We start from the raw sequence: 118641 nt of genomic DNA on the forward strand, positions 1-118641 counted from the left end.
ATATGATATTTGTCCCTTTAGGACTGGCTCATTTCACTCAGCATGATGTTTTCCAGGTTCCTCCATTTTGTTGCAAATGGCCGGATTTATTTTTTTTATAGAGTTCTGTTTGGGTAGTAGTTTTACCATTAATTCCATTACCATTACATTACATTACCATTGTACAACACATTAAGGACAGAGGTCCTACGTGGGGAGCAGGTGCACAGTGACTCCTGTTGTTGATTTAACAATTGACACTCCTATTTATGACATCAGTAATCACCCGAGGCTCTTGTCATGAGCTGTCAAGGCTATGGAAGCCTCTTGAGTTCAGAGTTTCCCTAATGCTATCTAATGATTTGATGGTATCGAGTCATTGATTTAGGTCTTTAATTCATTTTGAGTGAATTTTTGTGTAAGGTGTGAGGTAGGGGTCTTTCTTCATACTTCTGCATGTGGAGATCCAGTTTTCCCAGCACCATTTGTTGAAGAGACTGTCCCTGCTCAAGGGATTGATTTTAGCTCCTTTGTCAAAGATAAGTTGGTTGTAGATGTATAGGTTGATTTCTGGTGTATCTATTCTGTTCCATAAGTCTATCCATCTGTTTTTGTACTGGTACCAGGCTGTTTTGATTATAACTGCCCTGCAATATGTCTTGAAATCTGGTATTGTGATGCCTCTTTGTTTTTGTTGTATAATATTTATTTAGCTATTTGGAGTCTCCTGTGTTTCTATATGGATTTCAGCATCATTTTTTCCTATATCTGAGAATGTCCTTGGTATTTTGATTGGTATTACATTGAATCTATAAATTACTTTTGGTAGTATGGACATTTTTTAATATTGATTATTCTATTGCATGACTAAGGGCAGTTTTTCCATATTTTGTGTCTTCTCTTTCTTTCTTTAATGTTTTACAATTCTCATCTTACAGCTCTTTGACATCATTGGTTAAGTTATTCCAAAGTTTTTGACATTTTTGTAGCTATTATGATTGGGATTGATATTTGAAGTCATTCTCGGTAGTGACATTGTCTGTGTATAAAAAGACTACTGATTTTTGTGTGTTGATTTTATATCCTGACACTTTACCTAGCTCTTCAATGATTTCAAAAGTCTCTTAGTAGAGTCATTTGGATCCTCTGTGCATACAATCTTGTCATCTGAAAATGAGAAAGTTTGACTTCCTCCTTCCCAATTTGTATCCCTTTGATTTCTTTTTCTTGTCTAATGGCTCTGGCTAAAACTTCCAGGCCTATATTAAATAGTACTGGGGAGAGTGGGCATCCTGTCTGGTTGCATATCACAGTGGGAATGTTTCCAGCTTTTCCTCATTCAATTGGATGTTGGATACGGTTTCATCAGAAATTGCCTTGATTGTGGGGAATGTTACTTCTATCCCAGTTTGCTTAAAATTTTCGTTATGAAAGGGTATAATGTTCTATCAAATGCTTTCTCTGCATCTATGAGATAATTATATTGTTTTTGTTCTTCAGTTTGTTAATGTGTTGTATCATTTTGGTTGATTTGCAAATGTTAATCCAATCCTGTATATCAGGGATAAATCCCTGTTGGTCCAGGTGAGTGATCTTTCTGATGTGTTGGATTCAATTGGTTACTGTTTTGTTGAGGATTTTTACGTCTATGTTCATCACAGAAATTGGTCTGTAGTTCATTTTCTCTGTTGTATCTTTTTCAGATTTAGGAATTAAGGTGATGCTTACTTCATAGAAGTGGTTTAGGAGGATTCCCTTCCTTACAGTTGTTTTGAATAGCTTGAGAAGAATTGGAATTTATTCTTCTTTAAATGTCTGCTGGAATGCAGCAGTGTAGCCATCCGGTCCTTGGATTTTCTTCACTGGGAGAGTCTTTATTACTGATTCCATTTCCATCTTAGTTATTGGTTTTTTTATGTTTTCTGTATCTTCATGGCTCAATTTAGGTAGGTTATATGTGTCCAGAAATTTATCTATTTCATCTAAATTTCCAGATTTGTTGGATTATGGCTCTTTTAGTAATTTCTAATGATTCTTTTTATTTCTATTGTTTCTTTTAACATTTCCTTTATCATCTCTACTTTTATTGATTTGGGTCCTCTCCCTCTTTGATTTAGTTAGTTGGACCAATGGTGTGTCATTTTTAAAATTTTTTTGAAAAAAACAGGTCTTCATTTTGTTCATCTTTTATTTTTTGTTTTTATTGTTGTTTCAGTTTTGTTTATTCTCTAATTTTAATTATTTCTTTTCTCCTACTAGTTTTGTACTTGGCTTGCTTTTATTTTTCAAGGTCATTGAGATTCATTGATAATTCATTTATTTGGTGCTTTTCCAATATTTTGATGTAGCCTCCAATAACTATAAATTTTCCTCTTAACATAGATTTTACTGTATTCCATAAGTTTTGATACGTTGTGTTGTCATCTTCATTTGTTTCCAGAAATTTTTTGATTCCTCTTTTGATTTTTTGAATAACCTACTGTTCACTCAGGAGCATGTTTCTCAGTTTCCATGTGTTTACATATGTTTTAGAGATTCCTGAATTGCTGATTTCTAGCTTCACTCCATTGTGGTCAAAGATGCATGGTATAATTTTGATTTTTTTGAATTTGCTAAGACCTGCTTTATGGTCTAGCATGTGGTCTATCCTAGAGAAAGTTCCATGCACAGGTGAAAAGAATGTATATTTTGCAAATGTAGAGTGAAAATTCTTTAAGTATTCGTTAGGTTCATTAGGTTTATAGTGTCAAATGACTATGTTTTCTTTGCTGATTTTCTCTCTGTTTTATCTGTCCATTGCTGAAATTGAAGTATTGAAGTCCCCCATTACTATATTATTGGAGTCTATGTGTCCCTTTACATCATCAATATTTCTTTTAAATAGCCAGGTGCCCTTAATTAGGTACAAACACATTTATAATAGTCACATCTTCCTGTGAAATTGATCCATTAATCATTACATAGTTCCCTTCTTTGTCTCTTTTAACTTTTTGTGTTAAAATCTATTTTTTTCTGATATGAGAATTACTACATCAGCTCTTTTTTAGTTTCTGTTAGCATGGAATATATTTTTCCATCCTTTCACTTTCAGTGTGTGTGTATCTTTGTTGGTGAATTGTGTTTCTTGTAGGCAGCAAATAGATGGGTTTTCATTTTTTAATGAATTCTGCCACTCTGTATCTTTTGACTGTAGAATTGAGGCCATTTACATTCAAGGTGACTATTGATAAGTAACGACTTTGCCCTGCCATTTTCCCATAAATATTCCCATTGCTTACTTTGGATTTTCTTTGCAGTTTTACTGGGAGATTTTCTGTGTTCACCTTTTTTAAAAGATTTATTTTTTTTGAATTGCAGAATTACAGAGAGATGGAGATAGGGAGAAAGGGAGAGAGGGAGAGAGGGAGAGAGGGAGAGAGGGAGAGAGGGAGAGAGAGAGAGAGATCTTCTGTCCACTGATTCACTTCCCAAATGGCTGCAATGGCCAGAGCTGAGCTGATCTGAATCCAGAGCCAGGAGCTTCTTCTGGGTCTCCTGCATGAGTGCAGGGGCACAAAGACTTAGGCCATCTTCTACTGCTTTCCCTGGCCATAGCAGAGAGCTGGATGGGAAGTGGGTCAGCTTGGACTGCAACTGGTGCCCATATAGGATACCAGCACTGAAGATGGTGGTTTTATCCACTATACCACAGCGCCAGCCCTGGGCCTTCCCTTTCTTTCATAGTGATGATCATGTATCTGTGTTTCTGTGTGCAGCACACCCCTAAGTATCTTTTTTAAGGAAGGACAGGTGGTGACAAATTTTTTCAATTTCTGTTTGTTATGGAAGCTCTATTTCACCTTCATTCATAAATAAGACCTTTGCACTGTATAGTATTCTGGGTTGACAGTTTTGTTTTTTTTTTTTTTCTTAAGACTTGGTATATATCTCACTATTCTCTCCTAGCCTGTAGGGTTTCTGATAAGAAGACTGCTTTGAGTCTAATTGGAGATCCTCTGAATGTAATCTGGCATTTCTCTTTTGCACATTTTAGAATCTTTACTTTATGTTTTACTGTGGAGAGTTTCACTATAATGTGTCCTGGTGAAGATCTTTTATGGTCATGTTTATGAGGAGTTTTATATGCTTCCTGGACTTTGATGTCCCTTTCTTTTTACAAATTATTGACATTTTCTGTCATTATTTCACTAAATAGCCCTTCTAATCCATTCTCTCTTACTATGCCTTCAGGAACTCCTAAGAACCATATGTTGGGTCATTTGATAAAATTTCTGACACTATTTGTTTGCTTTCTAATTTGTTTGTTTGTTTTTGGTCTGACTACAAAAATTTCAAAGATTTGTCTTCTAACTTGGATGTTCTTTCTTCTGCTGCACCTAGTCTGTTCTTAAGATTTTCCACCAAATTTTTATTTGTTCTGTTGAATCTTCATTTCTAATATTTCATTTTGATTTCTTTTTAAAATCTCAATTTTCTGGGAAAAATTCTCATTTATGTCATGGATGGATTTTTTCATTAATTTGCTTCTGATTACTTCTAAATAACCCTACGATCAATTTTTTAATTTCATTTCTGTCATTTCATCAGTCTCTTCATGTTCACATTCTAGTATTAAAGTGTTTTGTTTTGGGGGGGCATCATGTTGTCTTCCTTACTCTTTTTTCTTGAATCACTGTGTTTATTATTAGGCATTTGTGGTGATACTTGTTGGTTTTGCTTTATTTTTCCCTGTGATGGCTTTTGTCTTTGAACTATCCCTATGTGGCTTAGTGGAGTGTCCACTCTGTCAGTGGATACCCAGAAGCTTGTGGTGGGTGTGGTCATGGAGCTCTATTCATTGCTCCAGGATGAGAGGAGTATCCAAGATGACACCCAAGTTGGGCATGGTAAATCTCCTTTGTTTCTTTTCTATTATTTTGTTTTATCATCAGGGGGTTTTGTTCAGCTCTGTGTAGTCTTACACTCAACTCCTCTCCTTAAAGGAGACCAATGTCTGGGTGCCAGCCCCAGTGGATACAGTTTTCATCTGTGCTGCCGTAAGAACCACAATCCTTGATGTGAACACTGATCCAGTAGCAGTGACCCACAGCAGGCCATCAGAGAGCGCTGAACATGCGGATCTGCCTAAAATGACTGCCCAAATCCCAGCCACACCCTGTACCCTCACACGCAGCCACAGTGTTTTCACAGTCACAGCACACAAGACTCCCACAGTCATAAGCTCCCAGCCCACTGTGAAGTCTCCCAATCATACTCAGGTGTCTCCTCTTGGCTGGTTGCTGGATGCTAATAAGAGCTGGCATGTCTGTTGCATATGTCCCAAATGGCACCCTCCTCTTTCAGCTATTTACAGGGTGTCAGTGCTGGGTGATCAGGGAGTGAGAAATGTGCCCCCTCCCTTTTTTCCTCTATGGTGGCAGGTACACTTTCCCGATAGGGCTCTCTCATACTGCTACACACTTTATATATTCAGCCTGTTTTTTCTTATGTCTTGTGATGTTTTGTATATGATAAACCAAATAATGTGTAAAAGGAACTGAGGTAAATAGTCCTTAATGTGAAGGCACGCATTAATGCAACTGGGAGTTGGGTTATGTTTGTTGTGTGTGTATGTGTAATATTTGATGTAGCTTTATGTTCCAGCGCCTTCAAAAGTCTTCTAGTGTTCTTGTTATATTCTGATGACTTATGTTTCCTCTAAGAACTCCTCCTTAGGTAGAGGCTGTGTGCTGTAGCTCTTTCAGCTATAATCCACTATTACTAAGCTAGATTCCTGTGGTGGATGTTGTAAGCTGTGTGGAAAAGTAAACATCCTGTAAACTGATTACTGTGCCTCCATATTTACGTGGTCTGTGCCTCTTGACTGTGATCTTCAAAATGGTTTCTTATCTTCCTCTGCCTCTGCCCTTTAGATGATACAGGAAGACTGGAGAGTGGTGGAGCCAGAAATCCTCTTATCTCAGGAGGGACAAGGTCTAGTATAGTCCTTATCCCACCCAGGGAGTAGGGTAATGTTATGGAAAAAGTTGAGGGCATATTCCTCAATTGTTACTCTTCTTCTACCCTGCCATAGGCACAAAGGGGGCTTTATCAACTCTTCACTGTAGTGAGACTGGTAGGATTTCCAGAAACAAAAGTAACCAAAGGGTTGCACCACCCTTCATCTCTTCGGTGATGATCCAGGAGTTTCTTGTTCTCATGGTGGTCCATAGCCACTCTCCAACAGTTCCTCAAAATTGCCATTTAAGTATTCTAATGCTTTTACTCTTACAGAGATTTTTTTCTCCATATATACAGAACTCAGCCATGAATATCTGGATTCTCCTGTCTCTTCAGAATTGGCTTAGCTGTATCTCCTATGACCTCAGTTTTATGACAGATCTAAGAAAATATATTGGTTTTTATTTCTGTTTAGTCTTTTATTTATTATAAAGATAGGAGTGATGGCTTCTGAGTTCTTTATTTTTCAGAAAAAAAAAACCTGCTATGATATGATTTGTACAACACTCTGGATGATGGTGACTGCATTATGTTTGTTTCCTGGGAGCTTTTTTTTTTTTTTTTTTTTTTCCTACAGCAGACAGGCAGAGTTAGACAGTGAGAAGGAAAGACAGAGAGAAAGGTCTTCCTTCCATTGTTTCACCCTCCCAAATGGCCACTACGGCCAGCACACTGTGCTGATCTGAAGCCAGGAGCCAGGTGCTTCCTCCTGGTCTCCCATGTGGGTGCAGGGCCCAAGCACTTGGGCCATCCTCCACTGCCTTTCCGGGCCACAGCAGAGAACTGGACTGGAAGAGGAGCAACCAGGACAGAATCTGGTGCCCCGACTGGGACTAGAACCCAGGATGCCGGCGCCACAAGCGGAGGATTAACCTAGTGAGTTTCGGCACCAGCCGAGAGCTTTGTTTTTTAATTGATACGTTTGTTCTATAACTATATAACATCACTATTGTTTCCTAATCAAGCAGTATTTTTCTCTATCCTTAGATATATTGCTTGAGTTAAATCTCATTTGACTTCCTTTCTCTTGATAATTTAAGTTATGGAAAATTTAATATTCATATCTTTAATTTTCCAGAGAGTCATAAACTACTCAAGTTGGTGGTGTTGGGATTACAAAAATAGTAATACATATTTAAGCCCCAGAAATGCATATCCTTGGAGAGAAAAGATGAACCTTCTTGAAACAAATAGAAAAAAAATAAGCTAATGATGCCATTTGGAGTGTGGTGAACAGCTTTTAAAGGGAGTTCTGAGGGCTGGCATTGTGGCACATCAGGCTAATCTGCTTTCTTTGATGACATGAATGGAGGTTCAAGTCCTGGATGCTCCACTAATGCACCTGGGAAAGCAGTGAAAGGTGGTCCAAGGGCTCGGGTCCTGCTACCCACTTGGGAGATCTGGATGTAGTTCCAGGCTCCTTACTACAGCTTGGCCCCTCTTCCATTGTGGCCATTTGGGCAGTGAACCAGCAGATGAGATCAACTCTCTCTCTCTCCTTCTCTACATTACTCTGCATTTCATATTAAAAAGTCATATCATGGAAAGAAATAATATACATTGAATTGTCTTTAAGCATATGGTACATGCAACCAGGATGCAAGTTAAGACATTTTCAGTGTGTTACTTTGCAAAAAAAAAATGCATATCCCAGTAATACTTCACAAATTATTATTGGTGTAACTAAGACTGGCTCTTTAAAAATGATTCATTTTATTTTCTTGTAAGGTAGAGTGGGAGGGAAGAAGGGAGAGAGAAAGGGAGAGATGGAAGGAGGAGGAAAAGGGAAAGGGAAAGAAAGAGAAATATTCCATAGCTGGTTCACTCCCCAAACAGCAATGAGGCTGGTGCTGTGCCAGACCAAAGCCAGAAATTGAAACTCTATGTGAGTCTCCCACATAGATGTTAAGGGGCTCAAGTAGTTTTCTAGGTTCATTAGCAGGAAACTGGATCAGCGTGGAACAGCTGGGACTTACACTGGTGCTTTGATATGGGATGCCAGCATAGAAAGTGGTGACTTAACCCACTGTGCCATAACACTGGCTTTCAAGTTTTCTAATAATTTATTACTATGTCTGATGTTATTTCAGATTTTTAAAATTACAATTAATATAGCCTGTACATGTATGCTACTGTTTCCCAATGGGATATCTCAACTAAAATGAGAAAATTTAGGAGTATCATTCAGTATTGAATCTAGAGAGATGATGTTTGTCGGTATCCCTGATGTTGTGCTATGTTGAGGTTGAGATTTTGGACTCCATTTTCATCAGACTCACAGCATTTGTGTGTGCTGCTGACTTAGGTGATAAATACATTTTCTTGCATATGTAATACTAGATTGCAGTCATCAGCAAATAACAGTTCTTAAGTGATATTTTCAAGAATTTATTTTTTCATCAATAACTCAAACTATTGCTATACTTTTCTGAAAAACTTTCAAATACACTTAAATGAGGATTCTTTTTACATGGAAGATACATTCAAGATACTAACTTATTTTATACTATTGTAATAAAATAAAATAAGTAATACTTAAAATCTTAGCAGTAATTATCTTTGCTTTCTTTTTATATTAGATTTATAGGTTGGAATAAACTACCTCATAATCCCTCAGGCAAGTGTTAATAACAGAGATTTAAATGCAGGAGATTTTATGTTATATCCTCACATGAAAATGTAACTTATCAAACCTTACCTCTTACTACTTCCTAATATGCAACTTCTGCTCATTTATACCTCCGTTAGTTCAATCTCACCCTGGCAAGGCAGTATAAAATGGCCATTAAAAACACAGGCTCTTAGCCGTGTATAAATCTGAATTATAATTCTTATTAGCTATTGATAGTGGGAAAGCTACTTAATATTTCTGCGAGCAATTTCCCTCTAGTACAATGTGGATTACTGCCTGTCTCATTGGGTTTTGAAAGAATTGAAGTAATAAATTCACATATTCACTAAACTGTTATAAATTACCTACTATATGCCAAGGCCTATTTTAGATCCTAGATAGTCAGCAATGAAGAAAATAAATAAAATCTCTGCACTTATAAGGCAGAAATTCTAGTGGGAAGGCATAAATACAAAACATTCAAAACAGTAATAAATGCTGTAAAGCATAATAAAGCAAGGTAAAGGGACTAAAAGTACATAGGGCTATAATTTCAGATGCAGTTTTCCTGGAAGTCCTCTCTCAGGAGGTAGTATTGAAATCCAGATCCAAGTAAAGTGGAATCAGCTAAATTGTTGCCATATGTTAAAGGCTTTTTCTTTTTTATAAAGAGGAACCAGGAATTGAGTGTCTAGGGCCTAAGATAAGAATCCACTTGGGATGTTTAAAGGCTAGCAAGGAAGCAAACGTAGTGGATCAAAAGTGACAAAGAACAGATGGATAATAGACCAGAGAGGCAGCGGGAGAAAGTGGTAGGCCATTCAAAGCTGTAGTATGAATTTTGCATTTTAATCTGAATCTGAAAGGGAAGCCTTTTGGAGTTTAGTGTTGGACAGTAAGACAATTTGCCTTGAGATTTTGAAAAACTGTTCCTCTGGTTGGCGTGGAAAGAAAAAACTATAGGACAGCAAATGTAGGTGCTGCAAGATCAAGCAGGGTGCTACAGAAATCATTCATGAGAGACAGTATATTGGCTTAAACTAGGCTACTGGAAGTAGCTTCCTAACCATTTCCTCAGTAATATTTCCTTTCTATAAAATGCTAAAGCATGTAACTTGCATGCAGTTTCCCACATGTAATTCTATGTTGCTTGATGCTTTCTTTCTCTTTGAAGGGGCTATAACATTGTGAGTACACAGGGGACAGTGTGCATAAGTGAGTGTACAAAGGCAATGTATTTGATACTTCTAAAATCTTCTGATGCTTTGGTGTTAAATGCATCAACAAGCAAGCAGGTATACTCTTTTTTATGAAAATATGTATTTTTGAATGCAAGAGGGAGAGAGAAATTCCCATCTGCTGATGTTGATTCACTTCCCAAATGCCTGGAATGGCCAGGGCTAGGCCAGAATCTAGCAGCCAGGGACACAATCCAGGTTTCCCATGTGGTGAGCAGAAACCCAATTACTTAAACCATCTTCTCTGCCACCTCTTATCTGTATCAGCAGGAAACTGGAATTGGGAGCTGCAACTAAGTATCAATCCCAGGAACTCTAGGGTGGGACATGGACATCTGAACTGGTGTTTTAAATATTAGGCTAAACACTTGCCTCAGACATAATCTTAAAACATGCTTGGCCGGCACCACGGCTCACTAGGCTAATCCTCTGCCTTGTGGCGCCGGCACACCAGGTTCTAGTCCCGGTCGGGGCGCCAGATTCTGTCCCGGTTGCCCCTCTTCCAGGCCAGCTCTCTGCTGTGGCCCAGGAGTGCAGTGGAGCATGGCCCAAGTGCTTGGGCCCTGCACCCCATGGGAGACCAGGAGAAGCACCTGGCTCCTGGCTTCGGATCAGCGCGGTGCGCCAGCCGCAGCGCACCGGCCGTGGCGGCCATTGGAGGGTGAACCAACGGCAAAGGAAGACCTTTCTCTCTGTCTCTTTCACGGTCCACTCTGCCTGTCAAAAAAAAAAAAAAAATGCTTAAAAAGGGACAAGGGCCAGCATTGTAGCAGAGCTGGTAAAACCTCCCGCTGTGAAGCCTACATCCCATATGGGCACCAGTTCCTGTCCCAGCTGCTCTACTTCTGATCCAGCTCCCTGATAGTGTCCTGGGACAAGGAAAAGCAGAAGATAGCCTAAGTGCTTGGACCCCTGCCACACATGTGGGAGACCTGGATGAAGCTGCTGGCTCCTGTCTTTGGCCTGGCCCAGCCCTGGGCTGTTGTGGCTATATGAAGAGTGAACCAGCAGATGGAAGTGCTCGCTCTCTCGCTCTCTCTCTTTCTCTCTCTCTCTCTCCCTCTCCCTATTTCTTTCTCTCTGTGACTCTGACTTTCAAATAAATAAGTAAATATTTTTAAAAATGAAGAAAAATTATGTGTGCCCTACTAAATCTCTGATTGTTAGCTTTCCCTCCAATAAATAAAAATATGCTTAACAAAATATTCTTTGAAAACACTTATAGATATTTAAATGTCATGTGTGCCTACAGCTGTGCACTCAGATGTCTATCAAGTAAAGCTCTAAGGTGTGGTAGAAAATGATGGTTATCTGTAGTATATGTTTGTTAAATATTCCTGAAATGCATGTATCCTTATTCTAAAATGTATTATATTTTGGTCCTTTATTGCCTCTTCTACTGTAAGTATTCTCTGGTTGGAATTCACATGTGATTAAAGATCTTCATATGTTTGTCTATCCTTATACTTCTATCCTACGGTCTCTTTTCCCCAAATACCTGGCCTGTATCTTTTAATCTTCCTTCTGTCAGGCCCCAGGTCCAGCAGCCAATCCCTTTATAACTATTAGAACAACTCCTGCCATCAGAAGTGTAAGAACTTAGACTAGGCATTGCATGGAAGGCCCCTGCCTGAGCAGGAGCAGGAAGAGGAAAACTAGAAAAAATGAAACAGAGATGGAGGGAAAACTAATTCAAGAGTCCAAGAACGTAGTGATGAATCACTTTGAGGTTTTCCTTAGCTTATGAAATTAAATTTGTATTTTTATTATAGATGTTTCAGTGAGGATACTTTCTCCTAAAGCTTATTTCATAATATTTTGCTAATTAATGAGATGGCTGATGAAGAAGTGGATTCAGGTTTTAAAAAAATAATTATCATAGTTGACCTAGTATTCCATGTGTTAGTAAAGCTTCTGTTAACAGGGGGGGCCTATATCTGCACTTTAAAATCCTCAGCACCTCATTTACTTTTAAGGGATATAACTTGTGCTGACTGTTGATTTTAAAGGGAATGGGAAAATGTCTAGGACACTACCATCTGCTTTGCATGCCAGTTCCCAATGAGTTTGCGCCACCTTCCCAAGTCCTAAATTCCATAATTGAGAATTTCTCTGAGGCTAAATTTTTTGATATCTATTAAAACACATATAATGCATTCTTTTTACATTAATACATTGATGATAACGAAAGTCCTTACCTGATATAGGTATTGATGTTATCACATATGGATGAGTGGCAAAAGGAATGACTGGTGGAAAGTGAAGAGGCAACTGACAATGGGAAAAAATATTTGCAAATTATGCAACATATAAAGGTTTAATAACCAGAATCTACAGAAGATCAAGAAACTCAACAATAAAACAAACAACCAACTTAAGAGATGGGCCAAGGAACTATTTAGACATTTTTCAAAAGAGGAAATCCAAACAGCCAACAGACACATGAAAAAATGTTCAGGCTCACTAGCCATTAGGGAAATGCAAATGTAATCCAGTTAGAATGGCTTACATACAGAAATCAACTAACAATAGATGCTGGCGAGGATGTTGGGAGAAAGCTCACTAATCCACTGTTAGTAGGAATGCAAACTGGTAAAGCCACTATGGAAGACAGTTTGGAGATTCCTCAGAAAACTGAATACAGCCCTACCACATGACACAGCCATCTTACTCCTTGGAATTTACCCAAAGGAAATTAAATTGGCAAACATAAAAGCTGTTTGCACCTCAATGTTTATTGCAGCTCAATTCACAATAGCTAAGACCTGGAATCAACCTAAATGCCCATCAACAGTAGACTGGATAAAGAAATTATGGGACATGTACTCTATAGAATACTATACAGCAATCAAAAACAATGAAATCTGGTCATTTGCAACAAAATGGAGGAATCTGGAAAACATCATGCTGAGTGAATTAAGCCAGTCACAAAGGGACAAATATCATATGTTTGTTCTGATTTGTGACAACTGAGCACCTAAAAGGAAACTTGTAGAAGTGAAACTGACACTTAGGCTAATCCTCCGCCTTGCGGCGCCAGCACACCGGGTCTAGTCCCGGTCGGGGCGCCGGATTCTGTCCCGGTTCCCCCTCTTCCAGGCCAGCTCTCTGCTGTGGCCAGGTAGTGCAGTGGAGGGTGGCCCAAGTGCTTGGGCCCTGCACCCCATGGGAGACCAGGATAAGTACCTGGCTCCTGCCATCGGATCAGCATGGTGCGCCGGCCGTGGCGGCCATTGGAGGGTGAACCAACGGCAAAGGAAGACCTTTCTCTCTGTCTCTCTCTCACTGTCCACTCTGCCTGTCAAAAAAAAAAAAAAAAAAAAAAGTGAAACTGAAACTGTGAGAAGCAATGCCTTGATATGCCCTTTTCCTCACTGTCGAGGAACAACTTACTATTTTATTCCTTTAAATATATTTTGTTCTACTTAATACCATTGGTTGAACTCTTTAATTTATACACATTATTTTTAGTATTTTAAATTTAACTGAAAAGTGATCCCTGTTAAGTATAAGAGTGGGAATAAGAGAGGGAGGAGATGTACAATTCAGCACATGCTTACTCGGATTTACCCCTAATGGTAGTGCTAGAAACGTGCCAGGGGATTCCAAATCAACACCATCAAGGTGGCGTGTTTCAATGCCATCTTACCAGGCAAAGTGATTGGTTTCAGTTCATAACTGATCATAATGATAGGATTAAGTGTCAAAGGGATCACATAAATAAGACTAGTGTCTACTAATACTAACTGATAGAATTAAAAAGGAAAGAATGATCTTACATGGGAAGTGGGATACACAGCAGACTCATAGAATGGCAGATGTCATAAAGCACTCTGGCCTCAGAATCAATCCATAAGGCATTCAGATCTGGCTAAAAGGCCCATGGAAGTTTCTCAGACATGGAAAGCCAAGACACTCTAGAAGAAAAAAAAAAAAAAAAAAAAAAAAAAAAAAAAAACCCTAAATGAACTCTGTGAGTGAGATCCCAGTGGAACGAACAAGCCATCAAAGAAGGAGGTACCTTTCTCTGAAGGGAGGAGAGAACTTTTACTTCAACTATGGCCTTGTCTAAATAAGATCAGAGTTTGTGAACTCAAAGGGCTTCCATAGCCTTGGCAGCTCATGACAAGAGCCTTGGGTAATTAGTGACATCATAAATAAGTGTGTCAATTGTTAAATCAACAAAGAGATTCACTGTGCATCTACTCCCCAAGTAGGATCCTTGACCTTAATGTGTTGTACTATTGGAATTAATGGTAAAACTACTACTCAAACAGTACTCTATACTTTGTGTGTCTGTGTTGAAATCTTTGCTTAGTATATACTAAGTTTATCTTCTGTATATAAAGATAATTGAAAACGAATCGTGATGAAGAATGGGGTTGGAGATGGGGTGGTTGCAGGTGGGAAGGAGGTTATGGGGGAAAAGCCACTATAATCCAAAAGTTGTACTTGGAAATTTATATTTATTAAATAAAAGTTGAAAAAAAGGAATTACTGGTATCATAAGAGATCAGTTGGACATTGGTCATGAAAAATGTCAGCTTACTTCTCAGTGTTTCCTAGAACTCTCATTAATGAAGATAGAGTTACCTCAGTTGAACAAAATTTATACACAGATGGCTCTTACCAGGGTAGAAGAAAATAATGCAAATAAAAAGGAATGGAATGAGGAGAAAGCCAGTTCTTTCCTGACGTATCTTACCAAAAGAATTGAGTATTTTATTGAACCCCAGATTTAAAAAAAACATAAATCTGAAGGAAAACAACTCTGTTCTTGTTTATAATTCTTTAAAAGAGGTTCCTGGAAGCCAGTGTTGTGGCTCAGTGAGCTAAGCCATCACTTGCAGCTCTGGCATATTGTATCAGATCCATCTTCCTGATAAAGTGCATGGGAAGGCAAGGGATGATGGACCAAGAACCTGGCCCTTGTCACCCATGTGGAAGACCCAGATGGAGTTCCTGGATCCTAGCTTTAGCCAGGTCAATCCCTTGGTGTGTTGCAGTTATTTGGAGAGTTAATTAGGAGATGGAAGTTCCCTTGTACTCACTTTCTGTCTCTCTCTCTCTGACTGCCTTTCAAGAAATGAATAAATAATTCTTTTAAAAATAGAGCTTAAAGATGATTTCAATAACAGTAGGTCTTGGCTTTGGGAAACTACTAAATTGATACTTTCAATGAAATTTCTAAGCTTTAGAATTAACATTTCCTCAGTGATAATTTTTATATGCCTCTTGGAAGACTGAGCACTGTGTCTTGAAACAGCCCTGTAATTTATTAATTTTGATAATCTACCCAGTTTCTCTGAGCCTCATTTTCTTTATTTGTAAATGGAATAAGAGTTATCCTTTGCTTTAAAGTTAAGTGATTAATTCATCACACATTTTCACAACTTTTATTCTAATTTCATTATTATCAGTTGCATCACAAATTTGGCCATTTTATGAAACATTTTCTTTTTTTTTTGAGATGGAGAATATAAGATTTATACCTCAGTAATAGATTGCTGTATTACACGAGTGTATTCGGTACTGTAGTCCAATTCAATACTAGTATCAGTTAAATTGGATGAATCAAAACACATTTCATTAAGTTGCATTAGCATGCCTATACTCTCAAGACTAAAGTCTTATCTGAAAAGGAAGATAAATATTACAGGTAATTTCATTTTTTTCCTTTGGCACAGTAAAAGATTATATCCTGATTTTATGGAAAAGATAAAAGTGAACAAGAACCCTGACTCTCACATGGTTTTATTTTGTTTTGCATGTTAACTTGTTCACAATCTCACCACAAAACTCGTTCATTTTCTTAGTGTCATATAAAATATGATATTAACCAAGCAAAAAGGAGCAGAATTTTTAAAAATCACCTGCAAATTTTCTCAGGTTGAAAATCTAGGATTCCTTCTTACTCCTTGCTTTATTCAATTTTTGTGTGTGCATCACTAGCAAATCTCATTGCTTCTGCTCCTGCCAAACATACCTTGAGTTCAGAGATGAAAACAGCTACAACTGTTCTTTCACAGCTAAAGGTGACTGTATAATAGGTATTGTTGTTTTGTTTTTATGATTTTATTCATCTGTTTGAAAGGCAAAGCCAGAGAGATAAAGACAGAGATTTTCTATCCACTTGTGCACTCTCCCAAAGCCAATAATGGTGGGGAATTGTGGACCTGTCCAAAGCCAGGAGCCAGGCGCTTCCTCCATGCCTCCAACAGGGGTGCAGCGGTGGAAGCATCTGGACTGTTCTCCACTGCTTTCCCAGGTACACAAGCAAGGAGCTCCATTGGAAATGAAGCAGTCAGAAACAGGAATGGAATGAGAGAGGGAGAGAGGGGTATGGAGAGGGGGAGGGAGAGGGAGAGGGAAGAGAAGGTATAGAGAGAGTCCCATCTGTTGTTCACTCTCCAAATGCCTGCAATGGCTGACAATAGACCGGGCTGAAGCCATGAACTGTGAACTCAGTCTCAGCCTCTCACATAGGTAGTAGGGATCTAGTTACTTGAGCCATCTCCTGCTGCTTCCCTGGGTGCGTATCAGAAGGAAGCTGGACTGGGAAGCAGAAACTGGATTTGGAGCCAAACCATAACACGTTGACATGGGATGTAGGTGTCCCAGATTAGGCCAAACACCTTAAGAAAGTGTGATTTCATTTCTGATTTAAATTAAGAAAATGTAGCATAAATTAATTATCTTTTATACTGGTTGATTTCATCAAATGACAACATTGTATTTTCCTGGTAGCTGTAATATAAAAATAGACAAATCCTAGAAAATTTTATTTAAGAAAGTATGAGGAACTGACCACTCTCTAATTATCTCCTCTTCTGATAGAAGAAACTGCGCAGTAAGTGTAAAGATTAGGTACTGACTTAGAATCATCTAAGAGTTTCTGGGTCACTGATAGCTCATTTCTTGCCTGGCATTCAGGAGTTTCTTTCATTTCTCTCTAGTTCTTTGCCAGCATACATATGCCAGATTTCCTCTTCTTTAATGAATCCCCTATCTGTAAATCCAAAGGGGTTGGAAAGGGCAGCAAAGCTTAGTTCATGTTTTAATACCATCAAGAGGGCTTTCTAAAGAACCAAGTACTTATTTTAATTGACCCAGTAAATTAAGACAATAAAGGAAAAATTTTACTAAGTACTAAATACAATAAGTTTACTTTAGGGACTGAATACCAGCCTGAGAACATTGCACCACACATATTCAGCTCAAGTGCTACTTCCTCTAGGAAGCTTTTCCAGATAAAATACTGGGCCTGGATTAAATGCACATTCCTAATTAAAGCACAGCACATTTCACTATAGTAACACAGACTCTTTCGCATTGTAATTAGGATTTTAAACTGTGTCTTTTTAATTTCACTCAAAGCCCATTCAGACAGGAATTATATATTTTCCAAAACTTAAGAATTAGAACTGAGCTTGGTGTGTATTACATGCTCAATAAATACTGACTGAATGAATGTATAACAGAGAAAGAATGTATAAATTATTGTTTTGTAAGGGCAGACACAATTGCGGAGAATATGAAATATTTAAAGCTGTACAATGATTGCCTACTAGAAAAACAACATGTGGGGTTTTTCAAATGAGGAGACAGGACACAGGAGTGTCCATTCTAAGAGTGTGCCACTGGATAGCCTTACACTCCCACTTTTATTTAGAGGGTACCATCAAGTCTACAAGCCAGCAGGCACTTAGGCAAGGTTATGCATCAACTTAATGACTGGGAAAAGGAATTTGGTCTGGTGGTCCACGATAGAGAATAGAATGTTGGTGTATATTATGACAGACCCATTCAAATACTCCTGCAAGTTTAAAATTCCCAAAAACATCTCAGGTACCAATTAACATCAGTAGTCCCCTGCTGTCTCTTCTGCCACATTCTTCTGGGGGCCTGTGTGACTGTCCCTTGGCATATTTTGGCTGAGATCAGAAACTGTAGCCATGCCTCTAATTTCAGGAGGGTGTGGCCCCTTGAGAGACACTTAGGCAACATCATCTACAACAACATTGATTATTGTATATCAGACAAAAATGCTTATGTAATTAATGAAACTCTGCAACAAGCCTAGAAGTGTAGTCTTTTAACTTTGTCGCAAAATCCTAGTTTTCTGCTCCCTACAATTTTGATTCATTTTACCAAACCAGAGATTGTTCTGAAATAAATAAATTGATAATATTAAAATTCTTTAATTATATATAGTAAATACAGAATAAGCATTTATATGTAAGTAACCTTGCTCACATAACTTAAGGAGTCACTATTTTTATGTTATCTAGAATCAGGTAAACATTGCAGATAAATTTTTCCTTATTCATAGGCTTATAAATTTTATTTTTATTTTTGTTCCTGATTTTGCCAATGGGAGGCAAAAATGTGATGAATGAATTGTACGCAGATTTCTTTTAGGTAGTATATGTTATCTTCCTTTGCAGAAATTATGCCAAAAGTTAAAGGCTATTTAAATCTTCTTTCTATTTTATTTGACTTCTTTCTGTTGAACATTGGTCCAATACATAAAATGTCTGTTGTTCTACCTACTTTTTTAAGGTAAATATAGTTCAAATGTTTGATCCATTCACTGAGATTTATGTTATACAGAGCCCAAGAATTCTGTAGTTAAAGATGTAATCTAACAATGACAATTGTAGGAATAAGAAAGCAAGCTGCCTTTCCAGTTGTATTTTTAGAATTCTTTTAGTAGGCCTACACTCCCAGTGTTCTGTGGACCACAGGTAGTTGTATAAATAAGTGGAAAGAAAACAAAAAAGTAGAAGAAAGCTGAAAGTAGAAATGGAGTTTTATTGATTCCCAGTAGATTTATTTTTATCACAAGCTTTTTGGCTCTTCCTAAAATCTGAACCAATTGAAGTGAATACAGAAATCACATTTCTGATAGGTTTGCTTTATTCACTGAGAATAACAAGTGAAAGTATTTCTCCTAAGCTATAGAAGGACATATTATTTTTTGTTGCTATTGTGTTTTTAGTTAATGTTAGAGATAAGCATTATCTTATACTTGATGGGATATAATAGAAAAGTATATGCTTTTTTGAACAAATAAAATATTGTCATGTTCATTGAACAAAACTTATCAACTATCTATTATGTGTCTCGTTTTATGATTCAGAAGTCTATGGGGATATAAAACTGTGAAATCATAATCCTCAGCTCCGAGAACTTACATTAAATCAGAAGAGACAAGAAACAGTGGAAAGGCAACAAAAAAGGCTCCTGATAAAATGTAGAAAAGGAGCGTGTTTTTTTTAGATCTATCTATTGATTTATAGAAAATATATAGCTATAGATGGATTTAAAATATGAAAATACACATCAGTAAAAAACAATTCTATGTTAATTTAGTTTGCTGCTTTGAAATATCTCTATTATGTTATCATATTTAAGAGCATAACAATGCCTGTCTAATTTACATATATTTTTCTCTTTTACAGATAAAGAAAATGTAGCTCATCACATTAGCAAAGTAAGAAAAAACATCTCTTTTTTGTGAATGCAGTATTATCAAAGTGTTATGTAACTTAAGTTCCAATTCCTTTAAATGACTAAATTTTCTTATCTGCATAATCAGGATGAAGTTGTTGCCTCACAAGGCAAGGTATAATTAGGATACTTTGAATTACTACTACCAGAGTGGTGGTTTCAATAGCACAGGCACTGATTATTTTTCACTCAGATAGTACAAAGGCAAGTGGTTCTAGGTTTGACCCTGTGGCTCAGCATTGTTGCCAAATTGCAAAGGTGGTTTTATCTGTTCACTCTGCCATTACTGCGGCGTTTATAACATCAGTCCTTCCGAACTGCAGGAAGTAACGCATCACACAGCATCAGGCCAATATGTAATCATGCAGAAAAGGGCTGCCCTGTGCATGTTTCACTTGCTCATCTAACTTCCCCTTGATCCTTCTTAGTCCTTTCTGTAGCTTGTGAACCTGATGGGAATAGAGTGTATTAGCTATGACTGTGATGTGTGGTTCATTTGAACTAATGAAACCATGACTGAAAGTAGAAAGAAGAGTGACATTAAGGTATTCACCTTCCATTGCTTCTTCGTTGCCAGGGCATTGTGGTTTGGATGTTTATCTACCACAAAGATATTCCTCTCAACACAACTCTTTACAGAAACTATAACCACACCTTCCTTTACTGTTTCACAGCTCTACTCTTGCTGGACTCTGGTTACTGCGTTATCTCTTAGAATAATAGATTATTTATAAGACAAGTACTGTCTGTGTGAAAGTCTTTAGGTATCTACTTAAACTTAAACTAGGCTGTTAGTGATCTATATGAATACAATCCCAAATGCTGAGAATTTTCTTTTCAAAATGATATACCTTTAAGAAAGCTTCCCTAAATTTCCATAAAACATCCATGAATAGACATAAAAAAAGAGAAAAATCCCCATATCACTGAAAGCAGTATCAGACAGCTAATTATAGAACCTGAAATAACTCACAAGTATGAGATAAATATCTGTATGGTACATACAGATATTAATATTTTATGTCTGTATAATACGTGTGTGTTGAAAGAAGATGGGAAAGAAATCTATTGTGAGTTTGGAACTTGAGCTTTATGAAATAGAAAAAATGCAATATATCCTTTGTACCTCCCCATTATCAGCCCTGTAATTAAAAATTTAGGTTCTAAGTAAACTCAAAACAATTTCTCAGTAGCCCACTAAACAGTAGCTTATAAAGTGGGCCCAGAGCAGTTTCCTCTATCTATTTACTTGAGAACTGACAACACCATGTCTTTTCTGGCCATCTGCAAAAACACTACTGTTAACAGCCAAAAACAAGTTAGCAATTTGCTCTAAAAAATCCTTGTTCTCAGAAGACTAGGAAAAGAACTAAACTTAGTTGTTAAGCCTAATAATTTGCTGATCATCAAGACTTTCTTCAAGACTCTTAGACTAGGATATTTACTAAAATGCTTATGTTTGTAAACTTCCTAATCCCACTCAGTTCCACCTTGTAAATACTTCCTTAAAATCATCTAGCCAGACACAAAGACCATATAAGTGTATTCTTCTGACTTCACTCCTCTCGATCACTACAAAGATTCAGTCAAGAGATTCTCATCTCTTTGCCTTGCTTGATCAACAATTTTTTTTCTACTGGACTTTGGAGGGGGGGAGAGAGGCTGGTGTATTGAGGGGTCAACTTTCACCTACTGTGAGCTGTGCTGGAGTTTTATTCCACTAAGGTGGAGACTGCAAATCCTGGAATAAAACAATGAAAATAGGATGTAGATCAACATATTGTGTGTGTGTAGATTTTGTTAGTAGGGAGTGTTGGTTAGAAAATTCTGAAAATGCTGTTTTTCATGTTTTGGCATTATATCAGAAGAGGTGAGGGATAAGAATAAGAACTCTAATGTATTTTACTAGAAAAATTAGACAAAGATGTGTACTCCAACCTAATTACAGGTCTAAAATGAATATTCTTCACCTCACAAAGTGGAGGGTGAACTGAGCAACCTGCAGAACTCTGACTTTTGTAACACCTGCTAATTAAGCTTAAGTAGATATTAATTGATAGTCAATAGAGAAAAGAGAAAAATAAAATAGTAAATAAAAAAGATTTTACTAGAATACATTATGAATACAACACTGTGATTACCTGAGAGTTTTTTAAAATATGAGCAAGCCCAGGAGATCACATGAAATGAGGCTTATGATTTCATTAATCTGGATTAGGGTCTATGCCAATTGCAGCTAGGATTGAGAATTTCAGAACTAGAACAGAGGTTTACAAACTGTAGTTTGTGGGCCAAAGCTAGCCTATCATCTTTTTTACATAACTCAGAGCTAAGAATAATTTTCATAATTTTAAAGGGTTTAAGAAGAAGATAAGAATATTATCAGGTCACATACAAGTATTTGTAGCTCAACTTTAGATATGCTATTATGAAAAAATATTTTAGTAAATATTTGTGAGTATAAATCTTTTGTATGTGTTGATTGGCCATTAAAATATGACCAGCTAAGGCCGGCGCCGCGGCTCACTAGGCTAATCCTCCGCCTTGCGGCGCCGGCACACCGGGTTCTAGTCCCGGTCGGGGCGCCGGATTCTGTCCCGGTTGCCCCTCTTCCAGGCCAGCTCTCTGCTGTGGCCAGGGAGTGCAGTGGAGGATGGCCCAGGTGCTTGGGCCCTGCACCCCATGGGAGACCAGGAAAAGCACCTGGCTCCTGGCTCCTGCCATCGGATCAGCGCGGTGCGCTGGCCGCGGCGGCCATTGGAGGGTGAACCAACGGCAAAGGAAGACCTTTCTCTCTGTCTCTCTCTCTCACTGTCCACTCTGCCCGTCAAAAAAAAAAAAAAAAAAAAATATGACCAGCTATAATTTAGACATTAAAAGCCACAGATTAAGTAAGGATAAACTACATATTTGTTGTGATTTCATTTCTGATTTAAATTAAGAAAATGTAGCATAAAGTTAATTATCTTTTATACTGGTTGATTTCATCAAATGACAACATTGTATTTTCCTGGTAGCTGTAATATAAAAATAGACAAATCCTAGAAAATTTTATTTATAATTCATAATGAAAGCCTGATTGCAACACCATAACGACTATATTAAAGTATTTAAAAATCAATATTCCAGGTAGACTATTATGGGAAATTAAAGAATGATTTCCAGAGAAATGTTGGTATGAAATTTTTTGTAACTTAAATGTCCTTTCAAGGACATCTTACAAAGATATTTACCCTAAGACTACTTGCTATTCACAAATTTGCAGATTTCTTTCTTTTTAAGAGAGAGGCCTCCCCTCGGCTGGTCCATTCAGCACATACCTCGGGGGAGAGAGGTAGGAAGTCAACCAAGGTCTCACACAAGGTGTCATGACCCAAGTATTTGACCTATCATCTGCTGCCTCTCAGAGTATACATTAGCAGGAAGCTGGAGTGAGAATCAGGACTTGAATGTAGGCACTGTGATATGTGATGCTAATGTTCCAATAGCCACTGCATCAAATACCCACTGCCCTCAGAGGAAATTTGTTTTTATCTAAATGAGGATGCATACTTCTGAGAGGTGGTCAATAGGTAGAAATATAATAAGACAAGTAAGTATGAAAGTGTTCAGCTGAAAGTAGTATTAGGAAAACAACATTAATCCTTAATTCTTCAACTCCTATTAAATTCTTTTTTAAAACAAATATAAATTCATATATCTACATGTTCATGACTTACCTAAAAAAGCTATAAAAGCATACAATATTCCTGGATTCCTTGGAACTTTTTACAATGTATATTGATAAACATGGATGGGACTATTCTGAGCAATACATTTTAACAAAAGAAAAAAATGACAGCTACTGAAATCATCATTACTAGTAGGTAAATAGAGAAATGTGATATTAGTCAGATGATGGAATATTTTAGAATGGTGAGAGAGGATGAACTCCTCTGTTGACCTGAGGGAATGTAATGTCATGAAGATAATAAAGAGTATACATATCCTGTATTTGAAAGTCAAAATAGATAAAATTAAATAATATATTGATATCATAAAAAGAAATACAGGTATTATCAACAAACTCCAGACTATCAACAAACTACCTTTGCCCATAGGGAAAACAATTATTATTAAGTTTAAAGGCACACTCAAGGATTTCACAGTCATATCATTTACTGTTTTTAGTAGATACATGCGCGTTTTGTTATGTTTTTGTCTGTTAACTGTATATACACTTTATGTAAGTATGATTATGAACAATACAATATATAATATATATATCATTCTAAGTGATTGAACTTTGATAATAGTTTTCAGTAAATGCACTAAAATAAACATCATAGACCTTTTACTGTGGACTTATATTTGAACTTTTGTGCCAGTACATATTTAGAAGTATAAATCAAAGGAAATTATAATAGTCAAGAAGAATATTTTGTAACAACTTGAGAACATGATTCAAGTAGTTAGCATGAAAAATAGCTAGGAATAAAAATACCTGGCTCTTATCCATGTATATATAAAGATGAGTGGTTTTAAAACTTATTTTTTATATTATGGTGCATTGGGAAGATGACCCTCTAAATTGAAAACAAAATACATCAGTATTTTGCATATAAGTTTAATATTTGAATATTAAAAGTAAGGGGTGATTTCATGCTTTTCTTTGTTGTCAAATCCTCCCATTTTATTTTCAAAGACAACTTGTAAGTAAGGCATTTGTCTTTCACAGCTTCTGCTGACCTTACTCATGCCATTTGTGGGAGTTTGAGCATAAATATTTCATAATACTGAAGTGTAAAATATTTAAACTGCCTTACTTCACACATATGCGTATGGTGTGAAGTAAGGCAGTTTATATAATAATGCATATATATATATATATATATATATGCACATGTGTGTGTGAGAGATGTTGCAGAAGTGCTCTGGTGCAGATGATTCCCTACAAAAATAGGAGGAGTGCTATAAATGGATTATTGAAAGCTAACTTTGATCATATAAAGTATACACATTTTATTATACAATTTTAAGTGCAATATTTTAGGATTAGATGGAACCTGTATATAACCCATGATATTTTGTAAAAACAGTAACCACTATAAATCCTAAAATAGTTTGAATATTTACCATATTTTATGAAATCTAAGTTTCAGTCTATAAAAAGCAGTCATACTTAAGTACCATTAAGAAAGGAAAATTAAATCTACTATCATGAACCATACATAAAATGGCACCATGTTCTGAGATATTACAATGTTTTTTAATAAAACAAAGGACAAAAAAAAACTAACAAAAAAGTTAGAAATTCAGAAGTCAAAAACCTCACAAAAATATATCTTTCTTTAAATTCTTGATGGTAAAATACTGCATTAATTTTTTACCATGCTATACTTTGCTAAGAAGTTTAAATTTTAACACTTATTTTTGAATTTATTTGTGTTTATTCTGATTAGTATTATATATTAGTTCTTACACTATAAAGTAGAATTCCCATTTTCTCTAAACCAAATAACCCAATCAATTTATTTCAATAAGCCTCAATTAAGACATTGAAGGGTTTATTCTTTAGTTACAATTATTAATTGTAACTAAGTTATTATATTAATATTAATATATTAATATTATAAAATTAATATATATGTTTTAATATATCTGATAAATTGTATTAAGGGTAAAACAAGAGCAATTCTAGAGACTCAAGTTATATAAGTAATTATGAATAGTTTCAGGATAGAGGATATGTTTTCCGTTTTCAAGATTTTTGGTGCTAAAAGATATTCTAAATGGTGGCTCCAAAACCAACTCAAACAGTGAGCCAAAAAATGTAAATTTCTGAAAAATGGACAGAACAGATCACATAGAAAATGTATATATCTATTTATCAGTAGCACACAAATGCAATTTAAGCATTTGTCTCTTAGTGATGTGAATGCCCATTTCTGCATACTAACTAGAAGGATAATTCATAGTTTTAAATCAAATGGAGAAAGATTGAGATATTCTGGGTGATATGAATAGGGAGATCTAACAAATATGGATGTGCATTAGTTACCTATGAAACATTACACTGCTAAAACTACACTCCCCTCCATCAAATAGCTTACAAATTTACAAGAAGGAAACAATTTTGAAGGGACAAGAAATTGAAATTTTCTGGAAAAGAAGATGTGTTTTGGAAAGTTATAGGTTATAATTTTCCAATGGTACATAGAGAGGGAGAGATGCAAACTGGGCTTTATAATAAAATAATGCTTAGACTTTTTTAATTTTTAAGATAACATTTAATTTAAATCATACTGAAAGGCTTGATGCTCCATTAGAACAGGTCATCAAAGAAGGAGGTACCTTTCTCTGAAGGGAGGAGAGAACCTCCACTTTGACTATGACCTTGTCTAAACAAGATAAGAGTCGGAGAACTCAGAGGGCTTCCATAGCCTTGGAAACTCATGACTGGAGCATAGGGAGATTACTGATGCCATAGACAGGAGTGTCAATTGGTAAAGTCAACAACAGGAGTCACTGTGCACTTACTCCTCATGTAGGATCTCTATCCTTAATGTGCTGTACATTGAGATTTAATGCTATAACGAGTACTCAAACAATATATTTCACTTTGTGTTTCTATGGGGGTGCAAACTGTTGAAATCCTTACTTAATGCATACTAAACTGATCCTCTGTAAAAAAAAAAAAAAAGAAAAAAAAAAAAGAAATTATCAATTCCCAACTTGACTCTCACTGGGATTAAACATGACAATAGGTCTGCTCTGATTTCATCATCATTTAAAAAAATCATCTATTATTTTTCACTTTATGTTTCTGTGTGGGAGCAAACTGTTGAAATCCATACTTAATGTATACTAAGCTGATCTTCTGTATATTAAGATAATCGAAAATGAATCATGATGTGAATGGAAGGGGAGAGGGAGTGGGAAAGGGGAGGGTTGTGGGTGGGAGGGACGGTATGGGGGGGAAGCCATTGTAATCCATAAGTCGTACTTTGGAAAATTATATGCATTAAATAAAAGTTAAAAAAAAAAAAAAAAAAAAAAAAGAGTTCAACAAATAAAAAGACCATAATGAAGCAAGAATATAAGCCAGAGCTATAAACAATAATCAAGTAAAATATATTCAACTTATATACTTTTTAATTTACATAACATGAATAAATTTCATATATACAAATATAAGAGTGTAATGATACCCTGACCCTTCCTCCTGTCTCTGCTTCCACCCTCACTCTCTTGGATTAGGCGGAGGATTAGCCTAGTGAGCTGTGGCCCCAGCCCACATTGTCTTTATACATTTATCTTATGATAAACACATTGGTTGATTCCATATGTTGACTATTGTGAAAAATTTTTGAACATGAAGTAGAAACAAAGAGAGAAATTGTTTTGGGAGATAGTAATGTTTAGGTGAGAAGATTAAGGAGAGAGTAGACTTGCTGTAGTCCAGGTCTAAGTAATCAATCTGAAATGAGGAATGAGAAACAAGCAAGGAAGGAAAAAGGTTAGTATAAGAGGTAATTGAAAACACGTTGTGAGATTTTTTTTTTCATTTGACAGGTAGAGGTGTAGGCAGTGTGAGAGAGAGACAGAGAAAGGTCTTCCTTCTGTTGGTTCACTCCCCAAATGGCTGCTACAGCCGACATTGTGCTGATCCGAAGCCAGGAGCCTGGTGCTTCCTCCTGGTCTCCCATGTGGATGCAGGGCCCAAGCACTTGAGCCATCCTCTACTGCCCTCCTGAGCCACAGCAGAGAGCTGGACTGGAAGAGGAGCAACCGGGGCTAGAACCCAGAGTCCATATGGGATGCGGGCACTGCAGGTGGAGGATTAACCAAGTGAGCCACGGTGCTGGCCCCGTGAGATTTTTAAGACCATTAAAATATGCTCTAATGTATTTAACAAGGTAGTTGAAAATTTTTATAGAATCTGTCCTGTTTTGCCATGTTTTTCTCAAATACATAGCAAAATCCTCTTTGAAAAAACAATTAGAAAATATCCATTATACTTGAATTTCAAAAGAGGTCTCAATATACTTTATCATGATTTCACTATAATTTTAAACACATAAGTAATTATCCAGTGATAAATTTATTAGTAGAGCAATTTATAGCTTGTCAAAAAATTTGGATGATGCAAAAGACAAAATTCTGTCTGGTCTGGGAGCTAAAGTTGCCACTTGTTTTACACAAAGTTAAGGATTTGAAGCAAGTCTATGATTCATAGAATATCTTTAAACTGTGAGCAATGGTGATCAGGTTGAGTCAGGAAAAAAAGTCAGGAAAAAAAGACCAACATGTATATACCAATATTAATTCTATCAAATTAGATTCGTATAATTTTTGTTATGAGACATTACTTAGAAATCATATCCTCTTCATAAAAGTTCAATTTAAAATATCATTATCAAATGACTAAATAAGAATTAGTACTAAATTTCACTGCATTGTTGTAGTCACATTGGGCTAACTTATGATACAGCAACAGACAACTTATGAATCTTTGTAGATAAAAAAAATTAGGATATGTTTCTGCCTCACACTGTATATTTATCTTAAGTGTTGGTGTGCCTGAATCCTGCTGTGCTAACTCATGGAAGTAGTCTGACTCTTTTAATAAACACTGACTTTCACATGGAAGTTGAAAAGAGAAAGAATTTTGCACCAGCTCCTAAAATCCTCTATCAGGAAAGACAGTTATTATATATATATATATATACCTCCCAATTCAAGTCATACCAGAGTCCAGAATTTAGTTGTAATTCTCATTCATTCCCCATTAATAGTAAACAACTTTTACTCATACAAGTGCTAGAGAATAGACTTCTCTAGGTTTGTGGGGTAAATAGGATAAAGATGATCCCTTTATATTGGTCCTCATATTGTTGACTTCTTCATAGCAAGCTAGGACTGTGAGCACAAACTTAGACAACGCCAAAATCAAATTTCTACACATCTATTTGCTTTAACTGTTGCTCCACTTTGAATATTTAGACTGATTTTGAGCCTATCTGCTTTTCATACATTGTGAAACCACACTGATCATCTGCTGGCCATAGATTAGACTACATCTATAGCTATAAAAATCTAAAAGTACCGCTACCCTTCAGAGCTCTTTGATTCAGAAACCCCCCCCCCCCCCCATCTTGCTGCATGAAGTGATCTGGCTCCGTTCTCTGAAAATTTCCTTCCTTACTCCACTTTAGGACAATGGCCCCGTGTTGCTAACTCTGAAAACTCTCCTGTTCTAAAGAAATTCATTTCTCATGTAACCCTGTATACATAGAAATATCTAGCGAAATACTGTTGTGTTGTTTTTCTTGATCAGCTCCAAAATATTAAGTGTTCAAATCCCTGCAAATGTCTCACATGCCACCATGAAATTTAGGTATTCCTTGAATGCCTGAGTCACAGTGGTAAGATCCCTCAGGTATCTCAGCATATTTTGAGTCTTTCTTTCAAATAATTTGTGAGACAGTATAAAAGACCTGGTAAGCAGATACAGAGTTAGTTTTTTTCTGGGGTTCTCAAGAATTTTAAGTTTTTCAAATTAGCATCCACTTGACCTTCAATAGTGTGATCAGTATGGACAAGTCAGTTGGATATGAGGAATAAGTTATGGTCTTCTGTTGACTATAGTCAATAATAATATATATTTCAATAATAATGTATTATATAGTTTAAAAATTATTATATAGTTTTGAATATTTACTACTAGGAAATAATTAGTGAGCTGACAGATACCATAATTATTATGATTTGTTTATTACATAATATATACATATATCAAAACTTCATGTTGCACCCCACAAATATGAACAAGTATTTTGTGTCTATTAAAAAAGAAAAAGAAAATGTATTGTTAAAATTTCCAGTATACTTACCTGTCTAGATTGTCTCCCTCTGCCTTTCATATTCTGCAAAGATAAAATAATTCGTATGACCCATCTCTGTGTAGAGGAAGATGTAATTTTTTGACTTTCAGTCCATTAAGTTGCATTGATTTCTTAGGTTTCTGATGGACTAAGTAATCTGATTGTATAGATTATTCAAGTTATTCTTAGATGTATTTATTTAATTGGAAGGCAGAGAGAGAGAGACAGACACAGAGATTTTACATCTGCTGGTTCACTCCCTAAATGTTTGCAATGGACAGAGATGGACCAATCTGAAGCCAGGAGCCAGGAGCCACTTTCTAGTTCTTCCATATGAGTGCAGGGGCCCAAGGACTTGGGCCATCCACGACTATTTTCCCAGCCACATTAACAGGGAGCTGGATTGGAAGCAGAGCATCTGGCATATGAATTGGCGCCCATATGGTATTCCCGTGCTACAGTTAGGGGCTCTCCCCCTATGCCAAGGTTCTGGCTCCTCAAGTTGTTCTTATTGTTGGGGTTTTATTGGCATCAGTAATGTTTTCTTGAAGTATAATACTTCCAAAGCAGAACTAGAAAATTATACTAAATTTGATTTAGTGGTTGAAGTCACTTTGTGTTTCTCTTGACTGCAAGGGGTGTTTTCTGTTGTTTGAGGATTACTGTTTATTTACTAGCTAGTTGGTGACTTGATTCTGAAGTCATTCTACAGTTCCTTAGTATTTACTTTATGTGCAGGAAGAATAATAAAAGAAAATTTACATGGTAGATACAACATTTATGATTTAGGAAACTTGGACTTTGTGATTATATATGACTTTTCCATTATTGTGTTATCATGCATTAATTCATGATAAAATCATAGAGGTTGAAATTATGAATCATAATGTGATCTTATTGTGACCTATATTAACAATGTAATTTCCTTTCAAATGACAGAAACTAGAAAACCAAGTATAAACTTATGATTGATCATTATGTCATTATGCACATTATTCATATTTCATATAGCAATATATTTATGAATATATATTCAAATAATATACATTTAAGTGATTATATTTTAAATTTTATATACTTTTGTTTTAACAAGTATATGACTCCAGATTTAGCACATTTATTTTATTTTTAATGTTTTTATTTGTATGTATCTCATAAATAACAACATTAAGAACATAGTAATTCTTTCCACCATACCAACCCTCCTACCTGCTCTCCACTCCCTTCTCCTCCTTCTCCTGTTTAGTCTGAGAAAGAAAAAGAAACAGAAAGAAAGAAAAAAACAAAGAATGGATTAAAAAAATATAAGATAACTGTTCCTCAACAGTCTAGACAAGGGCTCTTCTTTGTTATTGTTTCTTGAGGGTGCTTTTGCTTTTTTTCCCTTCCTCTTTTCCTTTCTTTACTCTCCCTTCTTTGCTTTTAGAAACTTAATTGTCTTCAAAGAACAACCCAAGAATGATACATCATTTGTGAGCTCTTAGACATAACTATAACTTATGAGACATAATAATATCCTCCATTTAATACACTAAAAGAAAGTGATTCTTGAGAACATGTTTTACTATAAAGTTGCATGATACAATACTTTGGGGACACATATCCTGCATGGGAAGTTAGTGCACAGTGATTCTTGTTTTATTTAACAAATAACACTCTTATGTATGACACCAGTGATCACCCAGGCTCTGACATGAGCTGCCTTGGCTATGGAAGCCTTTTGGATCCACTAGCTCAACAAGGGCATAAACAAAGATGAAGTTCTCTCCTCCCTTCAGAGAAAAGTACATCCTTCTTTGGTGGTCCCTTCTTTCCACTGGGTCCTTTATGTAGTGGCTTTGCCAGTTTACATTCTCACAACAGTGGATTAGTGTACCTTTTCCCCCATATCTTCATCAGCATTTGTTGTTTGTTAATTTCTTTTTTTAACTTTTATTTAATAAATATAAATTACCAAGGTACAGTTTTTGGATTACCGTGGCTTTTCCCACCCACAACCATCCCATATCCCACTTCCTCTCTCATTCCTTTCATGTAAGATTCATTTTCAATTATCTTTATATACAGAAGATCAATTTAGTATATATTAAGTAAAGATTTCAACAGTTTGCACCCACACAGAAACATAAAGTGAAAAATACTGTTTCAGTACTAGTTATAGCATTAATTCACATTGAACAACACATTAAGGACAGAGATCCTACATGAGGAGTAAGTACACAGTGACTCCTGTTGTTGACATAACAAATTGACACTCTTGTTTATGGTGTCAGTAATCTCCCTAGGCTCTAGTCATGAGTTGCCAAGGCTATGGAAGCCTTTTGAGTTCGCCGACTCCAACCTTATTTAGACAAGGTCATAGTCAAAGTGGAAGTTCTCTCCTCCCTTCAGAGAAAGGTACCTCCTTCTTTGATGACCTGTTCTTTCCACTGGGATCTCACTTGCAGAGATCTTTCATTTAGTTTTTGTTTGTTTGTTTGTTTGTTTTTTCTGGAGTGTCTTGGCTTTCCCTGCCTGAAATACTCTCATGGGCTCTTCAGCCAGATCCGAATGCCTTAAGGGCTGATTCTGAGGCCAGAGTGCTGTTTAGGACATCTGCCAATCCATGAGTCTGCTGTGTATCCCACTTCCCATGTTGGATCATTCTCCCCTTCTTATTTCTTTCAGATGGTATTAGCGGACACTAGTCTTGTTTATGTGATCCCTTTGACTCTTAGAGCTATCATTATGGTCAATTGTGAACAGAAATTGATCACTTGGAATAGTGAGATGGCATTGGTACATGCCACCTTGATGGGATTGAATTGGAATCCCCTGGCACGTTTCTAACTCTACCATTTGGGGCAAGTCAGCCTGAGCATGTTCCAAACTGTACATCTCCTCCCTCTCTTACTCCCACTCTTATATTTAACAGGGATCACTTTTCAGTTTAATTTAAACATCTAAGAATAATTGTGTGTTAATTACAGAGTTCAACCAATAGTATTAAGTAGAACAAAAAAATACTAAAAGGGATAAAGTATTAAGCTGTTCTTCGACAGTCAAGACAAGGGCTGATCAAGTCACTATTTCTCATAGTGTCCATTTCACTTAATTTCTGTATGAAAGCCATTCTAATGGGGGTGAGTTGAAATCTCATAGGGTTTTGATCTGCATTTCTCTGATGGCTAACAATTTGACTCCCTAGTAGTGTAACTTTGCTTATCTGTGATCTTCAGTTTCTGATATAGCAGCTTGTCACATGATAGCTTCTAAGTATTTGATAGGTATTAAATATAAGCCTAATTCTACGCGATTAGATCCAACAAGCATGAAACTATTTCTTTTTCCAATCTATTTGAATAATTTTCAAAGTATCTGTTTCACTTTGGATATTTTTTTGAAAAAAAATTACAAGGTGACTCAGACCAATAATATAATTTAATGTATATTTATCTAGATATTCCAACTAACTTTAGAAATATGAATCTACTTACTAAAGAAATCCAACAAATTGGTGTTTTTAGGATATGTATTGAATTCTAAGGGAGAAGTGCTGTCTGAAAATAGAAATAATTATACAGTATCATTATTGCACTGTCATTAGAGATTACTTTAGAATATAATTAACCAAAAAGATGATGCATATAACATATTATCTATTTTTGCATTTGGTGTATATATATTCAAAGAAATGGAAAGTTAATATTTACTTTAAGTAAATGAGAGTTTCCCTGAATTCCAATGCTGCTTCTCTTACTTATTTACAATTTCACTTGAATTAAGCATTATATTTTCATTTTGCAGAAATTCTAAGTTTATGACATTTCTGAATAAAAAATGAAATGGAAATTTAAGCTGAGTATTTAAAGTAACATATATAATCATGCTACATCAGTCTTCAGGTTTAGTTGCTTAAAAGCAAGAAATTGCCAGTTTCTATTGCTTAATATGATGCACATAATTTATGATACGGGCAATGGAAGAGGTAGATGAATATCCAAATATTTTTAAATGTAATACATCACATTTTAATTAAAATTGAAGTGTCAATTTGGTTTGGGAGCAACCAAATAAGTACTAGAATGTAATTTGTAGAGTACAATGGCAAATTCATGAATTATTTGAGTTACACATTACTATATAAAAAGCACATAGAAGACTGATATTATACAGCTATGTGATATGCCAGTTACATAAACCCTTTAGTTTCCTAATTTGTAAGGTAAATAGATTGCAAAGATTACCTTTACGCTACTTTACAGCTTTAAAATTTTATTCAATTTGTGAGAAAATAATAAACTCTTGCAGTGTGTCCAATTATGATGATTAAAAAGAATGAGCATGTAAAAGAACTGAAAAATCCACATTATCTTTTAAGGAAGAAGGACCTCATCTTTATGCTTTGTCTTTTGTAGAGAGTAAAAGACGGCAATTTAGTTAACAAATAGGCAGACATTATATATGTAACATTAATGAGCAATTTAGCAATTAATTTAGAGTAAAAATTCAGTAACTGATTTCAGTAGATTATTTGAAGTTTTCAGAATTTTACGGATGACAAATTCTATTTATAATTCATGTATGAAAGTATAATTTATAATATAAAGTTAGGTCTTTGAACTGTTAACATTATCATGTTCTGTGCCCATAAAGTTCATTTATAAAGAGACTATTAAGAAAATGCCCATAAATTTTTATATTATTAAATCAATGCCATGCTCATTATACCTAGTCAAAATTTGCATACTACATGTATTAGTCACCTTTTAATTGCTATAACAAAATACCTGATTCAGACTACTTATAAAGAGGTGTATCTAGTTCACAGTTTATGTCCTGAGTCCAAACAATGTGATTTTATTTGGTGAAGGCCATATAAAAATTGTAAGAGTTCATGTAGGAGAAGGATAGTGAGGCAGAAAGAAGGAGGAGTCAGACTTGCTCCATTTGTAACCCTTTCAGGAGAACTTAAGAGCAAAGTAGAAATATTTTAACCCCCTTTTGAGGGCAGGGCCTCCTGAGACCCAGGAAGCTCCCAGTAGACCTCACTGGTTACAGGCTCCAGAGTACTTCCTCAGTACTGCCGCCCTAGGTATCAAACCTCAATCACATAGCTTCTTGGGGCACTCACAACAGATTTCCATCCACAGCAATACATGAGAAACAGAATATTACATTTCTTGGTATGGAGAACCTGAAGAAAGTCCAATTATCTTCTTCCATGTGCTTCTCTGAAGCAGTATGTCAGAAATGAAAAAAATTAAGCAACAGGACTGTGATTCATTTCTCTAATTGCCAGTTAAATTGGGGCAGACAAGAGGGGTTGCTGCAGGAAGAAAGAGGACATGTGAGCTGTTCTAATGTCTTTGTAAACAGTCTGATAACTGTTATGCAGGAAACCAGACCAATGGTGTATGGTAGAAGAATCTCATTTATAAAAGCTTTGACAGAGCATCCCCGGTTAGGATTTCATATGGTAAACAAACCCAATATCTATGAGTTAGTGAGATATGGCTCACTAATAAATTTCAAATAGGCTGGGTAAATATATAATTATGGGGGCCAGCTCTGTGGTGTAGTGAGTAAAGCTGCTGTTTGCAGTGTTGGCATCTCATACGGGTGCTGGTTTAAGTGCCAGCTGCTCCACTTTCAATCCAGCTCTCTGCTATGGCCTGTGAAAGCAGTGGAAGATGGCCCAAATCACTGGGCCCCTGCACCCACATAGGAGACCCAAAAGAAGTTTCTGACTCCTGCTTTTGGATTGGCCCAGCTCCAGCAATTGCGGCCATCTGAGGAGTGAACCAGCGGATAGAAGACCTCCCTCTCTCTCTGTGCCTCTGCCTCTTTGTAACACTGCCTTTCAAATAAATCAATCAATCTAAAAAATTTGAATTATGTTACATATCCTAAATGCTCTATATTTTGTGATATAACTTGCAAACCTTGCATGAAATACCATCTACTACCGACAACGTGAGTGTAATGCAGGAAAGATAAATGTGGGAGCCACATGAGAATCTTAGAACTCCATTTACTTCGTTTGTGCCTTTTGACTACTTATAACCTTCAAATTATTACAAGACTGTACACTCTGTAAGTCTGATATGACAATCTGATGCTTGTGTTCACTTATAACTAAAACAAATTGTGAAGAATTAAGGTGTACACTTGATTGTATCAATTCTACCAAGATATCCAGTTTAGAGAGGATAAATAGGACTTCTTTCTCTCTCTGCTTGTTAAATCACAGGAAAAGGAAAGGGTGTTTTATTCTATAAACTGAGATGAAAATACAGAAATTCCTGGGTTTTTTTTTTTTGGAAAAATATGGGCACTTTTCAGAGATGGACTGCTGCTGGTTTTAGTTCTTCTATGGCTTGCATAATCATGTTAATGCTTGTGAAAACTTGCGTAGTGTGGGGTAGATCAGAGTCCTGATATAGGATGTATTACTTTCGGTCTATATTCATCAGAAATAGGACCATTTGAAGGAGCACCTTAGACATGGTATGAATGGTTCTTCAACTAGACTGTGCACCTTAGATGTTCTCACCCTGTCCCTCCTCTGGCTGAAACTCAGAAGGGGTGATTACATAGGCCAAGGTGATCAGCTGACAGAGCTCACAGATCTCTTTTGCAACATACTACAGCAGTCCTACTACAAGTGGTTTTGAGTTCATTTTCAGGAACTATATTGGCCACTTTCTGGGTCTGTCCTCCCAAGAATGGACTACACAGAAAGTATGGAAATCCTAGGCCCAAGCATTCATGTAACCATGAATAAATCATGGCCTTGCAAGATGGGCTGGGTGTTGGCATGTGTAAACCTTCTTAAGACTCAGAATTGAACAGATGCAAAACTGAAAAAAGAAGATGGGACAGGGACCAGGCATTGATCTTAAAACTACGAATAGTCCCCAAACTCTAATATCAATGTGATAACCTCTCTTTTTATCAAAATAAGGAAGATAGAGCATACATTAAAATTTTTAACATTATCAAGACTTTTAAATATTTAAATACTGTGTCTTTATTTGTATTTTTGTGCAGGACATGACAAATATTTAGCAACTCTTCCACATTTTCATCCAAAGATATTTGGGAGAAAATCAGTAAGATTTGAACAGTTTAGGAATTGGCAATTGGCACAGCAGTTAAGTCATCACTTCAATGCCCACATCCCATAGAGTAGTGATTCAGATAAGCCCTGGCTACTGTACTTCCCATCCAGCTTCCCGCTAATGCACACCCTGAGAGGCAATAGGTGATGATTCAAATACTTGGGACCCTGCCACCCATGGGACACTTAGAGATCCTGGCTCCTGACTCTGGCCTAGCCTAGACCTGTAAAATGTGGGCATTTGGAGAGTGAAGAAACAAATCTAAGAACTCTGTCTGTGTTTGTGTGTGTGTGTGTGGTGTGTAGTGTGCTTTTCAAAATGTGAAAAAAAATGACAATTTATTTTGGACCCAAATTAATATATTTTTTTTTCCAAATTTTTTTTTAAATTTATTTGACAGGTAGAGTTAGAGACGCAGAGAGAGAGAGAGAGAGAGAGAGACAGAAAGTTCTTCCTTCCATTGGTTCACTCCCCAAACGGCCGCTATGGCCGGTGCTGCACTGATCTGAAGCCAGAAGCCAGATGCCTCTTACTGGTCTCCCATCTGGGTGCAGGAGCCCAAGCACTTGGGCCATCCTCCACTGCCTTTCTGGGCCACAGCAGAGAGCTGGACTGGAAGAGGAGCAGCCAGTACTAGAACTCGGTACCCATATGGGATGTCGGCGCCACAGGCGGAGGATTAACCAAGTGAGCCATGGCGCCGGCCCCAATATATGTTTTTATATATGTGATTTCTTTGCTGATTTGCAACTGCTCTATAAATCATTTTATGTGAAAAATAGGGTGTTTATATAATATATGATAATTAATAGCCTGATATTTATTAAAGCACACTTTTGGAAATTACAGTGATCTAGTACAGGTAATTAAGGAAATCCAAAAATTCTTTAATTTATTAAATCAAGCAAAAAAATTACCTGTACTTTTTTAACTTTTATTTAATGAATATAAATTTCCAAAATACAGCTTATGGATTACAATGGCTTCCTCCCCCCCATAACTTCCCTCCCACCTGCAACCCTCCCCTCTCACGCTCCCTCTCTCCTTCCATTCACATCAAGATTCATTTTCAATTCTCTTTATATACAGAAGATCAATTTAGTATATGTTAAGGTTCATTCACTGGTTGGATGCAACGGCTGGAGCCATGCCGATCTGAAGCCAGGAGCTAGGAGCTTCTTCCGGGTCTCCCATGTGGATGCAGGGGCCAAAGGACTGCTTTACCAGGCCATAGCAGAGAGCTGGATCAGAAGTGGAGCAGCCGGGTTTTGAACCAGCACCCATATGGGATGCCGGCACTGTAGACGGCAGCTTAACATGCTAAGCCACAGTGCTGGTCCCTAGATTCATCTGTCAATTCTGTTTTTCCACAACTGTTTTGAAGTGACTGCATGTATAGAAATCAAATTATAGATATATTGTTAAAGGGTAATTTAGCAGACTTGTGTTACATAAACCCTGCACAATCATTAAAAAGGACTGCATCTTGATGAATTATTGGGAGGTTACCTCTGAGTCCTTGCAATATTCTGCCCAATGTTTGCATAAGCCTGAGACATTGGGTCTCTGTTCAGCCTGACCTTGGAGACTGGAGACTTAGTAGCAAGTTTGGTCACATGGGACTTTGCATACCTAAATACTGATCCTCAATAGAAACTCTGGACAACCGAGGTTGAATGTGGCTTTCCTGAGTGGCAAAACTTCATACATGTTGTCATATATATTTTAGGGGGAGACTTAAACACTTTGAATATACAAGCTTGATTTTGGTTTCTACTATATTTCACCTGTATACCTTTTCCCTTTCCCGTTTTCAATTTGTATTCATTTGTCTAACAAACCATAACCATGAGTATAATAGCTTTTCTGAGTTCTGTGGGCACTTACAATGAGTCATGAAACTAGAGGCTACCCAAGGAGATCTCAGCCAGGAGAATACATATCTAACTATTCCACTGCTTAATAATCTTTTTTTTTCTATTTCAATAACAGAATAAAAAATAGAATATTTTAAAATATTTAATTTAATATACATAAATAGTTACATAAAATTTTGGTGTGCCTTTAAAAAATATTTATTTAAAAACCTCAGTGAGAGAGATGGGGGTTTGGAGAGAGAGAGAGACACACACACACACACAGAGAGGGAGGGAATTTTCTACCCACTGATCAACTCCCCAAATGGCCACAAAAGCCAGGACTGGGCCAAACCAAAACAATGAACTCCATTCGGGTCTCCCAAGTGAATAGAGGGACTTATGTTCTGGAGCCACCATCTGATGCTTCCCAAGCACAGAAGTAGAGAGCTGGATTACAAACTGAGTAGCTAGAACTCAAACTGCCACTATGATGTGGGATATGGGTGTTCCTAGCTACAGCTAAACCCACTGCAACACAATTTCCAATTCTGGTGGCTTAATTGATGGTAAAAATTATACGGTATGCTACTACTAAGTAGATAAATATATTCTTTGGATTTGTTTTGCAAATATTTTGAGACTATATTACTTAATAGCCATTTATAAATTAATTAAAACTAAGGAGGAGCTGCTTTCATAGTTATTGCTCTGATATCTGGAGTGTCACTATATTAACTACTTAATACTTTCGTGTTATTGTCGTAGCAGTGTCAGAGAACTTGTAGAGGTCTGGAAAGCAGATTTGGAAAAGCCATCATTGGTGTTAAAGTATAAGAAAACACCATCAAATCAGTACTTTGGTTTTCAAGTGCTGCACGAAAGTACAGGAGGAACCCAATATGAGGATAATGCTGTCTAGTCAGATTCCAAATTTTGAGAAATTATGTAGTGCTCAATAGTTGCTTGCACATATACAGTAATAGATCAACAGTTAAATGAAAATATTATTTAATTTTGTTTAATTACTCTTCTCAAATGGCTAAACATTTTTTGACACAAAAATACTTAATAAGTTGTTCAAACTAATCACTTAACAACTAATAAACTATGAGTTACTTATTTGTTCTAGCAAAACTTGAAGGGTTCTAAGAAAGAAGGAAGTTGGAAACATCTTATCTATGGTGTTTTGATAATATAGAATCTCAGGCTTCATTACCTTAAACTCATCAAACCAGAATCTGTGTTTCATGGGAACAACTAGAAATTTAGCAAACATTCAACTAACTCCTGCTGATATCTAAATTCCTGGAATATACTTTGTTACTGACTATGAATGTTCTTTGATTTATGATTACAGTAGATTTCACAAAGGTCAGTTTAATGATATTGTTCATGTTCATTACGGTCAATTGAAAAGGCTTTTATGTTACTACTGTCTTAATAATTATATATCCATATATATCATTTATTTATATATATATCAGTGTTTTTGTAGCAGCCCAAAATTTCAAAGAACCAACCAACCCCCCCACTAGAACCAATTAGTGCATAAACTATTTATCATGAAAACAATAATGTTCTTTAATTCATGAACTCTAAGTTAAACTTTAATGAGGTTATTTATTTAGTTCTTTTGACAATAGGCCTTTATATTCTACATGCTCCTTTGATGGTGAGTATTAATGAGCTAATGTTAAATAGTTTTGCAAAAAGAGTTTCCATGTGATTCTTTGATCTATGGAAGTGTTGCAGTTTTGTCACTCATTAGCTTACAAATGTTGAGAATAAAGGGCACCATTAACACTTGCAGAGTGAATTATTTTTGGCCTAACTATGGAGAAGGGAAAAGATTATAGAAGAGTATTGATTAAAAGTCAGCTATGCAGATTAATCATTCTGAGAGATGCTGTGAAAAAAAAAGTTAAGCAATAAAATCATTTGGTAAAAGCAGAATACAGAGTGTATTGAAGAAACATAACCCACATTTTCATATTAAGTGCTATGAGTACTTGTAGAGTAAACAAACAAATTGAGCATTCTAAAATTCATACTTTTATTTGGACTATAAGACTTCTACTTTTCTGTTCCAAAATAACATTCATTATTAGTCTAAAAATTAGAGTTCCAACAAGATTTTCAGATATGCTGTACAAAGAATGTGGCCTAAGATTCACCAATACTCAGTAAGTGTTTATAGTGTCTACTATATATCAATCACTGCTAGAAAATTGGACATGTAATTATAAGAAGATGAAGACATCATCTTCATCCTCCTGAAAATAGTCCATTCAATAAGCTGTGGGATGTACAGTGTAGAATTCATTTTATTGCTGCAGTGTGAATGACAGCATGGGCCAGGTGCAATCTGATTCTGTCTACAGGGATGAAAAAAAGGATTTTTGAAAAATAAGAGTTAAATTAACTCTGAAGTATGAATAGTTTTATGAACTTTGATCGTGCGCACATGTACATTTACATGAGCATGAGAGACAGCAAAAGAGAGAGAGAGAGATCGAGTATACAGCTGAGGGACATAAATAGGAAAGGTGCAAAGGTAGATAATAGTTCAGCTTTGGAAATATCTCTTTAGGATTATTGCATTTAATTATTTTTGTCTCTTCCCACTAAAGTGAAGGCTGTATGAAAGCAGAAGGAGTGTTGAGTTTCCTTTCCAGTGTTGCCGTAGGTATAACAGCATTGCTTAGAAGACTGCAGGTTCTTGAAAAATGCTTGTTGAGTGAAAGGAACTTGAGGATATTCAGTCAAGTTGAGCCTACATTAAAGAATGACTGATAAGAAAAAAGAGCAGGTAATACGAAATGGTTCTTGATATTACTCTATGTACTGAATATTTGTGTCACATTCAAATTCATATGTAGAAGCCCTAGTAACCAGTGCAGCTATATTTGGAGATATGGCCCCTACAGAGTGAATGAAGGTTATAGGATAGAGGCCACAATCCAGCAGGATTAGTATCCTTGTGAAAAAGAGATGTTAGGCAGGCTGCTCTCTGTTATCATGTACACACACTTAAAATGGGCTAGATGAGGACATGGCATGAAATTGGCAAAATTCAAAGCACTCCCTATTTCTCATGAGAGCACTCATGAGAAACTGAAATTTCTGACCCCTTCATTAGAGACTTTTAGCCTTTAGAACGGTGAGACAATGCATTGTGTTGTTTAAGTCACCTTGTCTGTGGTATTTTGTTATAGCAGCTGAGATGACTAAAACATGGTATTTTGTATTGACAACTGGAGAATCATTTAAAGTTTGTAAACAAGGATGTATTAGAAAATTACTCTTGATGCAGTGTGGAAGATGATTATAAACTAATGTGGAGAAGTGGTGGGGGGAATTTTAGATTTATGGAAGAAGTGGATTGATAGTATTTGTACCCAATTTCAAACAGAATGATTCATATGTTTTACATTTGTAGGTTAAATGTTTGACAGTAACACTCAAATACGGAGACTGGGGGAAGCTGAAGAGCTTAGTGTTGGAAATAAATACTTGGATTTTGTGAGATAGTCAATTAAAGACACTGAAAGCAGCTGGCTTGATACACCTGGAACTTACAAGGAGGGGATACTGGAGAAACAGAATTGCTATTCATTGTGATTATATGTGAATTCAAGAAATGGAGGTTCTTTTTTTAAAATTTTTATTTATTCATTTATTATTTGAGGGGCAGAGGTGGGGGAAGAGGGAGGGGTGACACAGAGCTTCCATCCACTGACTCAGTTCCCAAATGTGTGCAATGGCTAGAAATAGGCAAGGCCTGAGTCAGGAACTCAATCCAGGCCTCCCAAATACCCACATGGGTCACAGGGACTCAATTTCTCCAGCTATCTCCTGCTGCCCTGCGGGGTGTGCATGAGCAGGAATAGGGAGCAAATCCAGGACTAGACACATGCACTTAAATTTGAAATTTGAATATCTGAGAGTCTTAACTGCTAGGCCAAATTCCTACCTCCCCATGGGGATATTTTTTTGAAAAGAATAAGGAAGAGGACTTGGAAGATATCTCTACGAAAAAAAAAATAAAGCTTTAAAAGAGGGCAAGGAACTTACAATGAAATTTGTCTATTTATGGAGTAGAAAAATAAAATTAGATTTTTGAGTAATAATTAGTGGAGGGTACTTTTTTAATTTGAGAATATGAGAGTTAGGTTTTAGGATTTTGGGGTTCAAAGAAGGAGAGGAGGTGATAGAGTGGAGGAGACTTTATTTTAGGGAGAAAGAAGAGGGGGTTGGAGAGAGAGTGAGGGCTGAGCCTGCCCAGAGGGCAGGGTGTTTGAAACCAGACTTCATTCCATTTGAGCAGCAGGCAGAGTCCTTTGTTTTCTTTTCTTTTTTTTAAGATTTATTTATTTATTTGAAAGAGTTACACAGAGGAAGGAGGAGAGGCAGATGGAGAAAGAGACAGAGAGAGGGAAGGAGGGAGGGAGGGAGGGAGAGAGAGAGAGAGAGAGAGGTCTTCCATCTGATGGTTACTCCCAAATTGGCCACAATGGCCAGCACTGCGCAGATCCAAAGCCAGGGTCTCCCATGGGAGTGCAGGGGCCCCAGCACTTGGGCCGTCTTCTGCTGCTTTCCCAGGCCATAGCAGAGAGCCGGATAGGAAACAGAGCAGCTGGAACTCAAACCAGCGCCCATATGGGATGCTGGCACTGCAGAAAGCCGCTATGCCGCTGCGCCTGCTGCTTGTTGGGAGAGGTGCAGAGCACAACAGGGACCTGGATTAGGTGGGTGGGGGCATGCATTGTTTTAGCAGTGTAGAGTGTCTCCACATGAGGTGCTTTCCTGAGCAATAAGCATTCAATAGCCTTTAGATTAACTATCTGTGCCTAGTATTATCAGGCCTGGGGATTCAGGCTCAGTATTCTCACAATAATCAGTATTTTCAGATTGGATATCATAGATTTCTTTAAATTATGAATGCTGTTATTTCTTCAGAACCTGTAACAAAAGCTGAGAATGATCATCTATATTCAAACATTCATTCCACTTTTAAAATGCAATTTTAATGACATAGAAAACTACCTTAATATGAATAGCCACCTTAGCTCCCCCCTACAAACACACATAGAAATCATGCTAAGATGGGATATTTTTTTTCTTTTCAGTGGTCTTGTTGTCAAAATCATGTTAGCTCACAACACTGACTCCCTTATTAATTGTTATTATATGGTCCCTATACATATATAACCATCAATCATTTGGGAAAAATAGATAATGTGGATTACATAAAACATTGTCAATTATTTGACAACCCAATGTTTTCCAGTTGCAAAAATTAAATATATAAAATGGTTATCTTTATAGATTTATAGTGAGAAACAAAAGAACGTTAAGTTAAAATCAATGGTGAATAAAACAAGTTTACAGGGGGCAAGCATTGTGACACAGTGTGTCAAGCTGCCACTTGGAATGTCCTCATCCCATATCAGTGTGTCATATCAAATCCTGACTACTATGCTTCTGATGCAGCTTCTAGCTAATGCATCTGGAATGGCAGCAGATGTTGTCCAAGTATTTGACACCCACATGGAAAACCTGCATAGAGTTTTGAGTTCCTGGCTTTGGCCTGGCTAGGCTATCTAGCTGTTGTGGGTATTTGGGACGTGAATCAGAAGAAGAAAGTTATCTGTGTGTGCATGTGTGTGTGCGTATGTCTCCCTCTACCTTTATCACCATGCCTTTCAAATTAAAAAAAATTAGGTTAGAGAGAAAAATGACAGTAACTGCAGTAACAGTCAGATGATTTAAGCATTGAGTTTTAAATTTCTGATGATTTCAGTACATTTGATTCTATCTTATACCTACATAACTTATGTATAGGGAGATTCTACTCTGAAAGTTATCCTATGGAATTCGGATGTAACTTGAGTAACTGAGATGATGACAGAAAAATATACAAAAAGATTGCTTTCTTCCTATTTCAGTTTCCACACGAGATTCCCTATTGTCACATGTCCCTGCAGATGAAATGCAAACCATTTGTCCAGGCAATGAATAGCGTTTCCATTTAGGAACTGTACAGTAAACACAAGAAAATGAGTTTCGGTGGAACAAAGGAATGTTGATTAAAGGGAAAAAAATACCTTCTAGAATGGTAATGTTTATAGTACAGCAATCATTTAACTAGAGTCAACCATTTTAGGGACATTTAAAAATAGATAATCAGCTTTGTATAATGATACAGATTGATTTAGAGAGTCTTCTGTCTAAACTACATAAGATTACATTTTTTTTGTATAATGGAGTTTTTATGCATTATGCTACACCCAAAATAATAGAGAAATATTTTATATGAAGATATCTTTAAATTCATTAAAAATTGCCATTGGTAGTCTTCCAAACATGTTTTTGCTGTTGTTACAATTTCATAGTAATTTAGAAACCAATGTGTCCTCTAACTCAGCCAGGATTATGGGAATCTCTGCTTGTTCTGAGAAATATGTGAATTTTTTACGTGCTATATTTTCTTTGACAAAAATAAAATTTACCATACAATTTCTCAGAGTTTTGGATTTAGAAGAATAGCAGTAGATGTGTGTTGGAATAATTCACAATTTGTAAAAAATATTTATCTAATTGTTCAAAAGTGATAATTGCCTAATAAGGACAGAACAAGATGTTTATTGAACTGAAATCTTTATAACTTTGATAACCTCTTTAAAAAAATGAGAATATAGTAATGGGCATTTAGAAAAATGTGTGAGTTTCCCCTTGGGACTCACATCCCACATCAGAGTACCTGAGTTCGAGTCTCTGCTCTACTTCTGATCTAGCTTCCTTTTAATGCACAATCTGGGTGGCAGAAGGTGTGGTCTCTGCTACCATGTGGGAGACCTGGCTTACATTATGGGCTCCTGGCTTTAGTGTGCTTCCATGGTTGTTGTTGGGATTTGGGACATGAATTAGCAGATGGAAGAAAGCTTAGTGTCAGTCTCTCTGTGTGTTTCTGATTATCAGATAAATAAATATTTATTTTAAAAGAGGTAATAAAACTATGAGGACTAAATTAGGTAATTTGTGTCTACTATGTATACTAATAAATGGCAATGATTTAGAATTTACAAATATTTATTAATACCATAAAACATCATAAAATTTAGAAACATTATTAAATGAATCTTTAAACACATTTCCACATTTCTGTTTTTTTAATATTTTTGACTTGCATCCTTAAATTTTCTGTTCACCTGGCAAAAGCTTTTAAGAATTTTTTAAGGGTAGTTTTGTACTTATAGCTGAACTGAGCAATAGGTACAAAAATTTTTCCAAATATCTCCAACCCCAGCACATACAGAGCCTTCCCTACTGCAAACATTCCTTACTAAAGTGATGCAGTTATTACAATTGATGGACTTAAATTGGCATCCTAGTCACCCAAAGTCAACACTTAACATAAGGGTTCACCCTGGGTATTATATATTCTGTGAATTTGGACAAATGTACAATGATACGTACCCATCATTATAGGGTTATAGAGGGCGTTTTAACTACCCCAAAAATCTTCTTTGGTCCACCTCTTTTACTGAGATTCACATAAGGGCATTCCTTAACATTGCTTTTATTCATATAAAGACATATTCCTTGATTAAATAGCACAAATTCAACTGTCTCATTCTTGAATCTCACAATTCTCACAAACACTTCAGCAATATGTAATAGTTTATATTCTATTAGATTTTACTTGGTTACAATAGAAAACACTACTGCTTTAAAACATTTTTTTTCAATATTGGCACACCTGGATATATTGCTAGGATTTTTCCCAGGGTCCAGAAATTGATCCATGAAAGTGAGTATCCCTGAAAGTTAGGTTTTATCAGCTTCATATTAATCTACTTCTGGACTTTTATTTTTAATCATACTTTTTCTGATTACTAAAAGCAGTTTTTCAGTAATAAAAAATAATACATGCTATATTTCAGTGGCTGCCAAGGTGATTAATTATAGGCTGGGATCCAGGTTATTTTTCATGAGAAAATAATTGCTGCAATTATCCTTAGTCCTGATATGCATTTAAATGAAGTATTTTAAAAGAAACGTTCTAATAGTCTTGATTTTGTAAAATTTCCAAATTTAATTCTTATGGAAATCACAATTTTTGTAATATATGATCTTGTAAGAGAAAGTTTTGTGGTAACTGATTGTCAAAGATAGTGTGTATACTTTATAGTTTCCATTTATAAATAATACTTCATTTTCCTTCAGAAACATTGTGAAATATGAAAGCCATTATAAAATTTAATTTAAATTAACTATGAAATTTTATTAAAGTTGGAATACAATTTAGTTTTTATAAAAATAGTTTTATATAGATTGATTGAGTCTCAACTGGTTATAATAGGCAGATTATGCTTAAAGAGAAGTTATTTAGCTTGAGTTGTCTCTGACAATTTCTATATATAATGAACCCTACTTAGCTATTATTACTTTTTTATTTTTATAAATAATAGGAAATGAATCCACACATGTTATCAAAGAACATTTGATAGTACGAACTTGTTTTGTTTTGTTTTGTTTTCTTAGAATTAGCACATTTTGGCTGTGGTAATCTGAAATATATCCTTAATGACTTGGAAAATATTTTACTACAGCACTGAATTCAGTGAAGTTTCCATTTCTGTTAAGTTTTAAGGATGACCATAGGTTCCTTTATTTCTATTCCATAGTGAACATTGACAGCTATTTTCTTTCTTTCTTTCTTTCTTTCTTTCTTTCTTTCTTTCTTTCTTTCTTTCTTTCTTTCTTTCTTTTTCTTTCTTTCTTTCTTTCTTTCTTTCTTTTTCAAAAATTAATTTATTTACTTGAAAGAGTTACACAGAGAGAGAAGAGGCAGAGAGACAGAGAGAGGTCTTCCATTCAATAGTTCACTCCTCAGTTGGCTACAACAGCTGGACTGAGCCGATCCAAAGCCAGGAGCCAGGAGCTTCTTCCAGGTCTCCCACGCAGCGCAGTGGCCCAAGGACTTGGGCCATCCTCTACTGCTTTCCCAGGCCATAGCAGAGAGCTGGATCAGAAGCGGAGCAGTCGGGTCTCAAATGGTCGCCCATATGAGATGCCGGCATTGCAGGCAGTGGCTTCACACGCTGCACCATAACGCTGGCCCCAACAGCTATTTTCAACTAGATGTGCATTTCCCAAGAAAAAACATTCTAAACAAGCACAAAATGTCTTCCAAGCAAATTTTGGGGCCCTTAATAACTAGTCCTGAACAATACAAAAATAATAACATATACATTAGAAACTCACTATTATTGAAGGCATTGCTTTAAATATCTAATAACTTCCTCATTGTGCTTTACAGTTTTAAAATATGCCTGTAAAAGGAACAAAATATTTTATAGGATAAATATTTTTGAAATCTGATTACAGTTTCCAGAACTTCTCCTTAGTGAATGATGTGAGAATAAATTCTTAATATGGTTAAAAATATGTATTTTCATCTGAACAATGTATGAACCTCACATATTCCACATTCTTGGAAACACACCATGGGCATTAAAATTGGTGCCTTGCACAATAGCTTAAAAATATAGAATATCTGCTAATAAGAAATGTCTACCCTCCAAAAGTCATCCTTAATAATTTATATTATTTGGAAAATTAAAAGAGTTTATGTTAGGAAAATCTCCAATGAATTTGTTTCCAGGTGTGTATTTTGTAAAATACTTATGCTTTTATCAACTGAGAAAATTTTGTGTGTCTAAAAAGCAGTATGAACAATAGTCAAATAGGTAAGGTTTCATCATCAAAACAATTTATTTGATTTAAAACAAAAAGGTATATAGAGTGACATGAAAAAATAAATTCCAGAATTAAACTATAATATCATATAGATGCTATATACTAAGTAACTTTTAGATCTTCAAAGTATCATTAAGTAAATATACATTAAAATATTATTTATTAGGTGAAAAATGGAAGCCTTTACATCAGTGAGTCAATAACTTATGAGCATTTCTTAGAAATTGTGAAACCTATTACCCAGGGATTTAGTTTCATGACAGTGAATATATAGAAAAATCAAATGCTCAGTGATAATTTGAAGGAGGAGCAACACTACAAAAATGGGTTATTTAGGCTTTTAAATGAATCTTAGATGAAGGCAATGAGAGCAATCTGGAAATAGTCTAACAAAATATAGAGGCTACAAGTTCCCCAGTGTTCAATGGGCACAATAGTGCAATAGTGACTTCACTGAGTTATATCAGTGGTTTTTGTTTTCTTTTCCCATCCCTTACCTCCCTTCCTCTCCCCTCCCTTACCCTTAGCTCTCCTCCTCTTCCCTTCCTTCTTTTTCAATTGGAGAATTGCAGGCAGCACGGTAAAGTGGAGAGACTTTACTCCAACTAATCATACTTAAACATATTACTTTAATTATTGTACTGCTGAAGGCTAGAGGTGAACTACTGTCTTTGAGATGATTTTTCCTGGCATGATGGCTTAATTAATCATGGAGAACAAAAGTTTGTTTATTTCCCTTTGTCTTACCTCCTGCAAATAGTGCCTATATCATATCCATACTTAAAGAGATTCTGAAATTAATTTTTGAGGTACAACTCAGATAATGCTAAAATGTACTGCTATTAAGGGTATAGTTCAATAGGTTGAGTAGATTTGAAAATGCATATAAACGTGCACGCAAGAAACATATACAATTTCTATAACCTCTCACAAGTAAATTCCTTTGTTCTTTGTTCAGGACATGCCTACTTCTGATGCATGGTTTTATTTAGCATTTTTCCCCACACCATTTACATGAATTTTCATGGTTTTTAATTTTTGCTATTATACTGAAATCAAATTGATTTTGTGTGTTAAACTGATGATGTATTAACTTGGTAACTACACATTTTTCTAAATTCAGTATTTTATTTTTTATAGTTGATTTATTTGAAAGGCAGGGTTACAGAAGACTGAGGGAAAGTCAGAGAGAGAGAATTCTTCATCTGCTGGTTCACTCCCTAAATAGCCATAATGGTGGAACTGGTAGAATCCAATGCCAGGAGATTCTTCAGGGTCGCCTACGTGGATGCAGGGCTCCAAGATCTTGGGCCAATTTCCACTGCTTTTCCAGGCCTTTAGCAGGGAGCTGGATTAGAAGTGGAGCAGCAAGGACCTGAACTGGCACCCATATGGGATGCTGGCACCACAGGCAGAAGTCTCACCTCCTACACCACAGTGCCAGCCCCAAAATTCAATATTTAAAATAATGTTTTTCAAAGTTCCCTAGTATTTTCTATTAACATGAGCTCTGTGAATAAATAGTTGCTATACTCTGAATGTTTATATACCCCTCAAAATTCATATATGGAAATCAAGAACTCAATTTAATGGTATTTTGTGGTAGGAGCTTGATTATGGGGGGGGGGTGGGCTTTCATAAAAGGAATTAGTGTAGTCAGAGGCTCCTGAGAGCTCTCCTATGCCTCCTACTATATGAGGTTACAAAAATATGTGCCAAAATGTCTGTGGTTTATAGATGCCCTGTGCAAGGTTCACTGTCTGATACAATAGTCTGAATAAACTAAGAAAACTCTTTTATATATTTATCATCATTCTGTGTATCTTATCTTTTACCTTTATTACAGTAGCAAAGGCATCTAGTAAAATGTTAAGCAAAATCAGTAAGATCAGACATCATTGCTTTTTCCCTGGGGAGAAAGTGCCAGTCTTTGCTCATTTTCTACAGTATTGTGCAAGGTGTTTTTCACAGTGTCCTTATAAAATTATGGAGAATTGTCTTCCCTGCTAGTTTGACTTATGTCAAATGTGTTTTATTCATCTATTGAGATATTAGACTATTTTTCTATCTTCTTAATATGGTGAATAATTTTGAATTATTTGACCAACCTTATGTTCCTAGAGTAAATTCCTATTCATCATAACGTCTTTCTGTAATATAGTGCTCGATATGATAGTTCAGCTAATATTGTTCTTAATATTAACATTACCAATTTAATGCAATTAGTGTAGTGTTGGAATTGATGTTCTCTTATTTCTTTAGTAACTTATATTGTTCATCTTTTTCTTAATAAATATTGATGTTTATCACCATTGTTAATTTCTCAAAGAATCAGTTTTTATTTTCTTGATTTTTCTCTACTATTGATCTATTCAATATTTTGTTCATTTCTAACTTTATCATTTTGTTTTATAATTTGCTATTTTCACAAATTGAGAAACTAGTTAATATTAACTCCACATTTCTTTTATTTATTTAGAAAGAGTTACAGAGAGAGAGAGAGAGAGAGAGAGAGAGGGAGGGTGAGTTAGAGAGTTCTTCCAGCCATTGATTCACTTTCCAAATGTCCACCATGGCTGGGGCTGGCCCAGACTGATGTCAGGAGCTTCTTCTGAATCTCCCACTTGGGTGCAGGAACCCAAGCACTTGAGCCATCCTCCACTGCTTTCCCAGGTGCATTAGCAGGGAGCTGGATTGAAGTAGAGCACCTAGGACTCCAGTTGACACCCATAGGTGATGTTGGCATTGTAGCTGGTGGCTTTATTCATTATGCCACAATGCTGACCCCCTATATTTCTTTTCTTTATGTATTTAAATTTAAACATTTCAATATGTGTTTTTTAAGCTTAATCTCACATTTTTTACATGTGGTTTTGTTTGGAACTAATTCAAAATATTTTCTAATTCCCCCTGTGAAAATTACTGTGAATATCTGTATACAGATTGTGTAAGCAGGTTGCCATTTCTCTGGGATAAATGCTCAAGAGTTCAAATATTGGGTCCTGTGGTAATTATGATTAATTTTATAATAACACACATTTTTAATTTCATAGTTTCATTTCATATTTTTATGATATTTTTCATATTTTAATTTCCATATTTTCATTGCTACAAATAGATGTTGTATTACACAGTCAGATATTATTGTGGAAACAAGGTTGGTTGATTTTTGTGTATTCATTGTGAGTATATAGAATGAGATTTATTTTTGCGTAATGATCTTGTATCCTGCACTTTCCTATAATTAAGCATTTGTTTTTGGAACTGTTTAAAAAATCCTTAGTGTGGCCAGCACCGTGGCTCACTAGGCTAATCCTCCGCCTTGTGGCGCCGGCACACCGGGTTCTAGTCCCAGTCGGGGCGCCAGATTCTGTCCTGGTTGCCCCTCTTCCAGGCCAGCTTTCTGCTGTGGCCTGGGAAAGCAGTGGAGGATGGCCCAAGTGCTTGGGCCCTGCACCCCATGGGAGACCAGGATAAGTACCTGGCTCCTGCTATCGGATCAGCGCAGTGCGCCGGCCGCAGCGCGCCAGCCGCAGCGGCCATTGGAGGGTGAACCAACGGCAAAGGAAGACCTTTCTCTCTCTCTCTCTCTCTCACTGTCCACTCTGCCTGTCAAAAAAAAAAATCCTTAGTGTTTTCTATGTAAATAATTATTTCATCTTAAAACTGAAATGGTTGGGTTGGCGCTGTGGTGGAGCAGGTAAACCGTCTCTTGCAGTGCTGACATCTCATATGGGCGTCTGTTCAAGAGCCTGCTGCTCCACTTCCAATCCAGCTCTCTGTATGGCCTGGCAAAGCATTAGAAGATGGTCCAAGTCCTTGGGCCCCTGCACCTGCTGTGGGAGACCAGGAAGAAGCTCATGGCTCTTAGCTTTGGACTGGCCCAACTCCAGCAGTTACAGCCATTTGGATAGTGAATCAGGAGATGGAAGATCTCTGTCTCTCTGCCTCTGCCTCTTCCTCTCTGTAATGCTACCTTTCAAATAAATAAAAATCTTAAAAAAAAAAAAAAAAAAACAAAACAGAAAACTAAGATGATTTTATTTATTTCCAATCTGTTTTCCTTTACTTTTTTTTCTTATTTAAGTGGCTAGAACTTTTAAGACAACACTGAAAAACAGTGGTGAGAGTAAATACACTTGTCTTGTTCCCATATTTATGGGGGAGTCATTCAATCTTACACCAGAAATTATGTAATATCATTTAGTTTAGAATTTTTTTATATTTATAATATTCAGTGTTAGGTAATTCTCCTCAGAGGAAACTTTCCATTCTACCTAACTTGCTGAAAGTTTTTGTCATCGATGGTTTTAGACATTGTTATTTTTTCCTGTATTAATTGATATCCTAAATTTTTTATCCTTAGTTTGTTGTTACATTTTATTGCATTGACTACTTTATAAATGCTATACTAGCCAGATATTTTGCCTAGCCAGATGTGGCATCAAACTGTGACCTTCAGTAGATGAATAAATTAAAATACTATGCTATATAAACACATGGGCTATTACCTATAAGAAAAAAAGAATGGAACTTGTCACTGGTAGAAATATGGATAAGCCTGGGGGACATTATATTAAGTAAAATAAGCCAGGCGGAGAAAGACAAACACTGCAATTTCTCGTTCCTATGTAAATGCTAAATTTTTTTTTATTTCATAGTCATGGAGAGTACAGAGGTTACCAGGTGCTGGAAAGAAGTATGAAGGAAAAGAACATAAGGAATGAATAATAGGTGTCAAAGTTTAAGTAGAAGGATTAAGTTTTGGTGTTTTTTTTTTTAAGATTTATTTATTTATTTGAAAGTTAGAGTTGCACAGAAAAAAGAAGGAGAGGCAGAAAGAGAGAGAGGTCTTCCATCTGATGGCTCACTACCCCATTGCCTGCAACTTCCAAAGCTGTGCTGATCCGAAGCCAGGAGTCAGGAGCTTCTTCAGGGTCTCTCACATGGGTGCAGGGGCCCGAGGACTTGGGCCATCTCCTGCTGCTTTCCCACGCCACAGCAGAGAGCTGGATCAGAAGTGGAACAGCTGGGCCTCGAATTGGTGTCCATATGGGATGCTGGCACTGCAAGCAGCAGCTTTACCCACTACACCACAGCACCAGCCCCAAGGTTTAGTTGTATAGTACAATAGAGTGACTGCAGTTAGCAATAATTTACTATACATTTCAGAATAGCCAGAAGGTAGGATTTTGAATGCTCTCAATATAGAAAAATGATTAAAAATGTTACTCTGATTTAACATTACACATTGAATGCATCTATTGAAATATCACCAAATCCTGTAAATATGTACAGATGTGTGTCAGAAATTTTCAAATTGCAATTAGACTGTTGGCAACAGAAAGAGATAAGCAATTATTAAATTTAAGATCTAGGCTGCCTTTTATTATCCTGAAGAAGAGTTTTATTTGGGAAAGCACATTTTCATATAAAAATCTTACATTCTCCTTGAAATTTTGTCGATTTCTCCATTTTTATTATTGCTCACCATTGCTGAAGAGAGTCCTATGTCATTGTGATTTGTACTTAATATATGTAGTCTATTTTACTCTAATGTAGATGCTTTTATAATTGTCTCTCTTGTTCTAAAAATGTCACACTGGTAATTTATTAAGTGGCTTTTCATTTCTCAGCAAATTTGCTAGCATATGACTATGTCTGACATTCTATTTTTATCTTTCTTATTTTGCTGAGGAGTGACTCACTGGGTCATTTCAATCTGGAAATATAATTTCCGTATCTGTGAAATTGTCTTATATCATTTAAAAATGTTTCCTTTCATTTTGTAAGTACTTTCTTTGTAATTTTTTAAAAATTGATTTATTTGAAATTTAAAGTTATATATAGAGAGAAGAGGCCAAGAAGAGGGGGAATGGAGATGGAGAAAGAGAGATCTTCCAACCACTGGTTCACTCCCCAAATGGCTGCAATGGCCAGAACAGGACCAACCAGGAGCCAGGAGCCAGGAGATTCTTCTGGGTCTCACATGTGGGTGCAGGGGCCCAAGCACATGGGCCATCCTCCACTGCTTTCTCAGGTGCATTAGCTGGGAGCTGGATCTGAAGTAAAGCAGCTGGGACTGAAACTGGCACCCGTATGGGATGCCAGCACTGCAGATGGATGGCAGCTTTTCCTATTATGCCACAGGACTGGCTACTCTTTGAAATTTTAAAAAGTTAGTTTAATTAAAAAGTAAAGAGAGAAAGAGGGTTATAAGAAAAGTGACAGAGGCAGCCCAGCCCCTCAGCTGCTCAGGTAAGAGGCACAAGCTAGGTCACATTAGATGACCTAATCATTAAGCCATAGTCAGTCTTGGTAGGGCACATTAGGTGTATGTGTGGCAGACAGAGATATTTGTCAAAACCAGTCTCTCCTACCAGTCATAGGTCTCCACCTGATATGAAGCAAGTCTAGGGATTCTACCCAGAGGTAGTTGCCTACAAAGAAAAATAAGAACTTCGCAGTGTTGGCCTTCACCAGCCCTGCACTGTATCACAAGATGATTCTGTGTCTTGGCTGTCTGGCCAACCAAAGGACAAGGTTGGTAAAGGTAGCCCTCTAGCTACTCAGACTGGTCCCAGACTGGGTCACACCTAGATCTCCCATTCACTGGGCCTCACAAAATTCTGGGGGTATGTGCCAGGCCCCACTGGGGTATACACCTCTGTCAGATGCCAGACAAATCCTTAGGCTCTATCCATGATCACCTCTTGAGAGTAGAGAAGGTAGGTCAATGAGTTTAGACTTCATCAGGTGCTTAATGTCAAGGTGACAGGCCCAGGTATGAGCTCTAAGTCAAACTACTAAGCCTCCTCTTCTTTTATAGGTGGCCATGGCTGGAGTCCTGCTTCACTTTGTGCAGGTGGTTGAGAGAAGACCTCTTGACTAGGGAGGATGCAAATACTGTCTTCAGGTGCTGGCCCTGGGGTAGGGGCCAAAAGGCACAGTCGGACTGAATTTTGTCAGGGAGGGCCAGACACTGGCTCTCTGTTCCCTGTCCCATGCAGGGTCTTTCTCCAAGCTGTGCTTCTTGGAGATAGGGAGGGTGACACAGATAACTCTTCCCTTCCTACTTGCTTCATTGAAACTTCTTTTATACTAAAAAGATACAGTCTTACCTCTCCCTGGCTTCCTTAGCTCTTGTGAAGGCTACTGAGCACTTGAATAGTTGAAAGTTGGTGTGGTGAAGTGGTCACTGGAGCATCCGACTCAGTTGCCAACTTTGTTCTAAGCCCCTTATATAAATATGCAAATATATCATTCTATTTTTAGCCTTATGATTCAGGCCTACCATTGTAGAAATGTCTTTTTCCTAATCTTTTTAGGTGTTCTTTTGGGAAGATACACTTTGAATGGATGTCAAGTTTTCTTATTTGCAATTTTCAAAACACATATATTTTCATTTTTGAAGAGGTTACTTTTTACTTGTCGAACACTGCTTTTAGCAGATAAATAAATAAATAAATAAATAAAGTTAATTCAAAGCATGTTATTGAAAAATTAAAAACAAACAAGAAATGAAGGAGAGAAGGAGGATGGAGGGAAGTATCCTTACATTCTTAGAATTGTATTGTTGAAATACATGAAATCTGTTCTCTTTATATTAATTTAAAAAATTATAATAACATTTTATAGTCTCCAGTTTCTCATCTTCTTCCCCTTGCTCCCTAATTTTTCAAGGACTGCCAATTATATAATTATATTTTTATTTAGACCATTCAATACTACCATTAAAATCCATTCAAACCAAGGCACTTTAAAGTAAACAAATTTAATTTCTTAAGATTTTTTCATCAATCATCTATCACTTATTCACTGATTTCTGTTAGTTTTTATTATTATTAAAATGTAGTAAGTAGTTTGAAGAGGAAAAGCATGTCTCTGCCATCCATCTGACTTATTCCTTATAAATTTTTTTTTAATGATCATAATAAATTTTCAAGATTTATTAGAGTTTTAGCCTTCTTCACATTTCTTCAGCTCCATGTGACCATCTTTCATTCTGTTTCCTTTTTACTGAATTTTGTATGACTGTTTAAAGTGTGGGGAATGCATTGTGGCACAGTAGCTGATAAGTCATAGCTTGAAATGCCTGCAGCCCATATTGAAGTGCCTGGGATCAAATCCTAATTCTGCTTCTGGTACAGCTTCCTGCTAATGCACCTGGGAGGCAAAGGTGATGACTCAAGTATTTGAATCTCTGTCAGTATCATAGGTGGCCCAAATGGAATTCCTGCCTCTTGGCTTTGGCCTGGCCCATTCCTACCTGTTACCAACATTTGTGGAGTAAACTAGAGAATGGAAGATCAGTCTCTCCATCTCTCTCTTTCCCTCTCTCTCTCTCTCTCTCATTGTCATCCTGCTTTTCAAAAAATTAAAATGATTAAATAAGCATTTCAGAAAATAATGTTGAAATGATTGAATAGTTCTGTATGTGAATTAACCCTGTCTTCTTTTTTTCTCTTAGGTGTCATATATAATTTTGCAAGTAGAATTGGTTCTGAGAGACATTTTCAGCTCTTTTAATTTGTATCACTGTACCTTATTTTGAAAACTATTACTCTCAGAAAAGAGTAATGAAAATATCCTATATCTATATTTTAATTTCCGAGGGAACATCACATAAATCTGAAGTCTACCATTTCTTAGAAGTTTTCTCCTCCAAATAAAATTTCCTCTTCAGTAAAATAATGATGATAAACCCAATGATCACTAGAAAATTTCCTAGGAAAAGTATCTATAAATGAACACATCATCCATGATGCTGGATTATACTGATTTATACAAGCCAATTAGCATTTTACCTGTATAAACATAAGGAGATACTTTTATCAGACTAATTCAGGTAACAAGGAAATAAATATGAAGATATATATTTATATTAATTGATTGATGGATGTAAAAATTATGACCTATTTACAATGAAAAAATAAAATAGACCATTGTAGAATTACCAAGGAAATAACTATTGGGAGTGGATATAAATCTGCTACTAATTGGTAAATATTACTGTTCTCTAAGTTATTCTAATCAGAAATCTCAACGGGGAGGTTTTAATGACATAATTATTCTCTCCAATAAAATGACAATTAGCCTGCCTTCTATTGTTCTAATTGTTATTAACAGGATATTGACAGTGCTTAAATGCTAAGTATTGACAAGCTACTTTAGAAAAAAATCTTAACATCACACATGCAGACCCGATGATCTTGCTATTCCAAAAACACATTTAATTTAAAATTTCCTAAACTTAAAAAATTGATAGGTTCACTATCCAGATGGCTGCAACAGCTGCAGCTGGGATGATCCAAAGCCAGGAGCCAGGAGCTTCACCCGGGTCTCCCATGCAGGTGCAGGGGTCCAAGGACTTGGGCCATCTTCTACTGCTTTCCCAGGCCATAGCAGAGACCTGGATTGGAAGTGGAACAGTCGGGACTCGAACCAGTGCCCATATGCAGGCAGTGGCTTTACCTGCTATGCCACAACACCTACCCATTCTTTTAATCTTCATATTTAAAATGAATTTCCAGTAGACAATATGTAGTTTTATGTTTATTCAGTCTGGTAGTTTGGCATATTTGCAGGCATAGAATAAAGAGAAATATATCTTTCATAATAGAAGACTGAATAAATCTCTCTTTACTATTAATAGATATAGGAGCAAAATGTGAATTAAATCTATGTAAGTAAAAACAACATGTTCAAAACATAGGTTTAATTAATATCTGTAGAACTCTGCCTTTAGTCATTCTCCAGTTAGTAATTTGTTCACCTTAAGCATTCTTACAATATTAAAAAAAAAATTGAAAAATGGCAGAAAATGCATCCTTTGAAACAAGTTAAACCAAAATTAATAAGGATTTATGTCAAGGTGAAGGAAGTAGGCTATAATTTTCTCATTTCTTTTAAAAAGAACCGTAACTTTTTAAAATCACCAATCTGTTTTTTTCTTAGTTGTTTATAATATACATGACATTTCCATTTTTAAGAACTAATGAACATTATTGTTTTTAGGACAGAAAGTACAAATATCAAGACTAAAATTTACTGATTTTAAAACATATAAAAAGAATGCATACAATGCATATTATATTATTTACCAAAAATAAAATTAGAAATATAGAATGAATTTTTAAGCATTCATGATTTGGTGGTGGAGAGTCCAAGATAGCAGAATAGGGATGAGGTACTGTGCTAGGCTAGGGCTAAATTGTAAAAAAAGAAGAAAAAAAAGTTAAGGAAGTGTCCTCTCAGGGGAATTAGAGAAAGTTGCACTGGAAAGTATACAAAATAAAGAGGAGCACTGTGGAATGTGTGGAAGGTGCAGGTGTGCAGCAGGAACACAGACACAACACAGGACTTCAGCAACCAAGAGCCAGAGCGGGTGGCAGCCTGGAGATGAAGGTGAAGTGACAGCACACTACAGCAACCTGTGGTGATAGAGCTTGAGGGAGAGTGTGGTGTGAGTCCAGACTGGAGCCCTGGGGGCTAGCAGTTACACATGGACCCAGTGGAAGTAAAAGAGGCACATTTATCTCACCTGAGCCTCCTCATAATGGTACCCACTGTCCAGCTGAGAAAAGGTGAGTCCCATTCTGTGCTTTGGCGGCAGCTACAGATGCCTTTGTACATGAACATGGCAACTAGCTGAGACAGGATGCCATCTTCTTGGTAGTACTAGTGGCAGTGGCAGGGAGAGGGCAACAGACAGAAAATCAACAAAGAATCAAAGAAACAAGGGAAAAAGTTAATAAAAAGTATGGACCAAATTGACCTAACTGATATCTACAGAACTTTTTACCCCACAGTTGCAGAATACACATTCTTCTCATCAGTGCATGGAACTTTATCTAGGATCGACTGTATGCAAGACCATAAACCAAGTCTCAAAATTAAAAACATGAAATACAGCAAAAGCTGTGTTAAGAGGGAAGTTTGTAGCAATCGGCGACTACATGAAGAAATTGAAAAGGTACTAATTAAAAGAGCTATCAGTGCATATCAAGGATCTTGAAAAACAATAACCCAAACCCCAAATTAGTAGGAGGCAAGAAATAATTAAAATTAGAGAATAAACAAAATCGAAACAAAAAAATACAAAAGATCATTGAAATGAAGGGCTGTTTTTTAGAAAAATAAAGTTGGTGCACTATTGGCCCAACTAACAAAAAAAATATAGGCAGAAGACCCAAATCAATAAAATCAGAGATGCAAAAAGAAATGTAACAACAGATTTCATAGAAATAAAAAGAATCATCACAAATTACTACAAAGAGCTCTACGCCAAGAAATTGAGAAAACTAGAAGAAATGGATAGATTTCCGGATGTATACAATCTACTAAAATTAAGTCATGAAGACAGAAAACCTAAACAGAGCAATAACCAAGAAGGGAATTGAATTTGTAGTAAAGACCCTCCTAACTAAGGGAAGCCTAGGACCAAATGGTTTCACTGCTGAATTCTGCTAGACATTTAAAGAAGAACTAATTACTATTCTTTTCAAGCTATTGAAAACAATGAAAGGGAAGGAATCCTCCCAAACTCCTTCTATGAAACAAGCATCACCTTAATTAATAAACCAGAAAAAGCTACAACAGAGAAAGATACAGATCAATATCCTTGATGATCATAGATGCAAAAATCCTCAGTAAAATACTAGGCAGTTGAATCCAGTAACACATCAGAAAGGTCATTCAGGCCGGCGCCGTGGCTCAATAGGCTAATCCTCCACCTTGCGGCGCCGGCACACCGGGTTCTAGTCCCGGTTGGGGCGCCGGATTCTGTCCCGGTTGCCCCTCTTCCAGGCCAGCTCTCTGCTATGGCCAGGGAGTGCAGTGGAGGATGGCCCAGGTGCTTGGGCCCTGCACCCCATGGGAGACCAGGAAAAGCACCTGGCTCCTGGCTCCTGCCAGGATCAGCGCGGTGCGCCGGCTGCAGCGGCGGCCATTGGAGGGTGAACCAACGGCAAAGGAAGACCTTTCTCTCTCTGTCTCTCTCTCTCACTGTCCACTCTGCCTGTCAAAAAAAAAAAAAAAAAAAAAAAAAAAAAAAAAAGAAAGGTCATTCAACCAGACCAAGCGGTATTTATCCCTGCTATACAGGGGTGGATCAACATCACTATAACAAACCAAAGAACAAAATCCATATTGTTATCTCAATAGATGCAGAGATCATTTGAAAAAATCCAATATTCATGATCAGAACCTTAAGAAAATTGGATGTGGAAGGAACATTTCTCAACACAATCAAGGTAATTTATGACAAACCCATGGCCAGGATCCTAATGAATGGGGAAAGGCTGGAAGCATTCTCCCTAGTATCCAGAACCAGACAAGAATGTCCATTCTCACCACTGCTATTTATTATAATCCCGAAAGTTTTAGCCAGAGCCATTAGACAAGAAAAAAGAAGTCAAAGGGCTACAAATTGGAAAGGAGGCAGTCAAGCTGTCCCTGTTTGCTGATGACATGATTCTATATATAGGGGATCCAAAAGTCTCCATTGAAAGATTATTGGAACTCTAGAATCTAGAAGGGTTTGGTAATGTGACAGGATATAAAATCAACACATAAAAATCAATAGCCTTTGTATACACAGACAGTTCAATGGCTGAGAAAGAACTTCATGATCAATCCCTTTCATAGTAGTCACAAAAACAATTAAATACCTGGAATAAATTTAACAAAGGGTATCAAAGATCTTTATGATGAAAGTTACAAAACATTAAAGAAAGAAGTAGAAAAATACATAAAAATGGAAAACTCTTCCATGTTCATGAATTAGAAGAATTAATATCCTCAAAACGTTCATACTACCAAAAGCAATTTACAGATTGAAGGTGATCCCGATTAGAATACCAATCACATTCTTCTCAGATCTAGAAAAAGTGATGCTAAAATTCATATGGAAACACAATAGACCTTGAATTGCTAAAGCACTATTATATAATAAAAACAAAGCCAGAGCAAAACAATACGAGATTTCAAGACATGTTATAGGTCAGCTATAATCAAAACAGCCTGGTACTGGCACAAAAACAGATGAATAGACCAATGGAACAGAATGCAAACTCCAGAAATCATTCCATGCATGTACAACCAACTTATGTTTGACAAAGGAGCTAAAATCAATCCCTTGAGCAAGGACAGCCTCTTCAATAAATGCTGCTGAGAAAACGGAATCTCCACATGCAGAAATATGAAACTAGACTCCTACCTTACACCTTGCACAAAAATTCACTCAAAATGGATCAAATACCTAAATCTGCAACCCCATACTGTCAAGTTTCTACAGATCATTGAGAGAACTTTGCAAGACTTTGCCATAGGCAAAACTTCTTGGAAAAGACCCCAGAAGTACAGGCAATCAACCAAAATTGACAAATAGGATTACATCAAATTGAGAAGCTTCTGCACTGCAAAAGAAACAATCAGCAAAGTGAAAAGGCAACCAACAGAATGGGAGAAAATATTTGCAACAATGCAACTGATAAAGGGTTAATATTCAGGCAGAGCACAAGAAATTCAACAACAACAAAAAATCAAGTTAAGAAATGGACAAAGGACTTTCATTGACATTTTTCAAGAGAGGATATTCAGAACCAAGAGACACTTGAAAAAATGATCAGGATCATTTACCATCAGGGAAAAGCAAATAAAATCCACATTGAGACTTCACCTCACTCAAGTTAGAATTGCTCCCATCTAGAAATAAACAAACAACAAATGCTGGCAAGGATGTTGGGAACAAAGTACCCTAATTCACTGTTGGTGGAAATGTAAATGGGTGCAGCAACTGTGAAAGACAGTATGGGAATACCTCAGAATTCTGAATATAGATCTACCATATGGCCCAACCATCACCCCTGGGAATTTACCCAAGGGAAATGAAATCAGCATATGAAAGAGTGATCTATATCCCCATGTTTATTCCAGCACAAATCACAATACCAAGATATGGAATCAAACCAGATGTCCATTAACTGTTGACTGGATAAATAAATTACGGTATGTTTACCCTATGGTGTACTGCTTGGCTGTTAAAAATGACATCATGTATTTTGCAACAAAATAGATGCAACTGGAAACCGTTAAACTTAGTTAAATAAGCCTGTCCCCAAAAGACAGGTAACATATGTTTTTCCTGATCTGAGGCAACTAATAGCATATCTAAATGCAATATATTGGAGTGAGATGGACATTTTGAGATTCGATGATTATTTACAGACTTTGTCTCTTTTGTTTAGGATCAGTGTTTTTTTTTTTCTACATGCTATTTGTTGAACACTTTTACTTAGTCTAGGGTTATCTTTACTATCATAAAGTAAACTGAAGGTAGATCTTTGTAGAAATTAAGAGTGATAATGATAGAGGGAGGAGGAAGAAGAGTTGAAATGTGAGTGGCAGGGAGAGTAGAGGGATAGTATCACTATATTCCTAAATCTGTATATATGAAATACATGAAACTTGTATAACTTAAATAATTTTTTTAAAAAAGCATTCACAATTTAAGAATTTTTAAGTAATAACTTCCATAGAACTCGTAACTCAGTTAAAACATTATAATGTAAATGAAAAATACCTGTAACTGAATGAAAATACTAGTCATTAAAATTTGTAGAACAAGGGGGCAGTGCTGTAACGTAGCAGGTGAGGCCACTGCCTGAAGTGCGGGCATCCCATATGGGCGCCAGTTCAGATCCTGGCAGCTTCACTTCCCATCCAGTTCTCTGCTATAGGCTGGGAAAGCGGTAGAATATGGCCCAATTCCTTGAGTCCCTGCACCCGTGTAGGAGACCTGGAAGAGGCTCTTGGCTCCTGGTTCAGATCGGTGCAGCCCCAGCTGTTGCAGCCAACTGGGGAGTGAACCAGCAGATGGAAGACCTTTTTCTCTCTCTGCCTCTCCTCTCTCTGTGTAACTCTTTCAAATAAATAATAAAAAAAAAAAATTAAAAAGTTGTGAAACAAATTCAAATAAGCTATCTAAAGGAAATTTATACCCTCAGAAACTTTTAAAGGGAAAAATGGATGAATATGAATTAATTAGACAATGAAATAAAGAAGTTAAAAGAGGACAATGGAATAAGCCCAAAGAAATAATGGTATCATCTTATAGTAATAAAGTATTATTATTAAAATTGAAAATACAATTATAAGAAAAGGTAAAACAGAACAAAGGATTATATTTTGGGATATAAATGTAAATAAAAATTCTTTATGCAGTGTATCAAAGGAAATCAAATTAAGTTTTATGGAGGAAAAATCAATCATACAAAACAATAATTATATAAATTTTGAAATGTAGGCAAAAGTCTAAGATTACTGTAACAGTAAAATTTGGTTATGAACACAAGGAAAAATAGGAATCCCACCAGATAGAAATCTTTAGAAAACCTTATCAGAGGCTGACATTGTGGCTTACTGGATAAAGCCACTGCCTTTGATGTCAATTAGTGTTACGGTTGATCTGCTTCTGATTCGGCTCCCTGCTAATAGCCTGGGAAAGCAGTGGAGGATGACCTAAGTGTTTGCCACCCATGTGGGTGATCTGGAAGAAGCTCCTGGCTCCTGTCTTTGACCTGGCTCAGCACTGGTCATTGGGGTCATCTGGGGAGTGAAATAGTGAATGGATGGAAGATCTCTCTCTCTCTCTCTCTCTCTCTCTCTCTCTCTCCTTCCTTTCTCTCTCTGTAACTCTTATTTTCAAATAAATAAATAAATCTTTATAAAAAATACCTTATCAACAAATTTATGTTTCAACACAAACTTTTCATTTTCTAGAGTACGGAAAAAGGATCCTTTCCTCCAAATAATTATATGTTATTAAAATCTTAATAAATTTGGAAAAGAAAATATAGTACTAATCTTAACTTATAAGGTGCAACACAAACTTAAATAAAGAAGGTTTATCATATTCAAGTTAGATTTACCATAAGGATACAAAACTCTACATGTTAGAAAGTCAGTTATCTATGTAGTTAAATTGAAAGGGATTAGCCATAATATGATTTCAGTAGAAACAGAAAAAAAATTTAGATCCTTACATTTAATTTAAAAAAATTGGGAATATCAAGGGAAATGTCTTTAATTGAAAAACATAAAAATAAAAGCAGTTGGGATCATTTATGTACCTTTTTAACTTCAGAAAAGAATTCTCGTTCTTTAGCATTCATGGTAAAATACATATTGGCTTTTTGAGCCACATGGTCTGGAAAGATATATTTATGTCTTCAGAAGGCTAATAACTGCTCAAAATAACTTTTGCCTCTGCCAAACAGATATGTTTACTTGGTGCTGATGTTATTAATAAATAAATTGTCAATTCCATACCTTGCATGCTGTATTTATTCACACATACGCAGTTAGGTTATAGGCAGAGTTACTGGCATGCTACATGACATTGATAATGCCTTCTTTTGAAAGAGTTTGAATAAATAGGATATGTGATATTCTCAGAAAGTTCTGTTTCTTGTTATCAACAAATTTAGTACTATTAATTACACTTCCTTGCTGTATTATCTTAATTAAGGGACAGTTAATCGCTAATAAATTAGATTTTTTACCATGGTTGGTGATTTCTAATTGCATATCATGTTATTCGATACTCTTCAATCAAGGAATAACAATCAATAAAAAGGATATGTTGAAATTTAGTGATGATATAGTGTAGTAAAAAAAAGTCCCTATGTCAACACTTGCAGAAGGTTTGCTTTTGTTTTTTTTTTTTTTTCCTACTTAATCTATCAAGACTCACCTTTGCAGCAGTTAATTCTCAAGGTACTCACAGTAAATTCTTATCCAAAGAGTTTTCCTTATTAATTTTCTGAAGAAACAAAGATGTCTGGGTTGATCTGTATTTTACCTGGCCTAGGCTGTTCATTAATGTCAATAGAAAAGTTCATGAGCTGTAAAATCCTGAGGTTAAAATAAAGTAGCTATTACAAGGATACCTTCTGTTCTAAAATAAGAGGCGCACAGAGAAACTTACTCTTCTGAATATCCTTGCTTAGTGGTTCAGAAATGATATATTTTTAAACTGTTTTCTAGACCACGTAAATGCTTCTTCACATCTTTTATCACATTCCTTGCAACAAACTCATGGGAAAAATCACTCTGAATAGAAGCTCACATATTTCGTCTTCTGAAGATTTGTATTTCAGCTGAATTTTTTCTTTCAATACAGAAAAAAATTACTTTCTCGAAATGTTTTCTTTATTGTTTTTCTATGCACTGTGGGTTTTTTTTTGTAGGAATAAAAATATGATAAGGAGTACTTTGTCTCTTTGTATTTTGATGTGATGTAAGGAGTCTTTTTTACTGCCAGCCAAAGACCAAACAATCATTTTAATATATAGGACAAAGAAGACCAAAACAAATTTACTCATTGTCAAAGGTCATAAATATTTCCTAGTATATAATAAAGATCCTTTTCTAATTTTTTCATCAAATTAATGTAATTATTTGCAGTGAATTTTATTAACATTCTCATCCTTTAACCTTTCTTAGATTTGCGAGCATAAATACACTATTGCTTGATGTCTTGAGTAAATTACCCAGCCTCAATTTCTGTTTGCCCTTGAATAGACCAGTAAGTTGTAGAGGCAGCAGCTGCCCACATTTGGTTATGAGAATGTCTGCTACTGTGTAGTGGAAATGGGTTTGATAATAAACTCATTTTCTATATACATTCAAATTCAGAAAAGCCTTGGCTTACTTGATATATCTCACATGATTGCTGAAGTTACATTTGGTTAGAAAGAGCTTATACTGAGTATTACCTGAATAGTGTATTTTATCTCTCATGAAAATTAGTTTCTTTCATGCTCACTTGCCATCCCAGACTTATGCCTGGCAATGCACTACTACCTTTTGGGTTAATTGGAACCCCATTTTCTATGAATATATTAGCAATTGCAACAATGTAGGCCCCAAGCTGTAGAACACCTCAAAGTAGCAGAGTTTTATTTTTCACTCACATAATAGATGGTATTTGTTTGTGTGTGGTTTTTTTCTTTTCTTATAATGACTTATATTTTATTTGGAAGGCTGAATGACAGAGAGAGGGGGAGATAGAGAGATTTTCATCTGCTAATTCCCTCTTCCCAATAGCTGTAACAGGCAGATCTGGGCCAGACAGATGCCAGGAGCCAGGGACTCTATCCTGGTCTCTTTTGTGGATACGAGGGGCCCAATTACTTAGGCCATCTTTCCATGTTTCTTGAGTGCATGAGCATGGAGCTGGATCAGAAGCAACACAGCTAGTCTTGGGACAGGCACTGTGATATGGGATGCAGGCATCAATAGACTGCCCCTGTGTGTATTTTTTCATCTGGTGATTCAGGGTTCCAGCTAGTTCTATATTTACAATTCACCATCGTCTAGGGCAACACGGTTCAATAAAATTTGTTCAATTATGTATTATTATGTAGTACCTACTAGCTATATGGCTGTTGAACACTTGAAATGTAGCTAGTGTGAGGAACTGAATTAAAAGCATATTTAATTTTAATTAATTTAAATATAAGTAGCCATAAGGGGTTAGTGGCTATTATTTGTACAGTGTAAATATAGGGCTTTCCTTTTACGATGTGTATCCAATTGGGAAAAGGGGAGAAAGGATGATTTTAGGAAAGCACAGCCACTTCATGAAGCCTCAATCTGGAAGACACAACTTCTTCACTGACATTTTATTATTCAGAGCCCACTGACATTACATTGTCCAGACCCCTGAGCTGAAAGAAACGCAATCTTTCTGTGTGGCCAGTGGGAGGAGCATGGGGATTACTCAGATTTTAGCGGGAGGCCAGCATCTCCTCTACACACTGAGCAATGGCACAGAGCTAGCTGCTCATATTTTCTCTCTGGTTGCTATTTAATGGCGTGTGCTGATCAGTTGTACTAACCTCATGTATGGCTGTTTTCCAAAAAACACCCTTTCTGGGGAGCTTCATCTTCTATTCTGATAAAATGTGAACTCTGCTCTTTCTCTATGCCTGTTTTAAAACTAGGCTTTCCGGCCGATGCTGTGGCTCACTAGGCTAATCCTCTGCCTGCGGAGCCAGCACCCTGGGTTCTAGTCCCGGTTGGGGCACCAGTTCTGTCTCGGTTACTCCTCTTCCTGTCCAGCTCTCTGCTGTGGCCCAGGAGGACAGTGAAGGATGGCCCAGGTCCTTGGGCTCTGCACCCACATGGGAGATCAGGAGGAAGCACCTGGCTCCTGGCTTCAGATCGGTGCAGTGCAGCGGCCGTAACGCGCTGGCCGTAGCGGCCACTTGGGGGTGAACCAACGGAAAAAGGAAGACCTTTCTCTCTCTCTCTCTCTCTCTCTCTCTCTCCCCTCTCTCTCTGTCTAACTCTGCCTGTCAAAAAAATAAAAAATAAAAAAAAATAAACTAAGCTTTCCAAATACATTTTATAAGTACCTTCCAGGGCTGATGGTATCTAACCAATTGTATCCTAAATATACAAGGTAAATCTGTGTGTGCATACATGTATGATTCCTAAATTTACGTTAATACATTTTATTCACTTTGTGTATTTTTCCTGTGTAGTTTTATCAGCAAGTATTATTTCATTAGGGAACTTAACAGTAGGAATTTAAATGAAGAAGTTACTTAAAGTGGTCATAGGAAATGATCAAAGATGATATTTCGAAACTTTACTTTTGGGAAATTTTTAAATTGTCAGGTTTTTTTTTTCTTCTGGTGTTTTTTGAATATCTTTTCCTAAATGCAGATGTTGCTTTGTGCAAATTTTGAGTAATAGAAAAAGAACTAAACAACTAAAATGGGACAAAGAATATTCGTGACAGACTTTTGAATAAAGAGATGTGCAACTTTCTGACTGTTTTACTTTCTTAAATTTTGCACATGCTCATTTAATTTCTTTTCCAGAAACTATTTCTTTCAAGCTATTACCAAGGAATATTTGTTCAGAAATGAATCAGAAATTCAAAACATATCATCTAGATGACAGAAATGTTAAGATGCCATATGCTATAATTACCATGTATAGTGATTCCTCAAAGAAAACAGATTGATATGTGACTTATGCAACAAGAAATAAAATAAAAGTTGGTAGGATTGGCTCATTATGTAGTTATAAACTACAGTGTAGTAATCTTGAATGATTCATTTATCAAATATATCAGATATCTTTAATATATAGTTTGAGCTTCTATTGTAAAGAACATTTTTTCCATAAATATTGAGTTGGTACTATTTAGATTATTATCTATTGCTTACCTAGCCTGGTAAGAATATTTATTTAAAATGCTCTAATGAATCTGACAGTGACCTGAAAGATAAGTAATAATCCTGCATTACAAATTGTAGAATGCTGTAAAACCCTACTTTTCATCATTATTAAAATTGTTGAGATTTTACAGCAGGAAGACAGATGTAAAGTAGGATATATATTATTTAAATTTCCCATCAAATAATTAATTCAGTTATTTAATTTGCTCATTGCATACTAGGCATATTGTTTTTCCAGGTGTAGGGTTTGAGAGAAAGATGCCTAAGTCCCAATGCTCTTCCAGTTCACCAATATATTGCTTTTTCATAGTTCCTACCAATCTAAATTTAGTATGTCTGTGAATGTGTTTCCCTTATAAAATAGATGGTAAACTGACTTTAGGAAGGTCTAGTGAGGAGAATTCTGTGTGACTATATTCACTTGATTTAAGTTCAGAGAATATTAGAAAATAGAGTCACAGCCTTTGTGAAGGAGACACTGCTGTGATGAATAAGAGCCACCCTGGGACAGCGCCGCGGCTCACTACGCTAATCCTCCTCCTTGTGGTGCCGGCACACCGGGTTCTAGTCCCGGTCGGGGTGCCGGATTCTGTCCCAGTTGCCCCTCTTCCAGGCCTGCTCTCTGCTGTGGTCAGGGAGTGCAGTGGAGGATGGCCCAAGTGCTTGGGCCCTGCACCCGCATGGGAGACCAGGATAAGCACCTGGCTCCTGCCATCAGATCAGCGCGGTGCGCTGGCCGCAGCAGCCATTGGAGGGTGAACCAATGGCAAAGGAAGACCCTTCTCTCTCTCTCTCTCTCTCTCTCACTGTCTGCTCTTTTTGTCAAAAAAAAAAAAAAAAAAAAAAAAGAAGAAGAGCCACCCTGGATAAATGAGTGGTCGCCCTTGAATGAGAGGAGAAATTTCCTAGGACTAACCCAACAATCAAAATATTGGGGACCTGGGGGAATACTGTTCCATCCATCCCACTGCCACATTCTTTGTGGTATATTTGATAATGTAAAAAATTTTATATTGTAGTCCCAAATCCCATCTTTTGAAGGCATAATATTTATCATCAGAAGGGCAAAGGTTTACCAGTAGGAGAGAAGTGGCAGGTAGTAATTTTGAAGTATCACCTGATGTTTTTTGGTTTCTAGTACTTCTTTCTGTTCCCTAATTATTTCTTTGTGGCTAATAAGCTTTTGTTGCTTTGAGGAATGTTGTATAATAAAGAGAAATAAAGAGAGTTTAAGTGGTAGGATGCTTTGGAATAAGTAGTGTTCAACCTTAAGCCATTATGACAACAGAGTCCAAACTATTACAAATTACTCAATATTGTCTTCAGTCAAAACATGAGATATGAGGAAAGTACCGTTGTTAGAGCCAAATTTACCCCCCCCCCAAATAAATAAATAATCACTATGGCTCAAAGGAAATGTAGAAGTATCAGAAATGTAGGAGTATCAGAATGTAGAAGATTAGAAAAGACAATATGAAATTCAGGAATTTGAGTGGAACATAAAAAATCAAAGATGGAGAATTATTTAAGTAAATAAAAAATGAGAACATACACTAAATGAAGTTTCAAAAGGAGATTCTGGTAAGATCATCAAAGGTTTTGAATCTGATGTGAGATTTTATTCTTTGGTCACTAAAAGGCTTTGGAACCATAAGGTAACCATGTTGATACTGAACCACTATAGGTAAGATGGCAATGCAATGTGTCCCCTGAAAATAAACCATCCTGGGGCCGGTAAAAGGGACTGCTTTCAATAATTAGAAGTGGCAAAACTTAGAGTGTCCCAGAAAAAAGCTGTGTTCATCAGAGAATTGAAACAAGAAAAGGGAGTATGTGTTGGTCTAGCCATGAAGTGTGAGGAATTGGATTACACTGAAAAGGGAGAATAAAATCAAAGCAATTGGTTAAAAGTCAGAAATAGAGACAGATGGACAAGACTTTGAATTTTCTCAGCTATGGCTTGAAGTATGGGTGAAATCATGCCTATTCTGATTAGATGTGTATAAGATAAAATTTTACCATAAAATTAGTAATTCAATTTTACTAGATTAAAATTCAATGTTTACCAGAGAAAACAAAAAATAGTGTGGCTATAATGCCATAAAATTCAAATACAAGCATAACACTGAATTTTACTGTGACAAAAATCCTCTTCTTGACATTAATGGTAAAGAACTAAGTTACATTTGTTCTTTTTCTCCAAGAATGTAGTGTAGCCCATGGTGTGTGGAAAGTATTTCATTATATTACTTTGATTATCCTTAAAAGAAAGTTTCAGTTTGAAATTCTGTTTTAATTTTGCTTAGCATAGGAAAAAGTTATAATACACTTAAGAAGGTATACTAAAAAGAAATGTTATTTTAATAGAATTTCAGTTCACAAATCTTATTCCAAAACTCAATACCTCAGGTACATCATGGAAGAGTGAATAATATTCATCTCAATAAATGAAGTGAGGCCACCTGGCATTCCCATTACAAGATCTATTTAACTAAGCCAATTTCAGTAGCTTAGTTAATGTTACTTTTAAAACAAGGTCATCTACTAACTTTTAGTGGAATAAGTCCTACCAGTGAGTAAAAAATAATTCCAAATTACACTGTATTAGAGGCATGATTTGTAATTTCCATTTATTTTTTAAAAATAGTATTTTAGTTAATGACTGCTTAGATTACCATGTTGTAGTTCTGAATACGTATGAAATAATATTGAAGACTCAACTTGATCTACATTGGGAGAAGGAAAAATATATTGATAGAGTAACTTGCAGAATGAATTTGAATTGACTTTTACTATGTCCACCTTCCTGGAGGGCAGTGAGCCTCTGATGTGTTCTTGTGCCAACTTAATAGCCAATATTGTTGATCTTTTGTCATTTGTCTCCTTTTAGTTCATGACTAGAGCAATATTTCACTAACTCATCAATGCCATTCAGTAAGTGCAAATAGGTAAGTCAAATATATTGTAGGGAATTATTAAAGAACCATCTCTATCTTTCTATGTATATTATGCATTGGAAATTTGGGAAACTTGAAATTGCCACATTAACACGTTATTCATCTCTAAAAATTGCTAATAACAATATGTTAGCATAATTTGCCTTTCTGTGTATTCATATTTGATTCTTTTATTGTTGGCATAGCTCAAAGTTATTGCAAACCATCTCAAGCATTCTGTCATGTAAATAATATCGCTATACCTTTTACATTTCTTCAACATGATTGTAAAATAAATGAATAATGATATTTTAAACTCAAGTTTATTTTTGCAATTTGAAAAGGTTCTGATAATTATAAGGTTACCAGGGAATCAGCTGTTTTCCACCACACCACACCTGTAAAGGGGTTTAGATGTTTTCAGAGCCTAAATTATAGCTATCCTTTAATTATTTAATTAATAATTACTTAGCGATGGCTTCTTCCTTTCAATTCTTTCTTCAAAAAACTTTGTGTCTTTTTTTAATAGTTTCGCTACATTTATTTTATTCTTTTTTTAACCAAGAAACCCTTTATTTAAAGTATAAAAACTTCATGTATTTCATATATACAAATTTTGGAATATAGTGATTCTTCCCAACCTACTGGCCCTCCCACCTGCACTCCCACCTGCCCTCCCACCCTTGATTCATTTTTTCTTCCATCTTTCTCTCAGAGCCTAAGCACAATTCTTTACCTGCTCCAGACTTCTCTATCTTCAAAATGTTTGCAATATCCAGCCACTCTTCTTGGTCTCCACTATAATTACTTCAGTCCAGCAGTTTTTAGGTGTTTTCTTTGTGGCCCTTTTAGTGTATTTTGGACAAAATAAACCTGCTAAAATGTTTTAAGCAGTGTTACTTCAACTTGAAAGTTGTCTTGTTACCTCATTTATGGTAAAAGCCACATTAGTTAGGCCGGCGCCGCAGCTCACTAGGCTAATCCTCTGCCTTGTGGTGCCGGCACACCGGGTTCTAGTCCCGGTTGGGGTGCTGGATCTGTCCCGGTTGCCCCTCTTCCAGGCCAGCTCTCTGCTGTGGCCAGGGAGTGCAGTGGAGGATGGCCCACGTGCTTGGGCCCTGCACCCCATGGGAGACCAGGAGAAGTACCTGGCTCCTGCCATCGGATCAGCGCGGTGTGCCAGCTGCAGCGCGCTGGCTGCGGCGGCCATTGGAGGGTGAACCAACGGCAAAGGAAGACCTTTCTCTCTGTCTCTCTCTCTCACTGTCCACTCTGCCTGTCAAAAAAAAAAAAAAAAAAAAAGCCACATTAGTTAAAATGGGCTACAAGACCTATGGCTCCTCAATCCTAGTTCTCTGTCTCATCTCCTCTTCCTCTCTCTCTGTTGTTCCATTCCACCTTACTCTCCTCTCCTTAGGCACACCCTTTCTCAGGATATAAAGTTTACACTCTTGCAAAATTGCTATACTCCCTTCTAAACTACTTATTCCCCATCTTTTATTTTACTCAATTATACTACATTTTCATTAACATACATATAATATATATTTTACTTATATATCCTGATTTATCTGTATCTGTCCTGGGAAAATTAATGTAAGAGAAAATACTCCTTTTTTCAAGATTTTGTTTATTATCTAACACATAATAGTTGCTTGTTAAGTATTTCTTCAATGAAAGCATGACTGGGATAAAGAAAAGAGCTTCTAGTTATTTTGAGGGTAGACTTTTCCTTATCACTGACCACAATTGTATATGTGTTGCAGATCAAGCATTAAACTGCTGAGAGATAGGAGTTTTATAATAAAATCTGTTCTTTGTTTTTCTTAATATACATTATTCTTCTCCTCTGGGTAGTGTAATAATGAGTTTCACTAACATTACATGTCACTTTGAGGTGTTAATGTGAATTTGAAAACACTGAAAAATTGAACTGACAAATTTAAAACTGCAAAGAACTGTTGGGTGAGCAGCTCTAAGCAGCAGGTTAGTTATCCTTGTTTAGAGTTTTGCTGGAAGGAATGAAATCACCACCTAATCTTAGCACTACTGAGTCTATAACCTTGAAAAATCACGAGAAAATCTGAATTTGTTTCTCAAAGCTTCACAATGGGAATGGTACTAGCTCTATTTCATAGGCTCTTTGGATGGATGAAATAAATTTATAGCCACTGTGTCTAGAGGACTATTTCTGGGTTTTGGAAAATATCCAAGACCTTACACCCTACCCAAGATTAATGCAAAATGTGCTCTTCTGTCCCACTGCATTATGATTTCACAGCTACAATAACTCAGTTACCTTCAGCAACTGAGCAGTAATTTTTGTTATTAAAATACTTTGTGTACACAAATTCACTACCATATTTAGTTATAAAGTTGGCTGTGATTTGTTCTAAGTTTCTTTCCCCAGATATATTCAATTAAAACCTTTAATGCTTCCTTCAGTCAGTGCCTTTATTTTATCATGCTTTGAAACATTCCCAACATTTCAACAGCTTATTGATTTCAAATTCTTAAAGCACGTATTAGTAGAGAAGCATCATTGTATTTTTATACAAATTGAGTATAAAAAGCTTATCAAATGGAGTTTTGATAAGCTTTATAGAAGCCTTAAAGAACTTAAAATGCTATGTGGCCAGTGTTGTGGCATAGCAGGCAAAGCGGCCACCTGTGATGCTAGCTTCCCATACGTACTCAGGTTTGAGTCCTGGCTGCTCCATTTCCAATCCAGCTTCTTGCTAATGGCCTGAGAATAGCAGCAAAAGATGGCACAAGGGCTTGGACCTGTGCACCCACATTGGAGACCTAGATGAAGCTCCTGGCTCCTAGCTTTAGCCTGGCTCATCCCTGGTTGCTGCCATCTGTGGAATGAACCAGCAAATGGAATATCTCTCTGTGTCCCTCTTTTCTCTCTCTGTAGGAATCACTTTCACATAAATAAAAAGTCCTTAAAAAACACAACACCATGAAAGTTTGATTCTTTTTTTTCTGAAGAATTATTTTATTTATTTGAAAGACAGAATTACAGAAAGAGGTAGAGCCAGAGAGAGAAAGGTCTTCCATTCTGCTGGTTCACTCCCCAAATGACTGCAATGAGAGCTGAGCTGATCCGAAGCCAGGAGCCAGGAGCTTCCTCCAGGTCTCCCATGTGAGTACAGGGGCCCAAGGACTTGGTCCATCTTGTACAGCTTTTCCAGGCCAAAGCAGAGAGCTGGATCAGAAGAGGAGCAGCCATGTCTCTAACCAACGCCCCTACTGGATGTCAGCACTGCAGGCTGGGGCTTTAACACACTGTGCCACAGAGCTGGCCCCAAGTTTGATTCTTTATTGTTTATGACAAATTTTCTTGCTAATTTTGTTTCTTTTCTTTATGAAGAAAAGTGAATTTTATGGTGATTTTCATGCTTTGGCCTTAATTTAAAAATATTTAAACGTAGGGTCTTGTGTAGAAACTTGCAAAGAGCATTCAAGTGAATACAGAATAGTGAAATCACTCTTAAATAAACTTCAGCATTTTGTAAAACAATCACCAATATTTTTAGCCCCTGAGATGTTTGTCATATTTTCACATGGAGGGTGTTTCTTTCTTTGATAATTTCCTGACTACCTCCTCAGTTTTGAGTTAAAGTTCTAAATTATTACTATTACTCCACTGTGGATAAACAAAATGTATTATCTTTTAAAAGTCATTTCCAAGAACGGGGCCATCAAAGAAGGAGGTACCTTTCTCTGAAGGGAGGAGAGAACTTCCACTTTGACTATGACCCTGTCGGAATAAGATCGAAGTTGGCGAACTCAAAAGGCTTCCATAGCTTTGGCAACTCATGACTAGAGCCTAGGGAGATTACTGATGCCATAAACAAGAGTGTCAAATTGTTAAGTCAACAACAGGAGTCACTGTGTACTTACTTCTCATGTGGGATCTGTCCTTAGTGTGTTGTCCAATGTGAAGTAATGCTATAACTAGTATTGAAACAGTGTTTTACACTTTGTGTTTCTGTGTGGGTGCAAACTGATGAAATCTTTGGTTAATATATACTAAATCAATCTTCTGTATATAAAGATAATTGAAAATGAATCTTGATGTGAATGGAATGGGAGAGGGAGCAGGCGATGGGAGGGGTGCTAGTGGGAGGGAAATTATGGGGGGGGGAAGCCATTGTAATCCATAAACTGTACTTTGTAAATTTATACTTACTAAATAAAAAAATAAATAAAAGTCCTTTCCATATGGTTTTCTTACTCCTTTTCAAAACTGAAGAGGATATCAGGAATTAAAAACACAAAGTATTCCTTCTCAACTGTAAATTCTTCCACATCCCTAGTTTATTCCAAGTTTCATGCAGGTGTTTTGTGAAAACACCATTATGCAGCAAATTATTGTCTGTCTCGACTGCATGTTTTTATCCAACCCCATGATGATAACTGAAACCTTGTTATCCCATTATATTACAAATAAGAAATCTTAAATTTCAGCTCTTCATTTGTTGAAAACAAACTTTTTCCTTTCCAGTGTTCACAAACTATACATATAGTATGCCAATTGTATAATATTCTATAAACTGCCATTATATTTATACCCACGATCTAAGAGAGGCTTTCTTATTCTAGATGGCCTAAGACTCTAAGTTAGTCACCTGAAGAATTTCTCACCATTGCTCTCAAATATCACGCGCCTCCCTCTTATCTACTGCTCCAATTTAGCATAAGCAACAAATAATAATCTTAAACCAGCTTTAATGTTTGTCTTAACTGCTTGTAAATACAGACCAGCTCAATTATCTTAGCCATGTGCACTGTTGCAGGTGGAAATTGAGGAAACTCAATTTTCCTCTGAAGCTTTTCTTCTTCAGCAGTTGTTACTCTGAGTACTAGTGCAGTTAACTGCTCAGTCACCTGAAGTCAGGTTCCCAGGAAACAAGCTAAACCCTGCGTTCTCTAAAACTTCAGATCATAAAATTCTAGTAGATGTCTCCTTGTGTTTCTCATAATTGTTATGTCTCCCCCCTCCCGGCTTTCTACCATTCAATTATGTGAGTCCTTAAAAAATCTTATTTAGTTTACTATGACAACAATACAAAAAGCTTTGAAGTGTTTCATTGCTTCCCATCTTGTGACTTTATCTCCAATATATTCATAACTTCATCACTCTTCTACTTAAAAACTATTAGATGCCTCTTGAACTGCCTTTAAGTATATTCTAAGACTATTTTTCCTAGCTGTTCTGAGATATTTTTGCATGTCTCATAAGACTAAGTATATTATTATTTTATGAGGTAGCTTATCCCCATTAAATCTGAGATATTTGAGGACTGTGACCATGCCTATTCAATAACAGGCAGCTAACAAAAGTTCTAGAAAGAGAAACTACTCAAGACATCAATGTTCAATGATTATTTGATAAAATAAAATAAATCATCCAGATTACTAGTAGCACAACTAACCAACATATGTAGCCAGGAAAGTGAAGCAAAATTATAAATTATAAAATTGCATTGATATAAAACAAATGTGAAAATATCATTGGCCAAAGTTTGCTTAACATATAAATAAATAACTGACAGTGCTCTTCATTTGAACCTTAAAAATACTGATTCAGTTTATAATACTATCAAAAAGTTTGCTATGAAAAGAATGTACAGTAGCCATGTTTACAGAGTGTAAATCCTTTCCATTTTTTTTTAAAAAATTTACAGGTAAGCACATATTGGCAATTTCACAGATTCCACACTGTTTACATTTTATATCTAAGGCATTGGATCAATGTATCATTTTTGCCTTTATAAATTAAAAATAATTATATAATTGTAGCTTCATCGCCTGAACCAGTGTTTCTCAACAGTTCCCCTACTGTCTGCCTCAGGTTCTACTTCACAGTAATTGGAGACACTATGGTTATCATAACTGGAAGGAGGAAACTTGGAACTGCTGTCATCTGGTAGATAGAGGCCAGATATACTGCTAAAATCCTACATTGTACAGGGTGCCCCCATGGCATGTACCATCAGATCTTTAGGACAGCTCAAAATGTCAACAATGGCAGAATTCGAAAACTATGTTTGAGATATCATCTCATGTTTGAAAACTTTCCACTAAAGAGGATTATATTTGTTGGTTTCTATCATAAAGTTTTGTACTAGGTGTTACTGGGAAGAATGCATTCAATAATAAATATGTTTTCAAAGAGTTTATAATCTAATAAGAAAAAAAAAACTATTATTAGATAAGTAAATAAGTAGGGGCTTCAAAAATTCCTGAAAAATCATTTTGCTCCATTTTTTCATGAACTTTTGAAGTCTCCATGTATTTGCACAAATACATATAAATATAAATATATAGCAATGGAAATTAAAACAGAATGAGGAAGAAAATGTTGGAGAAGGTATCTGGGAATTCAGTGAAGCAGTTTAATCTGAGTAAGAATCCAGAGAAATATTTAAAGAAAAATTTAAATGAAGATTTACTTTCACTTAGTAGAATTTAGACATGTTAAATAAGAGAAAGAACATTTCCAAACCCTGCAATATAACTGTGAAATAGTCCTCTATTCTTTTTTTTTTAGTCCTCTATTCTTATCTTCTTTTTCTTTTCTCCATTTCTGCATTTTGTTTCATACTATTTTGTTACTACTTAATTTGATAAAGTGACATTCCCCAGTGAGTTTGCAAATCATGAAACTCTTCAGTGTGTATTATTTCTCAGATGTGTTACTGGATCCAGGAAATGCATTCCAATTTTTGTGAATTTGAGTTAAATCTCTCTCTCTCTCTCTCTCTCTCCATATCCATATCTAATATATATCTATATGTATTTCTGTATGTGTAAATGTCCAGTGAAACAGTGATAATTTACTAATTAATTTTTTCATGGAAAAATCTTATAGATACAACCAAAAAATAAAAAAAGAAAATGGGCTGAACATTGTTGATTGAGTAAGTCTGAGGTCTAAGTGAAAAGAAACCATTGCAGGGAAAGTCAAATCAGAAGTGTTACATGCTAGTTTTGTTTGGGAATAATTCTGAACAAGAATCTTGGAATCAGGAAATAAATGGCCTTATGTTCATCTTTATTTCTTTTAATTTAAAAAAATTAGTTGAGAGGAAGAGTGAGAGGAAGAAGAGAGGAGGGAGGGGAGAGAGGAGAGAGAATGAATGATCCCAAGAACCCATCTACTGGGTCACTCCCCAAATGCCTAGGACCAGTTGGGGCTATGGGCCAAATCTGGAGCTGAGAACTCAATACTGGTCTTCCACATGGGTAAAGGAACCCAATTCCTTGAGCCATCACTGCTGTCTCTCAGGGTCTGCGTTAGCAGGAAGCTCAATTCAGAAGCCAAAGCCAAAAATCTAACCCAGTCACTCTGATATAGTAGATTTTGTATCTGATACAAAATGGATAAATGCTCTGCTTATGTGCATACTTAATTCAAGATGTGATGTATATATAAATATCTCATTAAAATTTGCTTAAATAGCAAAATAACCCAATGTTAATTATTGACATTTAATTTTACTTTCAAGTTCAGGGCCAGTGTTTATATTTGTTTTAATTATTTTTCTTATGTTTAATATTTTACCTTTTCACCCTAATGTCTAAGGATTCCCCTTGTGACTAACATATAGGGATACCTCCCATGCTCCAAGTCATGTCTAATAATCAATATTTCTTTGACACTTGGTACTGATCTAAGACACAGTGTTATATAATCACAACAGGAACTAGATTTTAGGAAATGATCGAGGATCTGTGATAGTTGGACAACTTTACATTTTGAGTAGTAGAGGTTTGTAGTGAGCTTCATTTTATTATTTTCTTTATATCTTTTTCTGAAAGCATACTGAAGTTTTAAGTCACAGAAAATTAGCAGGTATCCCACACTTTTCAATGTTATTTACTGCTTCCATCGAATCCATCACCACACCCCAAAAAGCCTGTTGTCTTAGAATCACTCCAATTCACCCCTGCTCCCCTTTCCTGTGCCAACCTCTCTGCTCAGGATTTCCTAGGGTTCCTATTGCAGCTCCTCACCAATAACTTCATTTCAAAGTTGCAAAACACTTGGAATGCAAATTGGCTTCTGTTGCTTCCTTACTTGCAATGAACATATCCATGACTTCTCCTGGCTATGCTGCCTGTGGGCTATGATCCAAATTCCAATGAGACATACAAGGCCTATCTGTAGTCCTACTTCTGGTCTAGTCTCCACCCCATGCCTTTCTTTGTCCTAACAAGCACATCCTGATTATACCCTTCACCCGTGGCAGAGATAGAATCCTTTTAAGGGAGGATTCATTGTCCAACTGTGAAGATGTGGCTGTCTTTATGGTGTTGAGCTGGTATCTTCTTTTCTGCTTAAGATTTTATTTTAACGTTTGTTTATTTTTGTAATTTTTTTTTGTATTAGTGAGGCAGAGCGGCAGACACACACACACAGTGAGAGAAAGCAAGAGTGGTAGCAAGAGATCCTCCATGTACTGATTCATTCCCCACAGCCAGTGCTGGGTCAGGCTGAAGCAAGAGCCAGTAACTCCATTTAGGTTTTCCACGTGTAACAGGGACCCAAGTACTGGAGACTTTGTCACCTGTTTCCCAGGGTGTGGATTATCAAGATGCTGGAGCAGAAGTAGAGTGGAAACTTGATCCCAGGCATTCTATCATGGGATGTGAGGAACAGTTGAACACAGTAGGCCATACCTTTCACCTCTTCCTCAGCTTTTGAACTGTAGCCATGGTCTTCTCACAGACTTGGCCAGTGACTGAGTAGAGAACAGTACAAGGGCCTGGCTACTTTTATTCAGTAATAGACCTTCTAACTAGTAATCTTGACTTCTTAGTTCCACGGTGTCTGGCAGAGATTTTGTTAGTTTTAAGGTCCTCTCTCCAGTACTGCCACATTCCTCTTCCTTGCATATGTCAATTCCCCAAGAAACCATTTGCATCTCAAGGTCCATTTACCAGGATGAACTAATTACCATGGCTGATCCTATACAAACTGTTCCCTCTACTAAGATTGCATATACATTGTCCTTTTCATGGAATTTCTTCTCGCCCATCCAGACTTTTCCTTCAAAATGAAATCCAGCAGTTTTCTCTCCATCTTTATGCTTTTGGAAATTGTAATGTTATTGCTCATTTACTTGTTTCACCTTCCGAGATGTAGTCTTTGCAAAAACAGTCCCCATGCCTTGTATACTGACTGACTTAAAAACCTGGCAGACTCACTGATTTAATAGAGCTTTCAAATTAGTAGTGCTTTATTTTTTCTTTATTTATTCATTTATTTATTTTTCATTTCAACTTTTATTTAATAAATATAAATTTCCAAAGTACAACTTTTGAATTATAGCGGCTTTTCCCCCATAACCTCCCTCCCACCTACAACCAACCGATCTCCCACTCCCTCTCTCATCCCATTCTTCATCATAATTCATTTTCAATTATCGTTATATACAGAAGATCAACTTAGTATATGCTAACTAAAGATTTCAACAGACTGCACCCACGAAGGCACACAAAGCATAGAGTACTTTTTGGGTAGTAGTTTTACCATTAATTCTCATAGTACAATATATTAAGGGCAGAGGTACTACATGGGGAACAGGTGCATAGTGACTCCCATTGTTGATTTAACAATTGACACTCTGATTTATGATGTCATAAACAACCAACACTCTTGTCAAGAGCTGCCAAGGCTATGAAAGCCTCTTGAGTTCACCAACTCCAGTATTATTTAGACAAAGCCATATTCAAAGTGGAAGTTCTCTCCTCCCTTCAGAAAAAGGTACTGCCTTCATTGATGGCCCATTCTTTCCGCTAGCATCTCACTTACAGAGATCTTTCATTTAGGTCATTTTTTTGCCACAATGTCTTGGCTTCCCATGCCTGAGAAACTCTCATGGGCTTTTTAGCCAGATCCAAATGCCTTAAGGCTTGATTCTGAGGCCAGAGTGCTGTTTAGGACATCTGCCATTCTATGAGTCTGCTGTGTATCTGCTTCCCATGTAGGATCATTCTCTCCTTTTTAATTCTATCAATTATTTGCAGACACTAGTCTTGTTTATGTAATCTCTTTGACACTTAATCCTATATTTTTGATCAATTATGAACCTAAACTGATCACTTTGACTAGTAAGATGGCATTGGTACATGCCATCTTGATGGGATTGAATTGGAATCCCTTGGCATATTAGGGGTAAATCCGAGTGAGCATGTGCCGAACTGTACATCCCCTCCCTCTCTTATTCTCACTCTTATATTTAGCAGGGATCATTTTTCAGTTAAATTTAAATGACTAAGAATAATTATGTGTTATTTAAAGAGTTCAACCAATGGTATTAAGTAGAACCAAAAAACACTCAAAGGAATAAAGTAGTAAGTTGTTCATTGACAGTCAGGACAAGGACTGATTTAGCCACTATTTCACATAGTGTCCATTTCACTTCAACTTAGTAGTTCTTAAGTGAGGCACCCCTGTGTCAGGTGCTACAGATATACAAGGAAATTTTTTAAAGTTCATGGAAAATGGGATTTAAAATAATTTTGGTGTGAAAAGTCAGAATTTATGCATGTTTTTTCACAGTACTCATTTCTACAAACTTTTAGAAGACCCCTCGTATTTGACGCTTTCCTTCTTTACAGTGACTACTATATTTAATGTATTTTTCTACCCAAGGGACATCTGCATAGATGTGAATTGGTATGTCCAAAAAGGCTCTTTAAATGCCCTTTTCTGCTTGTGCATATGTCTGCTGTACAATCCCAAGATAAAATCTGCTGATAGTTTGAGAGATTATATCAGCTCAATGGTATATGGAAGGTACTGCTTTTCATGGTTTTCAGAATATCATTTATTTTTAACCCCTTCAGTAAACCATTAAGACAAGTAAGTCAAGGCTTTGTTATTGTAAAAATTAGGAGAAAAAAAGAAAGAAGGGAGGGGGAATGAAAGAAGGGAGAAGGGGAGGGAAATGTGGTTATCTCCTTGGAATTGTATCTATGAAATACATGAAAGCCGGCGCCTTGGCTCACTTGGGTAATCCTCCGCCTGTGGTGTCAGCACCCCGGGTTCTAGTCCTGGATGGGACGCCGGATTCTGTCCCTGTTGCTCTCTTCCATTCCAGCTCTCTGTTGTGGCCCGGGAAGGCAGTGGAGGATGGCCCAAGTGCTTGGGCCCTGCACCCCCATGGGAGACCAGGAGGAAGCACCTGCCTCCTGGCTTTGGATCGGTGCAGCCTGCCAGTCGCAGCACACTGGCCATAGCGGCCATTTGGGGGTGAACCAATGGAAGGACAACCTTTCTCTCTGTCTCTCTCTCTCGCTGTCTAACTCTGCTTATCAAAAAAAAATACATGAAATCTGTTGTTTATATTAATAAAAATAATTTTTAAAATACCAAGTATTTGCTAATAGAATTTATTTTTATAAATGTGTGATAGGCAGCCAAGAGTCTATTTTTATTTATCTTGGAAACAGACTCTTAATACTAGGGATATTTATATAAAATATTAGATAAAATGTGCTTTTTAAACAGCTGCACATGTTAATTCATAGAAGGTACTTAGTAGTTAATTGTTGATTCAATGAGAAGCTGCTGAAATGTAAACTAAGTTATTTTAAAGGTTTGGAAATTTAACAGTGCCACTTTTTAACATGAAGAAGCCGCTTGGACTAATTTTTTTTAATCTTATCACTATGTTTCCCCCCATGCAGACACAATCCATGTCTATTGTTTCCACTTTCACTTCACCCCTTATGCCTCATTAGGTTTGCAATAGAGAAAAGGCTAGCACAAAATAAAGCTTAGATCGATCATTTCTCTATAGACCAGAGCAGGCAAAATCAATCACTGTCCACTCAAGTGGTTCTTAGCTATTGACTTAAACTTTCCTGATCTAGAGGGTACTGTACTGTTAATTGCTCTGTAGCTGAATGTTTGTACATCAGCATATTCCTTAACTATCAGAGAGAATGCACACTACATGTCTTTGGTAATTTCTTATGTGAATTGATGAAGATTGGAGATCTTTAACCTGTGATTAGAAGTTTGATAATAACACCCTAAATCATTTTTGAAAAAACTCTTACATGGAAAGTCCTTCCAGTTTGCTAAGGAATTTATAGTTTTCAGCTTTGAATCTCATTATGTATTGATTTTTTTGTAACGCTCTATATATTAGCTATTAATATATATGCATTTTGGGAAATTGGCCACAGCTATAAGAATGGAGTTCTTTAAAAATGTGAAAAACCTATCAGTTGTGTGCATATGTTTTAAGACAATTTTTCTTGCAATTATGATTATTACATCTAATAGCTGCTAATTGTTGCAAAAATATTATACTAAGAATTGTGTAAATTAATACTTTACACAGAGTCGGCTTCAAGCATTATGGGATTAAATAGGTTGCTTTGGATCATTCAGTCTCTTTTCAAACACATCCTTTGCTTAGAAGCAGAGGGTTAGTGCACATCTCCAAATACCGTCATGAATATTTCTGTATGTTCTTAAAAGTAGCTGAAATTCTACCCTTCCAACTAAAATCCCAAGGTTTGAGTTAGGTTAAGTTTAAGATGGACTGTAAGTTTGTCTCCATAAAACAAAGAATCTAGAAAAATATGAGTCAAATTATCAGCTAAACATTTGGTAAGCTAAAAACTGAGTACTAAACAATTGGTCAAATGCTTAATCTGATTTTCTTGTTGTCGCTGACCTATCATAATCGTGACATTTCTGCTTGATATTGACTGTCCCTGTACAGTTTTGTCATGATCCAGAGCATGATGCTGTTCTTTTGCGATGTCTTATCTCTCCTCTTCGTTTTTTCTTTTTTAAGTTAATTTAGATATTTGAAAGGTAGAGTTACAAACAGAGACAGAGAGACAGAGAAGACTTCCATCTGCTAGTTCACTCCCCAAATGACCACAGATGTGCTGATCCAAAGCCAGGAGCCAGGAGTTTCTTCCAGGTCTCTCACACCAGTGCAAGGACCCAAGCATTTGGACCATCTTCCACTGCACTCCCAGGCCATAGCAGAGAGCTGATTTGGAAAAGGAGCAGCCAGGACTCTGACTAGCCTCTATATTGGATGCCAGTTATGCAGGAAGAGGCTTAGCCTACTAAGCCACAGCACTGTTCTTATGTCTCCTCTTGAATGACTATGAGTTACCTTTCTTTTTTTTTTTTTTTTTAAAGATTTATTTATTTGAAAGTCAGAGTTACACAGAGAGGAGAGGCAGAGAAAGAAGTCTTCCATCCAATTGGTTCACTCCCCAATTGTCCACAAGGCTGGAGCTGCGCAGATCTGAAGCCAAGAGCCAGGATTCAGCAGTCTCTTCCAGGTCTCGCATGTGGGTGCAGGGGCCCAAAGACTTGGGCCACCTTCTACTTCTTTCCCAGGCCATAGCAGAGAGCTGGCTCAGAAGTGGAGCAGCCGGGTCTCAAACCGGCGCCCATATGGGATGCTGGCACTTCAGGTCAGGGCTTTAACCTGCTGCACCACAGCACCGGCCCCATAAGTTATCTTTCTTTTTAGATACATGGATACCTGACATAAAAATACTGAGTAAATCAGATTTGAGTAAACAAATAACCACATGGTCTCATAGTTACTCTTGAGAAATTACTTACATTTACTGAACTCTATGGTAGGGTCTTTACATAGATTGCTTCATCTATCACATATCATAACTCTGTGACGTATGTATGTCCTATTGTACATCTATTTAAATGATTAAAATAACAAAACAACAACAAACAATAGAAGTAATTGTGTAATTCTCCCAGTGGCACAAATCTAGTAACTTAGGTAGTGTTTTGGAGTCAAATTGTCTTCAGACATGAGAATGTCAGATCTTTACATTACAAAGTAAACAGACAAGTATACAAATAATCACAAGAGCAAGCAAAAGAGATAGTAACTCTCCTTAATTTATTATTATAGTAATCTTTACTTTATTAGCAAATAGTTTGCTTGAAGGCAGAACTGGATATTCCAAATTCAGAGAAATTGTAACACATTTCTTTTTTTTTTTTTTTTAAGATTAATTTGAAAGGCAGTTACAGGGAGAGAATAGATGGTGGGGAGAGATCTTCCTTCTACTGTTTCTCTCCCCCTTTTCTAAATAAAATCATTATAATAACAAAATTTTATTTTGACACCAGTGATACACTAAGTATTTGAATTAGAAACTGCTTCTTGGTATGAAATTGTATAGTTCACAACTCTTTGCCCTACATTTTTATTTTCCTACTTGAATAATGGAATTATTAAGCAGTTGAAAGTGTTAAAAAGCAAACAAAAACTTGAGTAACCATTCAGTCTAGAAGCAACATATTAATAGCTCCTAAAGGTAAATAGATGATATTGTTGCAAATTGGAAAAGAATAAGGAAAGAGTCTATTACAAAATGAAAATGATAAAGCTGAATTTTTAACTTCAGCATCTCATCTTTGCAAAGCTTTATTAAAAAATTGAAAACAATATCTAACATGATCTGAAAACAAGGCAATCAAAATATTTAAGTTTATTAAGGTGAAAGTTAACACTTGCATGCACTGAACCTGCAATGTAATTTCCTTTACTAACAAAGACAATCCAGTATTATGAAGTCTGTATGTATTATGTCATTGCTGACTATTCTGATCTTTGTCTTACTCACAAATGCTTTGAAATACTCAGTAGCCATTACATTTTTCAAAAGCAGACACAATGTTGAAAACAACTAAAAACATTTCTAAAATGCTATCATATCCAAATATTTATATTTAGTCAAATTTCCACACCAAGAATGTATTTTTACTTTGATTTGTTCATATGACACTCCTGCATTATTTTCTTTCAAATTAAATCATTTGTTAGGAGATTGATTTATGGAGCCAGCATTGTGACTCAGTAAGTTAGACCATGGCCTACAGTGCCAGCATCCCGTATGGTCCCTGGTTGAGTTCCAGCTGCTCCACTTCTTCTTCTTTTTTAAAAATTATTTATTTATTTGAAAGACAGAGTTAGAGAGAGAGGTAGAGCCAGAGTGAGAGAGAGGTCTTTCATCACTGGTTCACAGCCATGGCAGAGATGAGCTGATCCGAAGCCAGGAGCCAAGAGGTTCTTCTGGGTCTTGCATGCAGGTGCAGGGGCCCAAACACTTGGGCCATCTTCTACTGATTTTCCAGGCCATAGCAGAGAGCAGGATCTGAACTGGAGCAGCCAGTACTTGAACCGGTGCCCATATGGGATGTTGGCGCTGTGGGCCAGGGCTTTAACCCACTGCGCCACAGCACCACCCCTTGTTCCACTTCTGATCTAGTTCCCTGCTAATGCACCTGGGAAAGCAGCAGAGGATGGCCCAAGTGCTTGGGTCCCTGTACCCATGTTTGGAGGACCAGTGGAAGCTCTTGGCTCTTGGCTTTTGCTTGGTTAAGCCCAAGTGGTTGCAGCCATTTGGGGACTGAACCAGCAGATGGAAGATCTCTCTCTCTCCCCTTCTCTCTCTGCCTTTTGAATAAGCAAATAAATCTTTAAATAATAACAAAAAAGGAGATTGGTTTATTTATTCTTTCATATAATTCTAGAAGCCAAGGGTTTATATATTTTTGGGAAAACATAACTAAATACAAAACGCATTATCAGAAAACCACAGCTTACTTAAAGATAGGTTGCAACTTATTTAAAAGGGATAAAGAAACATCACCTGTGTTCCTATTAGCCTGCCACAAGCTGTTAGTAATTTTATAGTTTTCTCCCATTGCTTGTAACTAAATTCATTTACTCCATTAGACTTTTGAAAATTTTAATGTTTTTGTTCATGCCTATGATAAATGTCTCCAAGTCAAAAATCAGCACTTCATTGTTTTATCATATATAATATGTACACAAAAGAAACATATCACTTGTATTACACAGAGATGGGACATGCTATGAAATATGTGAAAAGAAACTTTGTAAAGTAAATAGTATGTTTAATTTACATTTTTGATTATTTACTTTCAAATGTTTTATGTCATTAATTATGTAATAATTATATACATTTTAAAATACTAAAGATGAATTTATGCTCTCATAAATCAGAAACATAAATCAAATTAAACAAAAATGAGGAAAACAGAATCAACCATATTACTAGTGTTTCTCAAAACCAAATATACTACATATATTTGTATTTTTGATATATTTTACATTAAAATGGTTATCAAATGCTTTTATTTAACATGTTCTGATTATCTAATGTAGAAATTTCACAAAATTTCATTCTTCCTGCAGATATAATGTAGACATCTGTTTGATATGACAGAAATATAAAAATAATTTTTAGTGATTACCCATTCTGTTACAATGACACTAACAATTTATAGTATTTGAGAAATTACTAAAATTAGAAAAATGTATAGCTTTAAAGAGATTTTATTTTATCAAATCTTAAAAATATTACTTTTCAGAGCTCAAGAGAGCATCTCTTAGTTTGGCATAATGAACATGTAAGTAATGGATTTTTATAATTTAAGGTGCTTATTTTCTTTTAAAGTACATCTATAAATATAGAAAACTAAAATTGTTCTCACTCTGATTGATGTGCAAATTTTGCAACAGACTTTCAGTTCTTTTTACTTTATATGGTCCTTTTATAGTTCATGAATTTTCTCAAAATCATCTGACATGTAATTATCATCCTACTAGGTAACTTTCTTCTAAAGCAAACCTGCTTAATTATAGGAAATAAATGATTAAGTAAACACTTCCAGCATTATGTAATCAAAATGTTCACTTCTTCATGATTATGGAGAATTTTATTCTGAATCATTACAAGTCAAGAGTGCATCAGTGAATTAGAAAACATGGGTGGGTATTGTGATACAATGAGTTAAACTGCCACGTGGATGCCCAGGTTGTAAAGCAGAGTAGGCTGCTCTGGTTCTGATCCAGTTTACTGTTAATGGGAATCCTGGGAGGTAACAGTGATGGCTCAAGTACATGAGTTCCTGACACCCACAGGGGAGGCCCTGATGAAGTTCCAGGCTCTTGGCTTCATTCTGGCAAGTTCTGGTTTGGCTGGTGAATGCATTTAGGGAGTAAACAGGAGAATTCATCTTGCGAATCTTTAAAATGTAGATACAAAAGCCAGATGCACATTAATAGAATTAAGCAAGATTTGATATGTTTAGCAAAAGACACAGAAAGGTTCATACTAGGTGACATCTACTTAACGTGATGATGTTGATGACATACCACAAAGAACACTATGTGCTTGCAAACAGGACCAAAAACTAACACTGGCTAAATTAGCTTGATTGCATTTTCCAATAAATTCTTATCCATGAAGATAATGTTGCAATAAAAGTATTTCTTTCAGAAACTTTCTGAAAATCTACTTATCTGAATAGCCTAATACTAATTTTTCTTTCCAGTACAATGCATTTCTCAATCCAGGACAAACTTACCTTTTATGAAATACTGATTACTCCTCAACACACTTTCAAAAGTTCACCGTTTTGTTCAATGATTTTCAGTTGTTAGATAACGAATTTTGAATTACTGCACTGAAAGACCCCCCCCCCATCAAAGTCTAATCTCTATAAAAAAAATCCTCTCTAATCCTCCATTTCAGAGTCAGTCATTGTGATATTTCTGTTATTGTAGGAAATAACAGACTCATCTTTGCTTAATCAACTGGTTATTTTGATAATCTGTTTAGTACATTACCAGTTGAAAATGGTGATGATGATTATAACCTTTTAATATTATGTAGCACTTTATTTTCACTAGACATTTGCAGACTTAGCAGCTGTATTTTCACCTTGTCATAAATTATGTTTTGTTTATAAATTTTACAAATGAGGAAATGTTTTTAATGAAGTTAATGTCATACAAGCAACAGCTCTGTTGGGCTAGAATTCCTATTTTGTGATTCTCTATTCAGTGCTGTATTATAGGTTTATTATGTGTCATCTTGCCACATGATACTTCCTGTGATAATTTCCACTTTTAAAAACGATTTTACAGAGTGAGGCCAAAGTAACTGAAGATCACATAGAGACCTTTTATTTGTAGCAAAATTATTGAAACTAAGCAATTATTTGAAGTTATCATCTGTTTCTAAGCCAACATAATCACAGATGTACATTCAATTTATCTCTTTATTCCAACAATGTACAGATTTTTCAGCTTTTGGAGAAGAATGAGGTCAAAGGGACATCATATTGCACAATTCAAAACTGCCTTGATAAATTATTTTAACAAAATATTTTCTTTTCCTGGTGATTCTTATTAAAAGCATACCTTTGTCTTTATCATATACTTGAAAGAAGCTTAGCTCTTTTAAGTTTATCTTTTCCTTCATAAATAAGTTATCTGAGAAGAGCCATTTGCTTATTTTGTAAAGACTAGCAAGCCTCTAAAACTCCGTTGACAAAGTTCAAATTCATACAAAAGGGTGAGATTTTCTTTAAAAAACATAAAAATACCATATAGCAATCATACACACATGGATACCATTAACAAGCCATTGTAAATTGTGAATTTCATTTTCATGAGGCATGAAAATGGAGACTTGGCTAAATGTTTACATTTGTTATAATGAATAAATTGCTATTCACTTTCTTGAGAAGGGCATGACAAATTTTGTTTCGTATGTTTAATGAAAAAATGAATCATTTTACACATGGTGGTTTAAAAGAATAATTTGGCTCCATTTGTAGTTGTTTTGCTATTTCTTACCATGATTAATTAACTGACATATGCAGTCATCACTTTCTTGATCATGAATTAACTAAATATTCAAGGCCCTGAACCACTTCATAACATCTCTTTGCGAGAATGTTTACTGATATTAAAGAAGACACATTACAGTAATGGTCAGATTTGAGTCCCTTCTAATTTAGTGTTCTCAACCAAGATACTAGAGTAGGGACTCTTATGCAATCGTTATAATAAGGCTATTCTATCAGAAGCAACCTGTAAGGAAGAGAGTGAAGATAGAGAAGGGGTGTTCTGTTCAGTCGACCCAAACAACAAAAAAGTACCACGGGCTACGTGACTGACCACCTCAGAGTTCTGGACTCTAGATGTTCTGGTCAAGTTATCAAAAAATCCAGTTCTGGAGGAGGGCTTTCTTTCTGGCTTGCAAAGCCACCTTTTCTGTGTCCCGACGTGGCATTTTTTCTGGGTATGTGCAGAGATAGCATGATTTCTGGTATTCCCCCTTCTTTTTTCTTAAAAAAAAATATTATTTATTTGAGAGACAAAAAGAGATAGACAAGAGATCTTCCATAATTAGTTTACTTCCCAGGTGCCCAAAATGGCCTCTGATTGGAAGCCAGGATCTGGGAACTCAATCTCACTTTCTTAAGTGAGAGGCAGGGATCCAGGCACTTGAGTCAAAACCTGATGTGGTTCTAAGATTGTGCATTAGCAGGAAGCTGGCATTAGTGTGAGCCAGAATTCACACACAAGTGCTCTGATAGGAGATCTGGACATCCCAAGTGATTAACCTCTTTGTCCAACAACTGTCCCTTCTTCATATAAGGACCTGCAGTCTTATTAGTTCAGGGCTCCAGCTTTATGACCTCATTTAACCTTAATTACTCCTTAAAGACTACTTCCACCCAGAGCCTCATTGGGGATTAGAGCTTCAGTATATGAATTTTGGAGGTACAAGCTTAGTCTATAACAAGGGATAGGGAAGAGTATTATAGTTTTAATCTGATCCAGAGGGAAATGTAAATTGTTCCACCTCCTGCTGAGGCTACAGAGCCAGGCTGTCCCTACCCAAGTAACATCATATTAGTAGATCCTAGGGAGATAGGAACTACAAGAATGTTCTACTCATACAAAGACAGTTCTGGAAAAGCTTGAAGATGGCATCTATTAACAGCAATACAGACAAGAATTAGGAGATAAACACAGCAGACCAATTAAAGAGATCCCAGAGGATTGTGGCAGTGACTTACAAGTGACTAAATTCTGCATGGATTTCAATTATCTGAATACTTTCTTAGTTTTACAGTTGTTTCTCATTTAGCCACTGCTATAGAATCTTAACTTTTTCTTACTTCCAGTGTTTCCCTTCTCTGTTCCATCCTTCTTGCTAGCAGAGTATGCTTCTAAAACACAAATGTAAGCATGTCACACCTCATTAAAATCAGCGAGATCCTTAAGAGAAATGCCATACTCCTTGATGCTATAGCTAAGGCTCTCCTTATCTGGACCTATCTACATTTCAATTTTAACCCACTATAGTTTCTAGCTCTATTATATGATTTATTAGTTTAATTGCATGAATTTTATTTATTATTTTTTAAATTTTTATTTATTTATTTGAGAGGTAGAGTTACAGACAGAAAGAGGAAGAGACAGAGACAAAGGTCTTCCATCCACTGGTTCACTCCCTGAATGGCTGCAGTGGCTGGAGCTGAGTTGATCCTAAGCCAGGAGCCAGGAGCTTCTTCTGGGTCTCCCATGCAAGTGTGGGAGTCCAAGCACTTGGGCCATCTTCTATTACATTCCAGACCCTCCCAGAGAGATAGATCAGAAGAGAAGCAGCCAGGACATGAACTGGTGCCCATGTGGGATGCTAATGCCACAGGCAGAAGCTTAGCATACTATGCCACAGCACCAGCCCCAGTTTATTATTTTTTGACCCTCCCAGGCTCGTCTAAACTTTGAAGATGTTTGCCTTCTTGGGTTGCCAATTGTCTCTATTCTTCAATTGACTTTCTTATACCTATATTTAAACTAAAGTAAAATTTGATGCCGTTCAGGAAATTATCCCTTCACCCAGATACAATCTCCTTTAGTTGGTTATAGGGCTACTCGAGCGAAATTCCTTCTTTACAGTATTTCACATTACATTATGATTAGTTGGTTTACATATCTAATTGCTATTTCAAACCAAAAATTCTGAGATAATAATGCATGCTATAAAAATTGCCATATCCTGAAATACTTGTTTCTGCTAAGAAACATGGTACTTTAAATTGAAGGGTAAAACTATTTTCACATTTTTCCTTATACTTATGTATTACTTTTATAAAATCAGCATGTGCTATTTTTCAAATCCTAAAGAGCTAAGAAGAGATAAAATAAATCATTATATTCACCACAAACATCTAAAAATGATATAATCTTGGATTCTGTTTAATCATAAATCAAGATAGATCCAGTCAACTTTTATTGCAACTGCACTATGTAAAGACCATGGAAACTATTGCTTCCATACTTATGATGAGAAAAAACTGACTCAACTAAAAATCAATATTTTGGCCCATCAGGTAACTGAGATCCTAAGGTACACTGCCATTCCCAAATTTGAAGAATCGTGAGTGAAGAGAGCCAAAGCTAAAAATTGGTTACCTGGAGAAGAAGCTGCTTATGGCAAAAAACAGCAGAAATATTAGCGTGGACAATCTGATGAGCCCCTGGAATCTGATTATGGACAAGGATAAAAGCAAGAAAATTCTAGGAGTTAAAGTGTTATTTAGCCCAGACTCATTTGTGTGTTTCATCCCCAAGAACTCAAGGTTCTCATGGTAAGTAGAAATCCACATATGACTCTGACTAAGGACAGGAAAAGGAAGTCATTGTAAGACTCCCAAGAACATTCTTCTTAACAAGAAAAACGAGGAAGAAAATTACTTGCATCTTAACCCCAACTGGAGGAACGCTATTTCTCCCTTATCAGCTCCCCTCTAGATTTCTTGCTTCACCTAAAGAAGGTATGAGGAGGGTAATATGTGTGTATGTGTAGATCACAGCTCAAGAAAAGGAGTCACTGAAGATTGATTATAATCATAGCATTGTCAAATGTTTTTCCTCCAGACTCTACTAGCACATCAACCTGTCTCCAGTAAAATAACAATGGATTACAATGGAAACAGTGCAGTATTAAACTAGATCTGCATAGGATTCTTAGAAAATCCTAACCAACAGTGGGGATGTAAAGAAGACTGGGAGAATTTGAGGCATCTTGAACCTGCTACCACAGCAAACAAATACTAAATTCAACCTGATTCCTAGACAGTTAAAAACAAATTATCACATTAATGGCCTATTTTCCAAATCTAATACATCATATAATATGTTTAGCTTTCAACAAAATATTACAAAATATGATGAAAGGTGTGACAATATAACTGAAAAGACAAAGCAAGTATCACAACAAGATTCAGATATGACATTGACTTTGGAACTACCAGGTAAGGAATTAAAAAAAAAAACTGATAAAATGGTTAAAAATTCTAATGGAAAAAGTTAGAAAACATGCAAGAATGTAATAATAGATGACTAGTTATCAGAGAGATTAAAATAAGAAACAAAAGGAAATGCTAGAAATAAATTATTAGAAAGATTTATTTATTTGAAAGAGTTACACAGAGAGAAAAGGAGAGGCAGAGAGAGAAAGAGAAATCTTCCATCCGCTGGTTCACTCCCCAGGTGGCTGCAATGGCCAGAACTGTACCAATCTGAAGCCAGGTGCCAGGAGCCTCCTCCAGGTCTCCCACATGGGTGCAGGGGCCCAAGGATGTGGGGCATCTTCCATTGCTTTCCCAGGCCACAGCAGAGAACTGGATTGGAAGTAGAGCAACCAGGACTGGAACCTGTGCCCATATGGCCTGCCGGCACTGCAGGCAGTGTCTTTACCCACTATACCACAGCACCAGCCCCACTAGAAATAATTTTTAAAAGTCTATCAGAAATTAAGATGTCTTTGGTGGCATTAGCAGCATCCAGAATGTCACTGAGGAAAGAATCAGTGTTTTTGAAGCTATGTTGATAGAGATTCACTAAACTGATTGCTAAGGAAAAAAAGATGAATTAAAACAAAAATGGAGCATAACATGTAAGAACTTTGGGACAACTTAAACAGTTGTGCTGATGCAGTATTTTTCTGTGTCTGGCTTATTTCACTTAACACAATAGCCTCCAGTTCCATCTATTCTGCTGCTAACAGGATTCTGTTTTACGTCTCTCTCTCTCTCTCTCTCTCTATATATATATATATATATATATGTGTGTGTGTGTGTGTGTGTGTGTGTGTGTGTGTATAATATTTTATTTGCCCATTCATCTGATGAGTAACAGGTTATTTGATTCTATATATTGGTTATTGTGAACAATGCTGCAATAAACAGGGTGGAGCAGGTAACTCTTTGCTATATACACTCTGTAATGGGATTGCAGGATCATCTGATATCTGACAGTTCTATTTCTAGGTTTTGAAGAATTATCAGGGGGTCAGGCCTGAGGCATATGAGTAAAGTCACTGCCTGCAACAATGGCATCCCATATGGATAGCAGTTTGAGTTGACTTCTGATCCAGATTCTTGCTAATGTGCCTGGGAAAACCATCAAAACATGATCTGGAAGAAGCTCTTGTTTCCTGGCTTTGGTCTATCCCAGTTTTAGCCATTGTGGCCATTTGCAGAGTTAACCACCAGACAGATTTCTGTGTGTGTGTGTGAGCATGTGTGCATGTGCATATGTGTGTGTGTGTGTCTCCCTCTCTGTAACTGTGCCTTTCAAATAAAATAAGTATTTTTTTTAACTTTTATTTAATGAATATAAATTTCCAAAGTACAGCTTATGGATTACAATGGCTTTCCCCTCCATAATCTCCCTCCCACCCACAACCATCCCATCTCCCGCTCCCTCTCCCCTTCCATTCACATCAAGATTCATTTTCAATTATCTTTATATACAGAAAATCAATTTAGCATATATTAAGTAAAGCTTTCAACAGTTTGCACCCACACAGAAACACAAAGTGTAAAATACTGTTTGAGTACTAGTTATAGCATTAAATCACAATGTACAACACATTAAGGGCAGAGATCCTACAGGAGGAGTAAGTGCACAGTGACTCCTGTTGTTGACTTAACAAATTGACACTCTGGTTTATGGCGTCAGTAATCTCCCTAGGCTCTAGTCATGAGTTGCCAAGGCTATGGAGGGCTTTTGAGTTCGCCAACTCTGATCAGATTTAGACAAGTTCATAGTCAAAGTGGAAGTTCTCTCCTCCCTTCAGAGAAAGCTACCTCCTTCTTTGATGACCTGTTAATTCCACTGGGATCTCACTTGCAGAGATCTTTCATTTAGGTTTTTTTTTTTTTTTTTTTTTTTTTTTTTTTCCCAGAGTGTCTTGGCTTTCCATGCCTGAAATACTCTCATGGGCTTTTCAGCTGGATCTGAATGCCTTAAGGGCTGATTCTGATGCCAGAGTGCTATTTAGGACATTTGCCATTCTATGAGTCTGCTGTGTATCCCGCTTCCCATGTTGGATTGTTCTCTCCCTTTTTTTTTTTTTCTATCGGTTAGTATTTGCAGACACTAGTCTTGTTTATGTGATCCCTTTGATTCTTAGTCCTATCATTATGATCAATTCTGAACTGAAACTGGTCACTTTGACTAGTGAGATGGCATTGGTACATGCCACCTTGATGAGATTGAATTGGAATCCCCTGGCACATTTCTAACTCTACCATTTGGGGCAAGTCCAATTGAGCAAGTCCCAATTTAAAAAAGAAATATCAGGATAACTCACATGTGAGAATTAAAACAAAACTCAATATGAACATATGTGTTGTTACTAGAGGCTGGGGAGAAGAGGGATAAAGGTATTTAAAATGGAGGAAACTTGGTATTATTTATTAATTGTGACTAAGATATCATACTAGCATGAAACAGTAATAATAGGGGAATCTCGGTTTAGGTATAGGAGAACTCTTTGTACTACTTCACAAATTTTTTTTTCATAAATTTAAAATGATTCTAAAATAAAAAGGTTATTTTTAAAAATAGGGAAATATGCCTAGAGTAAACAGAATAAAAATAATAAACATTCAAGCAGAAATCAATTACATTGATAACAGGAAATCGACTGAGCAAATCAAGTAAACCAAAAACTTGTTTCTTTCAAAAAGACCATTAAACTGATAAAGCTCATATAGTATTTTCACTTCCACAACTGGTTTGCTTAATTTAACATAATGTTCTCTGGATTTGTCATTTTCTCACAATGATAGGATTTTCTCCTTTTTATGTTAGAAATATGTTCCACATAGTCTACTCATAAACCATATTTTATTCAATATTTCATCTTTTGAGGAGCATTTAGGTTGATTCCATAGCTTAGCTATTTTGAATTGTACTGAAATAAACATGGGGATCAAGATACGTCTTGGACATGTTGTTTGAATTTGTCTTGGAAATATATATATATATATATATATATATTCAGTAGTAGGATTGATGAGCAACATAATATCACTATTTGTAGTTTTTCAAGATGCTTCTATGCTATTCTCCATAATGGCTGTGCTAATTTGTATTCCATGTGTGGAATGTAAAAAAGTTAATTTTCTAGAAATGTAGGGTAAAATGATAATTACCAGAGACTAGGGAAGTAACAGAAAGGGACCTGTAGAGATTTGGGGGTAAAGAAGAAAGAAAGAGAAGAGAAGAGAGGAAAAGAGAGGTGGGGAGGAGAAGGGGAAAGGTTATCACAAGTGTGGCATATTGAGCCAAGCTACTGCCAGCAATGCTGGCCTCTCCCATCAGACCACTGGTTTGAGTCCAAGATGTGCTGCTTCTGATCCAACTCCCTGCCTGAGAAAACACATTAAGATGGTTCAAGTATTTGACCCAATTCTTGAGAATGACAATATGCAAATTACTAATATAAAAATGAATTGAGATTATAATTATTAATCCATGGATTACAAAAATTAATAAATTGTTATTAATGGCAACTCCATGCTTACAAATAGACTGATTCCTTAAAAGAAATAGCATATCAAAATTCATACAAGGAAAAATAGATCACATGAATAGGCCTCTTATTACAGAAATTTACTCAATAATTATTAACCTTCAATAGAGAAAGCAACATTGTTGCACTGGAGAATTCTAACATTTAAGGAAATGGATCTTACCTATTACCCATTATATCTTGCAGAAAACAAAGCAAAAGGAACACTCTGTAACTTATTGTAGGATACCAGTATTATCCCAAAACCCAAACCAGAGAAAAATATTACAAAAAAGGAAAACTGCAGAACAATACTTCTCATGAACATAGTTGAAAGAAAAAACCTAAATATTAGAAAATTGAACTAAAGAATGTATGAAAGGAATGATACACCATGACCAACTAGGATTTATTTCAGTTTTGTAAAGATGCTTCAAAATGTGTAAATCAAACAGTGAGACCTAATGCATTGGTAGAATGAAGAATATTCATGTAATGATATCTATAAACATAGAAAAATAGTCAACAAAATCCAACTCCCATTCATGATAAAAACTTCGAACAAAATAGGAAATGAGGAGAATTTCCTCAACTTAATAAATAACCTGTCTTAAAAACATGTAGCTAAGGTCATACCTAATGGTGAGAAACAGCATTTTCCCCCTGAGATTAGCAGCAAGTTTATAGCACTTAAAACCCTAGCTATTTCAATTATATAAGAAAAGGAATGAAAAGGAATAAACATATTGGAAAGGATAAAATGCAGCTTTGTTCATAAATGATATGATTGTCAATGTGCAAAATCCTAAAGAATCAACAGCAGCCACAAAAACTTCTGGAATCATTGACTAGAAGGTGTCAGGATAAAAAATGAAGCAAATTTTTTGTTGTTTTGTTATTTTTTGTTTTTTTTTCCTTCTTTTTTTTAAACTTTTATTTAATGAGTATAAATTTCCAAAGTACAGCTTATGGGTTACAAAGAACTCTACTAAGAGACTATTGGAACTCATAGAAGATTTTGGCAAAGTAGCAGGGTATAAAATCAATGCACAAAAATCAACAGCCTTTGTATACACAGACAATGCCATGGCTGAGAAAGAACTGCTAAGATCAATCCCATTCACAATAGCTACAAAAACAATCAAATACCTTGGAATAAACTTAACCAAGGACGTTAAAGATCTCTACGATGAGAATTACAAAATCTTGAAAGAAATAGAAGAGGATACCAAGAAATGGAAAAATCTTCCATGCTCATGGATTGGAAGAATCAACATCATCAAAATGTCCATTCTCCCAAAAGCAATTTACAGATTCAATGCGATACCAATCAAGATACCAAAGACATTCTTCTCAGATCTAGAAAAAATGATGCTGAAATTCATATGGAGATGCAGGAGACCTCGAATAGCTAAAGCAATTTTGTTGTTGTTTTGTTTTTATTAGCAGTAATGAACAACATGAACCACACAATAAAGTGATAGCCAATTTTATACAGAAATATAAACATCCATGTTTATGATATATTGATATAAATACATTTTTATAAAGTGGATATTTGAGAGAGAAGAGATAAATTTCTGGTTTAGAGGAGTTTATACTAACATACTAATTTATGTAGATATGCTGCTATAGTGGAGGTGGAGAATAACTCTTTTTATAAAAGTCTTATTTATTTTTATGTACTTGAAAGAATGAGAACGAGAGAGAAAGAGAGAGAGAATATGAATTTCATTTGCTGATCCAGTCCCCAAATGTCCACAATATCCAGGCAGAGGCCAAGAGCCTGGAACTTCATTTAGGTCTCCCATGTGGGAGGCAGTAACCCAAGAGCTGAGCCACCATTTGATGCCTCCCAGATTACACATTAACAGAAATCTGAATTCTATGCACAGAGAGTCACTCCAGCAAAGTGGCAGCCCAACCTGCTGCATCATGATGCCTTCCCCATCCACAACTCTTAAGTGTGGCTTGCACGTGGTGACAAGTCTCTAAAGAGGGCAATGTGAAAAGGAAAGAGGCACAACTATGCGGAAAAGCCTTACAAGCATGCAGAAGAGTAAGGTGAACATTTATAGTGAGAATACTTGCAATTCTTTGAAACGCTGTGATGGGAGTGACTTTTTAAATCTGTGCTTTTCCTTCTAAAAATCCATGACCCCATTCTCATCATGAGAAAAATATCCGGGAATAATACCAAAGGAAATCTAAAAGAAAAAAAGAATAAAAATTCAGTAATTTTAATGATTGTGTTTTGAAAAACATTGCACGCTAAATTTCCAAAATGGCAAGCGAAATTATGGATCTTGTATTTGTTTCATGAATAATTCTTTTGTTACTGGAAGCTAAACTATCTGGAGTTTCACAAAATCTAATGTAATATTTGTTTTTGTATTCTATTCATTCTACGTTTTAGTAATATATTTGGAAGTTGTCAATATAGGACTCCAGTCACAGCTGCAATTTGCTTAAAATACATACACAATAAAACAATTGTATTTACTAGCTCATTATATTTCTAGAGCACTAAATTATTTGGAACATAATTATATTAAGTATTTGACTATGAAAGCAATAGTGATTTTCATACTAGAATTTTTTTGCTTCCTTTTATGTCAGTGCTGTTTCTGCAAAACAATTTAGCGTAGTTTAAGGAATTTTGGTTTAGGTTAAATTGCTCAGTTATATGCTTTAAGGAATGGATATTTAAAATTTCATGAGATGCATTTTCCTTACTTCATAAATCATTTAAGTATTCTTCTAACATTCTTAGAAATTAGGATATTTTTTAAACTTCATTTGAATGTGTATTTATAGTGCATCTTTTTATTGCTTCTAAAGTGATATCACACATTATATGTCTGTGAGGTCTTGATTAGAGATATCACTTCTCACCATTTTATTTCTAACTATTTTTATCTGCTTTTTAATGATAAAGTTGATGTTTTTGTTCAGGGGTAACAAGTCACTTGAAAAATAACAGCAATTTAATTGACTATATTATAAAGTCCACAATAATTAATGTCAATGAGGTAAATTGCTCCCACATTTCTTGTTCTCTTATCTCTCGACCTCATAAACACATTTTTTTTAACTTTTATTTAATGAATATAAATTTCCAAAGTACGACTTATGGATTACAATGGCTTCCCCCCAATACCGTCCCTCCCACCCACAACCCTCCCCTTTCCCACTCCCTCTCCCCTTCCATTCACATCAAGATTCATTTTCGATTATCTTAATATACAGAAGATCAGCTTAGTATACATTAAGTAAGGATTTCAACAGTTTGCTCCCACACAGAAACATAAAGTGAAAAATAATAGATGATTTTTTGTAATGATGATGAAATCAGATCAGACCTATTGCCATGTTTAATCCCAGTGAGAGTCAAGTTGGGAATTGATAATTTCTTTTTTTTTTTTTTTTTTTTTTTACAGAAGATCAGTTTAGTATGCATTAAGTAAAGATTTCAACAGTTTGCACCCCCATAGAAACACAAAGTGAAATATATTGTTTGAGTACTCGTTATAGCATTAAATCTCAATGCACAGCACATTAAGGACAGAGATCCTACATGAGGAGTAAGTGCACAGTGACTCCTGTTGTTGACTTTACCAATTGACACTCCTGTCTATGGCATTAGTAATCTCCCTATGCTCCAGTCATGAGTTTCCAAGGCTATGGAAGCCCTCTGAGTTCTCCGACTCTTATCTTGTTTAGACAAGGTCATAGTCAAAGTGGAGGTTCTCTCCTCCCTTCAGAGAAAGGTACCTCCTTCTTTGATGACCTGTTCTTTCCACTGGGATCTCACTCACAGAGATCTTTTGCCAGAGTGTCTTGGCTTTCCATGCCTGAAATACTCTCATGGGATTTTCAGCCAGATCCAAATGCCTTTAGGGCTGATTCTGAGGCCAGAGTGCTATTTAGGACATCTGCCATTCTATGAGTCTGCTGAGTATCTTACTTCCCATGTTGGATCACTCTCCCCTTTATTTATTCTATCGGTTAGTGTTAGCAGGTACTAGACTTGTTTATGTGCTCTCTTTGACTCTTAGTCCTTTCATTATGATCAATTGTGAACTGAAATTGATCACTTGAACTAGTGAGATGGCATTGGTACATGCCACCTTGATGGGATTGAATTGGAATCCCCTGGTAAACACATTTTTTAAAGATTTATTTATTTATTTGAATGTCAGAGTTATACAGAGAGAAGGAGAGGCAGAGAGAGAGAGAGAGGTTCTCCATCTGCTGTTTCACTCCCCAGATGGCTGCAATGGCCAAAGCTGCACCAATCCGAAGCCAGAAGCCAGGAGCTTATTCCAGGTCTTCCATGTGGGTACAGGGGCCCAAGGACTTGGGCCATCTTCTGCTGCTTTCCCAGGCCATAGCAGAGAGCCAGATCAGAAGTGGAGCAGCCAGGACTCGAACTGGCACCCATATGGGATGCTGGCACTGCTGGCAGCAGCCTTACCTGCTATACCACAGGACTGGCCCCATCATACACACTTTAAGACCTTGTGCTGGTTACTATCAATACCAGCCTGCATGTTTACTCATGGAGTTAGGACTATAACTGCTATGTTTTCTTATTAAATTCTCCATCATTGGCACAATGAGGTCAACAAAAATCAGATCTTTAAGCCCTTAATATTATTATTTAACATACCTTGACTTGAATTTGATAGCTAAAAGTAATCGAGAATTAATTCATCTGCATACTGAAAAGCTTGGGTCAATCTATGTTTAATTCCTTCGTGCCTAATCAAAATATGTACTGGGACCTAAGAAATGACATTTCTGTTCATCCTGGTTTATATTTCCATTCCCAATGGATAAATCCATTAAATGACTCCAAGAGGCCGTTCTGCAAAGCTTACTCAGGGTAAATAAGCCTCTTCTCCCACACAGTGAACAGGGATTTTAAAAATATTCATGAATGGGATCGGAACCATGGCGTAGCAGGTAAAGCCACTTCCTGTCATGCTAGCATCATTTTTGGGTGCTAATTCCAGTCCCGGCTGCTTCATTACTGATCCAGCTCCCTACTAATGTGCCTGGGAAAGCAGCAGAAGATGGCCCAAGTCCTTGGGCCCCTGCTCCCACATGGAGATGCAGAAGAAGCTCCAGACTCCTGGCTTTGGATTGGCCCAGTTCCTGCCATTGCAGCCATTTAGGGAGTAAACCAGCAGATGGAAGACCTCTCTTTCTACCTTTGCCTCATGGCACAGTAGGTTGATCCTCCACCTGTGACGTCTGCATCCCATTTGGGCATCGGTTCTAGTCCCAGCTGCTCCTCTTCCAATCCATCTCTCTGCTATGGACTGGGAAAGCAGTGTAAGATGGCCCAAGTCCCTGGGCCCCTGCAATCTCTTGGGAGACCGGGAAGAAGCTCCTAGCTCCTGGCTTTGGATTGGCTCAGCTCCAGCAGTTGCAGTCATCTGGGGAGTGAACCAGCGGATGGAAGACCTCTCTCTCTGTCTCCCTCTCTCATTGTCTGTAACTGTACCTCTCAAATAAATTAATAAAATATTAAAAAAAAACAATTTAGGAATAATTCAATGTATCAGATTCTTTAAATTTACTCAATGGCAAGCAGAATAACGACACTCCGAAAGATATATGCGTCCTAATTGCTGGGAGCTGTGACTATATTACATCACATGGTAAAGGGACTTTGCAGATGTGATTATGTTAAGGACATTGAGATGGACCGAGTATTCCAGGTTTTCCAAATGGGCCAATGTAATCACATGAATCCTCAAAAAGCTGAAAATCTTCTTTGACTATGGTCAGTTGGAAATGATTATGGAAGAATTAACAGAGAGATGATATGTTGCTGGCTTTGAAGATAGAGGAAAGAGAGCACCAACTGAGGAATGTATGGTGTCCTATAACACTGGGGCAGTGCAAGGAAAGTGATTCTCCACACTAGCGCCTGGAGAAGGTAATGGAGCCCTGATGAAACATTGATGTTCGCCCAGCACAACTTGTGTAGACCTTCTAAAACATAAAAGCTTTTTTTTTAAGCCAGAAAATTTGTGCTAATTTGCTAATACATAACATAAAACTAATAAATATTCCAAAATATATCTATGGCTTTCCACTCAAAATCTGACCTATAGCATTGTTCTTTTCCTTATCAAGGGTATTTTTTCCATGGTTAATATGTATTTCCTCCACTCCGTTTTAAATTCAGAGCCAATTCCAATTTGCTCACAATTGTTTCCTCTTTTGACCTTCTGTGGACTTCATTTTTCTCATTGTAGCTATTCAATTATTAATAATATTCACCTGCTTTCAGGCATGTGACTGAAGACAATTGGTTACTGAAGTCCCTTTACAGCCTAAGATATTTGTTTACAATATTAGGGAATGTATTGGTGTAGAAATGTGTGGTTCAGTATTTTTCCCTTCCTACATCTCCTATTTTTTTCTTGTTAATTCCAAACAGATGCAGGGGCCCATCACATTTTCTTGCTTTAGGTATTTTTTGCAGGATAGAAAGCAGTGGTTGCCTGGGACCTCTCTTTCAGGATTTTTTTTAAGTTCATATTCATGGAGGGAATAGTATGGGAATATATTTTAGGTCCCCAAGAGTGAGGAAAAGAAAAAAATTTCCGGAGACTATGGAATTAAAAGTTGAGTGTTGAGATAAGGAATTTTTTAGAAAGCTTTTATTTAATAAGTATAAATTTCATAGGTACAGCTTTTGGAGTATAGTGGTTCTTCCCTCCCCACCCCTGTTCCCACCCTCCTACTCCCATCCTCACTCCCATCCCAGCTCCTACTCCCTCTCCCATCCCATTCTTCATTAACACTCTTTTTTTTTTTTTTTTGACAGGCAGAGTGGACAGTGAGAGAGAGAGACAGAGAGAAAGTCTTCCTTTTGCCGTTGGTTCACCCTCCAATGGCCACCGCGGCAGGCACACCGCGCTGATCTGAAGCCAGGAGCCAGGTACTTCTCCTGGTCTCCCATGGGGTGCAGGGCGCAAGGACTTGGGCCATCCTCCACTGCACTTCCGGGCCACAGCAGAGAGCAGGACTGGAAGAGGAGTAACCGGGACAGAATCCGGCGCCCCGACTTGGACTAGAACCCGGTGTGCCAGCACCGCAGGCGGAGGATTAGCCTTTTGAGCCTTGGCACCGGCCTCATTTTTAATTTCTCTATATACAGAAGACCAACTCTGCTAGGGATTTAAGAAAGAGAGAGTAGAGATATGTCCACAAATCTGGGGCACAATTGAGAGTGGTCAGTCTTGTAGTGGGGTGGGAGACAGAAGACTGTGCAATGTGCCTTCAGAGTCTGGATGATGGTCATTGAGGTTCAGAAGCTGTCCTTTAAGCAACAGGGCTAATGAACTAAAGTAGTTTTGCCGAATGTACTGTACAATGGGCGTCTCAGTAGCCAAGGAGACTGCTGCCAGTCACTGAGATTTCCACCTGAAACCATGGCTCTTTATAGAATATGAAACTTTGGGTAACTCTGGTGTGAGAGATTGAACATCTCATCTGTGTAGCAGGACGAAGACTCGGAATTAAACTGATTTCAAGAAAATACTTATTAATATTTCTAGGAAACCTGATCAAATTTTGAATTATATGAGCATTTTATATTATCTTCAAATGTGGTCAACATATACTGGTTATGAAATATTTCAGTTCACAACTTGCATATCCATAGATGATGATTCTGATTAAATCTATTCTAATTATTTCAATTTCTAAAATATATAAGAATAAAATATATGTGGAGGTCCAATGAAATGAAGTAGCTAAACTATAGAGAACTACCATATAGAAGTAAATAGATAAGAAATAAGGATTTGGATAAATAGTATTCTGAAGTCAGGTAAACATGTAAAATTAGGTAGCAGTTGTGAGTGAAATAAAACACATTCCTAAATGAGAGAATGAAGAAATGGCAATTATAACTGTTTACCACTCACATTTGAGGTCCTTGCTGAACATTCTGATGATAATTTAATGAGGTGTTTAGGTGTTGGGGCATGGAGGAAATTATGAAAAGGAAAATCAGAGCCTTCAGAGATGTGTTACTATTTTCCAAAGATTCTAGAAAAATTTGCCAAATTTCAGAGACACAATTATAGAATATAGATTTTAATTTATGATGCATATGATATTGTGAAAATTTGGAAGATCAGTACTAAATATTTCAATATTTATAAAATGTGGCAAAATAATTATAGTAGCCAGAACCTACCACATGACTCTTTTATTTATTTTATTGTGAAAATATCAGATTATACAGTGGATAAGTCATTAGTTAAAATTCTTTGAGGAAACATTTATAACCATCTCCCTTTCTGTGTAGTATATTTTAATCTGAAATTCTTATGACAGAATATATTTAAAAGACAAAACATTTATAATCAACATATAATTTAAAACAAACTGTAAAAGCCCTCTTTGTGATAGCACACTAGTATATTGGCCCACGATAATTTCGCTTTTCAAACTCATTTTTATGTATTCATGCATCATAGCTCCTATTGTTCGCTGAGATCTCCATTTCTAGTTGATTACCTCCTATCAAAAAGTATTTTTCAACTATTCCCATATGATCTAACCTTCTATTAACTTCAAATGCAGTTTTTGTTCTTGAATGTTGCCCTTTAAAAGAGAATTGTTCAATTCATCTTCTTTAGACATTTGTGACGACTATTCCATTAGCTTTTCCTCACATTGAGTAAAAAGTCCTAAACCGTTTCCTTAAATATAATGTTGTGACTCTTTAAGCAAGTAAGTTAAATGGCAAGTGTTCCTTTGAGATGACCTGGGTTCTTATCCTTACTCTGTTCACCCTAAATTTGAGCATTTCCAGGTAATTGTTAGAAGCTTTCAGCTAGGATCTGTTTGACAGAGTGTCTTTGTAATCTAGTAAGTCAAGAAAAAGGGAGAGTTGGAGGTGTAGTTTAAATTAAGGACAGTAGGCTATTATATGAGGAAGCATGATTTTGAGTACTGTATTCAAATTATCCTCCAAGAATTCATGTCTGAGTACTTGATAAGAATTCTAAAATACGTGTATGGCTAAAACTAAACGTAAGTTGTCATTTTTATTACTAAAGTCATCAAGAAACCTTAAGAAGGCTATCTGTTATGATCACTGGTAATCATAAGTTATCAGTGATATGAGGCAGTAATATACTGTCTTTTAAGATAATAAAATAATCTTAGCCAGTAGAGGAACTGAATAAATTGATGTTCTTAGACTCTTGTGATTCCTCTGGGAAGATATTATTATACTCCATTGTAAAATGGGTATATAAAAAGAGTTATACTTCTAAATAATTACTTAAAATTTTCTAGGTTATACCAAGTGAATAATTTTGGGCAGTGCCTAGATGACTGAACAGAGGTAGAATACCGTCAATACTCTAAAACTGTCTTTGTAAATAAGGAAAAAAATACATTCATAGTGGTGGGAGAAACACTGAGTAGAACTGTGTATAGATTTTTTTCCTTCAAATTAGGAGTCAGATAAAATTCTAGGTATTTTTTGGCAGTGTAAACATTTCCTAAATTTCTCCTCTTCGGGGATTTTTTACTAAACCACCTCATTTCATTTCCTAATCTTAAATTACACCTGTTGTTTGATTCTCCAGATTTCTTAGGCAATTACTTGAAGATCATATCTAGCACCATTACAACTGAAAAATAGTGGCTGAAAACAGATACTCACACTCTGGACTGATTGTCACTGACCATGCACCCTCAGGCACAGTTTACAATGTGCCCTGTGCCTTCATAAATATCCTGTATCTCTAGAGCTCTACTGCCAAATGCTCTGTAATTACATGGGCTCTGCAGGGAATATGGTTGTTTCAGATACACTTCCATTGGGGGCATACATTTTAACACCATCATTTAGTCACATCCTATTGCTGAAAAGTAAAATTGAGACTCTGGCTCTATGGCACAGCAGGTTAGAGCCATGGCCTGCAGCGCCAGCATCCCATATCAGCACCAGTTTGACCTTGGCTGCTCCGCTTTTGATCAGGCTCCCTGCCAATGCACCTGGGAAAGCATTAGATGATGGGTGAAGTCTTTGGGCCCTTGCGCCTGCACGGAAGACCCAGAAAAAGCTCCTGGCTCCTAGCTACAGCCTGGCCCAGCGCCAGTTGTTGTGGCCATTTAAGAAGTGACCCAGCGGATTCCAGATCTTTCTTTTGTCTCTATTTTCTCTCTCTGTAACTCTGCCTTTTGAGTAACTAAGTAAATCTTGAAAAAAAAAAAAAGTGAATGGACATACAATAGTGATTCTAAGATTATGTACTAAGCATTTCTACATAAACAATTAACACACACAGAGCTTTGGAAGTTAGTTTGGCAGTCTGAAATAAAATAATTATTATGAAAAAATATTGTTGTAACTAAACACTCCTGTTAACAGCAAAACATGTTTATGCTACCATACCTTTTTCTTTTTTGAATTTAATTTTATTGACATAATATTTGTACATATTTATAGATATACTTTGTGATGTTTTACATTGTGCAATGATCATATAGACATTGTATAATCGTCACCAAATCAGGGTAATTAGCATACCCATTACCTCAAACAGATTGTTCTGTGATAAGAAATTGTTCCCTGCTACCTACTTTGAATATGCAATATATTATTATTATATTCACACTATTTTGCAATGCACCCCTTGTATCTAGCTGTATCATGTGCTCTTAAACAACCTTTTCCCTATTTCACTTCCCTTTATTCTCCCTAGCCTCTTGTAATCACTATTTTACTCTCAGCTTCCACTAGATCTTATTTAGAATTCTCACATGCAGTATTTGTATGTGTATATTTTACTCCATTTAACATAATATTCTCATTTTCATCCATGTAGTTGAAAATGACATTTTTTCATTTTTAATGAGTGAATAGTGTTTCATTGTATAAATATACTACCTTTAAGAGGAACTTATTAACACATTAGATTCTTGGCTGGTGCCACGGCTCAATAGGCTAATCCTCCGCCTGCGGCACGGGCACCCAAGGTTCTAGTCCCAGTCGGGGTGCCGGATTCTGTCCCGGTCGCTCCTCTTCCTGTCCAGCTCTCTGCTGTGGCCTGGGAGTGCAGTGGAGGATGGCCCAAGTCCTTGAGCCCTGCACCCCATGGGAGACCAGGAAAAGCACCTGGCTCCTGGCTTCGGATCAGCACAGTGTGCTGGCCACGGTGCGCCGGCCAGAGCAGCCATTGGGGGATGAACCAATGGAAAAGGAAGACCTTTCTCTCTGTCTCTCTGTCTCTCACTGTCCACTCTGCCTGTCAAAAAAAAAATACTGTAGATTCTCAGGGTCACAGCAAATGCATGATAATTACTTCAACACAATTTGCATGTTAATATGATATTACTACAAAGAGAACATATTCAATGTAGTCCTTAGAATGCTAAGATTATAATACTTTCCTTCCTCTCTCTCCCTCTCAATATTTGAGATAACATATTTTAGTTTTCTTTATCCATTTAGTTGTCAATGAGAGTTTAGTTTGATTCCTTATCTTGACTATTGTGGAGAGTACTGTAATGAACATGGTTATGCAGGTATCTCTTCAATGTAATGATCTCAGTCTTTGGGTTGTATACCCAATATTAGGATAGATGAATCATATATTAGGTTTATTTTCAATTTTTCAAGGAAACCCTGTACTATTTTTCATAATGTTTGCAATAATTTATATTCCTATCAATATGTATGGTTCCTTTTTGTCTGCATCTGGACCGTTTATTTGTTTTTGTTTTTTGTTAGTAACCATTCTGAGACAAGGCGATATCTCTGTAATTTGGCTTGCTTTTCCCTAATGATCAGAGAGTCTAACATTTTTTCATATATTTGTTGTTCATTAGTATATTTTCTTAAAGAAATGCTTATTGCAGTCTTTAGTCTATTTTGGAATTGGGTTATTTGTTTTTATGCTCTTGAATTGTTTGAGTTCCTTATAAGTTATGAATAGTAGTTTGAAAATATTTTCTCTCATTCTGTAGGTTGTCTTTTCACTCTGTTGGTTGTTTCTCCTGCTATGGAGAACATTTTGAGTTTGGTGTAATCCCATTTGTCTGTTTTTGATTATGTAGCCTGTGTTTGTGAAATTTTATATGAAATATCCTTGCATAGACTAAATTAATATAGTTTGTCATCTATTTCCTTTGAATAGTTCCATATCTTACATGGAAGTCTTTAATACATTTTGAGTTTTTGCTGATGTATGGTGAGAACTAGAGATAGATTCATTCTTCTGTATGTGTACATCCAGCTTGCCCAGCTCCATTATTGAAGAGACCATCCTCTTTCTGTTGTGTATTCTTGCCACCTTTGGCAGAGATCAATTGTTTGTAGAACCTTCCTCTGTTTATTTTGGGTTATGTCAAAAAGCTTGTAGCAGTAAATTATGAGTACTTTAAAAGGCCAATTTTTGTAGCCTATCCCTATTGTATGTATTAAATGGCTTAGTATGAACAAATTAGATATCTTGACCAAAGAGTTAAATAGGTGAGTCTGCTTGAGACTGAATAGATTTTTTAATTATCTTACAAAATTAGATATGGGATAAATAATATATCTTTTCCTATTGGACTCTGATTTTTTTTTTTGTATAATGCCTGCAAATTATGCCTTGGGTTTATGGTAGCAGCCAGCCTAATGACAGATTCAACACAGTGAAGGTGGCAGGATGGAAAGATAGTAATTATTTGGGGCCTTAGTGATGTGGTTGTGCTGCTAAATTAACAAATTCTGGAGACCATTTTTCCTTAAGACTTATTTAAGCAAATAGATTTTTTTTATTTTTGTAATAAAAGTACATAAATACATATATAAATGCCTTCATCCAAATTTTGCATTATGCTTAAATCTTTGTTTCAATACTGAAAGCTTTTAAATCACACCATAAATTCTGTATCTGAATATGTACCTAAGAGAATTCAGTTAATTCCTATTTATGTGGTGTCCAAACTCACCTTACCAAATATAAATTGAACCTACTTTAGGGGCAGGCACTTAACAATTAAAATGCTTAACAGTTAAGATACCTGCTTCCCACATCAGAATGCCTAGTTTTGATTCCTGCTATCGCTCCTAATTCTTGCTTCCAGCCATTGCACACACTGAGGGGCAATAGTGATGTCTCAAATAATTGAGCTCCAGCCATCCACGTTGGAGACATGGATTAGGTTCCTAACTCCTGGTCTGGGCCAGACCCAGCTGCTGCAGGCATATGAACCAGAGGTTGGGAGCTCTCTCCCTTTGTCAATCCATCTCTCTCTCAAATATACATTTTTTAAAGCCACTATTTTAAGTATGTATTTATACACTCGTGTTAAGTATATATTTTTACACATACACATATGTGTGTATGTGTGTGTGTATATATACTTTTTAAACTATTTTAAAGATATTAAGAATGATATACTTTGGAGAACAATACTGTATATAATAAAATATTTGCAACCCTCCAATTACTTTGCACAGGGTACATATGACTACTTAAAAAACAACTTGTTTTTCAAGGGAATGCATACTCTATTATTATCTAAGAAAGGGCTAGGTCTTATAAAGGTACAAGATGATCAAATGAGGCCAACTAATGATATTTAGTATAAATATTGAGATCTACTCAGTAGATATAACTATATTTATTCTTAAGGCATGATTTATAATTCTAAGGTAGTGGTTAAGAAATGTCTTAGATTAATAAAGTGATGCAAATTTAGTGACTTTCTAACTGAGACTGATCACTTTCCTAAGACTAAGATTCCTGGGGTTGGCGCTGTGGTATGAGTAGGCTAAGCCTCCTCCAGCGGCACCAGAATTCCATATGGGTGCTGTTTTGTTTCCTGGCTGCTCCTCTTCTGATCCAGCTCTCTGCTAATGGCCTGGGAAAGCAGTAGAAGATGGCCCACATGCTTGGGCCCCTATATCCACATGGGAGATCTGGAAGAAGCTCCTGGCTTCTGGCTTTGAATCCAACCATCCTGTTGCAGCTGTTTGGGGAGTGAGCCAGCAGATGGAAGACCTTTCTTTCTGTTTGTAACTCTACCTCTCAAAAAATAAATAAATAAATAATACTACTAAGATTCCTTAGTCTGAAGGGGCTTTGATAGTGTTCCTACCTCTTAATTGTCTCTTATGATGTCTAAATGAAAATAATATTTTATATATTAGTAATTGGAAATGCATGATGGGAATGGCTTATAAATTTGCTCAAGTTTTACTGCATGAGATAATTTTGTTATACACACTTCCTGGTGAATTTGTTTCTGATTTCTTTTATATACGTATTCCATGACATTACTTGGTGGTGTCCATGAATTATTTTTTCCAAATGGTATTTGGGTAAAGTGAAAATCTTTTTTATACCCACAAATATTTTATCACAGTAACCACTGGGAATTCTTAAAATCCTCTATGAAAGATATGATTGTGTTGTTTGAAATTTTCAGTGTTTAAACAGTGGAAGTTGAAAATTTTCTAAGTCATGATGTGAGATTTTTGGATTACAATTTTCGCTTAATAGATTTCCTACTTCTTTTCTACTAGAAATCTGATATAGTTTTACCATAAGCAATATTTTATGTATACTATCTTTAGGAAAATTGCATTATTGGAACCCAAAAACTGCCCACAGAATTTTTATAAGTTATTAGTTCCAGTATTAAATAATAATAATCTGGGGTAACTTCTATACCTTTCTAATATAAATCTCCTTTCATGTCCTCACCCATGACCTATTACTTGAAGAATAGAATAACTTTTGAATGTTATATGGACCACTGAAAGGGCATACATAGAAACTGGAAAATTGTGTTTTTTGACTTGAATTCTTCTGAGTGAATCTCTGACCAAGCATAGCCTATGGCATATAATGGATCTAAGAAGATCTAGAGAAACATTTCTTTCCATGACATAATTAGTTATTTCTTTAATAAAAGAAATCTTAAGATCATATGTAATATGAGAACAGAAGTTTCAACTATATAAATGTGTACAAAGTGCACATTTCTGAAGCATCCTAGTAAAAACTGAAGAGAGAAAGAACAAAAGGGGACTAGACTGTTTCCTCCTATAAAAATAATACAAATAAAAGTGAAAATAGGCCAGATAAAACATAGTTACTTTAATCATATCAGAACCTGATGATGCAAAGAAATCTCAATTAATTTTGAAGCCCATTTTATGACGGAACAAACTCTTGACTATTTTCATGGGCCAAATGGTGAGAAAAGAAGGCTGTGGAAACCTGAGCTGCAGAGCAAATCTGTAGGCACCTGCCAGTTTTTCCTGTTGATCTTCAGTGAGTACATGGCCAATATGCTAACAACTTGTGTAGTCCAGGAAACCTGAGAGACAACATACAACGCACATGGTACTTTAACCAAGGGAAAATTCATTCTTCCAAATACTATCGACACATGAGCAAGGTTGAGAGAGATTAGCTGAAGTATAGTTAGCCAGGGCAGGTATTAAATAAGCTAACATTCCAGATAAGTAGACACCATTATAAAACATAAGAAAATCCAGAGACTTTACTTCTTAATAGAAAATTTCCTTTCCTCCTTCATAATAAGTGTGGCTAACTGAACTGAATTTTTGAGTTACAATACCACCCAGGCTGAACTTGCCTACAGACTGTTTAGCAATGCTATCAATTTATCAGAAGAAAGGACATGTTTTTCTTCTTATTCATTCCAACTTCTAATGGTACTTCCCATAAAATGCCCAGTGTGCACTAAAAATGTTAAAGTTTCCTGAAGAAGCAAGATAATCAGATCTAAGATGAAGGATGTAAACATACAATAGAAACAAATTCACGATTGGCCCTGGTGGATTTTTCATAGTCATTACATTATATTACATAATAATATAAAAGTATAGTGGAGAGGTCTACAATATGTAGAGACAGATTTAAGAAATTAAGCAGAAACATAGAAACAATCAAAAATGTTAAAAATAAACATATAAATATAAAACTTAATCACAAAGTGCTCTTCATACAGTCATTTGATCCACGTTTCACTCAGCAGAGGAAAACAATTCACAAAGTGGTCTTCATATACTCATTTGATCCACGTATCACTCAGCGGAGGAAAGATAATTGAAGAGAGGACAAATTGAAACTTAAGAACAAAAAATATAGGAAACAAAGCAACAGATTGGTGTATGAAGCATGTATTTGTGTGTGTATGGATACTGTTTGTGTATATGTGTATCTGTGAATGCAGTAATATGAGAAGAGAGACAATAAGGTAGATAATTATTTGAAGAGATATTGATCAGAATTTTTTCAAAGCATAAGAAGCATTTCACAGAGATCTATGATCGAAGCATTTCAGGTGGAAAGCAATACAAAGAAAACCAGATCTACGTTTATCAGCCAAACTGCTCAAAACCAAAGATACAGAGAATAACTTAAAAACATCCGGAGTCCAGGTTGAGACACATCACATAGAGGGAAACAGCAAAGAAAATGATGGCTGCATGTCATCAGAAATAATAAAGATCAAAAGAGAAAGAAGACAACTGTTAAATGTGAAATTCTGGGAAGAAAAGAATCTATATGGTTGTAATACAGAAAGCATCATGTAGATGTGAAAAGCAAAAAATAGTTATTTTAGAAACAAAAGTTGGATCCTTTAACTCTAGCAGATCCTGTTCCATAAGGGATACTGAAGGTTCTTCAGACTGAAAAGATAACAAATAGAACGTTAGAGCTACAGCAGCAAAAAATTAAATATTAAGATGAGTATAAAACAAATTTTAAAAGTTAACTTGGGGTGGTTATTTAGCCTAGCAGTTAAGACACCACATGTATCTGGGTTTGAGACCTGGCTGCTCTCCAAATTCCAGTTTCCTGCATATCAAGAGGTACCAGGAGATGACTCAAGTATTTGGGTCCCTATCACCCTTATAGGAGACCTGAATTGAGTTCCTAGATCATGCTTCGGCCTAGCCCAGCCCCTGTTGCAGATATTTAGAGGTTGAACCAGCATATAGGAGCTCTCTGCCTGCCTGTGTGTCTGTCTTTCTCTGTATCTCTTCCCCTCAATGAATAAAACAAATAATTTAAAATACATGCACACATACATATGCACACACATTTATTTAGTGACCATTTTAAATAAAAGCAATAAAAATGTGTTATGGATTGTTGTAAGTATAGAAATATTTAATGGTTAATAAGAACCAAAGTGCATGAGGAAGGTAAATGGAACTCTCTTATTAAATTTTTTGCAGTGTTCCTAAAGTTAGTCTAATAATGTTACTGGAAAATAGACCGAAAGTTAAAATATTTAATAATGTAATCACCTCTATAACTATCTTGAAAGTAATCCAAAAATATTTTTTTTTAATTATTGCAAGAGAGAAACTGAAATATTTGAGGAAACAAAAGAATATAAAACATAAGACACAGGAGATGATTGGGTGTGGTGGTACAACAAGCTAATCTTTGGCATGGGACACTGACATCCCCTAACAGAGTACCTGGGATCAAGTTCCACCTGCTTGTATTCCAGTTCCCTAGTAATGTACCTGGGGGGCTGTAGCTGATGACTCAATTACTTGAATCTCTGTCACCCACAAGGGAATCCTGGATTGAGTGCCACGGTCCTGGCTTCAGCCTAGCACGGCTTTGCCTTTTGTGGGAATTTGGAAAATGAACAATTAGATAAAAAATTCATTCTCTCCACCCCTTCTCTCTCTCACTGTCTCTCTGTTTCTGTCTATGCCTAAGTCTCTCTCTCTCTCTCCTTCATGTAATAAATAAACCTTACTAACAACAGCAGAAAAGATACAGGAGAATAAAGAATGGAGTGGGGGAAAAATGGATCACACATGCCAGCAAAGTAATTTTAAATCCAGCCATGTAAACATTTATGTTAAATTTGAATGGTCTAATCTCACCCACGAAAAGACAAAGGTTTTCAGATTGGATTTTTAGAAAAGCAAGACGCAACTATATTCTACTTAGAAGAAATATATTCTCAATTATAGAAGCAAATATATTGAAAATAAAGTATTAGAAAACTATCTTCCATGTCAACAATAAGCATTAGGGAACTAGTGAGGCTGTATTAATATCACCTAAAGTCAACTTGGTGCCAAAAAGCTATGTTAGTATAAAGAGGGATATTTTGTAATGATCTATATGTTAATTTTATCAAAAGTGTATTATAACCTCCAAAACATAATGCATAATTTCAAAATATGGAAAGATACAATTGACAGAACTATAAAAGACGAAAAACAATAAGCATAGTTGAGAATGTCAAGAAGAAAATGTTGTTAATATTCTCAAAAATTTATCAATTTGATAATAGAAGCAGTGTATGTAAAACCAGTAATAATTTACTTCAGATTCTGATAGTGTTAAATTAGAGTTACAGAGTAATATAGGAGTCAAAAGAATGCAGAACTGTGAATTAAATTGGATGAATGTGAAGGTGGATGTTTTAGATTAAAAATAGCAGCAAAGAAATAGGAAAATTCAAAGTGTATGTGCAGTTTTACTGCTCTTTGATCTACTTGGAGGACAGAATGTCTGAAAAGGAGTGGGAATTAAATCTGAAAAACATATTGTAATCAAATATATAAAGTTATTAGCAAACCACACATTTAAAGTTGTCTTCACTGTGTTAAGATAATATTGGAAGTCATAACTTGTAAATTTCTTTTACCTCAGAAAATAATGAATGATATTCTGTGATTGTGCAAAACCAAACTGAAGTGCAAAAAGGATAATATGTGTGTTGAGTAAAATATTAGAAATGTGAATTTACCTTCTGGAGTCCATATAAGAAAACACTTCAAGATAATCTTATTAAACCGTTGAAGGCAACTTCTGGAGTTGGTGATAATTTGGTTCCAGCCATTTGCATTATCATTTTCTTCTTTTAAACACAGGATCTCTCTATTTATTTAAGAGTCAGAAAGACAGACATATCTTCTATCCCTTGATTCACTCCCCAAGTGCCCAATACAGCTGGGACTGGTCCATGCCCAGAAACTCAATCAAGGGGAGAGAATCAACTGACTTGTGTCATCAGTTGCTGCCTCCCAGGGCGCTCATAAGCAGGAAGCAGGAATTGGGATCAGAGTTAGGACTTGAACTCAGGCACTCTGATATAGGATGTGGTGTTGGCATACCAATTAGCATCTTAACCATCAAGCCCGCAGCCACCCTTAATTATCATTTTCACTACTGGCAAATATTTTGTTTGTAAATATGAAAAAACTCATATTTCCAAATGACTAAAGATAACTAGCAACTTGTGTCAATCAGAATATAAGGATATATGTGGGGCCGACGCCGCAGCTCACTAGGCTAATCCTCCGCCTTGCGGAGGGGCGCCGGATTCTGTCCTGGTTGCCCCTCTTCCAGGCCAGCTCTCTGCTGTGGCCAGGGAGTGCAGTGGAAGATGGCCCAAGTCCTTGGGCCCTGCACCCCATGGGAGACCAGGAGAAGCACCTGGCTCCTGGCTTCGGATCAGCGTGGTGCGCCGGCCGCAGCGCGCCGGCCGCGGTGGCCATTGGAGGGTGAACCAACGGCAAAAGGAAGACCTTTCTCTCTGTCTCTCTCTCTCTCTCTCTCTCACTGTCCACTCTGCCTGTCAAAAAAAAAAAAAAAGAATATATGTGGAAATCAGAAATGAGCCCTACTAGCATTACACTACATTCTAGGAAGAAAATAAGCCCTGATGACATAATTATATACAAAGAAAATCTGTCTCATTTTGTTAAATCTGGAAGAAATAGCAATAGGACAATGAAAGTTAGTATGGAATTTCTCAGTTCTGAAGCAAGATAGTTTTCTTCCAAAAAGGCCATAGTACTGAAAATTAATCAGTGACTGAGATCCTGAATCTTAGAGTCACATGAAGAAAACAGCAGCTATTTACATTTTCCTACAGGAACTTAGATCACAGCCTCCACAAGGAGACGTTGGCCTACATCCCAGTGCATAAGAAGTGATGCTATGCTATGCAAATTAATATTCTGTTGATATTTCTGTAAGACTTTCAGCAGAAAAATTCATTTAAGAACACTGTGGAGTTTAGGTAAATGTTGACAGAGAATACAGACATGTTAATCTGTGCTGGGAAATCCAGATGGCACCAACTAAGTATATAATTTACGTCAGTGACACCATAAAGGGAGAAACATTTGGGGAGGGAAAAACACAAAAATGTATTCAATATAGACCATGTGCTATGTCTGTAACACATGTACAAGTTTTCTCCAGTAATTCTACAACATCCTGTTAGAGTTTACATCCATTGTATCAATAAAGGTATTGAAATAGGAGAATTTTATTTATCCAGTTCAAGAGCTTGTAAGTTGCAGAGACACCAGATTTGAAATCAATATTAATAATGAGTTCCTAAAACAATCGTTATATTCTTGAAGAAGAAGATATGCATGTAAAATAGATTGAATTTGCTCTTTGGTTTTAATTTGAGTTTTGAGGAAGAGGCAAGAGAGAAAGATAACTGTACAGTTTTGATTTTTAAATCATGAATATTATGCCACTTGCCATGATACAACATATGTAATGATATATTTTAGGATTGAAAAAATATAAAGTTTGTATATTATGAGTTTGAGATGTTCACAGTGCTTAAAAGTGAAAGTTTCTAAATGACGCTGGAAATAAATGTATGAAATTTAGGGAAGATGTTATCAGAGCTCACAGAAGGCAGAAATATTCATATCTAGCCTAACTTGGTTTACCGAGCATCTTGACATTAATGTAGTTTAGCAAATGAATGATGCTGAATTCATAAAAGTTGGTGATAATGTCTAAGAACAGAAATAAGCCAAAGAGCTTAACAACAGAAACAAGGAGATAATTCAAAAAGTTCCTGATGTGATCAAAGAGGAATCTAGAAATTGCAGTACCACAAGGAATTTAGAAAATCAAAAATAAAGGAATTTTTAATTTGTCTGATGTTACTAAAAGATCAATTGGTGATGTTTCAGAAACTGCCATTTAATTCTTTTTAATGGACAATAGAAATATCAGAGAAATACATATACAATTTTAGTGTTTCAAAATTCCAAAGCTACAGATAATGAAATGTATTGATTTCTTTGGCAGAATAGAAAAAGTTATTGTTTCCAGAGGAGAGGATGGTTAGGGACAGTGAAGGTAATGTAAGTCATCAATCCAAAGAAAATATTTTCAAACGTTGGAATCATGGCACTGATTGCACTGTGTGGTGAAGTGTGCTGTATTGTTAAAACTGGTAGGGCCTTTGAGACTTGAACAAAGTTGGCTGTAATTGAAATGGATTATTTCTGGGGAAAATCATTCTCTCCTAGAGGTAGTTATGACTAAATGAATTTTGTGATTCATGAGGCAACAGAGATATCTCTTTGAAATGAATTTTGTGGTTTCAAACTAAAATAAATAATTCACATAGCTAGATGATTTGAAAAATATTCTGACATTATTACAAAAAGCTTGTGTGTATATTAAATAGGCTGTTCATTTGATTGGGTAAATTGAAAATATAAGTTAAAGATGGAAAGATTGTTTAAAAGTAATAAATTAAAAAAGAGAGAGAGATCAAATTTGAAAGCCAGAATGTATTTCTTGAATAGGTTGTTTGTTATTGCTACATCATTTTCTATTATGTGCATCAATTTTTTCAATAAATGCCACTACTTAAATGAGCCAATCTTCTGGTAAGTTTTGTCTGTTAATTTGAATGTTCTCTTCAAAGCAAATATGAAGATTTTTCTCTCATTT

The 118641-nt window shown here is 36.2% G+C and overlaps 1 long non-coding RNA gene across 1 annotated transcript; it reads left to right on the forward strand.

Annotated features, from left to right (window-relative positions):
- Nucleotides 1-19292: 19292 nt before the first annotated feature.
- On the forward strand, nt 19293-99922 carry LOC127483820 (uncharacterized). The gene is made up of 3 exons (XR_007910541.2): nt 19293-19324; nt 71083-71140; nt 87561-99922. It is a non-coding gene; the product is annotated as an uncharacterized lncRNA (long non-coding RNA).
- Nucleotides 99923-118641: the final 18719 nt, after the last annotated feature.

This window comes from Oryctolagus cuniculus, chromosome 12 (genome assembly GCF_964237555.1).
Source record: "Oryctolagus cuniculus chromosome 12, mOryCun1.1, whole genome shotgun sequence".
Lineage (NCBI taxonomy): Eukaryota > Metazoa > Chordata > Mammalia > Lagomorpha > Leporidae > Oryctolagus > Oryctolagus cuniculus.